Below are 121896 nucleotides of genomic sequence, written 5' to 3'. Positions count from 1 at the left end.
TGGAAGAGTTCAACACATTTTCAGGAAAACTGGTTTTCACAGGAATTTGCATTGAAATAGATACAATTTCATGAAAACTTTCAGTTTCATCGAAACAGCATTTTGTGAAATAAAACTGTTTCAATGAAAATTTTCCAACCAGCTCTGCTCCTTAGACCCACTGAAGTGCTCTATCCACTAAGCTATCCTTCCAACCTGTTACTTGTGCAAGGCTGTTAGAGTGAAAAAAATCCATGCCCACACTGGTCAGGCAACCCTGCTGCAAACCTGTCATCAGCCATTGTCCAGCCATGCTAGAAGACAGACAGCAGGCAATGAATGTGGCCTAATTAAACCACAACATTATTCACTTGTAATATCTGGGAGGACCCGACAATAGTATAGTGCAGGTCATTATTGTCTCCTTAATCATTTCCACATATGTCCCAACCTTGGTCCCAGCCATCCTGTTGCTGGGACCTCGCTGCCCTTCCCTCATCAGAGGATTAAGAGGGCTACAAAAGGAGGGGGTCAGCTCACCACTGTACGAGATGCAGGAGCCCTGAACTCTCATTCCTCAGCTCCCTTAGATGATTTCCTCTACATCTTTTTCCAATGCACGTTATCTAATAGCTGTATCCCTTTCATCATGAGTATCCACACAGGACTTTTGGCACAAATTTTACTTCCTATGTGTTGACATTGTAACCTTGCACCCCGTGCCTTACCCTGCTGGGTCTCAAACCTGCTGTGAGGAAGGTGGAAAAATCCCTGGAAAAAGGGGACTAACGTGATACCCACAGTGGATCATGAAGGAACCAGTCCTTTATTAAACGCTATGCGTGAGAGGGTGGGTGCTGTCAACCTGATCCAGGCGGCTTCTCTGGGACTGCATGGGATATGAACACCTCCCCTTTCAGTCAGCAAAAAGGGCAGTTTCCCCTCACACAGGTGGACCAGCCACTTGCAACTCCTCACCACTCTGTACAGGAAAGCATTACCTCTCCTTCCACCGCTGCCACCATTGCAGATGGAGCAACAACCCCTTTTCTTCCAGCCAGCTGAACAAGGACCCACTGCAGAAAGTTGAGGTGAGCACATCATGAGAGAATACGGTCTGGTCTGTAGTAGCAAATATTAAAAAGAGAACATCTCCCACCTCCCCTTCCACCAAATACATTGTGTCTCTCCAGCCCAATTTCTCTTTGTCCCTCTTTTCAGCTCCCACTATACTCTGCACTCCCAGAAGCCACGCTCCATCACACTATGCCCTGCCCACCAGTATCCCTGAATCTATCCTCTGTTCTTAACCAATTCTGTTGCCCCCAGGCTACCAATTCTCTATCCCCTCCCTCCACAGGCTCCCAATCCCATTGCTGTTACCATCCTTTAATTTCCTCTAGGACTCCAGCCGGTCATCACTTGCCCCATTGAGACCACCCACTGATCCTATGCTGCACTCTGCGCTCTCCTCCCTACAGCAAAACTGATCTGTGTCCTCCCCCTCTGCCCCTGTTTTATTTACTGGGGGCGGGGGGGCGGGTCTTTACACCAATGAAGGGCTGATCTCAGAGTCAACTGCCTCCTTCATTTCTATGGCTGGAAAGCCATGAACAATCCTGTTATTGGTGCTCCCCTGCTTCCCCATAGAGCCAAAACAGAGTAAGAACCCTGCTACAGGCTCCCTATCACACTTCTTGCCTAGCAGAACAACCAGGGCAGCTCTTCTCCTGCGGTGAGGCAGCAGTGATGGGGGGGGGGGAGGGAGGGAGGAGAGAGGAGAGAGGATCTGCTCAGCAGCTGCTGCAGTTGAGACAGAGCATAAGAGCTGAACATTTCCTGGTATATGGGAAGGGGAGGACAGTAATTAAGCTGCAGGCCTGGGGGTAAGGTAGGGTTCTATTCCTACCTCTGCCATACCCAGGACCACACAGGAAGACTAAGTCAATTTGTGGCTTGTCCTATGCTAATATGCAGGAAAGAGAAACAAAGAGTCTCCCCCCCCCCTCCAGAGAGCAGCTCCAATCAGAGTCCGTATAAAAATTCCTGAGCGCAAGGACAGCTCCATACTTGTGTTGCTGGTGCAGCTAGCTAGCTAGCTACCTTAAAGGAGGGGGAGCCCTGCCTGAAACCCAGTGTGAACATCCACATGAGGAAAACTGGAACCCATGAGCATTTTTTTATGCTACTCAGGTACTTAAGAACATTGAACACAAAAGGTTAAATTAGAAACCACTAGGGTGAGGGTAGCACCTCTTACCTGTGGAATCTGCAAGTTTTTCTGCTCTTCCAGTCTGTCAATTCATCATAGCAAAGCCAGAAGATTCAGCTAGTTATTTTAAACAGCTTAAAGATGTACCACAATGCCACAGTAAGAAAAGATTCAGGAAATATAGCACTAAATGCTTTACTCAAGAGATCAGCATCATCATGTTCCTATTCAGTGATGAAGCTCCTCCACTCCTGTCTGTTTCTAGCAAGTCCTTCAATGGTTCCCCAGCTGTGCCCCAGGTATAAATGCATTAGAAGACTGAGGTTCTCAGATACTGTGGAATTGCAGGGATTGGGGGGCATAGAAGTACTTAAAATAGATTTAGGCTCTGATTATACAAGTAACTTAAGCATGTACACTTTACATTAGGCATGTGTTTAAGTGCCTTACTGAATATGGGCCTTAATTCAGTGGTTTTCAAACTTCTTCTCTGGTGACCCAGTTGAAGAAAATTATTGATGCCCGCGACCCAACGGAGCTGGGGATGAGGGGTTTGGGGTGTGGGAGGGGCTTGGGGCAGAGGGTTGGGGTGCAGGGGTGAGGGCTGTGGGGTGGGACGGGGATGATGGGGCTCAGGTTTGGGGGGCTCTGGGTTTGGGGGGTTCAGGGCTGGGGTACAGGAAGGGGTCAGGGCTCTGGGCTGGGGGTGCAGACTCTGGGGTGGGGCTGGGGATGAGAAGTTTGGGGTGCAGGAGAGGGTTCCAGGTTTGAGGGGAGGCTCAGAGCTTGGGCAGGGGATTGAGGCATGGCCTTAGCTCAGGCAGCTCTCAGCCAGTGGCGCAGTGGGGGTGCTAAGGCAGGCTTCCTGCCTGTCCTGGCACCATGGATCTTGCTGCGTCCTGGAAGCAGCCAGCAGCAGGTCCGGCTTCTAAGTGGAGGCGTGCAAGGGCTCCACACAGCTCTCGCTGCAGGAACACCCCCCCGCCAATTGGCTGGGAGTGCGGAGCTGGTGCTCGGGGTAGAGGCAGCGCACGGAGCCCCGTGGCCCCCCTGCCTAGGAGCTGGACCTGCTGCTGGCTGCTTCCGGGGCGCAGCATGGTGTCAGAACAGGTAAGGACTAGCCTGTCTTAGCTGGGCAGCACCGTCGATGGGACTTTTAACAGCCTGGTCAGTGGTGCTGACCAGAGCCTTACACTCCACAACCCAGTACTGGGTCATGACCTGCAGTTTGAAAACCACTGCCTTAAGTCATAGTGGCTGAAAACGTCCTTTTGATCAGTGATTCTGTTACCATCTGGGCACTGTCTCCACTCTACTCCATACTGGGTTTGTAAGACAAAAATTTAGCAAGGCACTCTCAATTAAAAATGTAAGGAGTTTGGGCATTCTGGTGCATACACAGTATTTTACAGTCATACAAGAAACTATGGCTGAAGCCTCTGGCACCATGTGTATTATTTTATTAAAATATAGTAGGAGCTCTTTCTGGGCAAAGTGTTACATTTTAGATTGAACTGGAGTGTAATTAAAACCCGGCACTATAACTACTGCAACATGATGAACAGAAAATACTAATTTGGCCAAGGTGGTTGGTGTTCTGGCAACAGGCAACTGTAGCGTGTTATTTTAGCATTTCTAAACATGAATGCTGCTGCAGACAATGTGGGGGTGTTTTTTCTTGTACGTAAAACAATTTTAGGGATGGAAAAATAGTTGAAAATCACCTGACAATTTCAAACAGATTTAAGGTGCTGCTGTCATGATTTTTTTTTTTAAATAGTGCTGATGTCACTGTTCCCATCTATAGCTGCTGAAAATCTCTGCTTTTCATGGAACAATGATTCCTCAGACTAGTTTGTTAAAGGCTGCTTTTTTCCCCGGATTATTTTCCAGAGTTGATCAATAACCAAATATGTAACATAAGATAGGCAATAGGTAAAAAAAGTGACATTTAAATAAAGACTGTAGTGAGCCGTAAGCTTAATGCATCCTTAACCAAATGGCATTTACTTTTAAATGAATTACAGGTCCGGACTGAAAACAATATTCATTAGAAGGATTATTTTAAACTTTTAAAAACACTAAAATATGCTCTTCAGATCATTTCAATTTGCAATATTGCTTGTTTCCCCTGAATACTGTAGGAACATACAACGGGCTCTTTTGTAAAATACACACACATAAAACAAAAGCCCTCCAGATTCACAGAGCGCCGCAAAGATCCTCTCTCCATTCCAACTCTTCACAAAAGGCTCCTTTGATTTAAAAGACTTCTCAGAAAGTTTAAGTGCCCTTGTTAACTCAGCACTCTGCAGCAAAGTGCATTGCTCACTAGTGTGACGTTCTGGAGTCAGGCGGGGGTGTTCGTTCAAGTCTATGATAAACACCAGAGGGTGCTGCAGTGCTGCATTCTGAACTTGTGGGGCGTGTTTGAGTGGGGCAGGGTAAAGGTACAAAATTGTGTATGAAGAACAGAATAGTGAAAAACCTTAGGAACGTCACATAAAACCATATTTATTTAGATTCCTTGGGGAGATGAAGGGCTGCTTTGCTATGGCCAAGGGTACTAGAATTAGCTGAATTTTTTCAAATGACAAATTCTGTCATAAAAATAAAAAAATGTTCTGTTCAATTGCTGTCACAGCCTCATCTCCTCATTTTATATTTTTTGTGGCTTTGTCAACACTCTCCTCTTCTCCCTCACTCCCATGCTGCAGGTAACAGCACGGAGAGGAAAGAAGCCTCCCCGGGGTCAGGCACAGGTGTATCAGTAGAGACACAGGTGTATCGATAGGGGACAGGAAGCGGTCTGCACTAAGAACAGGGATCGCACAGGCAACTTCTCCATTAGATCAAAGGAGAACCAGGAACTAACTGGGACTCTTGAGTCACTGTCTGGTCCCTGGTCTGCTCCCAGAGCAGCAGGGTTGTGCTGGTTCTTATTTGGGGCTTGTGACGAACCCACGAGACATTAATTTGAAATGTATCGCCCCGTCCTGAGAGCCAGAGGATACAAACACAGATGTGAAAAATTAAGGCTAGAGAGATATTCCGGGCTCTAAAACTATCACAGATCCTACTTGCTTCACTTCCTGGTTACCATGTTGCACCAGAACCCCTTGGTATATATATTTTCAGTTACCTGAGAAAAGTAGCCTCACCCTCGACATATGATATATATTGTATGTGAATTTTGCTGTTGACATCTTTTCATCAAGCCAAGAGCTAGGAATGTACAAATGACAGCGTGAGCTACACATTCTGTGGTCAGTTTTATCTGCTATATCTCTTAATCTTTAGTTATACTTAAGGCTAAGATTTGGTCACAGGTATTTTTAATAAAAGTCATGGACAGGTCATGGGCAATAAACAAAAATTCACGGCTGCCACCTGTCCATGACTTTTACTATACCCCTAAATCTTGGGGCAGGGGGAGCATGTCACTGCTGGGGAGGCGCCCGCAGGGGGCCGCTGCAGGCCCAAGAGGCTGGGAAAGGTACCGCTCCAGCAGTGGCCAGTCTGGTTGTCCCTGGGGTCACCTGAGCAGCTGACCCTGGAGCCAGCTGCTTGGGCAGCCCTGGGGTCAGCCACACTGGCCACCACAGAAGTCATGGAGGTCACAGAAAGTCATCGAATCCGTGACTTCCGCAACCTCTGTGACAAACACGGAGCCCTAGTTATACTCCTTTGAAGTTTTCCAGTTTCTATTCTGCTACCACTACAGGAAGCATTTCCTACAGAGGACATGAGATTTCCTCAGTAAATGTCCATCAGTGAAGTCAAGCTGAGTGATTTTTCGAGTTCCTCGATGCTGACGGGCTCCCACGGATAAAACACCACAACTTTTCTCTTTTCAGTCATGAGAAAGCCGTTGTCATTAAATCTCCCTTGTATATTCCCTACATCCAGCCAAACAAAAGGAGTGACTGCTGTGGTCTGCAGAACAAAAGCATACAGGTCACCTTGCTGAGAAATAGTGGCCTGAAAGAGGAAGAAAAATAAAATTAGTATTATTACAGAAGTTTGTTTAGTAAAAACAAATGCACCAATCACTGTAAAAGTTGTAGGCCAGTATAATGGAAGGTATTTTGAAAATACATTTGTTAAAATTATTTTTCTCCTCTACACCTCCTTTACGGAATGTTCTATATAATTTAATAGGGATAAAGCCGATAAGATTCTATACAAAGCATCCCAGAAACCTACAGAACTTAACAGAGATGTATGGCCTTGCTACAGAATACTATAGACTAGTTTAAAAATTCTATGGAATGTTATCACTATTTACTTTCCATAAAGACAGTTCCTCTAAAAATAATGGGATAAATTCTAGACTGACTTACACCCAGTGCAATCCCATCATAGTCACAAGGTGCTAGACAGATTTGTCCCAGTGGCAACACATTTCTCTCATAACCCATACATTCAAATATTAAGGTTGTTGTCTCTTCTTGCTATATCAGTAATAAAAATCCGGGGAAGTAAAAGATGAGTAAATCAGGACAATGTAGGAGGTCACCTACTGCTAGTGTAAGAAAGGAGGGTCTTTAAACTATATTTAGAGCTGATACCTAAGGCATGCTGAGAGATCTCAGAAATATGTTTAACGTTTTACTGTAAAGTTTTCAGTAATAGCACTCTGCACAGTCTAAAAACACAACTAGAATACGTTTTCACTCAACATTTTTCTTTTACAGACATTTGTCTTCTGAACATTAATGGTATATTAAAAATCAGCAAATTACATATTAAGTATGTACTATATAAATGTTATGACCAAAAAACTGCTTTTTTTTTTTTTAAGTTTGTAAGAGAAACCACATGTTGTGGAATTTTTTGTTTTCAAAGTTAGATTTGCAGTATATTTTAAATAAGCTTTTGCAGTGAAACCTGTGCCAGAACAAAGATACAAAAAGTAGCATTTGTGTTAACAAAGATATTTAAAAACGAGATTATGATCAGAAAAAAAGCCACCCTTTTACTCAACAGATCTTCTATGTACATATACTCTGAATCAGATTGGCTCACTTTACTGACAAAATTAATGTTGTTATGTTTCTCTCCTGCTAGCACTGCAGAGCCAACACAGCTATGGGAGAATGAGCGGAATTTGCATAATCAAGAGAATCACACACTAAATTCTAACTGCAGAGCTTTTCTTATTGGCGATGCCCGCTAGAAAGAATCTCTCTTTTCAGATTCCAGATTGAGTCTGTAGTCCTGTGTGGAAAAAACCTCAAGAAAATAGGCCAATTCTTCTCCTATGTACGTTGGTGTAATGGAGTTACGCTGGCGTAAGAGTGATGTAACAGGAGAATCAGACCCACTTCATTTATTTATTAACGGAACAAATCTGATCTGGAATCACAGAGACAACACAGTGTAAACCCATCCTGCCATTTTTAGAGTGCCTTGTCAGTGGCTACTGCGGAAGGGTTTTCAAGTAAGGAGGCCTGGAGAGCAGCAGCACCAGCAGTCAGGGAACAGGGTAGGAGGGGAGTCTGAGAATCTAAGGCAGCAGGCAGTTCTGGGGGCAAGAGCCAACAAAGTAAATAATTGTACTGATCACTTATGCTGCTTTTCATGCAGACATGAGGACTGAAATGTTGTACAGATATTGGGCAGTAACTGTAAAGCCATTATGCAAATCAGAACTCCTCAGCTGGAGTGCAGAATTTTGCATAATGCGGAAATAACCATACAAAGTTGCATGTCAGTCATGCCCCAGCATCCCTGGGAGAGCAGAGGCAATTCCATCGTAACACCATTACCAATAACTGGTATTTTGTGTGGCATTTACCGTAGTACCAGCAGTTAACACTGGAAACGGATACTAATCACAAGCTGGAATGTCTGTCACAATGCCACAAAAAAGAGATGAAGGAGGAGACACTGCATCAAGCAAGCGGGTTGTACTCTGATCGACTGAAATGCAGCCTTCATGTAAAAGGCGGGGGGTGGGGGACAGTGATCTTTAGGCATTTTTTCAGAAACAATCAGTGAAGAAGAAAAAGAAAAACTCACGTTGAACTCCTTTGCAGAGCTTCAGAAAAGCTACTGCCAAATGACTGAACAGCAAAAGACATCACATTATCGACACCACTCCCAGCCCCCACAACTCCACAGCAGACAAGCTTGGCAGGACTAAAGAAAGTAACTCGGGATGGCTGGTGCTTACACTGAGCTGTGCTTTCTCCAATCCCACCGCATCCTTCAGCGAAGATAGGAAGTGATAGTTGCCAGGACTATGGAGCTCGCCTTTTCCCATAAGGTAAAAGGTGACAACACAGCTTTGCCTGGTACAGTTCCCACATCTTTTCAACAGGTCATTTATGGGCTCCTTGTAAATTGGGGCAGCACTCCCTGCCTTAAGGGTCACACCCTCTTTAGCAAGGGTGCACACTGGCTCCATAGAACTCCACCGGTGCAAAGTGACCTGTGAGAGACATTAACAGAGAACAGAGAAAACAAAACCTCTACAAAAATATCCTACATCCCAGATTTTCCAGCTACTCATCAAATGAGACATTTTCCTGGAAGTACATGGCACATAGCTTCAAGGTGATTTCTACACCAGGCAAAAAGAGACAACACAAAGATTAAACTAATAACGAACATAAATATTACCCATTTTATTATTTAAACTAGGCAACAATTCTGTCTCAAATAGCCTGAACATGTTGATCTTTATGACATGCTGCAAAGCTCTTCTCCAGCTGATGCCAGGGGTGGCTGGATTGGGGTGTTTAGGGACTGGAATTGTTGGGGTAAGGGTTTATTTCCTCCCCTCCCTTTTCTGGTTCAGGAAATTGCTGGTTGTGCTTATTTAAAGTTGACCTGTATTACCTGAGACATGCTGAGGTGCCAAGAGCTTTCGTACAGAGAATTTTAATATATTTGATCAACAAAAATGACACGCAATGATTTTAAGGGGAATCCCTGAAATTGTGTTAACGCAATGAAATACAAATGAGATCCTCTGGGAAAGTGTATCAATAGGAATGGCCTCCTATACAAAAACTGTGATCCAGCTGGTTGACTTTTAGCAGCCACCCCTGGCATCAGCTGGAGAAGAGCTTTGCAGCATGTCATAAAGATCAACATAGCTGCAAAAGAGCAGATGTGAAAGAATCATAACACCATACAATGCATGAAGGGGCACTCGACCATAAGAGGTGCCCAGGGCCGCCCGGGGAGGGAGGGGCCCCCCATGAGGATATAGTATTCTATAGTATTGCCATTTTTTTTTATGGAAGGGGCCCCCGAAATTGCTTTGCCCCAGGCCCCCTGAATCCTCTGGGCAGCCCTGGAGGTGCCAGCAGCCGGAAATAGATCCTAAAGCTCCTCCTAATTGCTCTTTTTCATGAGTTTAAAATTTTCTTGAACTGCTAATCAAAAATCTACATTAGAAGTGAATACTAGACACATGCCTCTCTAACTTCACCAGAACTTTGGAATTACAGACACAGGCTTAAACTCAGCCCAGAGATAAGCAACTCTACTAGGTGTAGCTCTGTACTGAAAAGCGGCTTTGCAAAAATGGCACTGTGTTTTTCATGTTGATTATTTTCTTTTGCAGCTTACAAGAGTTTTTTTGTTGTCATTTGTTTATTTTTAAACCGCCACTCTTGTAAACTGAAAGAGTTGGCAAGGTCTTGTGGACAGGGCAGTGGACTGAGAATCAGGAGACTCAAATTCTATTCCCAGCTCTGCCACTGACCTGCTGTTTGACCTGGGACAAGTCACTTCTCCATTCTGTGCCTGCTTACTTTCCCACCCTTTGTCTGTCTTGTCTATTTAGGCTGTAGATGTTTCAACTCAGGAACTGTCTTTTGCAATGTATTTTTGTACAGTACTCAATCCAATGGGGCCCTGATTTCATTTGGGGCCTGTAGGTGCTACTGTCATACAAATAATAAATAATAATAAACAAACCAACCATGGAATCTGAAGGTCAAAGAGGGTTCTTTCTGGCCCATGCATAATATTGCCCTTATATACATGTGCATAATCCGACAACTATCTGTGGGATCATTCAGATGTAGCTTGGGGCATAACTTTAAGATAATAGGGTTGCACAGGAGGCCTGCAATTGAAACTTGGTTACCAGTTCTGTTGATGCTTCACAAGCCACAAAATAATCCAGTGTATTTTCTCAGAGCTGTAGTGGTTCAGGAAGGCTAACAGTAATAATAAATAATCATACAAAATAAAATAAACAAACAATGACCTTTTTCACTAGGGTCTGCAGATCTAACTCTGAATGCATCCAGGGCCTGAATCTGTTGAGTTACAAGATGAAATTTTTAAATTTGTTTTGTATTTAAACTTAATCGCCTTTTACATCTGGACCATGTTTTTAGTGGAGCTATTATTATTTCTTTACCATTTAAAACGTAAGACTCAAGGTTCCTTCCAGCCCTATGTTTCTATAATTCTATGATCCTATGTACACTGCGGTAGCACCTACAGGTTAGAGCCCAACTGTGGTAAGCACTGTACAGAGATCTAGTTAGTGGTAATCTCCGCCCCCAAAGAACTCTCAGTCTAAAAAACAAGACAAAAGAGAAGGATTAATTGCACCCATTTACACCAGGACTCAGTTTGGCCCACAATGACATTCCGAATAGGCTCTCATAGAAGCTGGAGCACTGGTGCAGGGGAGGGCTGATAGGGCTGGACATGGACTTACTGGATCGCTGTTCCATAACCAACTGCTTATTTATATTTTTGTATTCTTTTCCCTAGCAGGAGGTGATCTTTTGACAGACAAAAGGCGGCACTTACTTGGAGCGTCAGCTCACAGTCTGAATGAAGATCCAACACACCGTAGATGTACAGCACGCCGTCATCTTCATATCCCACAGGCAACAGTGGGGCAAAGAAATGCTGGGCAAAGTAATGGAGCATTTTCCACTTGCCCCCATACTCTGAGTATTAAAGAAAGCATGATTCAGACACAGTCTGAGATTGGCTGTGAACATGGCAGGGCATGATCCCGCCTCAGAGCATAGGTGATAACATTGCACTTCCTCTCCTCGTTTCTGGTGGGCTTGGCCCACACCAGGGTCTGGGGGAGAGGAAAGTAGGAGCTACGGTCCTGGCTTCTCCACACCTTTTCTTGCTCCCTTTGGGGGAGGATCTGCAATCTTAGGGGCGCAGAGAGGAAGCAGCTCCTGCAGTCTCTCAAGCACAGTAACTGCAACTGTCCCTGGATCTTGTGTAGGGCAAACACAGAAAGACGGGAGGCACTTTATGCCCACTCTCTCCCCTTTCTATATACTCACACAAGGACCCAGGACAATCTGGCTTATCGTATGGTGACCAAGAATTCAATTGTTTTACATAGGTCGATAGTAGTAATAACTGGAACTGACGTGCTGCTCAAACCCTCCCCACCAAATTTACCAGAATAGCAAAGTAACCCAGAAAAAAAATCAATCAATAATAAACTGGGCCATCTTGTGGTGTTCTAGGTTTACAAATCTCTCTGATTCATTTTGAAGTTCACAATACCAGTCTGAGTTCTACAAACCTTTGGTTCCTGTAATTAACATTCCTCTCAGGGTAATTCAATTTAAAAAAAAAAAAGGCATGCATGCTGTATATAGGGATAAAAAAATCACCACTACAAAGGACTGGCACAAGTGTGTACCATGTATATAGCATGTACAGCTAGAAAAAAATCTGCAGTCAGTTATGCTGTTGCAAATCCAGAGCAACCCAATGGCTTTAGTAGGTTTACTACAGATTTACACCACTGTTAATGAGAGATTAATCTGGCCTATGCTACAGTATCTTCTCACTTAACGTTGTAGTTATGTTCCTGAAAAATGCAACTTTAAGTGAAATGATGTTAAGTGAATCCAATTTTCCCATAAGATTTAATGGGAATGTGGGGGGTTAGGTTCCAAGGAAATTTTTGGGGGGCAGACAAAAGGCATTATATACTGTACAGTACTGTACTGTGGTGGGGAGGTGCCCCTGGCTTACCCCTGGGGCTCAGGGCTGGAGGTGCAGGGTCTGGGAGGGAGTTAGGGTGTGGGAGGGCGCTCAGGATGGGGGTGCGGGAGGAGGCTCGGGGCTGGGGCAGGCAGGAGGTGCAGAGCACTTACCTGGGGCAGCTCCTATTTCGTGCAAGGGGTATGCAGGTGGCTCTGCGCAGCGCGGCACCTTCCCCATGGCCACGATTCTGGGAGCTCCCCCCCGCCCCCCGGCAGGTAAGGCCACCCAGAACGCAGGGGTTTTAGAGGCTGCAGGACCCTGGGCTAAGGGGGCCCCAGAGCCCTGGCCTGCAGCTGTAAAGCCCCTTTCGGAATGCAGCCCTGCGGCCGGAGGACTCAGGAGGAGCAGGGGCAGCCGCGTAGCCAGCGGCCAGAGAGAAGTGGCGCTTTCCCCTTCAAAGCCAGCTGGAGAGAAGGGGCACTTTGAAGGGGAAAGCACCGCTTCTCTCTGGCCGCTGGCTGCGCAGCTGCCTCTGCTCCTCCTGAGTCCTCTGGCCCGTGCGCGCAGGGCTGCATTCCGAAAAGGGCTTTAGAGCTGCAGGCCAGGGTCCCAGGGCCCTGCAGCCCTTAAAGCCCCTGCGTTCCGGGTGGCCCTGCTTGCCAGGGCCGGGGGGGCCGCTTCCCTGCTCGCTCTCTCCCTCCCAGAAAGTCCTAAGCACCGCCAAACAGGGGGAAGCGCTGGGAGGAAGGGAGGGGGAGGAGGCAGAGAAGAGGAACTTGTGCAATGCTCCCTTGTAAAATCAGCCAAACAACGTTATAAGGGAGCGCTGCACAACTTTAAACGAGTATGTTCCCTAATGGAGCAGCGATGTAACTTCGAAACAACGTTAAGCGAGAGGACGTTAAGTGAGGAGTTACTGTATTTCATTTTTCATCAGAATCTCCCTCTTCCCATTCTCTTGGTCAGTTTTTGCAACTCCTCCTAAACGAAACATAAACCTGTAAGCCTGAGTCAGACTTTCAAACTCATGAATCCAAGCAGACTCAAAATTAGGTCCATCTGTAGAAGTTACCTCTATTGTTTGGGGTTTTTTAAATAAAATACTTGCACATACTGTATGTGCATGTTCCAGTTTACTATGCCAGTTTAGGGGGAGCTGTACTTTATTACATATTATGCTATCAAAAATTCAGCCATTCACAGATTAGAGAAACCATCAAATGTCGTCTCCTCACAAATACCACCAAAACCCTAGTATAAAGCTCAGCATGGTGGGTGAGCCAGCCACAGTGGAGTTTTTCAGATGTGATACTTCCAGAAAAGTAGTCTTGTAAGAACGCTCATTATGTAGCATTCTGAAAATGTGGATCTTTGTGTCGATGTCCATCTTCTCCCTACTCCTTTCCCATCTAGGTCAATATTTTAATGTTAACATTTTAACTCCGTCCTTGCTCAGCCATATATCCTAGCCATTGGCATATCACTAAAAAGAGGCACCAACTTGTCTGCATAACCTTATGATGAAAGAAAATTATATTCTGTCCAATTTTGGTTTGTGGCTTTTCATCTTACATAATATGAACATAGCTCATGATGTTGGAAGATATTTGCAATAACCAAAAACTTCTGCTTTGCTTTGGTGCTTGTTTAGAAGTACAACTTTGTACATTTCAGTATCCTGGGCACTATCCCTTGGACAGCCTTGGTTTCTAAGTTATGACACCACAGGGAAGAACTCCAGTTTTACCATAGTGCTGTTGAGTTGCATGAAGGGGTGACATCTGAAAAGAGTTTCTGGAGGGTTGCTGAGCCTAGTTGCTATTCAGTACCAGACATTTCATAGAGCTTCTTCAAACATACAAGTCCGGTAACTTTATTATAAGTTGTTTAGCTCAGACAGTGTGTTGGTGCTGTATAGTACACAAAGATAATCCCGGCTTCAAACAGTTTACAGTCTAAAATGGCAGACACACAGCAGGTCTTGGCAAAATTCAGAGATGGGGATAACTCTGTGGTTGGTTTGATTTAAATCACACATGCTTCTTGTGGGCCTTCAGAAAATCTGAATGAACAAGAGAAAGTGGAGTCTTGGACTGGGAGTAGCTTGCCCAAAACAAAGCAAAATGTGTGGCAGCTTCTTGTCTCTAAAATGGAAGTCTAGATTTACAGACAGCAAAGAATTGGCATTGTCTGGAAAAAGGGCATCCCTGCCTAGCCTCAGGCTTTTGAGTGGAAGAAGGCAGTGGAGTTCTCAAAACTGCCATGAGAATCTCAGGGATTTTGGCAGTCTCTGCAACAGGTGCCTTTAGTCATAGGTTTTGAGCAGAGTCTGCTGCAGGCTCAGACTAATTTCTGTGGCAAGGCCCATGATTTCCGTGGCACGCTAATTTAACAGATTGGAAATTCTGTAGCAGCTTCATTTACATTCTGAAAATGTCGTCTTTTCTTGGATTAAAATATGAAAATTAAGCATATCGAAGAGCATCCCCCGATATTAAATTTCATTTATTTTATGCTAAACACACGTTTTCACTTTTCAACATGCCACAGATTTGTGAATTGATAACACAACTGCATCACAGAAATCATCTGGGGGAAAGCTGATGGTTTTGACATCTGGGTGGTGTGTATACAGTGCTGTGGGAAGTGCAAGATGGCTCACAACTGGGGGATAAAACTCATTAACTGGATGTTTCTGCAAAACTGATCAGAAATGAACTTGCTAACAATGCTAACATATAAACTCATCATTGGCTTTCACATCTCATTGACATTAATGGGAGAAGTTCACACCTCCCCAGCTACTGTTTCAGGCTCTCTGCAGACCCAAGCAGATACCAATACATCAGTTACACCTTCTCCGTGATTTAAAGTCATGTTTTTCCCTGTAACCAAAGGCCAAATAAATGTTTTTTAAATAATACAAGACAGCCGCTTACATTTTGGAGCACAGTTCCGGAGCAAAGGATGGATTGTACAGTTAATTCTGCAGCCGAAAATCACAGAATATTTGGAGCCATTACTATGGCTGCTGCAACTGTGAAAGTGACTTTTGGTAGAATTGAGAGATGAGCCCTCTTCATGTTGGCTGCAAAGCAGACAGCTCAAGTGTTTAAGCCTGACTGTCTAGATCTACTTAACCAGGAGACAGATTTCTTGATGTAAAAATGGCAGTGAGAAATCTTGGGAGGGAGCAGCCAGTGTGAAAATTTCTGGCTTTAACTATTCTTGTTGTAGGCACGGATGACATGGAGCAAAAGCTATTTAAAACAAACCTGGGACTAGCTTTCTGAATTTAAATGAACTGTTGATTAAATCTGAGTTCCCAAATCTCTTCCAAATTATGACATACACAACAGGGACTGTACTTTATATCAAAACATCAACGTTCAGAACAAGAGGTGATGACTCACTCTGGAATAAGACATCGCTGCCCAGATCTTTCACTGTTCCCTGAAGCCTTTTTATCTAACAGCTAGAATAAGAGCAAATAGCTTTCTTCACTGTAACGGATTCTAAATTAATTGCTCAACGCCATTAAACACAACCTGAGAAACATGCTGCTAAGTTCTTTCCTCACATCCAATCTCACAAATTTAAATCTATTTTTTTTAAAGCTTGTGGTTTCAGCTCACTAGACACTAAGTATTGGACCCACACTTCTAACCAATAAAACTCAGCAATCTGTGAAACTCCTGATAGCTGAATCAGATACCTCAAGGTGACATCTGTGCAGGAAGGTGGTGAAATTCCAGCTACAGCTTTGCATTCTTCACTGAAAACACACCACACAGATGCTAAAGCAATCAATGCGGCACAAGTGGCTCCAAAACCATAATCAAACATTCACAATCCAGTCACTGAAGAAATACATTGACTTCTGAAGGGAGGAAGAGACTCACATGCAGAAAAGAGGGCTTCACTGTGTTTTCTTACTTTCCAGGTAAATGTTTTTAATATATAAACAAATATTTAATTCTCAATTCTCTCCCCATTTCAAGAAAGAACACACTTCCACTTCATATGGGAAATTATGTAAACCCCTCCAGGGCACTCCATTTATGAAAGAACAAATCTAAATAAAGGAAGTATTCATCAATGATGCCACTGTGCAACCTAAAGAGATGCAGAAATGTGCTTTTGAAGTGCAAAGAAAACTAATTTATTTGAGGTTTTGCATAATTCCAACATTTGCATTTCAAAACTCCCTCTACCGCATCGCCTAATTAAATGAAAATTAAATTTTTCCTCAATCCACTGACAGAATAAAATGAAACAAAGGGACAGCTGTATCTCTGCTGAGCTTCCTTTCTGAAAATTGACATTAACAAGACTATGACTAATTAAACTATTTCTGACATTTGCTGTGATGACGTTAGTTGTTCTGTACTTAAAAAAAAAAATCATGCTTATGTTCATCACATCAGATCATCTGTCAATGCATCTAGCTGTACATTGAGATATTTTACTAAGTTTTTTTCCTCCTCCTTTTTAAGGTACTTATTTTGTAAGCATTTATTAATTATAGTGAAATCCAGATAAACAAACATTAGAACATTATGTTTCTACAGCATAAGTTCCTGAAGTCCAGGAACCTCAGTGTTAAGGCTGGACATGAGGCCAAGATAAGGTAGCATGTTGTTTAAAGACAGTTTCACTACAGTTTGTTTCCTCTGGTTTTTCAGGTGGAAGTCTTCCACACAGGAAAAGGGAAGAGAAAAACTTTAGGAAGTAAGAAGATGTCACTGTAAAACCACAAAAATTGGCAGGTGGACCCAGGGGCAGGTGTAGAAAAAAACTATGTTTACCTCCTTTTCATAAACTGACCATATTCCAACGTTTAACTATGAACTTCTTCTCTGCAGCATGTATCAGTAAACTAAACAATAACAATAATAATAATAAAGAAATAATTGAGGTTGAAATCATAGATAGGGCACTGGACTGGGATTCAGCAGACCTGGGTTCAATTCCCAGCTCTACCACTAGCCTGCTGGATGACCTTGGGCAAGTCACTTTATCTCTAGTTTTCCCATCTGTAAAATGGGGATAATGATACTGCCCTCTTTTGTAAAATGCTTTGAAATGTAAAGATGATAAGCATCATATAACAACTAGGTACATGTATTATATATTTCCACAGAAGAGTGCTTCCACCTTAAAAAACCTCTAAATCTCAAAATATGCTCACCTAGATATGAGCAGTTATGGAATGCAGCCACTTCACTCAGACCATGCAGTTCTCCTTCACTTACTATTTATTACCCAAGCAAGTTACACATCTGGCTTATCCTGTAAACCAGTTTGCTGAGATGTATTAGTACAGGGGTTGGCAACCTTTCAGAAGTGGTGTGCCGAGTCTTCATTTATTCACTCTAATTTAAGGTTTTGCGTGCCAGTAATAGATTTTAATGTTTTTCTATAAGTCTATAATATATAACTAAACTATTCTTGTATGTAAAGTAAATAAGGTTTTTAAAATGTTTAAGAAGCTTCATTTCAAATTAAATTAAAATGCAGAGCCCCCCCGGACTGGTGGCCAGGACCCGGGCAGTGTGAGTGCCACTGAAAATCAGCTCATGTGCCACCTTTGGCACACATGCCATAGGTTGCCTCCCCCTGTACTAGTAGATGGTTAGAAATCTGTTTGGTTCTTGTAAAGTTATCCAGGCAATAATGGTGAGCCTTATTTCTTGAACTGGTATTTCTGATGAAAAAGGTTATAGATAATAAAAATAAATTTTAAAAGCACAATTAGCAGTTTCACTGATGGCAACTGGAAGACTTACCTAGAGAAGCCCATGAAGGAGCCTGCCAGATATCATTGAGCTGCCAGTAGAGTGATCCCATTGTATGTCCCTCTCCATTGATTATCTCACTTCGACTACGCCGATAGAACTCTGTTTCTGCCTTTATACACTGGGCTTGCATAACCTTGTTCAGCAAATATATTAAAAAGAGTATTATTTTTAATTTGGTTAACTACTCTCAAAACCTCGTGTGTGTGTTTGCATGTGTCAGCGAGAGAAAGACAGACAGACAAGGCTTTCCATGCTCTCTCTGAGCTAGATTGTACCTGAAAGGCACAACTCTGACCCAGACACAGTACAGGAGTAGTGCTGTTCCAAGGGGATCTCAGCAAGGCGTTGTGTGTCAAGGAGGTACAATCTTTCCCTAGCCTGCTGCAATCAGTGAGTCCAACCTGCTCGGTGGGTCAGTGTCAAGGCCCAACTTCTTCCTGCCTCTCCCATTTTCTCTGGAGTGATTTGTGCTGCATGAAAGAAGTATCCCCTGAGATGATCACTAGTCCTGGTGTGGGAGAAGGGAAACAAAGAGGGGAAACTGCAGAGGCTTTTCGTGCCCAGTTTTCTCCTCTGCAAAGGGTCAGGGACACACAAAATTTATTAAATTATATTGTAAATTCTTCAGGGCAAGGACTCTCTCATTATTACATGTCCCTTCAGTGCCTAACATACTGACCCAGACTAGGCTCTCTAGCTGCTAATAACAACGATGGCTGTACTAGATAGAAGTATCTGCCACCAGATTGTGACACATGGTTACCTGAGTGAGGTAAATTGTATCTTTGAACAGTTTTAGGGGATCTGTGTTCTGGGGCAGCTTGAAGTGAAGTCCAGCCTGATGAAGCATTTGGTTGTTACCAGCTGCATGGTGCTGTCGATGGAGGGAGAAATTGCTTTTGTAAGACCAGTCCTCTGTAGAGGAGACCTTTTGAAAACACAGAAAAGGTTGAAAACAGATCATAAAGAAACGGCAAAACATGCATTCTCCTGATCTTTGGGACCAGGTACTTAGTGATTGCTGAATGGCAAGAAGGTAAATAATATCCATTTCAGCCTCTTGCCATCACCTAGAGTATTTAAAATAATACTTTACATTTCTATAGTGCCTTTCATCTGAGGACCTTTAAGTCCTGAAGCCCACAACACCCGGTGGAGTAGGTATTATATTTTTTTACAGATGGACAGACCAAGGAACAGAGGGCCAAATTCAGAGGGCTCAGCACACAAGCACGAGTAGCTCTGTTGGTTTTGTGGAACTTCACTTATTTGTCCTACAGTTGAATTTGGCCCACAAAGCTTTCACGGAGTCAGTGGCCAAGGAGAGGGGAAAGGAAGGGAGGAGGGAAACAGCTGCAGGGGAGTGTGTGTGTGTGTGTGTGTGTGTGTGTGTGTGTGTGTGTGTGTGTGTGTGTGTGTGTGTGTGTGTGTGTGTGTGTGTGTGTGTGTGTGTGTGTGTGTGTGTGTGTGTGTGTGTGTGTGTGTGTGTGTGTGTGTGTGTGTGTGTGTGTGTGTGTGTGTGTGTGTGTCATTGTTAGTGGACGAGCCTGAGAGCTTAAATTCATAACTTTGTTAAAAATCATAGACTGACTAGGGACAACAGATTTAGGACTTATTACAACAATCTATAACCCACTAACAACTCCCTGCCCTGCAACTGCCTCTCCCCATTCCTCTCCCTCCTATGGCTGGAGGGATGTTAACAGGCCACTTCACAATGAATGGTCCCTTGAAATGTGTGTTAACTACTTATGCTAAACAACCTGCTCCACCTTGTATTTAGCTGTGACATTCCCAGACCTGAAGAGGAGCTCTGTGTAAGCTTGAAAGCTTGTCTCTCTCACCAACAGAAGCTGGTCCAATAAAATATATTACCTCACCCACCTTGTCTCTCTAATATCCTGGGACTGACACAGCTACAACAACAGTGCACACATTATAAAAGACAGGCTCACCAATCGCCCACTAGCCAGCTTGCTTTTACTACAGCAAGCAACAATGCGCAACATATTTTTGATTCAATGGAGGTCAAAGCTGTGTGTAACAGTTGGTTAATCAAGAGTTAAGTTTGTGATGTGAGGAGATAGGATTCAACAATCTGTGTCTTAATACATCAATCAATACAAGCGCCTGTATTTAGAAACTTCAAGAATGTGTCACCAATTGTTTAAAACTGGAAAAGAAATTTTAAAAACATTGATAGATTATAATACATTATAGAAATGCTGTGGACTCTGACACAGCAAGAATGGCCTATGGTAATAAATTAGGACTGTAGGTATTTATCTTTCCTACAGTGAGAGGAACCAAGTTTAATGTATTAAAAAGGGAAAGATGTAGATCCCACTCTGTCTCTACCCCTCATATTACACCTTACATTTCCGTTTAATAAGGAATGTGTGTCATTTCAAATATAGTCACGCACCCAGAGTTTCTTGGCCAGTGATTCACTGTCAAGACCAAAAGGGAACAGGGAGGGGGAAAGCTATGAAAATGGAAGCTTTGCCTTGCCTTTTCCAATGTACTGAAGGAGGGCCAGGACTGAAATCCATACTCTGAGGCAAACCGAGTTTTAGGATACACTGTCCAGTTCCAGCAGTCACTGAGATAGTCATAAAAGTGAGTGTCACCATAATGGGTGTCATAAGGATTTTGGGAGAGCCATCTTTCTTTAACAGACTCCTTGCCATTTGTGGGACTGGATGTAATATAAGGACGACTCTTATCCTCCTGGGTAAACAAAACAAAACACACCAGAATAAAGTGATTGGTTCTAATATTTCAGTATCCAGACCTTACTTTGGGAAGTGAAACCAAAATGCCTTTGCCAAATTGCTGAGTCACTGCCTAGGAAATATTTTGCTTTTGTGCCCTGACATTCATCTCCTCTCTCACATTTAATCATTTTTAATTCCTGGAATCAGAGGCCTAACAGGATATACTACTGCTTTCTATTTCTATGATTCCTCCTCCCCTTCATGGCCATGTAAGCGCTACACGAATCAGGCCCTCAGATACCACAAGTACCAGCCAGATGCTCCCACTGAAGAAGTGGGCAGGGAGAAAACTATGCCAGGGCTCCACTGCCCCCTCCTACCAAAATCAGCAAAACTGGCTGGACACATTTATGAGGGAGGAATATACTGCACCCCGTTCAAGTGGTGTCATAAATTACCTCCTCTCCTCATAGTGCAATAGGGATACCACTAGAGGAACAGTATTCCTTTGAGGCACAATGCCTCCCATTGTCCCCCTGGGGCACTCAGGCTATGCACTGCCACTTACTGTGAGCAGTGTGAAAAGCTGCACAATCTGGCCCTTAATTCATAACTACTACTTTAGTAAGCCCAGGACAGAAACTGGAGACTATCCTCAGCGTACCCAACTCTAGGTGTGAATTAATAAGTTACAAAGCAGGAGGACCCAGCTCCTTCTTGCTCATGGAAGCTTGTTAGTCTCATCTGCTAGTACAACGTAGGCTTCATTCTGAGTGGAGAGGAATTTGAAACGAAAGTGCAGTTTTGAAAATCTTGGCGAAAGGGATTCTCTTGCCTCAGAACAAGGGATTTGCTAACTTTAAATGCTTCTACATTATTAGTAACAGCTATTTAAAGCACTTCTAGTGGAAAATAAACAAAATCATCATTAACATTTGTGTGGTGAGACAGTTCCTTTAAGTAAAATGATTACTTTTGCAATGGCATTTTTTGCAACGGCAATGCTAAGATTTTTCCCTCCCCCCCCCCTTGTTACAGACAATCAACAAGTCTTAGTCTTAATACATTCAAGGTATGCTGTCATTACAGTCTGGTTTTGTTTGGCCTGGCTGTGCATTTTAGGCCAGATGCAACTTTATGAAGGGCAAGATTTAGAGTTGTTTCAAATTACATATATTTAACCACTACTGCACACTACATCTTATCCGTGCCAAATACTGAAGGGTTTCTCTGCAATTATAAAACATTTAGGGACAGATTTTCAGTAAGGGAAGCCCCTGGTTCTACATTCACAGTTACCATTATTAGCTTCAATACAGCAAAGCAGTTAGCCACAGGCTTCAGTTTAAGCACAAGTAATTCCATTCACTTGTTTTTAACTGTGTGAACAGTTAATCACTAGAACTGTTTATCTAAGGATATGCTACATTCTCCATTATTGAAGCCTTGATATGAAGGCTGGATGTTTTTCCAAGTGATACATCTGGCTAAGCTAGAATCTAATTGGCTTGATGGAGAAATTGCTTGACGGTTTCTTCTGGCCTTAAAAATCTATCTATCTATATGCTTAAAGTGAAGCAGATGCTTCAGTGCTTTACTGGATTGGAGACACTGTGTATTCAAATCACAAGTGACATAAAATGCCTACCAGAAGCATTTCACTAAGCCATCTGCATGCACAGTAACCCAATTTGTGTACGTGACCATAGAAATGATAGAAACCTAGAAAAAAAACAGTTACTTACCTTCTCGTAACTGTTGTTCTTCGAGATGTGTTGTTCCTGTCCATTCCAACTAGGTGTGGGCACAGCAGCCAGAAGGTTTTTCCCATAGCAGCATCCACAGTGTCAGCCTGGGTGCCCCATGGAGTCGCGCCTCCATGGCACTCAATATGGAGCCCTGCCAACCCACCATCCCCTCAGATCCTTCTTGCCAGCTATTCCGACAGAGGGGCAGGAGGGTGGGTATTGGAATGGACATGAACCACACATCTCGAAGAACAACAGTTACGAGAAGGTAAGGACCTATTTTTTCTTCTTCGAGTGCTTGTTCATGTCAATTCCACCCAGGTGATTCTCAAGCCTAAATTCGGGAGGCGGGGTCGGGACTGTCCACTGACTGGAGCACAGCTCTACCAAAGGCCGCATCATCTTTGGCCTGCGGGGTAATTGCATAATGCGCAGTGGAAGTGTGTATGGAGGACCACACCACCACTCTGCATATTTCCTGAGTGGGAACCGGCGCCAGGAATGCGTCTGAAGAAGCCTGCGCCCTGGTGGAGTGCACTGTGAGTGGAGGGGCAGGTATCCCTTCGTTGTAGCACTCACGGATGCAGGATGTGATCCACGATGAAAGGAGACTGGAAGGCCTTTCATCCTGTCTGCCATGGCCCAAACAGTTGAATGGACTTTCGGAACAGTTTCATTCTCTCGATGTAGAAGGTTAGCACTCTGCGGACATTCGATGAGTGAAGCCTCTGCACCCTACTGCTTGAGTGCGGCTTAGGACAGAACACTGGGAGGAAGATGTCCTGGTTCATGTGAAATTGGGAGACAACCTTTCGGGAGGAAAGCTGGATGTGGCCTGAGCTGAAGCCTTGATATAAACACAGTGTAAGGAGGCACTGATGTTAGGGCCTTGAGCTCAGACACCCTCCTGGCTGAGGTTATCGCTACCAGAAACACCATCTTGTATGAGCAGGGAGCATATTGCCAGTGGTTCAAAGGGCAGCCCCATCAGTCTGGAAAGGACCAGATTGAGGTCTCAAGCCAGGACAGGCTGTCGGACACGTGGGTATAGCCTGCTGAGACCTTTGAGGCCCCTGTAAAGGGCGGCTGTTCCCTCCCATCAGCATCCAAGGGGTTTCATGAGTTCTGGGGATCCTGGGATGGTGCCAACCCAGACGGTGCTGTGCCCTTATGTGCCAGGACAGAAGACACCCATGCTGGGGCTGTCAGTGGCACTGTTAGTGCCGGCAAAGGTGCCGCAGCCGACAGCGTCGACATAAGTGGTGGTGCATCAGAGAGCACCAGAGCTTCAGATCCATGAAGGGAAGAAGGTGGTACGAAAGTAGCCAAAGCTACTGATGTTGCTGCTGAACGCGATTCCTGGCTTCGTCTCTGGCTTTGATGGAAGGCCCAGGGCGCCCAAAAAGGCCACTGCATCAGGCTTTGCCACTGCGGAGGCCACGGTGCCGGGTAGACTCGTCTCTCCTGCCATGACCTGGATCTCCTGCTCCTACTTCTGTTGGAGCAATAGGAGGGAGTCGGTCTCCGAAAATGAAGACCACGGAGGAGCTGTGCTGCGAGGCGGAGAGTGTCAGGAGCTAGGGGACCGACTGGGCTCTCATTCCAGAGTTACTGGCACCGGGAGGCACTGTGGAGAAGGCAAGCCAGCATGGCCAGCTTCCCTCTTGACTATACTGTGGGGCAAGACAGTGCTGTCAGTGCCGTGGGTTCATCCCTCCTTGGAGGTGAGAACAGAGCCATGAGGCACAGTAAGTCCTGAGCCGCCTCCGGCTTCTTTTACCTCTGACACACCGGCAATTGAGACTGGTGCCTACCTGCTGAATGGACGCAGGAGGAACCATGACGGTGCCGAGCATCTCGCGAAGAGTCTTTCCTTGGCACCAGTTCCTGCGATGACGGAGATGCTGCCAGAAGGAGATGCTGGGTGCAGGATCCCACACCCCAGGTCTGAATGGGGGCGAATAGCTGCCTCCATAAGCAGAACTTTGAGCCACTGTTCCCTCTCTTTCAAAGTTCTGGGGCAGAACTCCTGGGTCACTTTTTGGCATGCACTTGGCACAGACCCCACACTTTTTGAACCCCAGGGATCACGGCATACCACAGCTCTGGGGAGTCGGGAGAGGGGAATCCCCAACAAACTCTAAACTAACTCTAAACAACTATTAACTACAGAAGAACTATAAACAAATGACACAGATAGAGGCGTTTGATAAAGCAAGAGCTATAGGACATTCCAGCTAACTGTCACTGACGGTAAGAAGGAACTGAGGGGGTGGCGGGTCGGCAGGGCTCTATATTGAGTGCCATGAGGGCATGACTGCAGGGGGCACCCAGGCCGACCCAACAGATGCTGCTATGAGAAAAATCTTCTGGCTGCTGATTGGAATTGATGTGAACAAGCACTCAAAGAAGAACTTACAAATACAGGTACACAATGGTGTATTTACTGGAGAATTATGCCCAAAACGATAACTAAAATACATACCTTTGTATTCCTGTTAAATGTGTTGATACTAAAATAATAATAGCATTTATAATAGATAGAGATTTTAATTACAAGACAAATCACATTTATTAGAGTTAGTTAAATAAGTTCTCCAGGGCAGAGACCACATCTATCACATATTTTGTAAAGCGTCTCAGTACTCTATGTTGTTGTTATTAACAAATAATATATAAATAAATTTTGAGCAGAGAATTATTTTTGGCCAAGACACTAATCAGGACTATGCTATTCTTGAGTCCATTTTACAATTTAGATTAACCTTGACAGTAATTGTAAAACATAGATGTGTTAATATATTAGCAATGTAGTCAATACAAACTTGTTAGATTTAAGCTTTAATGCAGAAATTTGTTGAGTATAACACATCAGCCATTTTGGTTTATCAGTAGCTTGACCCTTATTGAGCAGTTTCTCTCAAAGCTTCCCCTTTTACCTGTTTCCCCCTTAGGGTTTTCCTGTACCCTTAAATTTCCAGGACTAGAATGGCCATACAAGCCCCTTAAAGTCAGTAGCATGCAATCACTAATGACAACATCTATATTGTTTTTAGATTACACTTTGAAAATCTTGGGTTGATGCATGTAAATTCATGGTGGTATGCATCCACTGTAATTTCAGCATAGCCAGTAAAACCAGTTTAGTCCAACATCAGCGTACTCTAAAGTAGCCTGTGAACCATGAACCCACAGGGATAAGGGGGTTGCTACTGCAGGGTAGAAAATTCATATTTCTTGGTACAAGAAAAATGATTTAACTGGAAGAATGTCAGTTTCACTTTGCATATCTCTGTACTGCATACTGTATATTTTAACTAACTAGAGAAATCAAAGCATTCATCTGTGGTTCAGGCATTACTCTCTGCATAGCTATTCAGGAATGAAATGCCATGTAGAGCAACTTATTCTTTATTGGTGTCACAGAGGCAACTTTCAGCCTTTTCAGTCTACTCTCTCTCTAAAGTAAAAAAACAGTGGAGTTTCATTGCAAGAAGAGAGAGAGCTCTTCACCACAAGTGGTGGTAGGTTCCCTCCGACCCCTGCAATTGTAAGGGGCACTGCCAGATGTTGAGGGGACTTCTCTGGAAGGCCAGGCCTTCATTCCAAGAAGGGAATAGGTAAACCAGCTTGACTTCATCTCCTACTGAGAGTTGCTGCAGCAAGACTGGGAGAGAGGAATTCTTACTCATCCTTATCCCTCTAACAGGTTCTTTTTCATCAGTCTTCTCCCTCATCCTCTGATCAGCCAAAACAAAGGTAAAGTAGGATTTAATCATCTCTTTGGAATGCAGCATTTAATCTGGAATTACTGCAGTGGAACCTGATTAAAGTGGAGTGAGTTCCATTACTGTTGCATCCATACTGAGAATTTTAAGCAAATCTTGCATCACATGTAACTCTGTTGGTGCCAGAAAGACTGTACATGGGCTACAGGCCTTTTTACCAGCATGTCCTATAAACCTGCTTTATGTTCCTACCATAGTCAGTGGAGCTGCATCAGCGGGCACTGGTGGCAAATGACAAGTCTCATTTTTGCATTCTGTGTCTATACATAACCCACAAGAAGTGAAAGTCCAGCAATTTGGGATTTTCAATCCACTCCGTTCTAAGCGGAATTTCTCTGTAAATAACTTCATTATGAGCAGGTACCAATGTATGACATCAAGCAAAGCTCTAAAACTTCCAGAACAAGGAGAAAAGCTGCAAAAACTGCAATGAGAATCTGTAAAACACAATCATAGCATCCTTCACCCTGGCTTTTATGTATTGCTATTAGCATGTCCATACAGCTTCTGTAAATCTGTTCACCTAAACAACTCAAGGAAATTTTGCCCAAATTGCAGAGTTTAAAACCTTTTGCAAGACAATTTGGGGGCGGGGGCTATGGCCCTGAAAATTTCACTTACAGCAACAACAATTTCTTGGATGTTCTTCACATAAAGTTTCACATAATCTAGGATATAAACTTTCATCTTATCTTGTGGTATAGAGAACCAGTTGCCTGCAATTGCTGCCTCATTTTCATTGTTTCCACTCCATAAAATGATGCATGGGTGAGATTTTAATCTCTTCACCTGAAATAGAAATCACAGTTTCAAAATTAAAATTCAATTACTTCCCTTTAACAGGATATCTTGTAATGTTTATGCAAGTTGCAGAGAGTTTAAACAATACTGGCTGGTTTCTCCACCTGCTGAAGTGATCTCAATGACAAGAAATATGAAGATTCCAAAGGATACAGTACTATTGCAGCCATGGGAATAAGGAACCAATGCTGCAAATAGATATGTCAGTAACTTTACTCCATGAGTAATCATACAGACTTCAATGGGAATACTCACATGAATAAAGTTACTCATGAGTTTGTAAAACAAAGTCCTAAATTTGCACATCTTTGAAACTACTGGAAATTCACATTTTTGGTAGACTACAAAAACAAAGTATCTTGTGTTTTCATCTTTTCTTTTCCACAAGGCATATAAGATAACACTTTTTTCAACCCACAAAAAACCAACTTCCCTGCCTGGCCAGAAAAATATATTTAAAAAATTAATAATGAAATGATACATGGCCCAGGCCAGCAAAATATATAATCTTCTCTTCTCCTAAAACACGTACAAGTAGAGGTGAGATGTGGAGTAGGAAGACAGGACAGGGGGACCACCTGTTACCCCAAGGATGACCTCGACATTCCTCTGCCCACCATGTTCTGCCTTGCTTCTCTACAGGCCTCACTCCATTTTCTTGCTTGTGTGTGTGTTTATTACTTGAGTGCACAATAGACTGCAGTCTTTAAAGAAACTCATGTCAGACAATGAGTAACAGAAACTAAACAGAACTACACAGTTAGTCAATACAAGCATATGGAAATACGGGTCCTTGACGCTATTGAACCACATACCTGATGAGTAACTTCTGCTCTTACTGATTCTAAATAGTTCTGGTCAGTTGGGTAAAGGGCACATGCAAACATAAAATCCTGCCAAATCTATAGAGCAAGAAAAAGGAAATACAAAACCTGTCAGCAAATATTTTCTACACTTAAACAATGATTTTCAGCTAACATGCACTTTGGTTCAGATGGAATTATTTGTTTTAAACAGCAGACAAGGTGGAAATTTTTAACTTACTCATTGTACATGAATACCGGAGGTGTCACCAAAACAGCTACGTCCCAGATGAGCTCAACTTTCACGTGCACATACACCTCCAGAGTTAATTTCCTCAATTTTAGTGTTTTAAGCCATTTCTTCATCATGATGAGCCAGATTCTTCCACCTTACTCATGGTTTGCAAGTAGCTCCATTGCTTTCAATAAGAATACATGGAAGTCATATACTACTCAATGTGAGTAAAGGTGGAAGACCCTGTCCATTAGTGAACAGAGTTCTTATGGCTTTTACGGTGTGTTTTGCATACACCCATGAGTAGAGCAACAAAACCCCATTGCTTATTAGCAGAAGAAAGTCGTTACACTGATGTGTTTATTTAATTTTTTTATGATTTAAAGTACAGCTACTGTAATACTCCAGGCATGAGTAAAAGGTCCAACAATCTCCATGTGGAAGAAAAAAAAGCAAAGGTAAACCACATTTGAGGGGAGAAAAGGTGAACGCTTTTAGTTATATTTTAAATCATGTTTTTTGAGTAGCCCACTGTTTCATGGATGTTACAAGTCATTCTTTGTGCCCAATCCACAGAGAATTCTATTTGATATAGGTTCTTTTACGGCACTCATCACTGTAGTATCTGAGTGTCTTCCAGCAGTGCATTAATCAACATGACTAACGTCTGTCACGTGAGGTTCTTTCTATCTCTCATCTTCTCTTCTGGAGAAAGAATTGCGCGAACAGTACAGCGCTTTGTTTTGGTTAGGTGTTGTGCTGTTGTTATACACCTTTTCGGTGCATAACAACAGCAGTTACATTCTGCCCATGGCCTAAGGCAGGATAACTTTTAGAAAGGTGCTGTACCTATAAGCAGACACTTACTGCCCATGGCCTCTGACCGTCCCCTCATTTTTTTCCTCTCCACTATTTTCTTTAAACAAACAAACAAACATGAGAAACTAAAGAACAACATGCAGGATACATTTAATGTTAAGGTTGAGACATTAGAGTGCACCTGTGCACACATGCACATGCAAAAGGAAATTCAAATGTTAGGCTAAGTTTTTAACTTTTGGGTACCCAACCTGCCAGACCTTAAAAGGACCCTGATTTTCAGAGCACCTGTCCTATGAAAATGAGGCCCCTATATTGTTTCAAGTTGGGTATCCAGAAATCACTAGTTCCTTTGGAAAATGTAGCCCAGATTCCTGTACCAGTATTAACTCAGCTGCCTCGTTCATACACCAGTATTTTCTATTTGTTATTTTCTTGTCAATTTGGAATACAGGAGCTGAGTTGATTTGTTTATTTTTTTACCATTATTCCTAGTTCATCGCAGATATCATAGAATTCATCTTGCTCATATACTCCTCCTCCCCATACACGAAGCGCATTCATGTTAGCATCAACTGTGGACTGCAAGATGCGCTTTAACCTGTTCAATACAAAGAGAATTAAATCAGGAGAGCTAACAGTTGCATGAAATTACACACACACCCAAACTAGATAGCCAGGAGAAACCTACACAGGCTTGTATCCTTTTTCTTTAAAAAAAAAATATATATGTCCAATTTATGTATATCATTAGCAGACAGGCCAAGACTAGTAACTTTGACAGAAACACCATTCTGACACCCTAGAAATCTGTATAAATGTTCACTGCACTCCCAAAGCTAAATTCTTGCAAATAAAAGGGCTCAATCCTGGTAACACTTACCAAACAGACTACTTGTGGTAGTAAGTACTACACTCAGTAACAAGTGTTTGCAGGATTGGATCTTAAGGTTCTATCCCAGAAAGAGTCAAACACCCTTCAAAAAATGTTTTATTTAAAAAAAATTTAAACACTATATTTATCCAAGTAGCTCCTTTGATTTGTTATAGTCTTTTCCCTTTGGATTTTACCCTGTTATTACCTTGAATTTTAATCATTTCCAACCATTTCTGAAACATATCTCTCATACATTCTACAAAGCATGTTGCAAAAAGGTCAAAAAACAACGGATGCATTACGGCCGCCTGAATGACATTTTTAAATCATATTGGGCCCAATTCTGCCAACCTCAGGTCATTCTGAGTAGACACCTTACCCTAGAAGTAGTCCCACTGCTAACGACCTGAGGGTGGCAGAATCAGGCTCTCTTCCCCTTTATTGACCTGATTTTTACTCCCCTTGCTCACACTGAATAGCACTTTACACTGAAGATAGTTCCACTGTTGATGTCAGTGGGACTCCTCATAGAGTGAGTGCTAGTCCTCATGAATAAAGAGGGGCAGAATCTGTCCCTTTGTATTCAATATCTAAAGAATATTGATTATGACTTACATATCAGAGGAAACTCTGTCCTGGAAAGAATCTGCTGGAATCCAGTTGGATCCCTTAATGAAGATGGGGAGTCCGTTGATCCTGAAGTAGAAACTCAGGCCTGGTGAACCAGGTATAGGCTCCTCAACCAGTTCCACTGTTCGAAAATAAGCCTGTGGAGAATTGAAATGTGTGCATTTTTAGAGCAATCAGAGACATGAAAAATATAAAGAAAGCAATCTAAAAACCTAACCTTCACCTTCAGGAGTTGTTAGTTACATCTTTCATTTGTTAGTACACTATTGAGCTATTTCTAAAATAGGTAAAGTATAAGAGTATAGGTCTTTCAAATGAAACCATTGTGCACATTTTGCTAAACCATCTATGCACAATATCAACTTACTTTCATTTTAAGAGGAGCTTGAAACAGAAAATTGCCAGAAGTTTCTGGCTTATTAATAGAAAGAGAGCATGTGCATATGTGTGCAGACTGCTCATGCTGCAGCAGACTTGCATATGGCCTGTTTGAGACCAGTGAGAGAAATCCAGAAGCTGCATTAGATTAAACATTAATTGTATTTTACCCACACCTTTTCTTCTTATGGAAGGAGATTGCAGGACCCCAGCTGTGGAATTCTTTGCCAGACAAGATGATACTAAGCCCAAGCCTGACTACTCAGATCAAAATATGAGACCCATCTTTTTACTAAAGCCAGTTCCTCTAGTAATGACATCTTTCCCATGGCAACTATCCAAAGGAGAGGAGAGCGCCTTTGGACAGCTTAGTTATATTTGAATAGGTGCAGTTCAGCACTAAGATACCATGGTGACCAGCTCAGACATACAACAGCTAGATTAGATAATGCTACAAGCAAGGCTGTTCCTGACTGCAGTCATGTAGTTACTCATCAAGCAGAGGCCTGGACATCCGTTACAGCTGCCCTTTCATCCTGACATCTGCTAGATCTGTGCTTGTGGACAGAGCATTACAAACCATGCAAGCTTTCTCAATCCTTTTCCTTCATGTGGAAGAACAGGACTGGAGAGTGCTGGACTGTTTTGGGGACTCTTTATTTGGGCTAAGTAAATGCACTGTGCTGAAGAATATTTTGTTTGCACTGACAACTGTACCGTAAAGACTTCCGGGGCAATATGGAAGTGAGCAGTTATATAGTTATGTTGCCAGAAGCTGAGAATGAGCGACAGGGGATGGATCACTTGATGATTACCTGTTCTGTTCATTCCCTCTGGGGCACCTGGCATTGGCCACTGTCGGAAGACATGATCCTGGGCTAGACTGACCCAGAATGGCCGTTCTTATATTCTTAGCCATGTGACTGAATGAAGAGGTCAGAGGTGTCTCCCTAACCACAGTAGGAGAAGTTGGGAGACAGGTGCCATTTTAGGTTCCTGTTCAGCTGCAGAATGTTACTGAATGAGACTCTCTACTTTATTCTAGTTATTTCTTTGTTGTTTTCCTTACTCTGATACAAGTCATCTAGATTAAAAAGAATATATCCAGTTTGCTCTTTGTGCATGTAACACAAATATCAGTACATGTGTTTCCTCCTATTGCTCAGTATAGAAGACAGAGAATTGTGAAATTAATTCAAATGAAGTGAGGGAAAAGTAACTGAGGAACTGCAGCCAACAAAACCAAAACAGTGAGTCTATGTTAGAACTTGGGGATTTCCTAGCTCTCAGGCCTAACCTTAAATTACTAAACTGCACCTCCCTCAAGATTAAATTACTATTTGCTGTAACATTTTCAAGATATCAGGCTCTAGAATTGAATTGGACATATGTCAGGGGTGAGTATGTATACTAGGAATGTAGCAGTAGGGGTCAACTTAACACAAATAAATAAAATTGATACATTTACCAACTGAGGTAAACATTTTAATTCCACAAATCAAACATAGGCTGGAATTCAAAAGGCCACTGACAATGCCCATAGTTTATTTTGTGAAATATTTTAATCTTATCAATCATACAAATACTAAGGAGGGGGAACAACAGTATTTCATATGGCAAGAAAAGAAACAACACACACTTTGCGCTACTTGGTTCCTATTTGGTGCTCGAGTCAAGTTGTGCAACAATTAGTTTTATCCTCATGCAGGCAATGTGTATGACAAACCAAACTTGTGATCACAGATCATCTGTCACAGATTGATCCCTCCTATGTCAAATTAACGATCAAAAAGGTACACAAGGAAAAACAGAAGCAGCAGCCTGACCCAAATATTACAGTATGGGGCAGAAACCTGAACGACTGTTTCATATGCATACAAATAGTAAGCTCTTGGGGCAGGAACAGTTTTTGTTCTGTGTTTGTACAGCACCTAGCATACTCCTGGTCCATGACGGGCTCCTGTGTGCTACAGCAATACAAATAATAGACAGTAGTAATTATAATACTGTACAGAAGCAGCCGCGGACTAAGGCTAAATGGTGCTCAGATCCAGTATGATCAAAGAGTCCCCAATCATACAAAGGTCACTTCACACCAAACCAACGTGTTCATGGCACTCTTGGCTCCCTACTGCCACTGCTCCTAACACACTCTGGTGGCAGGCTCCCACCTTATGGATCCTTGAATCCAAACTTTAGGAGTCCATGGGTTCCCTAAAAGCCCAGAGTCCAGAGCCACAGTTTCTGCTTTAATCCTCCTCTGTACAGAAGGCCAAGTTCACCACGGGTGACACCACATGTTAGCCCCATATCTGCATGTTCTTGGGGGAAGGTCATCTGTCTCTGTGATCCAGGAACCCCGCAATGCCAACTGGCCAAGAAGGTTAAAGAATAACCTGATATGTATATTTTGGTTCACCTATGAATGTCATGTAAGATCTTAAGCCAGGATCACACGAGTCATTAATATCATTGTGAAATGTATGAACAGATACTATGTAAAGAGTTAGGTATGTATACTGAAAATGTGTTGTAACGTCTGTATCAAGGCAGAGTTGACAAACAGGTTTTCTGTCAGACAAGAGATGTTTTTTCACCTGTCTCTCTGTTGGTATTTAAATTAAGCATTGTAAGTCAACACAGTGGCTGCACATCTACATACCAAATCAACAGAGGGATGTGAAATCAACAGGGATGAAGCAGAGACACAGGAAAAAACAAGCAACAAGAGCAGGCAGGGGAGCGTTACTGTCCATGAGGACAGACAATTAACTTGGATAGAAGTAGAAGGCAAGGAGACACCCCTTTATCCTGCACCTAGGAAGTAAACAGGCAGTGTCATTTACGTTCATAAAAATGGGATCTTAATCAGCCTTGGTTGAAACACTGCAGAAGACATTTTGGGGTGATATAAACTTATTTAGAATGGAGATTAGCTGGTTAAAGTTTAGTCTGTTGTAATTTTGTTTCATAGGTCACCCTTTTGTTTCCATTATCCTTACTCACTCTCTCTCAAATCTTGAATCTTTAATAATAAATGTATGATTGTCGCCACTATACATATATCTCAGTGCTGTGGTATTAAACAAGGTGCTGATCCTAAACTGAATCATACAAGCTAGTGTGTATACTGTTCCCTTGGGGACAGCAGACCTGGTATTTCTGTGAGTGCTCAATGGAAAAGGGGCTGGACTCTACAGGAGAACACTTCAAAGGAGCTCAAGGACTGGAAAACACCTGTTGTTAACTTTCGAGGTAAAGGAAGGGCTGGCATTGCCCAGAGGAGATTGTTTGGGTGGCTAAGACAGGTGGTGTCAAGGAGCTGACACCCAGTTAAGCACAAGCAAGTCCGCTTCTCAATGGAGGCAAGAGGGTAACAAGATGACTCACAGTCTGGCCCCTTGAGAACTATCACAGTCTCTCTCTCTCTCTCTGGCTCTCCTTTTGTGAGGAACTTAGCCTTAGGACTGACGCATTCTACCCATTCCTGGCATTTGTTGTTTCCCACATCTATGCTTCTTGAATATAAAATGATAAACAGAAGTTTCTCTCACACAACTCTGCAGCTTGCATCACCATCAAAATCAATCAATAACCAGATTATGGGACAAGCTAAAGAATTCCAAGTCTTTGTCAAGCAAATCCGATCAACTGGAGGAACCAAAAAAGTCAGGACATGTTGATTTTTTTTTGTGTGTGTGTGGAATAGATTTGGATGTGGGCGTTTAGCAATGGGAAAGATACAACGGGAGAGGAAGAGGCCCAGAGCTGAAAATCAGGAGAGAGAGCTAGGATACCTAAATAAATGAACTCAGGATACTAAAATACTGTGATGATGCTTGTGGTGTAAATGCCAAGATGGATTAGACAGAGTCAGACAGGAAAGATCTGTTGGAGTGATGCTAAAAATCTAGTGGGGGAGGAAATACAGGTGGTTAAAAAATACAGGTGGTTAAAGAAAACCCAAAGTATTAAAAACAGCAGCAGCAGGATGGAGATAGAAAGCTCCGATAATGAGGCAGAAATGAGTGCAAGGAGGGAAAGAAAAAGATCTCAGAAAACAAACAAACAGGAGGGAGGAAAAGAGGTTTCAATAAGACTAAAGAGAGAATTAAAGTGGCAAGAAGTTGTTTGATGGAGCCACGGAAGGGGAGAAAGAGGCTATGGATAATCAACAGAGCTGGACAAAGGCACTCCCACATTCCAGAAAACACTTACTCTTTATGCTGGCTTTTGCTAGGATTCTATTCTGCAATCTTCTGAGAAACAAATTCCAACCCGAACAATTTAAGTTATAGAAAAGGAAAAATAAGACTCTGAGCCTGGTTCTTGGCCATGTTCTGAGTTGTTTATGCCATATTCACAGCTTAAAGAGGCTGGAAAGCAGACAGATCCCATCATCCAAGAATTCCTCTGCCTCAGAGGGGTTCTCTCCTCAGAGTAGGATTGGTGTGATGATCAACAAGGGCAACAAAATGGCAAATGAAATTTAATGTGGATAAATGTAAAGTAATGCACATTGGAAAAAATAACCCCAACTATACATACAACATGATGGGGGCTAATTTAGCTACAACGAGTCAGGAAAAAGATCTTGGCATCATCGTGGATAGTTCTCTAAAGATGTCCACGCAGTGTGCAGAGGCGGTCAAAAAAGCAAACAGGATGTTAGGAATCATTAAAAAGGGGATAGAGAATAAGACTGAGAATATATTATTGCCCTTATATAAATCCATGGTACGCCCACATCTCGAATACTGTGTACAGATGTGGTCTCCTCACCTCAAAAAAGATATTCTAGCACTAGAAAAGGTTCAGAAAAGGGCAACTAAAATGATTAGGGGTTAAGAGAGGGTCCCATACGAGGAAAGATTAAAGAGGCTAGGACTCTTCAGCTTGGAAAAGAGAAGACTAAGGGGGGGACATGATAGAGGTATATAAAATCATGAGTGATGTTCAGAAAGTGGATAAGGAAAAGTTATTTACTTATTCCCATAATACAAGAACTAGGGGTCACCAAATGAAATTAATAGGCAGCAGGTTTAAAACAAATAAAAGGAAGTTCTTCTTCACGCAGCGCACAGTCAACTTGTGGAACTCCTTACCTGAGGAGGTTGTGAAGGCTAGGACTATAACAATGTTTAAAAGGGGACTGGATAAATTCATGGTGGCTAAGTCCATAAATGGCTATTAGCCAGAATGGGTAAGAATGGTGTCCCTAGCTTCTGTTCGTCAGAGGATGGAGTTGGATGGCAGGAGAGAGATCACTTGATCATTGCCTGTTAGGTTCACTCCCTCTGGGGCACCTGGCATTGGCCACTGTCGGTAGACAGATACTGGGCTAGATGGACCTTTGGTCTGACCCGGTACGGCCTTTCCTATGTTCTTATCCTATGCTGCCCTCAGTGTAGGGGCAGGACAGAGGCAGGAGAGGTGTATCGAAGGAGGCTGTAGGAAGCCACCGAACAGCCTTGGAGCCTGCACTAACTTACTCTGGGATTTGCACCAGCCCTAACACTGGGCAGCTGCAAAGGTGGTATAATGCTACTCAGAATGCGTGCATGTCTCTCTCCCTGCCCAAGTTAGGTGGATGTGCAATAGGTACAGAAAAGTCATTTTTAAATACTTTCTCTTTATATAGCTTAATTTCACTTACAAGGGCAGTGTGAATGAAACTAGAAACTTCACAACGAGTTTTAGAAATATATCTGTCGTCCCTGTTGGAATCTCCAGAACCACTCCCAGTTCCTGAGTCTCCGGATGAATGTTACTACTATTCTACTCCTTCCCAGCAGAAATTCCAGCCTGCTGGCATAAGAGCAAATCCTCCTGGGATGTGCTAGAATGGGAAGAGATTATATGGAGCCTTTCCTCCTTGTGCAGCTGCAGGGCAGGATTTTACAGAGTGCCAGGGAGGAAGACCAGCTACCATGTGAGCCAGTACAATATGGTCCTATGTGGGGGTAGCCTGCTGGCTAGGGGCCATAGCCTATAGGCCATACCTCAGCAGGTATTCTGAGGTGCATTTTACTTCTTAAAAAGGAGCAACAACGTCCTGTGTACTGCTGTCATTCTCAGTGACCATTCTGCCACGCATCAACGTGGGGGCTCCTGGAGCACCTGCCCAATAGGAATCACTTTGCTTCCCCAATACTATGTGGCTTGCTCACAAGATTATATAGATGTTATTTCCTACAACACGGTTTTCTAAACCTAAAATCACTTTCCAAAACTCCATGCTGAATTTATCTTGTTGCACATAAAAAAAACAAACCTATATTTTGAACTATACTGAAAATATTGATCATAAATTATCTCCATCACTTTGAACACACTTTGGGCCCAATCCTGTAACACTTGGCAGGACTGATCATGATGGAAGGTAACTACAATGAGAAGTAACTTCAACAGGGCTTCTCACAGTTGTAAGTACTACAATGAACACATTTGCAGGAGCATAGCTCCTGGACTAATTTTCAGTGGTGCAAAACACATACATATCATCTAGCAAATTTATTTAATAGTTTCCTTATGCTCATAGCATGTAGGACCCAGTCTAATTTTATCTGAATTTTTGAATAGGTTGAAGATTTGTGAGTGGTTCTTTAAATGTCCCAAATCTTCTGAACATCCTAGTAAGTAATGAAAAAACTTTCTTCTATAAACAGATACTTTACAGAATCTATTACATTGGGTAAAATAAAGTACTTAATTGCTACTTAGGCGTTCAGATTTGTGATACTGCTTTCCTCTGACAGCTGGGACGCATACTATTGTGTGTTTTTAATACGTCTGGCATGCTCTAGTAATTGAAGTTACTTCAGATTTGTGCCTCACAGCACATCCCAAAAGTTTTATACACTGAAATTCCAAATAAACGTCTCTTTTTAAAAACAAAAAAATATAATTATACACAAGTTTTTTTTCAATGTGTGTTACCAAACCATCAATGGTAAATTTCATGTTCATTACATAATATCATTTATCACATCTGAAGATGACAAGCAAAATACCACGATGCTTAAACAAAGAGCTTTTTGTCTGGTTGGTTGGTTTTTCCCCCCCTCAGTTTGAGAATTTTAAAAACAAACAAAACACCTTTTCTTTTTTCAATTTCAAATTAGTTTGCAAGTTGTCCCCTAGTAAGACTGGAAGTGCAGATTTTGGCACAAGTGAAAGCTGCCAGCGTGTTAGTTACCTTATATCTAGGGTTCCAGAAAATCCTGTTTCTAAATAATGGTCTTGTGTAAAAATTACAACCCAGCAGAACATTTTCTAATACTGCATGAGAGCTACTGGGTTATTCAGTGACGCTTCCTGACATTAACTTCCTACGTACCATATTAACTGAGAGGATTTATGTACCTTTGAAAATTTCTGAAACTTGTATCCTGCCCCCATGTTGAAAGTTGTTGTCATGTCATATCCAGTTTGGTTTCCATGGCCACTAGGCCACCAAGTCTGCACTGTAGCACTCTTAAGGAGGGAGGAAACAAAAACAAAAACCAATTAGAAGCTAAGGTCAGAACAACTTGTGTGAAGTTAGGCATGTGTCTCACAATAACAACTGTGCATCCAGTAGGAGATTTTCAAACACATAAATGGCAGTTGAGCCCCAACGTGGAAGGGGATAAAATGGGATCCAGCCAGGGCCACCCCTCCCCACAGCACCAGAACTGTACAGGGGAGACTCACCCCATTACAGGGGCACTACAATCCCAGAAGTTTCTCCCCTTCCTTCCTTCCGACCCCCCCACCAACACATGGCCTTGGGGGGAAAGTGCAGAGGAGCCAATCGGAGACTCCAGCTGGTCAGAGCAGAAGCAGTCAGAGCAGCGACTTCTGGAGATTCAAAGAATTTTGTAGTTTGGACTGGACTTTCTCTGCTCTGTGCTGATCGGCTGTTTGCTTCAACCCTCACCTTCTTCCTCCCTCAGTCTCACATCACACCTGCTTGTGTGTTCTACCCCATCCCTCACCCTGTATCTGTCTGGTCTATTTCAACTGTAAGCTCTTCAGTGCAGGGACTGTCTCCTACTCTGTTTGTACAGCACCTAGCACAATGGGCCCCAGTCTTGGCTGGCCCTCTGGTACTATTGTAATAAACATTATTAACAAATAAAACAACAATATAACAATAAATAATGAGAATACCCATTGAATGGAAAGGGGAGATAGGCACCTAATTGCCGTTTGTACCTTTGAAAACCTTCCCCCTCACCCATTGTGTGTGAAACTAAATATTTACCTATAGCCACCTCTTCAAGCATAATCTGGGTCAAATGTTGGTTGCACTCACCGGTTCAGTTAAATTGAGCTTTTAAATAAAAGAAAAGGATCCATCCCCTTCTCAGGCTTCAGGCCTTTGACTTTTTCCTCCATATTATTAGTTTTGATTGATTTAATTTCTTGAAACAAAAAAAAGTAACTTTCCCACTGTGATTTAGTATCATCTTGTTTTCCCAAAAGAGATGGAGCAAGGTTAACAACATCCATTTCATATAGTTATATCTTCGTGCCAACAGCATACTATAGCTGCCAAGTTCTATAACATACTGTGAGCTGCATTCACCAGTTCAGTACACAAATTGGGGAAAGAAAGCAGTAATATGTGCACCAAACAAAGGAAGGATCCACAAAGAATATGTTAATGCAAGAAGTGCCAGGATCTTTTTGCATAAAACCAGGCCAAAGAACACCTCAGTAATATGATTTGCTGTAGCCATACCCAGACATAATCAGCTATAGCCACTTATTTCAGCTTCCATGATCTGGAATTATCTTAAGCAATAGTGTCTGAGTACTAATCTGGAAATTCAAGGGATAAAAACTGAAGCATAAAAATCAGATCATGCCTCATCAAATATGGAGTGGCTTTAGAAAGCTAGACACAAATGGAGCTTTCTTATTGGTTGCTAATGATGTCATACCCATAACCACCTATTAGCAGATAAGCAAGCAATTTCAGAACTGCAAGAAAACACTATGCAGTGAATTTCAGGGTGATTATTGTACATCTCAGGTTGTTACAATCCACTTGAGCAGTCTCGGACCTAGATCATCATCTGAAGTGAGCTCTCGTTGACCAGAAATTCATTTCTTGCCAGGTCTTGCTGTTTGTCACACCATGCAAATCTTTTTCACAGAGTATGGGCTCAGTCTGGCTCATAGATATGTAACAGCACACTGCTGCGTCTCTTGTAAAATCAGCTGCTGTGAATTCATGCAGCAAAAGCCCTTTATGTACAAAGAATAACAATACACCGTTGTCTCTGCTCTGAGGGCACCATTTCCTCACAAACTACTCTCAGGCTCATGGTTGTATTTTATTAACCAATTTCTTCCCCGGGGCAGAGGAGGGGCGAATGCACCAAAGCACGAAATCATGTTCAGTTTCATATCACACTGTATGTATTACTGCAGACTAAAAAGGTTCACTAATGGCTAATATTTGTTTTTAAACAAAACCCTCTAGCCTTGATATTTGTACTTCTTCATGTAGCCATCTGTCAGTGGTCATTAATAGTCCCTTTTAAAATAATGAAGCCATCTGAATCAACCTTGGTCACACACACCACTCTCCACTCCCAGATTCACCTTAATAGGTGTTTCTTCTCCACACACACAGCACATAGGAGTCCTTGGGAATATAAACCAAATACCTTTTAATGGGGGGGAGGGGGAATCTACACATTTAAATTACATAGCAAAATTAAATTAACAAAGCCAGAAAAATGTGTGAAGGGTATGGCAGATCCCCATAGTCTCAGAGGTTATTAATTGGGTTTGTCAGGATACCAAGATTCTTGTTCTCACCCACAAATCCAATTAGACTCAGTGGTGGCCAAATGGGAGGAGGCTCCCCTCAGCTTGGTTGCCCCACTCCAAAGAAGTCAGCATCACCAGCTCCTGCTCTGGTCAGCTAGTGCCAGACCCTGGTTCAGGTCCACTGCAGTCAAGTTCAGTTCTGTAGAGACACCTCCACTAGGTCCAGTTCTCAAGGCAGGAAAGAACCACTAGTCCATTTTACTCATCCCGGGCTCATTGCCCAATACAAGCCCGTTACTTCTCAGCACAGGCTGACCCTTTTCTCCAGAATCTCCCTAATAATTTCATAACTACATTTACAAGACAAATTTAATAGAATTCCTAAAAACATAAGCACAACACACTATGGAGCTACATGGAAGTGAAATTAGAATTTATGTAAATTAACCTTGCCAGTAGCCAGCCTTTCACAACTGCAAGGTCGGGGATGGGAGAAGGGTCGGACAGAGAGAGCTTCTGTTCATTCTAACTCTAGGGCGTATACCTATTAATCTATTTTCAGTTGTGTTTCCTCTCCCAAGGAGTGCTTCATTTCTCTGACACTCCACATGTCTTTAAAGATCCCTCAACTCAAGGGACTAAATTCAGAACTAGTGAAAGAGATGCAACTTCACTAATTTTGCACCCTCCTCCCGGCTAGCCAAACTCTATATATGACTCGTTTGCCCTTAAGTATCCAAAGGTATCATTACTGATTGTATGAGGAATGCTTTTCCCTCCTCCTCTAAGGGCCAAACATATTCCATCCTGACTACGACAGTAACTATCTGCCCAGAAAACAATGGTCTGGGACAGGAAATAGTGCTATCATATAGGATCACAGAACTGCCATACTGGAGTAGACCTGAGATCCATGTAGTCCAGTATCCTGTCTGACAGTGGTCAGTACCAGATGCTTCACAGGAAGGTGAAAAAACCCACAGTAGGTAGATGTGGGATAATCTGCACAATATGTACCAACAACAAGAAGGGATTCGAGAATTAACACCAGCACAACGATTTCCCAGCCAACAAAAGCAAGAGATGATGTGACCTCTCTCTGTCTCTCACTTATTAGGAGTGAAATGCCACATATCCCATCCACACTGCTCTTTGGTGTCCTAATGGAGGAGTCAGTTGTGAGAAGGTAAGAGAGCTGTTCCCCGGCCCTAAAAGGCGTCAGGCACAGTCAACACAACAGAGAAGAGGAAAGTGAACAGGAAAATTAAAACTGTGCTGGAAACATCTTGCTGGAAACATTTTCTTTCAAGCAACCAGAAGGAAACATTTTGTTACTTGGGACTGTTCAGGATTCACCCCCTCACCTTATTGATGTTTACAAGCAGCACAATTCTGCCTTCTCCAGGAGGAAGTTCTGTAGTATATGTTTGCTGTGTTTGCAACTTAGGAATGTTCACTGTCACGAGACCAACAACTGGCTTTGAGCTGACTACATCAAAAACAGACTCTATTTCAAGACTCCACTGCTGAGCACTCTTCACTAAGCAAAGAAAAAAATTGTATTTATTTATATTTCTATACATACTAATTCATATGTCCCTAGTCTTATTAAAGATACAATCACACACACACACACACACAAAAGAAATGTAACAAGTTTTTTTTAAGTTGGCTTTCGAACAGGACCTACACTTCACTGTTTAGTGCATTTGATACCTATGTTTACATTTGCTCATTCAGACAAGGACTATGCACAGTGTAATGGAAATTTGTAACTCATTTTTTTCCCCATTCCTAAACAACATACAACCTTTGAAAGTTCTGTACAACACAGAGCATGAACTTCTCATTCTTTATCATTAAGAAGGAACTTTTCCCACTTAACTTCCACAGTCATTATGTTTGCTTTGTCAGTATTCATATGAGCACAGGCCTCTTCGGGAAAGGTTGCAATCACAAGGCAACACAATCACTTTTGTCTATTGAACAAAAACAGTATTAATAATAAATGAGCCAAATTCATCCACCATTAACGTTGCCAACTTTCTAATTATTGAAAACCGGACACTACAGCAGGAGTGTCGGAAGCTCCCGCCACCCCCTGCTCCGCCTTTTCATCCCCAAGGCCAGGCCCCTACTCTGCCTTTTCCCTCGAGCCAATGAAATCCCTTTCCTTCTTGCTTGATCCTCTCCGCCTCCCTCCCGCCCTCAGCTGTGCTCCCTCTGCTCTGGGGCTGCAGCCCTTGATGTGGAGTTTGCCTGCCCATGAGACGCAGGTAGATGGTGGCCCTGACTGAGCAGGGGCTGGTGCAGGTTGATGACCCGGCACCTGACCCCCGCCCGCAGCACCGAGACTTTTGGTGTCTGGTACATATGATTGGACACTGTACAGGTCCCCCTTCAACCAGACTTTCTGGTAGACAACCAGATACCTGGCAACCCTACCCCCCATGTCACTAGATAAAATGAATTGAGTTATGCTGGGGATGAACTGGGCCCACTGTGTCTAAACCTGATGGGTCCGTGTGCTTGTTTCTCTTTTGTCACTGAAGCGTGCTAGATGAAACATGCTAATGACTACTTGTCTGCATCTCTCTGCACTTATGCCAAAGTGTTCTCTTGCTTAAAGAATGATTCATTAACAAGGTAATCTGGTAAAAGGGGTATCTCCAACTAACGTTTGCTGAAACTTCCTGTTAATGTGTTAACTTTGGGTAATTAAGTTATGTATACCCAAAGGCTGTCTACCCCTTTACTTTGCATAAACCAGCTGAATATGGTTCCTGGGGGTGGGGTTCTCACGTTTAACCGATGAACATCTATGCAGCGCGCGCGCGCGTGTGTGTGTGTGTGTGTGTGTGTTCCCCCACTTCCTCACAGGGGTCATCCCTCTTGGAGTGGGTGTGGGGCAGCAGAGTCTAGTGATGGCAAATGAAGGTGCCTGGTAGTGTTCCTGTAGTAGTGTCAGCTGTGGCCGTGTATTTCTTACCCTTCTTCTTGTAACAACAATATTGGAAAAACACAGCTGAATACTGTGCATGCACAAAGGCAAACCAAAACAGGGGAGACTTAGTATTTTTTTTATTATTATTACTACAAGAAAATTTGCACTGGTCTAATCATTTTTCCTGCTTGTGTTTCTTCCACTGGTCATTCTGCCTATACAGTAATATAACAATGCAAGAACCACTGAGAAAAAGGACTATAAAACCCTTTTGTTTAATCTCCATTGTTAACTGCCAATTTCCTCTCTGTGTGTATCATATCTACTTCCTTCTGATAGTTAAGTTGTAGTATCTCCATTTTGATCTGGGATAAAAGAGAAAGCAGCTTCTCTCAAAACAAAATTTATCCCTGGTGTAACTTCACTGGCTTAAGAGAATTCATTGGGATGAATCTGGCCCAAAGCTGACGTCATGCCTGCACAGAGGGCATGATTTTCCAAACTGCTGAGCACCCAAAATTCACATTGAAGTCAATGAGAGCAGTGTGTGGGGAAAATCAAGGTTAGAGACACTACATAAAGGTCAAAAACATCAACTTTTCCCCCTCCCTTCCCCGGGCATGAGGGGGAAAAGTCACTCCTGAACTCCAGGCACTAGATGGCAAAAAAAGGGAACAAGGGCTCCTTTAGAGATCCAGTGCTCAGGAGGCTATGACTCAACAATCTGGCAAGCAACGCAAGTGACTGCGCTGTTTCAACACAGCACAAGTTGCTGATTCATTGTTTATTCTTTCAAATTTAATTTTAATGAGCTCGGTCTCCAGGTTGGACTCCGAAAGCTTTGTCTGCCGAATGAGAGGGCCCTGCTGCCTTATCCAACAAGCCATCCGTTGGCTGCCAGCAGGTGGAGTTGTGGGGATGTGGGAGGAACCAGGCAGCACTTACATATCTGAACTTCCCAGAAGCTGTATTGAGTCTATGCTGAGGCTTTCCATTGAAATTTCAACTACGTTAATTCTGGCTGAGAGCTGCAGCTATTTTTGGAAGCTATAAAAGCATCCAGGGAAGTGACGTCTTCCCCTTCCATTTAGACACAACATCTTTCTTCGTAAAGCGTGAAATTCAGCCCAGTGAAGAGGGCGCGCACACTACCCAACCGCTCTATGTTAAGTGGGTCTTGCGTGGAGCGGAGGGTAGTGTGGGTGGTCTCTACTGATATGCATTACACTTGCAGACAGTTGAAACAGAAAAACTAATTTTGTTCAGCTTCCACAATCTTCAATACAAATGAAAGACAAACAAATGGCAGAGCCAGGCAAGGAAACCGGTTAGGTGGCAAACATGCAATGGGAAGTCCTCTCAAATTGCAGCTTGAGAAAAACAATCCTTGCACATCATAGTTGCTTTTCTGTTCCAGTCTCTTCCACAAGCCCTGAAATTTCAGCACAGTTTCAACTGTGCTGACATGCACTTGTCCACTCAAGACAGAACTACTGCTCAAACAGCAGCACTATCTGTTTGGGTTTTTTTAAATGAAAGTGTAAGAGTCAGGGGAGAAAAGAGAGCAATTTATATGGGAAGTCTGGGGATTGGTCCTGCTTTGAGCAGCAAGTTGGACTAGATGACCTCATGAAGTCCCTTCCAACCCTGATATTCTATGATTCTAGGACAGAGATAAATCACTATTAAAAACCTAACACACATTTTTTTGATGCAATGCTAGTCTCTTTATGCAATACAGAGTTTGCATTCTGGACTTTTAATAATTTTACCATTATTGTTTATACTTCTGTAATGAGATCTGGACTCCATTGTACTCAGCACTGTCCATACAAACAACAAAAAACAGTTCTTATGTTCCTATTCCAATTTACTAAGTAACTGAACTTAGAATAAGATGGCTGTATTTCTCAAGTGAAACAAGAATAAAGGGCAATATCATCATGACTTACCATAGCTGGGGGTCAAAGTGAAGTAGATCAGGTGACAAAGGTTATAGGCTTCAATTCTAACATCTTTCCAAATTCCTTGAGTGGGAAAAGAGGGACCCCAGTCCCAACTGAATGAACATTGTTCCTGGAATACAGAAAGATGTATCACAAGTATGTATTTTTCACATAGGGACTATTATTGTTCAAGACAATAAACAGACTCTTTATAAAAATTAGCTACTGTAGCTAAATAAAATATTCCTATAAACCAAATAAAAGGTTCTCCAATTTCCAATAATTCAGGAAGAACGTACAGTATCTTTTCCTTACTCTTTGGCTAAAATCTGCTGAGAGTTAAAGCCATACAAAATCAGTAGAAGAGCAAAATCACACCTACCCCCTCCCTTAAAAAAACAAACAAATAAAAAAACAGCAAAAAATTCAATAGCACCAAACCAGCAGTTACTCTCAAAACAGTTCTGACTTATCCACAGTCTTAAAGTCAACCTTTAATTTTAAATGTAAGAGACTAAGAAAGGAATAGCACATTGATGTATAAAGGTGTTTACAATAATTTAAAGGGACACTATCAACCAAATATCACAGGAGCATGAAAATGTTATGTCTACTATTGTTACCAGTAACACAGACTAGTGTAACTGAAAGAGATCAGAGATTTGGTGTGTTTGTTTGGTGCGTTTTGTGTATAATCAGGTTCACTCTTTCTCCCTTTTGTTTGCACGGTTCTTTCATACAGCAAAAGGTAGACAAAAAAAACAAACAAAAAAACACGTTTAAAAAATAGGAAAATGTCATTGTGATTACACAAATTGGCAGAATTAAATACTCATGGCCAAGCATAGAACCTGAAACTACCTTCAGTTTATTTTTAAAAACTGACTAGATTTTTAGTCAACAGCATCCCTTTAAGACATCTATTGAGCTGACCTCCAAGCTCCACAACGTCCTCCCCCTCGTGCAAATACAATAGCTCTTGTTAAAGTCTTGTACGGTGACCTACCACTCTAAATTTAGAGACCAATAATTTACAGCTGAAGCATACTAATTTTGGCAAGCAACAGCGTATTAGTCAAGCCTATTCCCTGCATCACAGGAGTCAGCTTGCGTGTCTATCAAGTTGCAAAAGCTTCTTCTAGGAAGAAAGCAATGAACCAATTTCAAATTTAACAGCAGGGACAACCAGTTCTTAGAAAACAGTCCTGACTGGAAAAGGCTTTTTCTTTTTAAAAACTGTATCACTGATAAACCGTCAAGGTTCATTAATATAATCCCTTATATTTTCACCAGCTATTGTAAAAAGCCACCAGAGCAATATGCTCATCTCGAAGTATTAAAAGGTACATTTTCAGTGTGGGCTTGGGGTGATTAGGCCACAAGCCTCCCATGAAGATTTAGATGAGTTTAACATTCTTAATACTGAACCTCATACACATATACATAGTGTTCCATTACTTTACAATGGTAAAACTCAAACGAACTTTAAAAATGTTGTGTTTGTTTATTTTCAAATGTGGCAGCTCTGCTGTTATACCCATATGTTTGAAATGAAAGCCGTTTTAGGAAACATTCCAAGCAATCTGCAAGTAGAGTAATGCAATTCCTTTGAGGATAAAATCATTAAAGGTACTTTCCACAAGTCTTACGAGTTTAAATATATAGCCCAGCAAAGTATAAAAATAATTCCTAGCAATTTCACCTCTATAAATAGGACTACAGCTGTTCAAGCTCCTTCCCCTCCGGACTGATTTCTAACAAACATAGTGGAAACAACATATGGACTCTGCAGGATTAAACAACTCTCCAAGTTTTAATTAACCTTCATGATAAAAGTGAACCCCCTATACTTCTCCCCACTTAGGTATCAAATTCAACCATAGCAAGGATAATCAGGGTTGGCCCAGAGATTAATGCTTAGTTCTGCTATAGTTCTAATTGCAATCCGTAGGGGTTGTGAAGGCAATGTCTTCCTCAGCTCCAAGAAGAGAAGGGAACTGAGTGCTTTGGGGAACAAGGCACCAAGCCCTCTGCTGACAGGTTCCAGAGGAATTACATTCAGTTATAGGTCAGAAGGATTCTGGGCATGTTGTCTGAGGTAATTGAAAATGGAGGATCTGTAGGTCTCTGTTGAGAATACAGGGGTCACTTAGCAGGGAAGGCATTTAAACTGTGACAGACCAACAAAGGAAAGGCAATTCTGAAACTCGTTATTTTCCCAATTGTGCCTCGTTACTGCAAGGCTCTTTCAGAACAGCATGAGATCCTACACAGAAGATATTCTGCCATAGGTAGTTATAACAGCATGCACTAAAGACTTACAGTTTCCCATCTTTGGTAGTTTTGTGCTAGTCTGTAATTTTAACTTTTTATATATATATATATATATATATATATATATATATATATATATATATATATATAAAATCACACTTCACAACACCTTAAGATGAAAGTGGGCTCTCCGTTAGATAACTCTTGTCGGTACATGCCAGAGATACACAGTATAAATAGCACAGCACATGAGCAATGGCAAACACTCACAAAGCTGCTTGGCTGAGATTTTCCACAGCCTTGGCAATAAACTCTGGCACTTACAACAGTTAACTATTGTCATTATTCCTTGCTAAACTCACCCAGTGGATAGATTGATAGTGACTACACAATCTGCCCCCCACAGAAACACCCTTCTGGCTGTCAGTCTGCTTGCTGACATCTTGACAAAGATAACCTTTTAAAAATTCTTGTCACACAGATAGCTACCCCGGCCTTTTTATGCTTCTTACAGAGTAGATCTATATTTTTGATTATGGGATTTTTTTGCTATGAAAAATATGCCCTAATTATGAAATTACACCAGAGGTTTCAGAGTGCATTTATTATGACAGTACGTTGTGCATTCCTGCATCCAAGCCTCTAGTCACATACACACATGATCTTGCTCTTACCTTTCTGATGAAATTAACATGGCACTCCCCTTTCTGCATAGGTGGAGGGCACTGTGGTGGCACACTGTATGCTCTGTGAGATCTGCTCTGCTCTGCTGCATATGAAATGGCTGATAAAAAATGGACCTCAATAAAATTGACCTCCTTGATCACACTGGTAATATCAAAGCTCTGCACCAGGAAAAAACAAAAACAAAATGATATACCACTGAAGGTTAGCTGTGAGCTTTATAAAGATTGGCATATTCCTTTTAGACCATATATATATATTATTTGAATATGTTTGTGAACTAGTCTTTACAGGTTGCAGGACTGGTGGAAAAGAAAATTAGAATACTTCTCAAACTAAGTAAAAAGGCACATTAAGTCCTACATGTAGCTCCTTCTGGGCAACCCCCTCGGCCCCACTGCAGTCAATCGGAGTCTATGGGTATGTCTATAGACCCTATATGGGGGGAGGGATAGCTCAGTGGTTTGAGCATTGGCCTGCTAAACCCAGGGTTGTGAGTTCAATCCTTGAGGGGGCCACTTAGGGATCTGGGGCAAAAATTGGTCCTGCTAGTGAAGGCAGGGGGCTGGACTCGATAACCTTTCAAGGTCCCTTCCAGTTCTAGGAGATTGGTATATCTCCAATTATTACCTTAGCCTGCAGAAGTGAGCCTCCCAGCCCAGGTTGACAGATTAGAGCTAGCAGGTTCACACTAGCATTCTAAAAATAGCTATGCAGACAACACTTTGAAGATGTAGCTTGGGCTGTGAAGCAAGAGGAGGGTGGGTGAGCTTCAGAGCCTGATCTTACGTAAAGTGAGTACCGAGCTGCACCTGATACAATCCTCTGCTGCCAAGGCATAGTATGGTTCCCCATCCCTCCACTCCCATCTCTAATATATATATACTAGCATCTCTGCACTGAGCAAAGAACTCTCTGTAGGACTTATTTATTGACCTGTTAGACATGGGGTGGGCAAACTATGGCCCGGGGGGCACATCTGGCCCTCCAGGCATTTTAATCCGGCACTCGAGCTCCCGCTGGGGAGTGGGGTCGGGGGCTTGCCCCAATCCGCGCGGCTCCTGGAAGCAATGGCATGTCCCCTCTCTGGCTCCTACGCATAGGGGCAGCCAGGGGCCTCTGCTGTCTGCTCCCACCTCAAGCACCACCCCCACAGCTCCCATTGGCCGGGAACTGCAGCCAATGGGAGCCGCAGGGGTGGTGTAGGAGCCAGAGGGGGGACATACCATTGTTTCTGGGAGCGGCTTAAGATAATTGCTGCCCGCAGCCTGCCCCCCGACCTTCTCCCACACCCCAGCCCCAGCCCTGATCCCCCCCGCCCTCCAAATGCCTTGGTCCCAGCCCAGAGCACCCTTCTGCATCCCCAACCCCTCATCCCCAGCCCCACCCCAGAGCCCGCACCCCCAGCCGGAGCCCTCCTGCCCCCCAACCCCCAATTTTGTGAGCATTCATGACCCACCATACAATTTCCATACCCAAGTGTGGCCCTTGGGCCACAAAGTTTGCCCACCACAGTGTTGAACCTTCTTCTATTTGTGGATGGACAGAAAGGTACATATTTAGTTTTAAAACTCTTATGCTCACACCACTATACCCACCCCTCAATTTAATTTCACCTGGTAAAACAAAGATTTCAATAGGTTATTAGTGTTTTCTCCACACTATTAGTTTGTGGCATGCCTGCTATTTGTTCTTGAATTTCTACCAAGTGGAAGTGTCCCTGCCCCTCTCCACAATCAGTAGCCACTGTCCTTGACCAAGCAGCAGACCACCACACAACAAATTACAACATAAGCAGCCTCCACAGAATAGATTTACCACTAAAGTATTTTACAAATGGAGCTACTGAATAGAGTAACTGCCAGAGTCTTGCAATCCTTGGCTCTGTCCTAGTTTGTTCAACTCTACTTTACGCAGTCACTTCACAAAGCAGATGCTACTAGTGGCCTACCAAAATGAAGATCCAGAAATAAATACTGAATAATAATACATTGCAATTCTACAGCATCTTCCATCTGTAAACTGTTTTGACACCTTCCAACATTAACTAAAACTTCACAATAAACCTGTGAAAGAGAGAAGAATTAATATTCCTATGTCACAGGTGGGGAACCGAGGCACAAAAAGGCTATTTGATTTGTTCCAGGTCATGCAGGTCTGGGGCAAAGCCAAGAACAGAATCCAGATCTCCTGAGTCCCAGTTCTGTGCCTCAGCCATAAGACCCCCTTTTCTCTAAAGCCATGAAGGTAAATGTTGAGACATGAAGAAACTAAGCATCTCTGTGTGGCTCAGTTTCCCATCTATAAAATGGATATGGGCTTTCCTTTCTCACAGTCTTTGTCTGTTTTGTCTATTTATACTGGAAGCTCTTTGGAGCAGGGACTGTATTTTACTAAGTGTTTTCATAGCACCCAGCACAATCTTATAATTTAAATCTACAAAATTATTTTGTATGATTATGGCAATCCTAAAATGAGACTGTACCTGATCTTGTCATACTGATACAGACTAGGACCAAAGAGAGAACACAATGACATCAAAAGGCCTGGGAATTAGATACTATATTAGAATGGAAGAACTAAAGAAAGAAACTGCATACAAACATTTATAAGTAAGCTTTACACTGCATGCATTTACACTTCAGCATTCACATGTAAAGCAGCAGCATTCTAATACCAATTAGTAAGCAGATTTCCAGCTAATATAACTATTTTAAGCTTCAGTTTTCTTAGAGCTGTGACAGTTCCTAAGAAACAAGACTTATATTATTAGGTAAACTGTTCCTCTTTCCATACTTCTTCTAGATTACAACATGAAATGTTCTTCTCTAGGTCTGATCCTGCTCCCACTGGGAAGCCAATGCACCTCCCCTTCCCGCACTGAGGTGGCTTTCTGTATGGCTCTCAGATAAAGACATTTCAAACCCTATGACATATTATCAAGTCTAGTCCATTACATTTTACTCTGGACTGAACACATTGCGGGTATTACTGTGTACTTGTCTAGGTATGAACTGCTTGGCAGAAAAGTGCTTTGAGACAACTGTAGAACTGCCTTTAGAAATCCCAGCATTACTCACATATCTGTTGAACATGTTGTCCGTTCTCCCAACGGTGACATTATTGATCAGGATTTGCGCTACTGTATCTACTCCCTCGAAAACCAAATTCACTTTCTGCCATTTGCTATGAATGATGACACAGGAATGTAAAATTATTAGGGTACTTTGAATTAACTACACATGAGAGTCAATACTGAAATCTATGTCCCCAGTATCCTGAATAGCAACTGTTTCAATGGGTTACAAAAATACTTTCCTCAGAGTAGCCATCTTTATCATTTCAAATTAAAATGACAGCTGCCATGGATCAGACTCTCAATACAGCACAACATCCCATGTTCAATAGATATCAGATGTGTGGCTGCTTGCTTCCTATCAGCTTTATTATTACATTTCAGCAGTTGGCAATTTGTACACCATTTTTATGACAATGGGGGGGGGGGGAAATCTTGAAAAAAAAAGAAATCCACTAAATGACATTTAGCAACAGGCTAAAGCTTATATCTCATTACAGAATTTGGTTTATTACATCTGAAAGAAGTAGGTGAATTTGGGGCTGATTGCTTAACAACAAGCATTTCTGCATGGAAGATAACATAAAACTATTCTTATTGCGTACCTGACATCAAAAGGGGTTTTGAATGTCCTGCTGTAAGTCCAGTTATCCAAGGAGATCCATCTGTAGGTCAGGTCATTAAACCTATAGTAAGGATCCTATTGATAGATGAACAAAAACATTGCAGTGTTACACAAATAAAATGAATATTGTTATCTAGTAGGTGAGTCATTTTCTTTCAGATATTCTGCAAGTGCACAATCCAATTATCTTTTTTGGTTAGCTTTAGGAGGACAGATATTTCTTCCACTTCTGAAGTGATATGTGAAAGCAACAGCTTTAGAACATTTTGACATTAACTGTATATAGGTCAAATCCTGCTTGCTGTATTCATGTTTAGAAGTAAGGGGAGCAGGATTTGGGCCTTATTTTGCTGGGCTGAAAACAGAAAAAATTCAACAGAGGTAGCAATTCGAAAGGAGAGAGAGAGCAGCAGAACCACCACCACAATGACAGAGGATAGAGAACAGACAAGATGATATGGGGCCAGGGAAATAGATTCTTCAAACCTCTACAAACTATAGTGAACAAACCTGTATGGTTTTAAACAACAGCAACATCCCCAGAAATCCACACCAATCACTCCTGATATGATAGGAATACATTACATTGTTATATTTGGGGAGGGAAAAGTGGAAACACAGTTTGGTTGGTTGAGTAAAAATTAAAATGTCTACCTATGTTCTTCCCCCCAAAAAAAAGACAGTTATGTGAGAAACTCACTGTAATTATAACAAATGTGCTATTTTCCTTTTAGTCATACTGCTCACTCAAGAATTATAAACACATTCAATCATAGATTATTAGGGCTGGAAGGGACCTCAGGAGATCATCTAGTCCAACCAGCCCCTACTCACACCAGGACCAATCCCCAAATGGTCCCCTCAAGGATTGAACTCACAACACCCTGGGTTTAACAGGCCAATGCTCAAACCACTGAGCTATCCCTCCCCTTCCTTACAACTCATTCCCACTTCCTTTTCCCTGATGTTCCCTTCCTTACGTTGGGTCATTTTGTACCTCACCTAGACTGCAAACAACTCAGGGCAGGTGTATGGACCAGATACTCCATTGCCTTGCACCTTTGCAGCCACTTACACCTGGAAGTGAGTGTCAGTGAGGCAGGGGCGGCTCTACCTTTTTGGCCGCCCCAAGCAGTCATGCGCGGGAGGCGCCCCGGAGCCGCGGGAGCAGCGGACCTCCCGCGGGCATGACTGCAGAGGGTCCGCTGGTCGCTCGGCTGGACCTCCCGCAGCTGCGGACGGTTCGCAGGTCCGGCGGCTCCGCTTGAGCTGCAGCAGTCATGCCTGCGGGAGGTCCAGCGGAGCCGCGGGACCAGCAAACCGTCCGCAGTCATGCCTGCGGGAGGTCCACTGGAGCCGCGGGACGAGCGCCCCCTCCGCAGTCATGCCTGCGGCAGGTCCGGTCGTCCCGGGGCTCCGGTTAGGGTGACCAGATGTCCCGATTTTATAGGGACAGTCCCGATTTTTGGGTCTTTTTCTTATATAGGCTTCTATTACCCCCCACCCCCTGTCCCGATTTTTCACATTTGCTGTCTGGTCACCCTAGCTCCGGTGGACCTCCCGCAGGCATGACTGCGGCAGGTCTGCCGGCCCAGCCTGCCGCCCCCCCGGGAAAGGGCCGCCCCACGCGCGTGCTTGCCGTGCTGGGGTCTGGAGCCGGCCCTGTAAACATGCTGCAGTTTTGTTCAGTTTTCTACCCAGAACAGCAATTACTAGCTCAAGAATGAATGAATGAATAAAATAATCATTCATTCATTCATCCATCCAAAACTTCTTTCAAAGATCAGTCCTGCCCCATTGCTTTGGTTGATTAGATCATCACGTCCTAGGCCTGAGAAAACCCACAGTAAGGAATTTCTCGGGTTCTGTTTCCTGAGCCATCAACTGTAGACCACTAGTCTGAATCTAGCTCCACTTGATAGTGACCAAACATTGCTACCATTGGATGACTGTACAGCATCCTATCTGAAGTGAGCTGGTGTTCCATTTCCTACTGGTTATAGTAATTTTGTTACCTTGCCTTTGGCTGGAGAGCTTTGTGCAATGTCGAAAATTTCTTTTCATTTGATTCCACCAACCACATCCATATCCAATAAATTTCTAGGTGTCCTCGTGTTTCTTAAAGATGATCTGTGAATTTTTTATTTAAACTGATTTTTAACCCAGAAGATTTTTTGTTCGTTTGAATTTTTCCTACTTGTTTTTTTGAGGGTGTGGTTTGGTTTGTTTTGCGTTACTTTGGAACTAGCAGAAATGTTGTCTTGTCATTCTACAATCTATTGGAAGACATCCTGGAGGTCTCAGAGCACGTATATTGTTAGCTCTGACGCATTACTGAAGGAGTGAAGGTGTTGAGTGACACTATTAAACATTCTGGAGAAAAGGTAAGTGAAGAAGGTGTTCACAAAAATCAAACAGTTTTAAACAGTATGACTAAAAATCCCTTCCCCTCTCAACTGCGCTCAAGTCCCGGAAGGCCATCATTTCACTAACTCTTTAGTCATCGTAGAGCCTTCCAGGTTAGACAGGATCTGAACTTCAAATGTAACAAACAAGTAGGAAAAACCCACGGGTTTGCTTTTGGGGGGTGAGGGAGGGGTGGAAATCAAGCCTTCTTTATACATTATAAAGAATAAAAGGGGGCACAAAACCATTTTTTTTCTTTTGCAGGTCACCTTTAAGTCTAGGAAATAGCCAAAATCTCATAGCCTGTCTTTATTATAGAAGCAGAATATAGGCTCTAATCTTCTGCCTCCTCCCAGTTTTGACAGATCTTTACAATAGTTGACAGAATAAAACCCACCTTTAAGAATACTTTAAATCATATCTTTCTAATTTTTGTTGAGTGAGAGCCTGATCCCATGGTCTTTAAGTAAACAGAAGTGGGATTTGGCTGAGGCCCTAAGAAAGCAAAAATGACTACTATATACTTTCTATTGCTTGTCTCCTCCAGATGGCTACACTGATTTTTGACTCCTTCCTGTAATACAATTCTTGTATTTCATTATATATTCCTTGTGATTTAAACATTAATAATAATAAAAAACAGAAGTAGGAGTCTTTTCTATTGCAATAGTTTTGCTGTGATGCAATTTGAAATTGCTTTGCATGTTCACATTACATAAACCCATTTTGCAATAGTGAATTGTCACTACATCCAACGTCAAGGCGCTCATTTTCAATGCCTTCTGAAACAATGGAAATCACATTGCTAGAATATTTATCTACACCCAAAGATACTTTAATTTCTGTGAAACTAATGCAGTCAGAACACCTATACATCTTTCCAAAAGCCCATTTTCACATATTTACCGCTTCATGTGAATTTTAATTAATGGTAGTAATGAAGAGATTGTATTCTTGGAATACTAGTTTTGTAAATTCACCCTTAAGCCATTCATGTTTTCAGTGCTTATTCAGACAAGAAATTTAACTGAATATCACCTTATTCACACAATGTGTTTCAGCTCAATAGTAAGCCAAAAGCTACAGAATAGAAAGACATGTTTTTTACAAGACAAGTTGGGAAGCTGACAAAAATTTTAATATCTGCTGTTGAATATTGTTTTTATACTCTATTTAAAGGCTACTAATACATCTCTCCATCTACCTCAACTCCATCCATTCACAAGACATTAATTAAAGAGGCTGTATTGAGCAATGATATTTAATCTTTTCATGTCTAAACCCCCCCTTTCCTGCCTGGATTTCTCGGGAGCAGGCAACACTGACCTGTGTGCCTGGGCACCTGATGTTGTTTACATTAAAGGAGATCCTGAGTATCCCAGTGGTGATGTTGGATAGGTGGGAATCCTTTATCCACCCCTCTGCTGCAGTCCCTTACTCCTAAAGGAATTTAAAATTGGCAGTGCCTCCACCTGGCCCTTGTACACACTCAATGGTGTACCTTGGGAACCTTCCGGAATAAACCCCTTCAAATAGTAATAATAATCTGTGGCATGGGTCTAATTCAAAAATACCAATTATAAATAATATACATCTAATGTACTTAAATTAGATTTAGCACACCTTTACTTAACAACGTAAAGAAACAGGGTATAACCGACTAAGATTAAATGTCACTACTAATGTAAATCCACAGGGGGCAGATGAATAAAAGCAATTAACAATTATAATATACAGTAATAAATTAAACTTATCTAACTGGCATTTACACTGCCACCATCTACCCCACCCCGGAGCGTACACTCCTCTGGATTTCAGAGTCCTAGACGTTTGCATGGGCGCACTTGTATATTGGCAGCTGAAGACAGCACTCTGTAGGTTCTGTGTATCAGTCCAGCCAAGACAACAAGCTGCACACACCCTCTGACGACTGGAGTTGGCCCCACCAAATGTCAGCAGCTCTGAGTCCTGGTTTGACAGGAAATATCACTCTGCCTCTCCTCAGACTCAGTCTCTCTGCTGTGCCCCTTCCCTTGCAAGTACTTTCCCAAACAAGAGTGGGGGTTACTCACAGTTCCTTCACTGCAGGCCCACCTCAGTCAGCTCTAGGCACAGCAATAGTCTCTGCCTTGGCTCCAGTGAAGCCACCAACCACCTCTGAAGCTCCCTGGTCGATCAAAGCCCCAGCAGGCTCCCAGCAGCAGCTCCTGGTATAGACAGAGCTCCACACCAGCAATCTGGCTTCTCTCCCCAAAAATGGATCCCTCCCTGTTCCCTGCACAACCGTGGGGGAGTTGTAGTTGCTAAGGCTAGATTGCAGCACACTGGATCTTCCCAACTGGAACACTCCCAAGAAAGTTCAGAGGCCCCTCTAGTAAAGAGGACCTACAGTACCAATTAAAATCTATTTGAATGTATAGACCCTTCAGTACTAGTCAGTTTCACTCTGCCTCTTTAATTTATCAGGACAGTTTCAACCCATGTACTGCAATAAACATCTGAATAGAAAACTATACATTTATATTAGCCAATTATTTTCCTCAATGAATGCCATTTAATGCCTAGTAAAATGGGATCCTAGTCCATGACTAGGGCTCCTAGGCGTTACAGTAATATAAATAATAACTAATAATAGAACCACCTAATGGATGACATGGTTGTTCTTTGAGTGGCTCTGAAAAATACCAACTTATGAGAAAATGTCAAACAACAATTTAGACAAACTGGTAACTAAGTTCCTGGTAAAAACAGATTTCATTTTCAGAACTGCACAAGCATCACTTGTGACATATAGACACTTGAGCTCAGATATTTATGGAATTATCTGCACTACAGTGCTCTACAAATCAGAGAAGCAGCTAATATAACAAAACAGAGACTCCATGTAAAGGCAAATGGCTGGTAAGAAAATCTGGCTACAAGAGCCCTGTCCATCAGTGCCAAGAATTCTGTAGGAGTCACCTGTCAGCAGAAATGGTATCATATAATATTTGGAGTACACATAATAGAGGATCACCATTGCTGGCATAAAGCTTTCATGCGTAAGTTACATGCTGATACATTTTGCTTGGTTGAATAAGACCTAAAAGATATTTGGCTGACTATTCTCTTTAAGCATGATGACAGAGGACATCAACTCTGGGGAAGGGAGGAATAAAAGCGAAAGAAAAATGATCCAAGGCCAAGTATTTTCAAATTTAGGTGCCTAAAGTTAAGCTCTTAAGTCCACGTTTGGACAACTTAAAAAAAGGTGCCCTGATTTTTAGAGGTACTAAGCACCAATGAATGTCACTGAAGTGAGCAGCAGGTGGTCAGTACCTCTGAAAAATCACCCCATTTTTTTCCCTCACCCAGTGCCACCCAGACCTTACACATATTTGGAGAACTGTCCCTTGTAACTTTTTTATTTATTTTTTTTACATTGCTGGCCACAATGAATAGATCACATCACAAGCAGCTGAGTTCCACTTCTGCCAGATGGCTCAAAGGTTTCCCCTCTCCGCCAACCAAAATAAGCCATTTTAAATGCCCACATAAGGTTTTTCACAAGTTTAACTAAACCCATGCAAATCTGTGAGTAGACAAGCCCTAAGGCTGTAGGCTAACTGACCCTGAAGGTTGACTGAAGTAAACAGGGCTCCACCAAGGCACAGCGGTTCTGCCCTTCTGCATAACCGTGGCCTAAGCCCCAAATGCTCCCGTTCAAAACTGAAATTATTGGCCCATTTACAGCAATTCAGTTAAATTAGTGACCACACTTCCTTATTTAAAAAAGGATAGTTAAACGTTTGAGTCTTCCATTACAACATGTGTGACTCATGTGTGACTCAACCCACTGGTCATAGCTTCCATTGCCCTTAAAGGACTTATTCACAGCATTATTGCAACATCTGGCTCCATCAGCAGAGATAAGAGTCTATCAATTATAAACCCCCATTTGGGTGAAAGAGGCTAGATTAACCCCAAACAAAAAACATGTGGATTGGTAGTGACACTGGGTCTGCTTCTGCTCTGAATGGATGAAAAGGGAGTTTTGCCACTAATTTATAGAACAAGAATTGGAACTCATTGTTACAGGAAAGGAGTTCTCCCAAACCTGAAAGCTAAAAGAATCAGGAAAGGATACAAAAATGCAAAAACTCTAAAAATCTTTTGCTATGAACAATTCTCTAAAAATAGTGAAGTATGTCATGGTACAACATGAAAGCGAAGACTTGCCTCTTCTACAATACTACAAATCTATGCATGCTATCAAAATTCTGCAGTAGCCTACAGGGCCTTGAGGGGGTTGTTTAGCGGACTAAGCATCAGCCTCGAAATCCCCAAACTCCCTGCAAACACAACTCAAATTTCCACAGGGTCAATTCAGGATTTCACCCTTCTGAGGTAGACAAATTGAATAAATGTGCACTCCACTGTGTGGGGCTTTAAACACCTCCGTTCTGTCTGTACCAAGTGGACATCAAAGGCACTATAAGAGTGGGATGCTTTTCACAAGACAAGACGTTTGTGCTGGTGGTGTTGGCCACATTTTTTGCACTCCCCCAGACTGTGCAACCAACACCGAATTTGGACTACTCAGAGACGATTGCATTTCAGTGATGCTGTCTGTATATAGCAAGATTTGGCCTCCTTTGACATTAAAGATGTGAAAAAAATATTAAATATTGCTACAGGAATGGCTCCAGATACTGCAGTCATGCTAGTGAAGCTTGCAGTGTTTGAGACAACTGTAAAGCCTTGGGTGTGTGGGACCCCCACAACGAGCTGGTGCTGAGAGCGCGTGGAGTCGGTCGACGCTACGCCCGGCTCATGAGACAGCTCATGGTGTCTGACACCATCAGGTGAGGTGGTCCAGAGACATCTACACAGAACACACCATGGGTGAGAACATCGGTCAGGGCAATAACTCACTTCCTTCCTTCCCTGAAGGACCAAGGGACACACCCCACCCATACTGACTTGGACTCTAAATACATTCTATAGGTGGCGTACCCCAGACCACTTATCCACTGATGTTTTAAAAACTCCTGCACCCCAATCTGGGTCTGTGCTGGTTATGTACTATGTATGCATCCTGTGAACCTTGTAACCGATACCTGTAATCCCTCATCACTCAAGCCTGACCCCAGATGGACCTTCCCTGAAGTAGCAACTTTCTATACAATGTATAATCGGAAGCCAGTTGGAAAATATCATATTCAGATCTGCACAACTACACCTTGCATGCTGAGAGACTCTGATGGCATACTGGAGGCCATTCAGAAGAAGCTTGGTATACAAGTTGGGGAAACGACACCTGATAAACTTTTCACACTGGTAGAAGTTGAATGTTTAGGCGCTTGCGTAAATGCACCGATGGTACAAATAAATGATAATTATTATGAAGATCTGACACCAAAAGATATGGAAGACATAATTGATGAACTAAAGACTGGCAGAGTTCCCAAACCTGGCCCAAGAAGTGGACGCTTTTCTTGTGAGCCAGCTGGTGGTCTTACTTCTCTGACTGAACCACCCAAAGGACCTGGATTTGGAGTTCGAGCAGACCTCTAAGCATTTATGTAATAAATTATAAAAACATAAGTTGTCTGAAAATAAAACACCTTTAACCTCAAAAAAAAAACTTGTGTAAATTTGATTTTAAACATTAGCTTTAATAACATTTGTAAATGTTTCTCAGAGGCAGGGCCTTAGGGCTCCTTTTCAAGTGCTCTCAGGCTACTTACCGTTTAGTTTACGTTTGACAGAACACGAGCCCCCAAATCACCACGTTTTATTCATTTTTGTTTATGCACATCCACCAAAGCCACCCGAGCACTGCCCACCCCCTAAACCCCGCAGCACTGGCCTAGAGCAGGAACGGGGGGGCAGGGGGGGAACCCACCACCAGACCCCTGCCCTCGCCCAGGCCGGTGCTCTGATCCCAGCAGCCGGACAGGCAGCCAGCCAGACGGACGGAGGCACCATCTCTGGGGGCAGCGTCGGCGGGGGCTTCCTAGGCGCAGTTCGCTTTAACCCCCGGGCCGAGCCCCAGCCAGGAGCGAGCCGCAGCCCAGCGCGCGTGCAGTACCTGGATGAGGCCCTGGCGGAGTAGGGCCGTGTGAACGCAGCCGGGCACATCCCCTCTCAGCACCACCGAGCCGTTCCCGCTGCCCAGCCACCAGCTCCCTCGCAGGCTGTGCACCGCCGGGCCTGGGGGGCTGCCAGGCAGCGCCCCCCGCCCCCCACAGGCAGCAAGCAGCAGAAGCAGCAGCAGCATCCCGGAAGCTACCGCGAGCCGCCCCCAGCCGGGCCCCCGGAGGGGGCATAGGGCTCCGAAGCCCGCGGGGGAAGGGGCTTAGTGCAGAGCCACAGCCGGTCTCCGCCTTCTCCCTGCAGGCCCCGGCTCGGCGGCAGCGCTGTGCACTCCGCTGGGAGCAGGGCGCCTGCGCCGCCTCTGCAGGGCGCCCGCCCGCCCGCTGCCCCCGGGGAGCGATAGGCGAGAGCCTGGCTCTGGCTCTGGCCCCGGCCCGGCTGCCTCAAACCCGCTTGGGGCCCGGGTGCAGAAGAGCCACCGCCGCTGGCCACGCGCGGCGCTGGCGGAGGGGAGCGAGGAGGAGACGCCTTCCCGGCATTTACTAGGATGAGTTGGGTTAATGCAGTGGGCAGGGCAGGCGGCCTGCCTTCCTCGCCCCCCTCGCGCCCTGTGTGTTTCACTCGGAGACGCGTTTAGGAGCAAACGATGCCCCGCAGCCTGTGCCAGAGGTGGGGGGGTTACAGCTGGTGACAGTTGGAAATATGCACACAGCCCGGCAAGTCAGTGCCTTCCCTTCAGGTCCTGCTGCTCGCAGGATACGGGACGTGACGCTCCAGCGCTGATCTGTCTCTAACCTCCCCCTTTCAGGCTCTCAAGCTGAGGTGGTGGCAAGTGGGAGTGTTGATAGCAAATGGGTAAAATATACGCAGCAGAGGGGGGGGTGTGTGAGAGAGAGAGTGTCATAATTTAAGTAGCTGAGCTTAGTACTATACAGTCTCATTAAAATACCATAAGAGTTAAGGGTAGTAGTTTAGTGAACCTTTGTTGAAAAAGAAGCTAAAGATCATACTAGGCATTACAGGCCAGTCAACATTATTTTTATACTAGGGAGAGTAGTTGAAACAATTATAAATGGAAATAAATCACTAGAGGACAAACCACAGCTTTTCCAACAGAAAGCTCTCTCTCTCTCTCTCTCTCTCTCTCCCCTTACTATAATTCTTTAACACAATAGTTGATATAATTTATATAGACTTTCAAAAGGCCCTTCACAAAGTCCATCACAATAAACAGTTACAGAAATTAAACCATCATAGTGCAAGGTTAGATAGAAGTGTAGGAGTGGAAGGGTCATGGATCAGAAACTAAATAGAAAATTAAAGTAGGAACAAGTGATCAGTTTTTCCTCTGTGGGGAAAAAACTAACAGCAGTATCTCCCATGTTTCCGGAGTCAGCTCAGTATTGTTCAATACATTTATCAGAAGTCTAGAAAAGTGAGTCAGTCAGGTAGCAAAATTTGCAGAAATCACAAAATTATTTAAGTTAGTTAAGACTGTAGAAAATTACAAGGAATTTGTAAATTACCAAACAAAGCATTGGAGCTGGGAAACACTAAGGCAGGTGAAATTCACTGTTGATCAGTTTACATAGACTTTATAGGGCCTTGGTTCTCTTCTCCACCCTGTCAAATTTTGTTCAGATGGAATATTTTTCCCCCCCTATGAAGGAGCATATGCCTTTGCCTGATGTTCTCTATCCAGCCTGAATTTTGCTTTAAAATAATTGAAAAAGCTGTGAAATTAAGATCAAGCTGAGGTTGATGGTGAAGTATAATTAACAGAATGAGTTGTTTTACAAAGTAATGCATTATTAGATGTATACATTTGTAAAAGGAGGAGGGATCGCTTAGTGGTTTGAGCATTGGCCTGCTAAACTCAGCATTGAGAGTTCAATCCTTGAGGGGGCCATTTAGGGAACTGGGGTTAAAAAAAAACAAAACTGTCTGGGGATTTGTCCTGCTTTGAGCAGTGGGTTGAACTAGATGATCTCCTGAGGTCCCTTCCAACCCTGAGATTCTATGATAATCTTGAGCCAAGAGATCTGGGTCTTATTCTCAGCCCTGTTATGTGAGCCTGATAACCTTGGTAACTTACACAAGCCTCCTTTGTGATCTTACTGACCTGTCTGCATTTTCCCCATTTGAAAATAGGACCAATGGACCAGCGCAGGCAGCAATGGTAGGTAACTTAAGCCTCCCTTTTTTAGGAGCATCTCGACAGTTTGGCTCCTGAACCAGGTTACATTAGTCCTAAGGGCTGCCCTAACTTGTGCTCCTGCTTCAGTGACCCCTGTGGACCACTGCAAGGGCACAGAATTACCAAGGCCTACAACCTCCTTTTCTCATCTCTGGCCTGTCCCTGACCCCCTGTTCTCCTCTTCCATGGTCCCTTGCATGGTCTTATGGTCCCCTGCGTGGCTTAGAAAGACTACTGGCAATTGTGAATACGAGTGGTGGAGACAGATTTGCACTGGTCCTCTGCATCAGGAAGATTCATATCATGAGAAGTTTACTGTGCTCCCTGAGATCCTCAGATGGACAAAGCCACAATAAGTGAAAAATATTGTTTAAATTCCACATAACCCCTTTGAGAGTGTACAAATACACAAAAGGCACTTTGAGCCTAAAAACTCTATGGTTGGTTGTAATCACCTCCAGCTCAGGTTGCTGTATTTCTGTAGTAGCCATGACTCAGACCAAAGCTGCTCCACAGAGATATTAGCAACTTAAAGGAAAAAAACTTTTCCAGTGTATGTACTCAGCTGCAAACATACTAGAAAGCTTCCCCCCCCCCCCCCAAACTGCCAATTTTTGAGCTGACAATGACTTCCTTCTAAAACATAGCTTAAAGTGAAATTGAAGGTGCTAGTTTCAGCGCACACTGAAAATTTTAGGTTAGGGTTTCCAGTGCATTTAAAAATATACTTTTAGTTGATTAAAATCAGTGTAATTATTTTCCTGTGCCAGAGTACATGTTGATCTAGGGGAGCCCCAGTCCACAAGTTCTATTTTTTTGTTCCATAATCACACAGGTTGGAGTTTTTATGAGGCAGGCACTTCGCTACCTCAGCCCTGCCTATTTAATAAAACATTATGAAGAGCAAGAAGGGAGGGTAGAAGTGTTTAAAAACTAAAAAAATTAGCAAGTGCTTTTAATGGAAGCATTTATATATACACACGCACACACACAACCATTTTGAAAAAGTATAATCAGAACAGAAGTTAAATTGTATTTTTAAAAGTTGATGTAGATGCATATAAAGGTGGTTTCATGTGCATATATGTGGAACCTACAAGACATGCAAAGACCCTACCCCCCATGATCCTTACACACCTACATATATAATGTGGAGGAATAAAAGGTGCCTGATCATGGCGGACTTCAATTTGAGTGACAGATGCTGAAGGTCTCATACTGCCAGTGGTAAAGCATCCTTGAAATTTTTAGATATTATAGATGAAAATTTCCTAACTCAAAAATGTTGCATCCAACATGGGGGAAATTCTATATTAGACTTTGTCTTGACCGATAAAGAGGAACTGATCGCAGAACTAAAAATTAATGATAACAAGTACAAATGATCATGACTTGATCACATTTATAATGTACAAACAGAAAAGTCCAGAGCAGCGACATACATATATCTATATCTACCCAGTGCTTTAAAAAGGTCAATTTCACAAATCTGAAAACAGTTATGAGTCACATCAGCTGTGAGGGAAAATTTAAACAGAAAAATGTGAATGATAATTGGGAATTGTTTAATAACACTTTACTAGATGCCCAAAAAGCCACAATTGATGAAGAAGGCCATATTGGTTAAAAACAACAACAAAAAACCTGGTTTAAAGCAGTGGCTCTCAAACTTTTTTTTACTGGTGACCCCTTTCACATAGTAAGCCTCTGAGTGCAACCCCGCCACTTATATAAAAAAGTGTTTGTTTATATTCAACACCATTATAAATGCTGGAAGCAAAGTGAGGTTTGGGGTGGAGGTTGACAGCTTGTGACTCCCCCCCATGTAATAACCTCATGACCCCCTGAGGGGTCCTGACATCCAGTTTGAGAACACCTGGTTAGAGGGATAGTGAAGACAGCAATAATAAAATAATAATAAATGGAAGAAAAGGAAAGCTGATAGTAATGAATATAAATCAGAAGCTAGGACTTGTAGAAAATTGTTACGGGAAGCAAAGGGACAAATCTGTGGCCAAACAATAAGGACATTAAGTATATTCTGAACAAAAAGAATCCTAATAATGGTATTGGGTCCATTGCTAGACTAAAATGGTAAAATTATCGTCAATAATGCAGAAAAGGCAGACATGTTCAATAAATATTTCTGTTCCATACTTGGGGGAAAAACAGATGATGCAATCATAGGATAATACTCTTTCCATTCCACTAGTAGTTCATGAGGCTATTAAACAGCAGCTACTAAAGTTAGACATTTTAAAAATCAGCAGGTCCAGATAACTTGTATCTAAGAGTTTTAAAAGAGCTGGCTGGAGAACTCTCTGTTAAAGATGATTTTCAGTAAGTCTTAGAATATTGGGGGAATTCCAGAAGACTGAAAGAAAGCTAATAATACTGTGGCAATATTTTAAAAGGGGATGATTTAGGTAATTATAGGACTGTCAGTCTGACATTGATCCTGGACAAGATAATGAAGCAGCTGATATGGGACTCAAATAAAAGAATTGAAGGCAGGTAATTAATGCCAATCAGTTTATGGAAAATAGATCCCGTGAAACTAAGCTGATTTTCTTTTCCAAGGTTACAAGTTTGGTTTCTAAAAGTAATAGTGTTGACATAATAGATGTAGACTTCTATAAGGCATTTGACTTAATACCACATGCCATTTTGATTAAAAACTAGAATGATACAAAATTTACACGTCATACATTAAATGAATTAAAAGCTGTTTAACGGATTGTTTACAATTACATTTTGAGACTTGAGAATCATCGACTGGGTGTGTTTCTAGTGGGGTCCCACCGGGATCTGTTCTTGGCCCTACACTATTTAACATTTTTATCAAATGACCTGGAAGAAAAAATCATCCCAGATTAAGTTTGCAGATGATACAAAAATTTGGGGAGTGGTAAATAATGAAGACAGGTCACTGATACAGAGCAATCTGAATCACTTGATAAGCTAGGTGCAAGCAAACTATGTATTTTAATATAGCTAAATATAAATTTATATATCTAGGAGAAAAATGAAGTCCATACTTTCAGGAAGGTGACTATCCTGGGAAGCGGTAACTGAAAAAGATTTGGGGGCGGAGGTGGATAATCAGTGGATAACACAAGCTCCAGGGTGACACTGTGGCCAAAAGAGCTAATGCAATCCTTGGATGCATAAACTGGAATCTCACATAGGAGTAGAGAGGTTATTTTACCTCTGTATGTGTCACTGGGGTGTCTGCTACTGAAATACTGTTTCCAGTTCTGTAGTCCACAATTCAAGAAGGATATTGATAAATTGGAGAGGGTTCATAGAAAAAAACATGATTTAGGCTCTTTGAGTCTAACAAGGAGAAGGGGTGATTTCATTACAGTCTATGAGTACCTACATGGGGAACAAATAATAAAGAGCTCTTCAATCTAGCAGAGAAAGGTAAAACACGATCCGATGGCTGGAAATAGAAGCTAGACAAATTCAGACTGGAAGTAAGGCTTAAAATTTGTTAGCAGTGAGAGTAATTGGAAAGTTGTTCGAATGGTTAAGGTGCATGATAGATTCTCCATCACTGAATTTTAAAATCAAGATTGGATGTTTTTCTAAAAGATATGCTTTAGGAATTATTTTTAGGGGAAGTTCATTGGCCTGTGTTATACAGACTATCTGATCATAATGGTCCCTTCTTGAATTGGAATTTATGAACAGCATGACATTATCTTTGTCTTCCGTTCCTCCACTCCCACCCCAGTATGTGTTTCTCACACTTGTTTATTGTCTAAAATATAGACTATAAACTCTTCAGGGAAGAGAACGTGTTTTTATGTCCACAAATCTCCGAGCATATCCTTGGACACTGAATAGTTAATAAAAATACTAATAATGACTATACATTATAATACAGTTCTTTATGCTTATGAATTCAAGTCAAGTAAATGCTGAAATAAAGTAAGACCAGTCTGTCAAGTGGTAACATGTTGTTGCAGCTGCTATGCAAGATTATTGAGTTTGAAAGTGAAGTGCAGGTGAGAAAGGAGTAGGAACACTATAGAATTCCTTTAGCACTCTGCCTTTAACTCAACCAGCTTAGCATATGTTAAAGTGTATGCTGCATTGTTTATGCTAGACAGAACATGTTAGAATGCATTAGCAAACAACATACCTTTACATCTTAGTCTACTGCAGAGTTTCTCAACCTTTTCAGGCTGGCTCCCCCTTACTGGAAATCAACAAGTTTTGCAACCCCCTTTCATTTACTATAAAAATAGGAGAACAAATGTATCAGTGATAACCATATATAATTTATTTGTATGTGTATTTTGAGAGGTCAACAGAGAATACTTGATCTTGAAGGTTATGGGAGCGCAGGAGCAATGGAGCAAAATTTTCTTTGCTTTAGATTGTAATAAAATTCTCAATATCTCAGAAGACCCCTGATGGCCTGGGGCATGCCACCAGTTGAGAAATACTAATCTAAACAGAGCCCCTTATGTCTTTTCAGAACAACCCCCTTCTGGCCAGCCAGTTGCCGAATAAGGGGCTACCCAAGATGAATGAGGGTATCTGAATCAGAGATCTTGCTAGACTAGGAGGTACAAGCCATACTGAATCCTCTTTAGTTACCATTTCAAGTCACTACAGAGCTTGAAGGAAATGAACATGTGGATTCAGCCACATCTTAGCAAACACGTGCATTGTGTGTGTTCCCTTGTAAAAAGTGTATCAACTGTGAAATGGAAAGGGACCATGCAGCTCATGGGTTTGCTAATGGGATGTAGAGCTTTTCACCTCTAACCTGCTGTTTCATATCCAGCCCAGGTCAGTAATGACTAAAAGTTATCCTCTAATGGTTGTTCAGTGACCTATGTGCAACAATTCTGATGGTCACAATCCAGTTCCCACGAATCCACATTTCTGAAAAGGCTATCGCAACAACCCTTTCAGCAATCTCAGCAAGAGGGCCAATTCATTGGCTCAAGCTCCTTGCAGGATCCGGTCTTAAATGAGTACTTATTTCTAGAGATTAAACCTACAAGGCCAGATACATTGATGGTATAGAAAGCATGTTCTACCTCTGCCCAAGCTTACCTTGTTCTAAAGATGAATAGTGGAAGTAAGTCTTCACATGTGTGTGAGAAAAATTAGAGGGAACACTGCTACACAATTAATTTTGTTATATGCACCAATATAGGGGTGATGTCACACACCACCTCCATATTGGTGCACATAAAGTTCCTGTGGCAAGGGTGGGGCCGAGGGGTTTGGAGTGTAGGAGGGGGCTCAGGCAGAGGGTTGGGTGCAGGGTGGGGGCGACTTCAGGACCTATGTACTAAATTCACAAAGTTAAAATATTGAAACAAGGCAATGTTGCTTCAAAGAGATCCTGTTGGGTATTATTTCTACGCTGAAGCAGAGTTTACAGGAAATTGAGTTTTGACTACATTCCAGTACAACTGCAAGGTTTTTGTTTTGTTTTAAAGTTGTTCAGCAAGTCATGTGGTAGTTCCCGGTAAGAAGGAAATTGCATTTCAAGATGTTTACTGTACTTCCGTGTTTTGTCTTTTTTTTCTTCCTTCCTAAAGACAGGCTAAAGCTGCACAAAGAAAATATACTGCTGTAATTAATTATGCTGAGAACATGCTATTTCCTTGTTCAAGGCTTATAACGAAGTTAAAACATGCCTCAGATTTTTTTCTTCAAATAGTTTTTACTGTGCCATAACAGTTTAAAGATAAAACTACAAACTTCTGTACCTATAGAAAAAGGATCTTTTGAACTAATGCAGTTTTCTCTTTTGTTTCCTGCTCCATCCTTTTCTATAATGCCACAAATTTTGGATTTTACTATGTCAGTTTTATGAGACTTTAGGTCAACAGATATTCCTCATCAATTCTGAGACAAAAAACCCACAGGCAGAACTCTGCTCTCTGTTACACTTAAATACATTCAGAATAATTCCACTGACAATGGATTAACATAGCAAAATTTGAGCCAAGATCTTTTTTTCCAGAGCAATCTCTATTATCATCATTAACATGCTGTAGACTCCTGCCGGATCATGAATGTTAGAAAGGGGTAAAATTTAACCCTGGTACAGGGGGTCCATGCAATACATAGTGCATCAGCTAAGGGCTTGTCTACCTTAGGGATTTTTCTATAGATGTGGCAGCACTGGTGAAAACTCCATGATAATGTGCTGCTGTGCTGTAAAGTGCAATATGCACTGATTTGACTTTGACTTACCTCAGTTCCATCATACCGAAGGAAGCTCCAATTTACACCAATGCAGTACATCATCTATACTCTGCCCTGGAGGATTGTGACCTGGATGTGGCTTGAGTGTTCCCATAATTCTGAGAGCAGTGCAGTCAGGAGTCTTGCATTCCTGGTAGGATCACCCAGCGCATCAAGGTGAAAGGTGAGGTTCCAGATGAACAGCGATCCGACCCTCCACCCCCACATCCTCAACGGCAGTTCAAGAGGATGGAAAATTTCTCTCAACGGTTTTGAAGGCTGCAGCAGGATGGTAGTCTCCCATCATCTTGGTTTCCTTGCCACTGGATTAAGATCTTCATCCTGTCAAGGACCTTGTAGACCCTGGTATGCAACAATGTCTCCACGTTAAAAGAAATCATGCACAAGTGTCTTCCATATTCATGATCAAGTCCTATGGTGATCGGCAAGTGGCAACGGGAGCAGGCAGCGATGACCAGAAGCTCCTAGTCACGGACTGGCATGCAGGCAATGGCTGTTAGATGGTTGTTTTTGCATTTGGACAGAGGCAGGAGTGCAACTCGGCAGCTGCAACAGCAACTGAGCTGCTCTTTTTAGGATCGACTGCACATCCCACATGGGGAAGTGGCAACAAAAGGTCCCCTAAACAGTCTTCCTCGCCTAGCCGACTGGATAACCATGTCCAGAGGGATTATCTAACTGTGCTCAAAACTGAACAATGAAATTTAGAACCTGGAACATTCAAACCCTGATGGACAATCCAAATAGTAACCAGCCAGAGCACAGAACAGAGATTGTGGCCAGAGAACTCAGGGGATATAACATCAACATTGCTGCACTGAGGGAGACCTGACATGTAGGAAAGGGAGAACTAAAGGAACAAGGTGGTGGTTACACCTTTTTCTGGACAGGAGTAGGCGATGATGAATGATGAATCCACGGTATTGGTTTCACTATCAAAAGTGAAACAACCAACCAACTCTCGGAACTACCAGTTAGCAACAATGAACAACTCATGACTCTCTGCCTTAAACTTGCCAAGAACCAGCATGCAACACTCAGAGCATCACTCCAACTCTTGATGCTGATGACAAAACCAAAGAAGGATTCTATGCCAACCTTGACTAAATTCTCTCCTCCATCTCCAAAGAGGACAAGTTTATATTCCTTGCTGATTTTAACGCGAGAATTGGACATGACTTAGAGCTTTGGAATGGCACGATCAGAAAGGAAAGAGTGGGCAAGACCAATTCCAATGGAATACTTCTCCTGACCAGATCCGCAGAACACAATCTAAATAAGCATAAACACTATGTTCCAAAAGAACAAGTACAAGACATCATTGGAAAAAACCCTATCCAAGCATTGGCATCTGATTGACTATGTCATTGTCCGTGCTCATGACTGTGAAGATGTCTATATCACAAAAGCGATGACTTATGCTGATGGTTGTTGGACAGACTGTCACCTCATCCACTCAATTACTTCCATCAAACTTGCTTCAAAAACAATGAATGCAGAAGAAATCAGCCAGATGAAAGATCAACATCGAGAGTCTCAAGAACCCAACCAAACCTGGCCTTTTCTGGCAGGGCCTCACCGAGAAACTTAGTACATGGCCTTTATCAACCTCATGAAAGCAACCGACTCTATCAACCATGAGGCTCTGTGGCAAATTCTCCTAAAATTTGGATGCCTACCAAAGTTTGTTGCCATCCTCGGACTGCTCCACGACAACATATCTGTGATGGTCATCAGCAATAGATCCGTAATGGACCCATTCCTAGTTGAGACAGAAATAAAGCAAGGCTGTGTCATCGCTCCAACCTTCTTCACCATCTTCTTTGACAAGTTGAGGCCTACAACCAACTAGGCCTCAAACCCAACACCAAGAAAACAAATTCTCCATCAACAGGCTCCAAATCCCCAAGATCCTGCTCCCACAATCAAGACCAAGAAAGAGACCCTGGAGAATGTCAAGCACTTCTCCTGCCTCAGCAGCTGTTGCCAATAGTCAACATTGATGAGAAGATTCAACACCGATTCCAATGCAGCAGTGCAGCTTTCGGAGGCTTGAGAAAACATATCTTTGAGACTTGTGACATCAAGACCCAAACCAGGCTTCACATGTATCTGTCTGTTGTTATCCCTGCTCTATTGTATGGTGCCAAAACCTGGGTTGCATGCAGAAGGCAGCTCAAGGCCCTTGAACGATACCATCAACTGTGCCTCCACAAGATCTTCCAAATCAAGTCAGATGACTGATGCACCAACATCAGCGTTTTGTGCCAAGCCAAAACTTCCAGCATGGAAGCTATGATCATCTGCCACCAACTCCGTTGGGCTGGTCACGTTCTCAAATGCCAGACAAATTGATTCCTGAGCAGGTCATTTTCTCGTAGTTGAGCCAAGGCCTACGGATGAGGGGAGGGCAAAAAAGCACTTCAAGGACACCCTCTAACCCAACCAAGAAGAAGTGCAACATCGATATAAATTTATGGGAAACCCAAGCCTTTCACTGATTAAAATGGAGAAGGACCTTGTTGCAAGGATTCCACCATTTCAAGACCCAAGGGAGACAACAACAAGAAACAGAGAAATGGGAAAGGAGTGAATGTTCCGCAGCCTAACTTAACAGTCCATATCCACCCCTTCCACCAGGAAATGTCTGCTCCAACTGTGATAAGATCTGTGGATTCCAGATGGGTCTCATTAGCCACCTGCAGATCCACCAGCGATAACTGGCTATCATTTCTTAGAAGACAATCATTCTCAGACTCAGAGGGATTGCTGGCTAATTACATCTACACTGTGGGGGTTGCACCAGTGTGGCTACATCGGTGCAGAGATTCCTAAGGTAGGCAAGCCTTTCAATTCATGGTTGATTGAACCAGAAGGGTGAAGAGCCACAGCCAAAGTGTCCATGTGAGGAGGCCAAACTATGGGCTGGCATAAAGACTTTAGGACTGCACTGCAATACCACAACTTAGCTCTGGACTCAGGGAGAGATAGGCATAGAGAATGCATTTCAGGCTTTATGACAGTGAGTTTCCTCCTAAGAGGATGTTAGAAGCAAAATTAGGAAAGAAATGAAGATTAATTTTAAGCAAGAGCATTGTTAATTGCCTCACTGGTATAGAGCTTCATACTGGGGCATCAAACAAAATATCAAATCTCAGATTTCGGCCCTACAATTTTGTCTTGGTTGTTTTCAAAGTCTAAGTAAATCTTTATAAGCTCACTCCTTAAAAAAAAAATAGCACTAACAATCATGAGCAATTCAAAATTCATAAATCTGCAGGACGGAAATAAATTCAACTACCATCTCTATGCTGTATGTGAGCAATCATCAATAAAGGTTTCAAAACTTTGAGGAAAACAGACAAAAACATTGATTCAGAAAAGAGTCAAGTGTCATGTCAAGTCTTCACTGAGAACATGCACATTCCTGTGTCATATCTGTTCGCAGTCTTGCTCCTTATGGACCAGACTATACAGCCACATGAGAATACATTTGATGCCATGTCATTGACCGATATGACGGACAGCCATACTAGTAATTACACCTCAATTTGTGATGTAGACATATATTTTGTTACCATTAAAGTTCCAGTTACAAATTAGACCAGACTAAAATCCTGCCTACATTTAAGAAATTTGCACTGGAGTAAATTAGTCTGCTGCAACCCCCTAATGTAGACATAGGGCATCAATGTAGTGTGGTGTTTATAATAGCGGAAGTTAATCCAGTAAATTGCGTATCACATCAATGTAATTACACTGGTGCAAATTTCTCATACATAGAAAGGGGCTAAGGGAACAGACTTATTGGCTGTTAGCCATATGTCATTAAACAGTAAAACATTGGTCAAGCTCTTAAAGCCATGAGATAGCTAGAATTATGTGTAATGCACTTAGTACACTAATAGCACTACAAAAAAAAAAGACATCCTTTTACATAGTCACATGCCTAAGAAAAGACAAGTGTATTGCTGTTCTAGCATATACAATAAAAAAAATTGGGAAGACTTCCATTCTAAACCTCTTTCAGTTGCTCATAATGGTCTAAAAAGTATTTCCTTTTCAGTTTAAACTCCATGTTTGGGCTCAGGCTAAAAAGTTACCATGTTTGTATATTTCCAATAGGAAAATGTAATTGTTGTGGTCAATTATAAATAATACAGTAGAGGAATTTGGAAAGAACCTGGTTTCTTCAAACTTACTCGTCACCAAAGCAATGAGCCTCAACTGAACCTATGAGAAAAAGTTGTGGGACTATTTTTTTAAATAAAAAAATGTTCATTTACAAATGCATTGCCTCTTGGTCTGCCAGCTAAATTCTGCATCCTCAGTGTAGTGGACAGAAACTTTCATTTGCTTAAAATATTATCTGCAGCTTTGACAGTTACTACAAGTGATACTAATAGTGTAGGTTTCAGAGTAGCAGCCGTGTTAGTCTGTATCCACAAAAAGAACAGGAGTACCTGTGGCACCTTAGAGACTAACAAATTTATTTCAGCATAAGCTTTTGTGGGCTACAGCTCACTTCTTCAGATGCATAGAATGGAAGAAGTGGGCTGTAGCCCACGAAAGCTTATGCTGAAATAAATTTGTTAGTCTCTAAGGTGCCACAAGTACTCCTGTTCTTTTTACTAATAGTGTAGAAGACCACTTTGTTTTCCCACTGATAGGAGAGCAATTAGCTGAAATGGCAAAGGGCTGCCTTAGAGAAACCACAGAAAAACATTTGACATTAGCCAACCCTACTGAAGATTCTCCCTTTTACAGAATTCTCCCTTTTATTTTAGCACTAAAAACTTGCTCACATTTACATAGCCACTGAACCTGTTTGTTTTAGCCAATTCAGTTCTAACACATTTTGGGCCAGATCCACAGCGGGGCTAAATTGCCATAGCAACACTGGTTTTAATTAAGCTCTGCTGATTTACAGCAGCTGCATCTGGCCCTTCACATTTAAATTTACATTATGTGTTTTGGTCTCTGTTAAAATCTCCACTAAACACCAGGATGAACCAGCTTCAGTCTAAGTTTAGATTTTTTAAATGACAATATTCAGCCAACATTTCATTTAATTTTATTGCACCTTGAGTATGTTTACAGAATACACTAATCAAATAGTGAAAAGATAATTAGAAGGACTTCCCTCAAAGACTTCCCTCAGTCCTACAGAATTAGCTCATAATCCAAACAGGATATAAACATACATAAAACATAAGTAGACAAAAAAGTAGACAAAAGTATCCCTGTTTTTCAGTAAAAGTGAAAAGGACCCAACATTCTGGTTACACTGGACCTCTCATTATTTTGATAAAGATTTACCATGGGATGTTATGTTTGCAAATATGATGTTCCTTAGGTGTCTGGACCTGCCCCTTGAATGGTTCTACAGAGACCCAGATCAGTGAGTGGACAATTTGACTACAGAGTTTCTGAATTCCCATTTGATTTGATAGGCAGCATTCCCCCAAAGGATCTGGCCTATTGAATGCAGTGTTGTAGCTGTGTTGGATGTACTGAAGTCAATCATACCACCTAGTGACGTCAGTTGTAAACATGAGGTAGTTTCCCCAGTACTCTGATATACAACTGTATATTCCCATGCTCCTTGGACCTAGCAAGTTCAGTCTTGGCCATGAAGGATTGCGTAGATGACAGGAGCATCTGGATCTATCAGAGCCTCCTTCACAGTACCATCAAAGCAAACTTTTGCTAGTAGATAGAAATTGTCAATTTGTATGCCTGCTTATTCAGAGTCTCTTAGGGCTCATTGTCATGTGCAGCTGTGCCACTGTAGCGCTTTAGTGAAGGCACTTTTATGCCAACACGAGAGCTTCTCCCATCGGCACAGTTAATCCACTGCCCCGAGAGATGGTAGCTATGTTGCCGGGAGAAGCTCTCTCCTCGCCGTAGCACTGTTGACATGGAGGGGTTAGGTCAGTTATAACTACATGGTTCGGGGTGAGGATTTTTCACACCCTTGAGCGACAGTTATACCAATATAGGTCTGTAGTATAGACCTGGCTTAAGTCACCTTAAAAATCTTGGTGCTGCTTTAACCATGATCTTTCATAAAAAGACATGTGACATAAAGGGTTGTTTGTTTTGATTGGGTAGTCTGAGCCCTTTTTTTAAAAATCACACATTGACCTCTCAGCACACAAGATATGATTATTGCAATTACCTCAGAAGAGCTTATCTGCTAGCTGCAGCTTTTTCAGAAGGCAGCAACATAGCTGAACACACCCTGACTTCTTTACCCTGCATATCTATAGAGGCAGAGTGAGTGTAAATAGTCATTTCTTTTCAAACCTTCAGTTGGATTACTGTTAATATCCAAGACCTCCTCCTTATCCTGTCCTGACATGCCTGCACTCCTACTGCCAAACCCTAATGTATTTTACTTCCTCCTCATTTCATCTCATTCATCTCTAGGTTTTAAATAAAGCCTACAAAAATGTCAGACTCCAGCCCACCCCTTCCAACATAACCTTAGCAGTCCTGTATGGTAGTTCCTCTCCTTCACAGAGCCACTCAGCCTGAGCTCCAGCAGCATTCCTTCTCAAAGCAGCTGTCCCTCATTTCCCATCTCCATCTAACCATTAGCAGCCCTAGCCATTTCAGTAGCACCCACTCAGAGTACCAGGAGTAGCTGCCACTCCAAAACACAATCTAGCCAAGTTTGCCAGCCAGCCCCTGACCCCCATGACCAGTCCAGGCAACAAGTAGTCTCTCTCATATCTGATGGCAGAGAAAAGACAAAGGTCAGGGCTGTGACACTAGAGGAGGGGGACAAAGAATAGGGAGTGTAGTGGAAGAAAAACAAAGCCAGGAGTCTGATAGGCCGGGAGACCATGCGACAAAGCCTGGCCCCACTAGAATTGCAATGGGAATTTCCCTTTCCATTTTGTTTTTCCTATATAGTTTAGCTTGGTCTTCATGTGTTTACACTAGGCTGCAATTACTAACTGATATCACTATTTCTAAGAAATTGCTCACACTGAAACTGAGGATGAAAGCGGTACAAGTCCATCTGCTGATTTTCATGTCAATATTCAGAATGCTTTTCTAGCTCAGTTAGATCAGAGCCTTGGAAAGAATGTGAAATACAGAAGGAAGCTTGCAGATGGACTGCATTTTCTTTCCTAAGAGTATTTACCTGTAATTTGTCTTCTACACAGTTTGTCTAAATTTTTGCTTCTTTCCCACTTTATCAGACAAGAGCAGAGTCTCTCTGCCCCAATAGTGATCCCGAGCAAGGCTTTGTGAAGATGAGGAGAGACTTTAGCATATTTATGGAGAGTTCCATTGGTATGTTTAATGGATCTCCTACTCCAAACCCTGCAATAGAAAAGTCGTAGAATTAGTGGATTTTAATAGGATCTCCTTTTCTAAAATACCTTTGAATTGTAATTAATCTTTCATGTCTAGATGTCAGAGTCCTGTTCTGATTGAGGCTTGGTCTACATTCAAAACTTAAGTCAACATAGTTACAGCACTTCAGGGTGTAAAAAATCCAAATCAGCATGCCACTGATATGCTGACCTTCACCCCCTGTAGGCACAGTTAAGTCGACAGAATAATGCTCTCATTGACTTAGCTACTGTTGCTTGGGGATGTAGAATTACTGCAACATCGGAAAAAACCTTTCTGTCCCTGTAGTCTGTGTCTGCACTATGGCACTACAGTGGCACGGCTATGGTACTGTAGCTGTGCTGCTAAAGTCTTAGGCTATGTCTCGGCTAAAGAAATCTGTGTACTTAAGGCAGCAGAATCCTATGGAGTTGACCTAGACCACCACACCAAGAGTTTTATTTGCCCACAACATTAGCATGTGTCTTCCATTTTTTTTTAAACAAGTCTGTTAATAGTAAGGAGTGGTAGGCTATACAGAAGATTCTGGGCCCCTGGGATTGATATGGCATCCTGCAGCTGCCTACCTAGAGGAATGGGAGACCTAGAACAAACCAATGCATTGGGTTCAGAAGTCATGCATATTAAAAAAGCCATGAATGTGGGCAGGAAGTAGAATTCTCAGCCACAGGAAGGTTTCTACAGGTTTTATTTTTTGTCAGGTGGCAGCACTAAAGTGTCTCTGGCCAGAGAAAAAACAGATTTGAGTTAGAGGTAGGTAAGCCTGAGGTGCTTTTTCTACCTCAGGACATTTGAGACGTAACCACATTCTCTGTGTCTGGACTGGTAATTATACATCTATCAGAGTTCCCCAGGATGGAAATATGGCCTGTTAACCCTTACTGCTACAAGAGGTATGTAGAATCAAACTGATATAAGGCTACTTTCCCTTGCCTATTTCCCCTAGTTGGACTCACATTTTGATATTAAGTCCAGCAAACAGCCCTCCCTTTTTTGGGGGGGAAGACTGTCTCACCCCACATAAAGCTATTAGGCTGTCCAAATTCTGCTCCCAAGTGGCTCTGGCATCCAGAAGGAATGAATGGAAGGAGAGCTAGAGAAGAGTTTGAGCTGTCTACCTCAAAACAACAAAAAGATTGAGCAGCTACATTTCCACTATGAGTAAACTGTGCTGTACAATTTTCAGCTCCTAGATAGCTGAATGTATTTTGATCACCTACACTGTAGGCAATCCCAGGTTCTGTATAAAGTTTAATACCTAGCTGCATGAGATTGCGAGCAGGAGCTACAAACCTCCTCCCGGATCCAGGATTAAGACCATATTTAAAACATGGGTATACTTCTGCTCATCCACAGTAGTCACTTACTTAGAAGGCAGCCCCACAATCTACAGCCAGAGGTGAGCAGTACAACTGCCATGGCTTTAAATGCATCTTTAGAACCCATGGGGAGACTATGACTTGGAGATGCAGTCTGACAAGGCACTGCTGCTGTTGAACAAGCAGCATGTGCCAATCAGCATCCCTGAGTCTCTAAGGCCTGGTCTACACTAAGGGGGGATGGTCGAACTAGGGTACGCAAGTTCAGCTACGCGAATAGCGTAGCTGAACTCAAAGTACCCTAGTTCGACTGACTTACCCGTCCAGACGCGGCGGGGTCGAACTCCGCGGCTCCAAGGTCGACTCCCCCACCGCCGTTCACGGTGGTGGAGTTCCGGAGTCGACCGGAGCGCGCGGGGAGTTCGAACTATCGCGTCTTGATTAGACGCGATAGTTCGAACTCCGAGAAGTCAAACTCACCGCGTTGACCCGGACGGTGAGTATAGACCTACCCCAAGAATGCTTAAACAATTTCCAATTCAATGATGGACTTCATTTCATGTTGGCAGAAAGCAATGAACATGTTTAATCTTTTCAAAACCATGATGGATCAGCACCCATTAGATAAGAAATGGATGAGAGTCTTTGTTCATTTCTGGGGAGTAATATCACCTTTATTTTAGAGGACACTATAGTCTATTAGCCAATGATAGGCAATCTCCAGGAAACAGAACAAATGATATTTGGGGACAGATGGGGATGTTTGAGGAGTTTCTGAAGTTACCACATAGAACGGATCTTACACAATCTAAAGAAGTAAGATTCCACTGCTGTTGAAAAAGCAGGTGGCCTTAATGGACTAAGATTCTGCGTAGCAGAGATTGGAGTCCTTGTTTCTGACAGCTAATCATTTTGGTCTGCAAGTCATTTTACAAACAAAAAGGGTTAACAAAAACTTTGGCCAGACCCCTTTTGCTGTTCAGTTTACCTCATTTCTTGGTGTAGTTGTGCTCCAAAGTCTACTTTTTCATGTTTGAAACAAGTTGGGTGTGTAGCTCTCATGACTGTGAACATTATGCTTGATACTCGTTTTCAAAAAGTTAACTGAATCATAAGGCTAGACAGCATGAAAATAAGAGGTCTGAATAGCCCTGTTCTTTAGTAAGTCACTTGTGAAACCCTAGATGTGTCAATTTAAAGAGTCTTATTTCACAGATAAGCACGCCATGTTATGTTTATCTTACAATCCTCAAGTGCCAGGGTTGCCACAGGAGCAGTATATTTTCATCTTGGACTTCCTCATGGAGTTGTAAAAACCAAGTTATGGTGAAGGTTCAACAAGGCCTCTGGAAAGAAGCAGTGTCTTATGTTCACTCTTTCCTCTCCCCAAGTACCAGTAAAAGCTTTGATATTTAGATACAAAATTATGATCTAGAAGACAGTGGGAAAAAGGTAAACTTGAAATTTTTCCAAAGACAGTTATAGCAACTTTTGCATTTATACCTGATTTTAAGTATTTATAGGAGTTAAGGAAAATAATTAGTACTGGCACTGCCGTGACTCACTCAAAACTATTACAATTCAATTGTTTATCACATGGAGCCCTTTGATGGTAGTTTATAAGATTCTTCCAGTGACTTTTATTGAGTTATTTAGGGACACAATACAAGGTAGAAGGACCTCCAGCTTAACTAATTTTAATACTCAAAAGCCCAGCAGATGTAGTAGGTCATTAATATAAACTCCCAAAAACTGTGTCATATTAGAGAAAGGAATACGACATTGCAAAAAAAGCAAATAATGAGTATACACTGTAGAAGCTTTTCAATCGGCCATTTTCACTTTTTGGCAAGAATAGTTACTTCACCTTAAAGGGTGAGTAGCTTCCAAAGTGAGATAGCTGAGTGGGATTTTCAGGACTGTGTTAGCAGTTAGGTAAACAGTAGAGCCTGAAAATCCCAGCCTTAAGGTTTGTTTTGTACAGAGGATCATTTTGGCTAAAGCGGATTTATATAAAATTTTGCACTTGCCTTTATCAGAAGACTTAATCAGCATTCACAACTCACTGAAGTCAAAGTAGTTCAGAAGTTTTGAAAATAGTGCCCAAATTACTTGCCTAAAATGACAAAATCGGTGGGTACAAACAGAACAAGTTCTGAGTCCAAAATCCACTCTGTTAAGACAATCTTCATGCAGGAGCATATGGAAGCTTTCAGCCTGCTTGGGATTATGACAAATTATCTCAAACACATTGTAAACATGCACCACCAAAACACTTTTGTGGCAATCATAACAAAAGAATGATAGATTTTTCAGGTTTGAAGGTTTATATTGAAAGTGAAAATATTCAGCAGAGCACTGAACCCTCCACTGTCAATATCTTTTTAGACTTATGAAAGGAATCTTGTTTTTTGGTATACTCTTTGCTTGTGTATTAGCAGTAAAGAATTTGTACTTTAGGAGTTATCTAACTGGCTGTAGATTGTGACTCATTACATTCTCATGCTAAATTTATATAATGCATTTACTATTGCTTGAAACACTAGTCTTAGTTGATTTTTTCTTTATGTAAAGATGCAATCAAAGTGGGGGGGGGCTGAAGCTCCCTTAAAGTTCTCAGATAACCTTATGATCACAGCAAAAGATCTTAATTTGCGCTCCAATCTCCACCAGTTTCCCTTAGCTGTCATTCACTGTATTAGACATACTTGCAGATAAAGTTTCTCTTTTGAACCACTTACCATATCCAATGGCTCAATGGAATCAAGTCTTTCAGCTATCTGTGGTCTTAAGAAAAGTACCAGATTGGATCCACTGTGATTAATAATTGCCAATGTTGGCAATTGAGTGGGAATAGCAGCGAACATGAGATTTCTAGCTTTGGATGTTCTAAGATAGTATCTGAATTAAGACTTTTTCCTGATTACATAAAGACTAGGACATTTTAAAACATGTTTCTAATCACCAGAAGGTTAAAAAAAAAAAGATCCTCTAACTTACCTCTCTAGGCTCTGGTCTACACTACAAGTTTAGGTCAAATTTAGATTGATTTAACCCTGCAACTGTCCACACAAAGCCATATTTGTTGACTTAAAGGGCTCTTAAAATCAATTTCTGTACTCCTCCCTAACTAGGTGATTAGTGCTGAAATCGATCTTGCTGGGTCAAATTTGGGGTAGTGTGGACGCTCTGGACAGCACTCTCAACTCAGATGCACTGGCCAGGTAGACAGGAAAAGCCCCGCAAACTTTTGAATTTAATTTCCTGTTTGGCCAGCATAGTGAGCGGATCAGCCCAGGTGACTAGGGAGTCCCAGAATCGCAAAAGAGCTCCAGCATGGACCGAACGGGAGGTACAGGATCTGATCACTGTATGGGGAGAGGAATCCGTGCTATCAGAACTCTGTTCCAAAAGACGAAATGCCCAAATGTTTGAAAAAAAAAAATCTCCAAGGGCATGAAGGACAGAGACTATAAAAGGGACCCACAGCAACGCCATGTGAAACTTAAGGAGCTCAGGCAAGCCTACCAAAGAACCAGAGAGGCAAACGGCAGCTCTGGGTCAAAGCCCCAGACATGCCGCTTCTATGATGAGCTGCATGCCATTCTAGGGGGTGCCCATACAACTACCTCACCCCTGTGCATGAACTACATCAAGGATTCTCACACAACAGGGATGCGGATTTTGGGGACGAGGAAGATGATGAGGTTATAGATCGTGCACAGCAAGCAAGCGGAGAAACCCTTTTCCCCGACAGCCAGGGACTGTTTATCACCCTGGAGCCAGTACCCTCCCAACCTATCCAAGGTAGGCTCCCAGACCTTGAAGGTGGAGAAGGGACCTCTGGTGAGTGTACCTTTGTAAATATGATACATGGTTTAAAAGCGAGCATGTTTAATGGTTAATTTGCCCTGAAGACTTGGGATGCATTCACAGCCAGTACAGCAACTGGAAAAATCTGTTAATGTGTATGGGGAATGAGCAGAAATCCTCTCTCTCTCTCTCTCTCTGTGTTATCCTCAGGAGAGCGATATCATTCATGGTCACCTGGTTGAAATAGGGGAATTTTAGTAAGGGGACATTCAGAGGTGGCCGTTCCTGCTGGGCTGTTTGCCTGTGGCTGAACAGAAATCATCCCCGCTGTTAGCCATGCAGTGGGGGGAGGAGTGAAGTGATCATCCCAGAGAATTGGGTGTGAGAGGGGTTCAGTTGGGTTTGTGCTGCATGTTAACCCCAAAACCCCTCCTTTTAAATGGCCAACCCAACAGGTGCTTGGTATGGGAAATGAGGGCGCTGCTGTTTGAAACCATTCCCACGTTATGAAGGTTAAAGAAGCCAAAAGACCACAGCTTACCATGTCTACCTGCAAGCTGAATTCTGTTGCCTGCCAGCCCTGTGTGTGTGATCGCACACCAAACTGGCAGGCCCTCAATATAAGAGGGCAAAATGCGACCTTGTAAAGAAAGCACACATGCTATGTAATGTTATCAGCTTGGTTCACTGTGAAAGTCTATCCATTGTTCTCTAAAATGTCGTTTTAAATACTACTCTCCCTTTGTCTCCCGCAGTCTCCATCCCAGAGGCTAGCAAAGGTTAGAAGGCCAAAAAAAACGCACTCGCGATGCAATGTTCTGAGCTCATGCAGTGCTCCCACACTGAACGAGCCCAGCAGAATGCATGGAGGCAGACAATGTCAGAGTGCAGGAAAGCACAAAATGAACGCAAGGACAGGAGGCAGGAACAAGATGATAGGTGGCGTCAGCGTGATGAGGAGGCAGGAAGCAATGCTGAGGCTACTGGAGGATCTAACTGATATGCTCCAGCGTATGGTTGAGGTGCAGGAAAAGCAGCAGGAGCACAGACCACCGCTGCAGCCCCTGTGTAACCAACTGCCTTCCTCCTCCTCAAGTTCCATAGCCTCTCACCCAGATGCCCAAGAACGCAGTGGGGGGGCCTCCAGGCACCCATCCACTCCACCCCAGAGAACTGCCCAAGCAACAGAAAGCTGGCATTCAATAAGTTTTGAAGTTCAGTATGGTCTTGTCCTTCCCTCCTCTCCCACCCCACACGGTGCTTCCCTCCTAGGCTACCTTGGCAGTTATTAATTCATCACACAAATGGGTGGATAAGAATGCATGAATTTGAAACAACTTTATTGACTCTGCAAGTGGTGATTGAAGGGGGGAGGGGAGGGTGGTTAGCTTACAGGGAAGTAGAGTGAACTGGCGGGGGGGGGGGCTCATCAAGGAGAAACAAACAGAACTTTCACACCATAGCCTGGCCAGTCATGAAACTGGTTTTCAAAGCTTCTCTGATGCGCAGCACGCCCTGCTGTGCTCTTCTAACCACCCTGGTGTCTGGCTGGGTGTAATCAGCGGCCAGGCAATTTGCCTCAACCTCCCACCCATCCATAAACTTCTTCCCTTACTCTCAGAGAGATTGTGGAGCACACAGCAAGCAGTAATAACGATGGGCATATTGGTTTCGCTGAGGTCTAACCAAGTCAATAAACTGTGCCAGTGGGCTTTTAAACATCCAAATGCACATTCTACCACCATTCTGCCTTGCTCAGCCTATAGTTGAACAGCTCCTGACTGCCTGTGTACGGCTTCATGAGCCATGGCATTAAGGGATAGGCTGAGTCCCCAAGGATAACTATAGGCATTTCAACATCCCCAACTGTTATTTTCTGGTCCGGAAAGTAAGTCCCTTGCTGCAGCCGTTCACACAGACCATAGTTCCTAAAGATGCGAGCGTCATGTACCTTTCCCAGGCATCCCACATTGGTGTTGGTGAAACATCCCTTGTGATCCACCAGTGCTTGCAGCACCACTGAAAAGTACCCCTTGCAGTTTATGTACTGGCTGCCTTGGTACTCCGGTCCCAAGATAGGGATATGGGTTCCATCTATCGACCCACCACAGTTTGGGAAATGTGCAGGTCAGAGTGGATGGCTTTGCTGCAATGGGATTCCCCGAGTCACTACCCTTGATAGCAGCAGCTCAGTGATCACGTTGGCTACTTGGATCACAGCACCCCACCACAGTAGATCTGCCCACTCCAAATTGATTCCCAACTGACCGGTAGCTGTCTGGCATTGCAAGCTTCCAGAGAGCTATCTCCACTCGCTTGTGAACTGTGAGGGCTGCTCTCATCTTGGTATTCTTGCGCTTCAGGGCAGGGGAAAGCAAGTCACAAAGTTCCATGAAAGTGCCCTTATGCATGCAAAAGTTTCACAGCCACCGGGAATCATCCCAGAACTGCAACACTACGCGGTCCCACCAATCTGTGCTTGTTTCCCAGACCCATTCCATTGCCCAGGTTCATGCGTTCCATTGCATGAACCTGCCCCATTACCACCATTATGTCCAAATTGCCAGGGCCCATGCTTTGAGACGTCTGCGTCCATGTCCTCAACACTCTCGTCACTGCGCTGCCGTCGCCTCCTTGCCTGCTTTTGAAGTTTCTGGTGCTGCATATACTGCACGATAATGCACATGGTGTTTACAGTGCTCATAACTGCCACGGTGATCTGAGCAGGCTCCATGCTTGCCGTGGTATGGTGTCTGCAGGAGAGCAGAGTGGCAACAGAAGCAGTCATTCAATGATGACAGTTTGCAGTCCTACTGCACTGTCTGCTGCCAGCAGCACCCAGGACACAACAGCGGCAGCTGAGCAGGCTGCATGCTTGCCATGGTATGACGTCTGAACGGAAAAAAGGCGCGAAATGATTGTCTGCTGTTGCTCACGGAGGGAGGGGCGACTGACGACATGGCTTACAGGGTTGGCTTACAGGGAATTAAAATCAAAGGGAATGGGTTTGCATCAGGGAGAAACACACAACTGTCACACCGAAGTCTGGCCTGTCATGAAACTGGTTTTCAAAGCCTCTGATGCACAGCGCGCCTTGCTGTGCTCTTCTAATCGCAAACAGCCGAGTCAGCAAACAGCACCAGCAAGCTTTTAAATGTCCGAAAGCACATTCTAACACCATTCTGCACTTGCTCAGCCTATAGTTGAACTGCTCTTTACTACTGTCCAGGTTTCATGAGCCATGGGAACAAGGGGTAGGTGCAACTGTGCGGTGCTGCCAGCTGGGAGAGCAGCCCGAGGCAGAAGCCTTCAGCTCACATGACATTCCAGGAAAGACAATCTCCATGAGACAAAACTTAGACGAGAATGACCTGGAGTCACTTCCATTTATGTCCAGGCGCCACTCACTGAGGTCGCCCAGGAGCACCCATGTCTGCCCAGGCACCCCGACCGACCTCACTGAGGTCGGCCAGGAGCACCCAGGAGACGATGACAATGGCAAGCAGTTGTATTGTATTGTCTGCTGCCGCAAAGGCAAGGAGCTGCTGCTGTGTAGCAATGTAGTACCGCATCTGCCAGCAGCACTCAGGAGATGTACGGTGACAGCGAGCTGAGTGGGCTCCATGCTTGCCATGATACGTCGTCTCCACGGATAACCCAGGAAAAAAAGGTGAGAAACAATTGTTTGCCATTGCTTTCACGAGGGGGGGAGGGGGAAGCTGATAGGTACCCAAAACCACCCGCAACAATGTTTTTACCCCATCAGGCATTGGGAGCTCAACCCAGAATTCCAATGGGCAACGGAGACTGCGGGATAGCTACCCACAGTGCAACACTCCAAAAGTCAACTCTAGCCTCAGTACTGTGGACGCAATCCGCTGACTTAATGTGCTTACTGGGGACAAACAATCGACTGTATAAAATCAACTTCTATAAAATTGACAATTTCGTAGTGTAGACATACCCTAGATTTTTCAACTTCCCTTGTTTCCTGACAAGCTTTTAAAGACTAAAAGCCTAAGTTATTCTCCACTTGTCTTTTGCTTCTCATATTCAAAGTAACTGACATCAAAAACACCTTTGATAATGATACAGGTTTAGAAGATTTGGGACATTTGACTAATATTTGTTTAGGGCCTAATCTAAAACCCACTGAAAAGTGCATGCCCTTTAAAGATTATTTATGCTTATCAAGCAAGTTACTGTACGAGTTTAACACTAAAATTGAGTTGTCAATTTCTTCCTTCAAGCTGTCATAACACTGACAAAATTCTGACCTGTACTGATTTGATATTTTCTGTTATGCCATGACGACATAATGGATTAATTGGTAGCTGTATCAGAGAAAAGTAATTTAGAATATTTAAGTCCTAATTTTTCCTATTCAATTTAAGCCTCTGAATTGTAAAGTAGCTTCAGAATATAGGAGCTACTTCCATTATTATATGCACCATCCTTGACTTAAATCTTAGAGCTGGCTGGGAAACAATTTAATTTCTGCAAAAAATTGAGGTTCTGGAAAAAAGCTTCATCCCCATAGACAAAAGCCTAACTCTCTCCATAAAACTTTTGAGAATTGAAATTCCATAATATTTAGTCTTAGAAACACCACAAAATGTTCCTGCTATGAGAATGTTTCAGTATTTCCAGAACAAACAAAAAAATGCTCCCTGGCTCTCATGGAGAAGTTGCCAAGGAGCTAGGCAGGCAAACTGGCAGGGTTACATCCTAAATTTAGTTGAAGTTGACATATTCCCATGGAAATGCACTGTAAATTCACACTATGCACACAGTTCAGGCAGCACTGTCTGGCACATCCCATGAGTGGGAATACACTGAACACCTGAAATTTTCAATTTCAGCAAACTGACATTGACCAACAGAAAACTTCTGATTGGCTAAAATATAGATCCTATCTTGATTTTGCACAATGCTCCCTCACTCTAACATACCTAATCCAGCTTCAATTTGTAGGTGCCTTTGCAGGTGAATTACTCAGGTAGATTGAGGACCAAGGTATTTTTTTTTCCTGTGGCAGGTAAGAGTGACCTCACTATCTCAACTGGATTCTACTTCTCTTCCTAATCAGGTCACTTCATAGTCTTCTGGCTTGATTTTCTGCTCAAGTTAGATGGTACTGCTCTTACAGCAAGCAAGAGTTTGCTGAACCTCATAAATTTAGAAAGATGCATAATCTATTAATTGTAACAAACTAATCTGACCTGCATAACACAAGCTACAAACTTCACCCATTAATTCCTGCAACAAGCCCATAACTTGTTTGAAGAGGGGTACATTGTACCTGGGAGAGGGGGTAGTAAATATATCAAATGGACACTCAAGCAATAAAGACATCTGTCTGAGCAACATGTTTCGCAAACATTATGTGAGAGGTAAGACAATGTGTTCAATCTTAAATTGCAATGCTCAGCTAACATTAAGTTTAATTGCATCTTTAAAAATTCACCTGATCCCAAAAGAACTGACAGATACACCCTGTAGAAACGGAAAAGAATGCCACAAGAATCCGGTTACTGAACTAGTAATAGGAATGACACCTTTGCCTAATATTTCAGAAAGCAGAGTTAAGAAAACTAGATGGTATTTGAAATTACAATTGCACCTCTATTTTAAAACCAGAACAAATCCATGTACCAAACTACATATTCAAATATTTTATAAAAAAGTTAAGGTTTAACATTTATTTTACATCTAACTTTCCATATCCATGTGGAGACAAGGAATTAGAATGCACATGAACTATAAGCAGTGCAAAAAGTGGTGCCAGAGAGAAGTCACAGATGCACAAACTGATAGCATAGGACCAGGGGAAAAAAAAGAAAGCTATGAACAGTAAGAATGGAGACAAAAAAATAAGGAAATCCATGAGGAAAATGCCAGGAAAGAAAAGAGCAGGATTAATAATGCCCTTGTTGCAGAGAAAAGAAACTAATGGCACAAGACAGTGTTTCTTGTCAGATAAAAAAATCCAATAGCAATGACTCTTTATTCATTCACGTTTAGTCACCTGAAATAAATGTCTATTGTATTAAAATATTCATTAATGTAAATGGCAGCATGGCAGAACAAGTCCTTTTCAATGAATAACAAACATCCCACATAGTAAAGTCACTTCAACACAGCCTCATGACAACTCCCACATCAAAACAGTACTTTATTTTGCAGTTTTTGCCCCATTATTACTCCCACATTAAGATCTTTCAGCTATCGTGTATACAAGATGAAGAAAAGCTTCTCAGTCAGCAAACAGGGTGCATCTGGAAATGCCTCCACAATACACCACTTCAGATCTGCTGGGTCCCAAGTCCATCCTTGAACTCTGGGCTCCCAGTACCAAGTATAGCACACTAAGGCTACACTACTAGGTTAGCTTATTAATTCTGCATACATCAGGCTGATCAATGTGTCAACCTGCAACAGACCAAGTATTATAACTGAAAATGGCAAAAGATTCACTCTATTGAACTTTACATCATTATTTGATGTCAAACAATGAGGCAAATCCCAACAGTATATACAAAAACCAGCTTTGCTTTTACAAAAGATTGTTTCCCATATTGATTAATCCAGGCAGCTAACTCATTGGTTTATGCAACTTTATTGAAGAAAATAAATCAGTTATTAGCAGAGCTATTAGTTGATCACTCATCCATTGACAACTTGCTTCATTTATTCAGTGCTATATTAAACAGTGTTCTGGAAGACAGATTAACTAATAGCTCCAAGCCTCCTAACAAAATTTAAATGAATTACAAAAATGTTCTGAGACCCTATTTTGGAATACAAGGGATGTTTGACTTCCAAATTTTCACTCTCTGTAGAACAAGAACTGGTCATTCTTTTATTGACATGCATAAGATACATCACATTTTCTGTTCTGATGCTATAGATTCTGTACCAATTCTTCAGCCACGTCAGTTATGAGCATAAGCATATAATAAAACCTCAAATCTCTAACACTGGAAGGTTTAAAACAGGATGGATGTTGCTACTGCAATGTTACTTCCTTTGATGTGAGAAAATTGAACATCCATCTCCCCTCCCCTCAGGTGATATCTTCAGTATCTGTTAGAGCAGTGAGGAATGGTTTTAGTCTCATAACCAAGTTAGAATGAAGACATTGGCCACATAATACACATGCTCCTTTTAAAAAAAATTTCTGAATGTTGGGCAATTGTTCTTGTGTAACTACTTTATAGATTCTAAAAGCAGTTATTGTCCAAAGCTGGAAAAACTAACGTCTTCTCAGATGAGCATGTGCATGAATGGAAGGAGGTAAACAAAAAAATAAAAAGATGAGGTCTGATAGGGAGCAGCCGGATAAGAAAATCAAAAAAGGAACAGTAATTTAAAGTTTATTCCAGCTATAATGCAGGTTATTCTGACTTTAAGGTATCATCACATGGCATACTTCTGAGTCCATTCCCGAGATATTCTGTTGTATCTGTGAATAAAGGAGGAAACACATTAAACAGGTCCAGTTAAAGCACAAAGTGATATTTAATATACTACTTTTAGAAGAAAGTAGTCAGTAATTTCTTACTGAAGAAATTCACTGCTGCTGCTTCTTTCAACTGGCTGTTCCAGTTCTTTCTATACTTTCACATGTGATCTTTTACTTAAGAAAAACAAGTCTTACTAGAACGTCTTCAAGAAACTTAGAACAAAAGCCTACATTTTGAGACTATTTGAAACACACTTAGATTGCACAGAAGATAGGTAAGTTGCTAGAAGCATGTTATGAAAGATTATTGCATTGGGGGGAGTAAAAAGGGGTGAAAATTAAAAGTTCAATTTTTGATAGATATATTAGGTTGTTTGGAGCCTGATTTTAGAACCAAGTCTAAAGAATACTGCATGCTATGATTAGAGATGATATATTGAACCCTACAGTCAATTATGTTATTGGTGGATTTTCAGTTATGTCCTGACAATTTCCTTTTCAGTTGGAGAATGATGCAAGACCCATTTTTCATACCAGCATTCTGCCCAGGCACAGAGGTTTTAACTGAAAAATAATGACAATGAATTCCAGCCAGTGTTTCTTTTAGAAAAGGTTATTAAAATAGGCCATGAACTTTTTGTACAACACACTAATCTACAGGAATTGGGCAGATACAATTAGTTTCTTAACAGCATGCTTGTCAGTATTAAGTTAATTTCTAACTATACAAGCATAAAGTAAAAAAACCCCAAATAAACAAAAACAGTACTTATCCCTTTTTTAGGGCATTCAATTTTGCCTGTACACACAGAGTCTGAATTTGGACCACCTAGATTTTTATTTATACACGGTGGTTTGACTAAACAGACCAGTTCCCTCCACCCCCAGTCTCTACAAAATTTGGTTAAATACTTACCAGGACAAAGGTACAAGATATCTCAGAACCTCAACAATTAAGAAAAATCTGTTTCTTACTACCACTATGTTTGTTTTGCCATGCAAGAATATTATCTATTTGTGAGATGTAGTAATTGGCAAATACATTTCACACTAATCACAGATCAAGCTGTTAAATATTCAGGTTCAATAACTGATAAATCCATTATCTTTGTTAGTTAATCCAGTGTCTTAAAGCATGCAGCACTCAAGTGCTGACCGTCTCCATTTTGTTAAATGCACCATCAAGTGCAAATATTCTTACCCTACAGCATAGCGTATTTCTCTGTCCACTCTCTTGCTAACCTATTGTACCTAATTGGACAAGTATATTTAATATTAATATACAAACTTCAACAGCTATTTCACTGAGTCCTATCTGAGTACAACTGTAAAAACCATGTTTGAGACAAAACAGTTTCTACGCAGATAGAAGATAAAGCCTTTATCCAATGGGAAGCATCAAAATGGAAAAAGTATGCAGTTATCAAAAGAAGGCACTAGAGTATTTACAAGGGTAATTTCTCTCCTCAAACTTTAGAGGCTTTATATGAACTGATACTATTTCAGAGTCTCACATGAGACTGCTTAGAGTAAACCAATAATTTTAGATAAACTTTCAAATACAAATCGCTACAACATTAGTGAAACACCTCCCTGCAGCTTCAAAGATAGCACACATTTCTTCATAGTTGCATGTTTCCATAACCAAAAAAATACCAATTACTCCTTCCTATGCCATAAATTCAGTCTAAGATGGAGAGATCACAAGTAACTCATTCATTCCCTACCATTGTTTAACACAAGAAGAGTATGTTTCACAGTATATTAGTAAATTATCCTTATATAATTCTGTACTTACTTGTCTCTGTCTGTTTTATAGATACGTGCAATCTCTGGCACTAGGGGGTCATCTGGATTTGGATCACATAACAGTGAACAAATGGATAAGAGAACTGCAAAATAACCAAAAAGATTGCTCAACAGTCAAATCTGAACAAAGATCTCAACTAAATACAATGGAAATACAGTTATTTGCTTTGTTAGGACAACCTCAGTATGCTATAAAGAAAAGATTCATTAGTCTTCTGTTTATGATGCATGCTGAGTAAGTTTAGAGGCAAATTACATAGCCCAACTCTAAATGTGTGGCTCACAATCATTAAAATATATTTATAAAGGTGTTTAACTAACCCACTCCCCCTTTTGTTTGTCCCTGAGCTCCTCTGACTCTAGCAGCTCCCGCTGTCCCACAAATATACACAGAGAAAGGTAACGCTGTCCAACTATAACGTTACAGAGTGGCAATCTACTGAGCCACGTTATATAGCTGGTCAGCTCTTTCACAGCTAGAAGTCTCTGATAAACAGATTAGAATCAGATGGGATTTCTTCTCTGCAACAGTAATAACAGTAATATTCTAGGCTAATCAAACTAGATACATACTGATAAGATAAAAGGAAACACTCAAGACTACTATGGAGAAATACTGTCTGAAGCAACTTATTTTTTACATTCTTCATTTCCCATCAGTGGTTTTTAAAAAACTGTGTAAAATTCAGAACAAGCAAGCTGGGGGTATATAGTGTCAACACAACATGCAGATCCAAATTCAGACCCAAGCTTGGTTCTTGCTCCATGAATAGGCAGGAATCAGTAGTTCTGTAGATAAAGAAACCCTTTGCTTATTCTGACTAGTGCAACTGATCTCGGGGGGGGGGGGGGAAGAGAGAGAGAGAGAGAGAGAGAAAGAAAAGAGAGAATCTACCAAACCAAAAAAGGGAAGTGAGCTCTGGTGAGCTTTTCTTGAAGTCAATTAGTTTCAAGAGTTGATTTCATTAGATTTAATGAGAATATTCACATTTACAGGAAATGGAAGTGAAAAAACCATAAAGCAATACTGATCACAATCTAAAATATGATTACTAAATTCATATATGGAAATTAGTACTCCATGCTAGCAGCTAGCAATTAACTGCAAAGCATTAGACTAATCACAATCTAAAACTGGAAGTTTTCTATGAGCACAGATGTACCAACTTAAGTTACAATTTTAGACTGACCTACTTAAACGAATGCAAAAGGTTGTGTAGACTCTTATTTTGGTTTAAAACCAGGTTAATTTCAGATTATCTTCATTTAGGAATAGGTTAAAACTGAAATAAACCACTCTAATAGAAGTGTCCATACAGGGATTCAACTGCACTGGTTCATGTTGGTGAGTAGAAAAAGATTTAGCAATAGCTAAAGTAAAACTGCACAGTTTTGTTTTTTAAATAAAAGGTGAAATAAATACGCATACAACAATGTAATCATTACCACATATGCAAGATGCCCTTCTCAGGCTAGAGTATAATGGGAGATTAATGGAATGCCAAGAAAAACTAAGCAAAAAAATTACAGTATCAAAAGGAAGATGGAAATTGTAATGTTTTCTTCACCTTTAGAAATAGTTAAAGCAGGAGACCACTGTGATCTTAGAATATCGAGACAAATGCTGCCATTACTGTTAATATTTGGATGATAGATTCTTGTTGTAAATGCAACCTAGAACAAAAAATAGATAAGTATTTGTTTCACATATGCTAAATAGCGTAATTAAGAGTTACACATAAGCACAGATAAGGTGCACCAGATTTACTGAAATATGTGATGTGGCTCCTGAACACCAAACATTTGAATCAGATACTCAGCACTTACATGCTACTTTTCCTCACCACTGTACAAACATGAGTTATCAACACTTTATATAGTTAAGTATCATCTCCACTTGTGTGGCAGTGAAGAAGTTAAAATGATTTGTCAAGACAAAAAAGCTCAAGTGAAGCAGGGCTGCTATTAGAATTCAGATGTTCCCGATTTCCATTCCTATGCTCGGTTCATTAAAAACCATTAGTCTCACAAAGAAAAGACTACTTGCCTTAGGTGGTTTGAAAGGGTAGTCTGTAGGAAAGTGAATTGTCAAGAAGAATACGCCGCCTTGATACGGACTGTCATTCTGTCGAAGAAACATGTCCACTGTAATTATACGCCTGAATTAACTTTTGCAAGAAGATACACTACTCAATTAGCAAGGCAAATCATTCACTTAAACACAAATAAGATGTTTAATCCACAATGTAAGCACTGAATTTTGATGACACCTGGGCTTAATATTAGGGGAAAGAGATAACTGCAGCAATTGGTCACTGGCAATGAATTTCCTCCTAAAAACAATTGTATTCTGTAAAGCCTTAGTTTAAAGCCAGTGTCACATGCAGGCCAGATCTGGTTCTGACAGCTTCTTCCACCCTGCAGTTCCCTCTGCAATTTCAGATGTATCCAAACTGCAGCAGCTCAGAGAGTCAGGAGAAAGCTAGAATGAGAGGAGCTTAGGAGGGAGTAAGTGCCTGACTAGCCACAAGCAACTGATCCCTACTCCCCCTGCCCTTGTAGCAGTTTTTTGTAGGCCAGTGGCAGTCCTTTCCAGTCTTCTGCACATTCTGTCCCTGTCATCATCACTGCTTAGCTTTCCAGTCCTCTCTCACCACATGCCTGGATCCCTGCCTCTGGGTTACACATAACCAGGTTCCTGGAAATGTATTGCCTTTTCCCTGAGCAGGGAAAAGGCAATCATAATGATAACCTCAAGGGGGGAAAATTCTCAGGTTCAAGTGGTGGTGGAATTACCACCCAAAGTACAGCAACAGAGAATACTCTCAAAAGGTGGAGATTGAGCCAGTGACTTGTCATTTGGGAGGGGGAAGGAGAGAAGCACATACAAAAGTGGAAGTTTTAGAAAAAGTATAAGCTTTATTAAAAAGTCTTTAAGTGCAATATTTAACTTTGCTGGCTAAAGAAGCACATTCCGCGATAGAACTACAAAATTTGCCTCTTATTGCTTTTTTTTTTTTTTAAGCCACACACACACACACAGCCTAGGGACTGAGCAAAAAAGGGTAATTTGATCCTTGTCACAATGGGTTTCACATACTTGGTCTACAGGAATACTGGAAGATGGCTTTATTCTGTTGATCTATTTTTCATATGTTATATCCTTTAAGGCCAATCTCTTGTTTATATACAGACTAGCTACATCCTATTCCTTTAGTTTATAAATCCTTTAATATCTGCAAGTGAAGCAATGTAGTAAAAAGCCAACAGATAAGTCAAGGGGCAAAAATGTAATGCTAGAGTTGACACTTCAATGAGACAGCCTTGGCAGAGATTAAGCGCATTATGTAACAGTCACTGAAAAACTGTTATATTGGCAAATGAGAAGTTCAAGAACTACTTCAACCCTTTTACTGTATACATGCTGAAGCCAAGTCTTAGTAGTTATTAATGTGAAGTCACAGAACTGGTTAGAACAAGTGTAGAAAAGAACTATGAAAGCTTCCTAATACGTCTCTGACAATGAGAACTCAATCCTTACTATTAGACTTCTGTGTCAGTAGTGGATCTCAGATGTGGAATATGTTAAGTCATCTATCTGGACTACCAATGCCTACCCTGTCATTAAGGTATGAGGCCTACAACACTAGTGGACCACTAAGCTATTATCCTAAAGCTAGGATAATTCTAGCTAAAATTCTGCTCAAAAGTATGTGCTCATGCTATTCCAAAGGGCATAACTAATAAAAGCCTCTTGCCTGATAGCATAAAGATTAAGTGAGAAAAGAGGATAAACACTGAATGAGCAGGAAGAGGTAGAAAAGAAAATATTTCTGAATTTGAAGTCCAACTATACTTTTAGTGTTCTGTGACCATGCAGAGTCAATCATGTAAGTATTACTCAATGACATACAATGGAGATCATTCCATACTATTGGAAGTTTACTTCAAGTATTAGTATAGCTATTAAGCAAACATTCTGGTCTCTCTGGAGTGCATACTTCGTTGCATGCAAAGGGATAACAAGCTATAAGAACAAATCCAGCATTTGAACTTTGAACTGAAGATAAAAGGATTCTTCAGTTTGACACCCAAAAGAAGCTCTGCACTAACTGGTATCAACAGAATATCTAAACCACATTTGGACATATGTGTAAGCTCAAAGTAGTACATTAACACTGATCTGATAATTAAGTTCTACTCTCACATGACTAAGGCCTAATCTACACTTAATTCAGGTCAATATAGCTATGTCTCACACACACAGGGTTACAACAGCATAACTATGACACCTTAGCTATGCCACCACAGAAGCTGGAATTTAGACATGGCCTAAAAGTGTCACTGAAGGGGTTCCATGTTTATTGGCACTTGACTCAGTTTGCTCAGATTTTTAAATTTTGAATGAACTGCCAGCCCTGACAGAGCCTGGAATCTGAAAATGACCTAGTACCTTCTCATACCCCATTAACAGTGACACTGCACATGAAACAAGCCTTCAGTTACATACATGCAACCCCATTAGCCTTCAGTGAGGTTGTACAGGTGTAACCAAGACCTGATTTTGGCCTGCAGAATCTTATTGCTCATTATGCATAACAGAGAGAATCTAATCCAATGTTCAGATCCCAGGCTGAGTATGCACACCTGGCAATCACATCACTCCATCTGTAAACTAATCAAGTCTGGAGTTGTTCTAGATATGGAACCTTAATATCTTTTAAAAAAATCTCTTTTTAGAGGAGAAATGCACATTAATATAAAATTCTCTTCATTATACAAAAAGCTGTTTTCAGATCCCAAATACAAAACATGCACCAGTGTACTATTTTTACTGAAGGGAGAACTTTGTTATAAAGGTATCTAGCCACAGCTTCCTGGAAGACTACTTAAGGTATTTATTTTTTTTTAACAGCTTTAATCCAAATATGCATGTTTTTAAAAAAACTTGATAAAGTTATGTTTGGCCATTTGATATGCTTTAGTATTTCAGTGTCGTTTCCTAGAAGCTTCAACTACTTGGTTAACTGAAGTACTAAGAAGTCTAACTTGTAATGCTCTTAATCCTCAATAAGGGCAAGGGGCTTTAGACCTTCTTCCTGGTCACGTTATACAAATCACATTCAAATTTAAAAAATGCATAATAAGCATGCACAGCATATTTTCCTCCTGTATGCACTCAGAACACTTTGCACTTCAGAAAAACTTTTCTATTTTTACAGAAATGCTTGAAACCATGGTAAGCTCCACCAGTCCAAACCTCAATTTTCCTCATCTACATGAAGGGTTTGCACCAGGGCAGCTATATTGATAACTGAAATTCAGCATGCAGACAAGGCCCATGGGGGATCATAACTACAGAAACTCTTTGGCATACAAACATTCTACATGACAAAATGACAACACCTTGCATTGCTATGCAGGACATTTTAATTCAGGTACATGTCATGTTATGGAAGTGACACGCCAACAATGAGGAATCTGCATAACTCAAAACTCACTTCCCCCCCACTACGTTCTCAAACTGGCATTTTTGAGAATGTCTAAATTAAAAAAGACTGGAGAAATCTGAAGACAATTCTTATTCAACAAGAACTATGATTTCAAGTTAGTATTAACATTCATGGTAGTCAGAATACTTACAGGTCCCATAATTGTGGCTTGCCAATGGAACACTAAAACGGAAAAAGTCAGTGTTAGTGTTATTACTTAGACACTATATACTTTTTGAATTAAAATGAAAAACATTACATTAAAATTTAATACTACTTACTATCATCTCCAACTGGACCTGCAGAACACTGTGCTGGAGGGTCACGGGCTAAGTCACTAAGTTCCTAAATAGAAAACATTGTGTTCAGAGAGAGTGAGTGAAGTGCCTTAGCCACTGTCCAACTGGATGTACAGAAAATCCTTACATTGTTTTTCTTGGATAAAGAGAATGATTTGGCAAACCTATCAACAGGAGCAGTTGTGCTTGGTATTAGCAATGTTTTCACTAAAGAGTAACAAGACCTGCTAGCCCTGGCAATTTAAGTAAGTTAGTAAATTGAGTGCTGATACTTGGAAAGTCAACAGTAAAAACAGAATTACTACTTGTAGTTTTTAGATACCCCAATGGGGGGGGGGGGGGGGAGAGAGAGAGAGAGAGAGAGAGAGAAATAGCATGAAGAATTAAATGAAGCCCAACAAATGTTTAAGATTTCCTTCCTTAAAAATACTTAACACCACAAGAGGCAAAGAACAGGTAAAATGTTTTCACACTGTGCAAAAAATCTGAAATGTATCATTTCTATTCTGGACAAACAGCAGCACAGTTGTTTCATTTCCTCTTCCACCTCGATGTAAGATAGATCCTACGTATGGTGTTAGCGATTTTATATCTATCTATCTATCTATCTATATGTATAGATAAAAAAGAGGCCCACCCATAGATCAGTCTTTTCAGTTCACCTTTTAGAGAACAAAGATTACAAAAGGAATACAACATGCTTTTAAAAAACACAATTAACATTATGTAACAATTTCACTCAAGTATGTTTTTAAAATCCTGAGAAATCCGAACAGCAGACATGGTTTCTCGAGTGGCTTCACAAAAGGGAATAAAATAGGGATTTAGAATGAAAAATTTTAGTCCATTTATAGCAGTTGTGAAATCAACACAGCAAAACCAGAAGTCTCAATCTCAGATTTCTCAGTTAAAATAGCAATTGTCTTGAATTTCATTGAAAAGGGAGTGTCAACTGCCATTTATGTAGTCAAAAGTAAGTCAGTTTACTTATTCTTCTTAGTATACTAAAAGATTGCAGAGGGATTTAAAAAAAAAAAATTCTTCACAGCTAACCTCTTAAGACATCAAGAAGTCACGAGTGAAAGGAAAGCAAACTAGCCCCTCTTTCTATAATGGATTAGTGTTAGAAATCACATGCATTTCACTTACAAGTTACTAAAACCAAGCACTTTGCTATATGTCGAAGGTTTAAGAAACTGAGGGTATGGCTACACTTACGGTTTGCAGCGCTGGTAGTTTGCAGCGCTGGTCATCCAGCTGTGTAGGAGCAGCGCTGGTGTGTGGCCACACTCACAGCTACCAGCGCTGGTGTGTGGCCACATTTGGAGCATTTGCAGCGCTGTTGGGAGTGCTGCATTATGGGCAGCTATCCCAGCATTCAAGTGCACCAACATGCTTTTCAAAAGAGGGGGGTGGAGGGTGGTGTACTGTTACAGGGAGCGGGGAAGATAGAGAGAGTGGATTTTTGGAGCCAACACTGAGTGTTAGCTTCCTGGATTGGAAAAATCACAAAATGTTCATGAGCCCTTAGTCTTAACTCTAATTGCAAACAGCCTGCCTGTTTGCTGTGATCAGTGTTTGTTTTTTTAGATTAGCAGTTCAACGGAGCGATCGGCTCCGTTCTGTTTCATTCACTCTTCCTGCCTGCCTCTCATTTGATCGTTCACAGCCAGGTATAGATAGCTCCTGTTTGCTGTGATCAGTGTTTGTTTTTTTAGATAAGCAGTTCAAACGGCTCCGTTCTGTTTCATTCACTCTCCCTCCCTGCCTGCCTCTCATTTGATTGTTTACAGCCAGGTACAGAACGGAGCTCCGATCGGAGCTCGTTCACAACAAAACAAAGAAAGGCTGCATAACAAAACAAAGAGAGTAATTTATAAAAGCATTCTGGGATACACCTTATTCCCTGGAGGCCAATCACAGCGCTGGTGTGTGGCCACACTTGATGACCAGCGCTGCAGCACCAGCGCTGGAATCCTTATTCCCCATGCTGAGTGAGGTGTACGGCCAGCGCTGCAGCCAGGGAGTTGCAGCGCTGGAAGTGCCCTGCAGGTGTGGCCACTTACTAATTGCAGCGCTGGTGGAGGCTTTCCAGCGCTGCAAATCGCCAGTGTAGCCATACCCTTAGACTTGAGTACTGTGATGCACAGACGTATGGAAATTTTGACGATGCAGCTTAACAGCTTTATAGCTGAAGTAGCTTTCACATTCATCTTGGTCTGTGGTGATTTTACAAACACTTGAAATAAAAACACTTTTGACAAGTTATGGTTTTAGCAAACTCACCACTTGCTAATACTTTAACAGCAGAAGAGAAAAATGCAGGCCAATATGGCATTAAAGGGGATTTCAATTTTCCTGTCCATTCAGTCAAACAAGAGTATCACTATGTAGGACAGCAGTTATTGGAAGGCACACAAAAAAATTAACCTATTTTTCTGTACTGCCTCACCTCTCAAAGTTTCTTCAAAATACTCGTAAGTAGTAATTTTTTTTCTGCTCCATTAGAAAGTCCTGACAACATAAACTAGTTCACTTTGTAGTTTTTCCTTCAACACTGCAGAAAACTGTCCAGCAAAACAGATACAGCGTTGATGAGGTATTATCTTTTATTGGACCAACTTCTGTTGCTGGGGGGAGAGAAGCTTTTGAGCCTCCACACAGCTCTTCTTCAGGTCTGGGAAAAGAACCCAGAAGAGCTCTGTGGAAGCTCAAAAGTTTCTCTCACCAACAGAAGTTGGTCCATTAAAATATATTGCCTCACACACCTTGTCACTAATATCCTGGGAGGGACACAGCTACATCAACACTGCATATAGCAAAACAGAGGTAACCAAAGTTGACCTCCTTCCCTCCTAAACATTTAATTTAATCTGAGGTGTTAATGTCAAAGCATAGTTCAGACCATCTATAGAGCTAATGTAAAGCATAGCAATCAATTGCAGTCTAGGCACTTTAACAAAAACAGCAACAGGCAAGTTCACTATATACCACCCTTCCCATTCTTTTACAATAGATTCTATGACTTCACTCTAAATCAGGACATGTTATACTGGCTAGACTGGAATATTCTGTTATCTTTTATTTATGGTACTTTGCCATTGTAACTAGAAAGGTAAGTGTGGCATCTCTAAGTCAATCTAAATGGGCCTGTGTTTGCTTTCGCAACAAATCACACAAATTATGGATCAACAAGGCCTGAATTTACAGTTGGAGACTTCAAACATTTTGTATTGCAATGTTTCTCCCGCAGTTCAGTTTTGCCAAGCAATGGCAGAGTGAAATTAATAGTAGAGTATTATGTTCAATTTTTCTACTGCTATTCAGACATAGGGGCAGCTGTTCTTTCCAAAGAAATCAAGATAAATCCCATGTGAAATGTCTTTAATTACTCAATTTGTGCATGTTTTCTATTAAATGGCAGAGATTCTTCAATTTTAAGAGATTTTAGGTCATTTAGGTTTTAGGTAATTTCCTGGTACATCATAATATTGATAAGATCCCTATGTCATTGCAGGGTTATTCTCTAAGAACATTCCCAACAGGATGAGAAGTGGTTTCATTTTAATTCTTGAAATGATACCAGGGAAAGGAGAAAGAATGCCCTAGGTTGGGGTGGGCAAACTTTTTGGCCTGAGGGCCACACCTGGGCATGGAAATTGTATGGTGGGCCGTGAATGCTCACAAAATTGGGGGTTGGGGGTGCAGGTTCCGGGCAGGCTTCCAGAAGCAGCAGCATATGTCCCCCCTCTGGCTCCTATGAGGAGGCGTGGCAAGATGGCTCTGCACACTGCCCTGTCTGCAGGCACCGCCCCCTGCAGCTCCCATTGGCCATGGTTTCTGACCAATGGGAGCTGTGGCGGTGGCAGCATGCAGAGCCCCTTGGCTGCCCCTACACTTAGGAGCTGGAGGGGGGAACACGCCACAGCTTCTCAGAGCCATGCGGAGCAGGGCAAGCCCCTGACCCTGCTCCCCAGCTGGAGCTCGAGGGCATATTAAAATGTCTGCAGGGCCGGATGTGGCCCCTGGGCCATAGTTTGCCCACCCTTGCCCTAGGTTCAATGTGTGGTCTCAATTCCTCTAAAAAGGCACGTGTGGATGAGAAATGAGATTACATCCATGTACATGAGAATGGTCACTTTTCTCAATGTCTAGCTAAAATCTGTTGAGTTCCACTGGAGAACCCCTCTAAATACTAGAAGTGTCATAACAGATGACTCATCTACAGTGAGTAGAAGCAGTCATATGGCATTTAACAACTGAGATACATTTATATTTACACTGTCACTGGACTATCTAATTTGATCTGGGAGAAGCAACAGATCTGTTGATATGTTGTTCTTTTACCAAACATTGCCAACAGCACCTAGAGCCATAGGTGGGCTCTTCAGTTTGTAAAAAAAAACCACACAAAAATAAGTGAGATTGTACTGGAGGAAGAAAAAATTGAGGTTTGCACTGCAGCTTCACAAAGGTTGTAAGAGGCAAATTCCATGGACCAGAGAGAGTTACAAAGGATACTGGAGGTCTTCAGAGCAATAAGTTCAGACTAAAAACTGAGATATGAGATCTCTCTTAGTGTAAGAGGGATTTTCTAATAAATCTAGTAAAAAATGCCAATACTTAAGCTAGAGGTTGAAACACCTGACTACCAGTGAAAGAAATCCCATCTAAAAAAAATGAAGCGGACGATAAAGCAAAGTTCAAAGCAAAGTGTATATGTAGAAAGATTGTGCGTATATGTAGCTTAGCTAATACTAACAGTTTGAAAGTTATAACATTTGAGTTTCAGGACTCTTTACTCCTCAAGTCACACCCACCACAAGTATTTACTCCAATATGGAGGTACACATTTTACCCATTAAGAAAATGGTTTTAGATACTGGTTAAAAATGACTTTCCTTGTCAGCATATAAGTAGCCTCAACAGCCTGAAGGACCATGGTTTTGGCTGGCCTACTGTGATTAGATAAAACAGGTCTTGATTTTAACAGATTTAATGGGTAAAAATTCCTGTGTAGAAAGCATCATATAGCACATCACATTTCAACTGCTATACAAACATTAAACTTCAAAAGCCTGATTAGGTTAACACTCCTTGTGCGTCTCCATTCCCCATTTGGAAAGATGCATTTTTCAACCCTCTTAGCCCCACTACTTGTGTGGCAAGCTAGAACTAAATTGTGCAGCAAGGCCAACTGATTTCAGAAGTGCTCCAGCAAGAACCTGAGAATTCTGCACAAGAGTCAATGTCAAAAATTTAAGTTCATTTTCACATTTAATATAATCAACCTAGTTGTTAGAATATAGAACCTAAGTGTATTTGTTTTTATCACTTAGCTGATTACAGGGGTATAAAAACAAAGAATAAAAAAATCAGTCTGCCTGTGTATGGGCCTTCTCCCACTAGGATAGTCTGAGGCCTTGTTCTTAGGCTAAGGCCTTTGGCTAAGCATCAGGGGCAGCCATAAGCTGTAAAGTGTAGGGTCACATCCAAACCAGTCACTCTGAAGTAAGGTGGTATTGGGCTGCTAGGAAGATGATCCTGTCTTGATAGTTCCCATCACCACAGATAAAGAAACAGATATTAAGATGTTTAAAGAAAACTTAGTTTGATAGCATCCTGTCTGGCAAGAAATAACTTAACAACCGTTGTTGTGAACCCTCATTTCTGTACTGTTTTATCTTTATGGCCCACACTTTTCTATTGTTCATCTGTCTGGTTCTCTAATTGTTTCTGTCTGCTGTATAATTAATTTTGCTAGGTCTAAGTTAATTAGGATAGTGGGAGATAATTGCTTAGAGAACTATGTTACAATAATATGTTAGGATTGATTGGTTAAGGTATAGAAGAGATTATTATAAAAACTGGGGTCAAACAGGAAGCGGAAGGGAAATTGGAATCACCTTTGTTAAGGGGGGGAACGGGAACGGGAACAGGGGTAAACACTCTGCAGCATCAGAGCTGGGAAAGGAACACTAGGGTACAGACTATCGACATATAGAAATAAGCCTGACTGGTGTAAAGGGCTTCAGAACATGCTTGCTTGGAAACTAACCCCAATAAACATTGCATTGTCTGCACTTCGGACTTCTGGTCTTTTTGTTAGCCGTCTGCGTGACAAGAACCAGGGAAGTGGAAGGGTGAAGGGAAAGCCCTCTAACACTAGTTTTCCCAATGTTTATAGTAATACTGAATTCTATTTTATGATATTCTCAAATGTCATGCGTTGCTCATTTATGTTACAGCTACATTAAAGAAGTTGTCAATGAAAAGATAGAAGTATTTTGCATTTGGGTAGTTGAAAAGTTCCATGCTGGCTCTTAGAGATGCCTATCGCTATTATCTAAGCACCTCCTCCTACAGACAGCCAAAAAAAATCATGATGGCATATGGAACCTGGAAAAGCGTGAGGCCATTTGGGTTATGGCATTCAAGAAAAAATTGAGGTTTTTCACACTAGGGAAGGCAAACATCTGATCTTTCCTCTCATCCTCTGAGGCAAGGGGGGGGGGGGGGGGAGAAAAGAGACCAAGAATGACTGATTTGGGAGTGGGGGGAAGAGGATAAGGGACACATTTCCTCCTCAGGTCAGTGACCAGCTGCCCCAATACCTACCACTGCTTACAGAAGCAGTGGGCAAATATTCTGGCAGAACCTTTCAGCCTGTCAGTGAAATAGTTTCAATATTAGACTTTGAAAGTTAATATTTCATTGAGCTGAATAGGAGCACCTCACCTCTGACTAAGGAAGATGTTTACATTTGATGCACTTTAAAGTTCTCTTTACAATCATAAGGCCTGGCAGTTTTTTAAAAATTAAAATGAAGCACCATTCTGTAGTAATTTCTCTGTCTGCAGAAAACGAGGGGCCCTGTTTACTCTTTTGATACCTTATTTGTGTCACTCTGCTTGTTCCCTCTAGTTTCTGTTCCCTTCTTGTTTCCCTTTAGTCTTCGTCTCCTCTTCTTTTTTTGGAAGGCATATTTAAGGATACTCCATTAGGATTCCTCAAAAAATTCCTAGTGTAGATTCCATTTGATAAGGAATAGACCTACCACCATCTTGAGACAGCTAATGATACCTTTTTTCAGTTTACAGGGACAGTTTTGAGAAACATGAACAGTATATCCAAGCAGCTGACTCATCTACAGAGATTTCAGACCCAGCTGGGAAGGAATAAATGAATGACCAGTCTTGGTTCAGAACTTGGATGTACTACTAATAGAGGGAAGGATTAGTCTTGTGATAAAAGCACAGGACTAAGAATCTGGTTCTCTGTCTGGATCTGCCATGGACTTCCTGTGTGGCTTTGGGCAAACCACCTCTGTATCTCAGTTTTCAAATCTAGAAACTTGTGATAGCCATATTAAGGATTAAATGTACAGCATTTTAAAGCACTAATTAAGGATTAATTACACTCCACTGTTCCTGTTAAATACACTGCACCCCATAGTGCACTAAGTAGCAGTACAAGTAATTTGCCCCAGTAGGGAAAGTTATGAACATGGCAAGGTAGTTGGGACAGTGAAAAAAAAGACACCCTCAGTTATGATCATGACAGATTTTAAAACACAAATTCAGCATTTACTAAGAATTTGCTAAATTTTTGGCTTAGAAGTTTTACAATAACTTTGTATTAAGTAGTAATAAGGGGGGGAAAGAAATGACAGTACAGAGGCAGCCATTTCCCCAATATTCCATGTGTATATGAAAGCAACTCAGTGGTTTCAAGACAAGAAACATTTTCCATCACTGTACTGTAAAAGTTAATTGCTAATTATATTTGTGCAAAATGGCCAAGTCATTGTTGATGCTGGGAACCATAAGTGAATTTCTTGGGTTTTGGATGGAAAGTAAACCAAAATTTTAACACTAGTTTTTGCTTAAATATTTTTGTACTACTGTATTTGAGTACCAACATTTGTAAGTGTGGATCACATGTAATTTCAAACACTGAATTGTGCTCCAAGTACAGACCACTCTACGGAGCATGAAAAGCTTGAATTTTGCAACAAAAAAGACTAACTCAACTGAGACTCCTTTTTCAGATATTATTTAAAAGGTTTGAGAGAAAAGACATCTGAAGGGAGAATGAAGACCGCTCAGAGGATCAATGGCACAGCACTTGTGTGCTAACACAGTTCCATACACTGGGTACAGTTAAGAACATTTCAGAAATATAGCAGCTAATGTAAAAATTGTTAGAGACCTGATAATTTTAGAAGTTAGAATTTAATGCATTACAGCTGCCTTCTTGCAAGACACCGTACATAACAGGCTCTGTGTCCACTCTTCTCTCCCTCACTGTTAGAGTTTGCATTCCATGTCATAGCTGCTGCCCCTCCCTGGTCCAAGTTGAAATAACTTCTACTAGTTCAACATGAATGCCAGCTGACTTTACCCCATGGATTCTAGCGGGCGCCTTTTTCTCTCCTACTTTCATAAAGTATAATAATCTAATGGGGAGTTTAAGACTTGATTTTGAAGATTAAATAATTAAAATAGATTATTCATTAGAAAAATACATTGCAGTCTTCTGGTAACTAGTGAAAAAGGCACAATAGAAGAGGCTGAATTGATCTGCTAACGTTTAAAATAATTTATTTAAACTAAGAATGAGAAATTACAGACCAAAATGTAATTCCAGGAATATTTAAGCCCTAGCAAAAAGACATTTAAAAATCAGAGAGCTTTCTCACAGTACATTAACTTGACACTTAAAACGTCAACACCCAAGAATGCATTATTAAATTAATCTTCCCTCATTGGAGGAGACTTGAGGACTACTCTGTGACAGGAAGGATTGAAAGGGTCTAAAAAGAGGGATAAGGAAAACAGAAAATGTAAGCCTGTGTTAAGATTAAAAAAGTGGAAGTTAAATGCCTTTCCCATAACCTCCACTCATAGCAGCCATTAGAGTACTAGAATTAGGTATCATTGGAGCAGAATACCAGATAAAGTCATAATAGTTCCAGTGCTACTCATATTTAGGTGGTGTCTCAAATGCAAGTATAACCATCAAAAATATATACAAAGAGACAGTTATTTGGAAAGTAATAAAATATAACGGAATAAAATTCATTATACCTATTACAAATATAAAATTAAAAACAAGTCACAGCTTATAAGTAACAAGTCAGTCAGAAATGTTAATATTTATATAAGAAAAAGGCATTAAATTATTAAGAAAGTAAACACGGGCTAAAGTGACTAGAGCAAACAGGCAAGGAATAAAGCCATCATACAAAAACAGGTACAGAAAACACTGAAGACTAGCCCGAGGATCACAGATATATTTAAAAACACCACATTTTCATTCTCATTAGTTTGCCAGTACATTCCATACCTTTCAGGTACATTCCTGTTTTGTCTTTAGAACCTAAGCTCTTGAGGGCAAAACTTAAGTTTATGCAGTGTCTAGCAATGTGGTCCTGGTCAGGACTAGTGGATGCTACCACGGTATAATTGTTACATATAAAAAGAAAACCCCCACTTTAAAAAGAACATGCAGGTTGTAAGTCAAGTACTCAAAAGTTAGGAAGTGTCAGACCTCAGGTGCAACTTTAATTCAGCTACCCTGTACACGTGCATGAATTATGTTAGTCTAATTATGATCACAAACTATTGAATTGACAGGACCCCTGCCTCAATCAGTGCACAGGATTGTGTAGTTGAGGACCTGTCTCATTTGTTACAGAAGTTAGAATGGGTACAGAGAATAAGGCAGGGATTACAGAAAGAGAAAGGACTCATGGTTAAGGCAGTTGAATGGCACTCCAGAGAACTGGATTCTATTCCCACTTTTCACACACAGTTCCTGATGCTGGGCAAATTACTTAAACCAAACTTCATAGGTGACCACTACCTGTTTTCTTCATTTTCTGAATGCCTAACTCAAGACATCTTGAACTCACTGCAACTGAAGTCAGCTGTAGTTGTGCTCTCAACATATCAAGTACTATAAAAAGGCTAAGTAATTTTGTTTTAAATGGCCATATGCATCTCAAATTAGGCATGCAATATGAATGTATGCTTTCAGCCTTATTCTCTTTGCTTCAACTCACTCTCCATAAAATTGGGTTATCCCTATCTCACAAGAATGTTGGGAAGACAACTCCATTAATGTTTGAAGCACTCAGATGCTACAGTAGACACCACAGAAAGACTAGGTGGAAATTAATCTGTATTCAGTGCAGTTTGGACAGTGTGCAGTAAATAAGAACTAGGACCACATTTCTTTTTATCCTTATCTTTCAGTATATCGAATAGCTACCCATTTAGTGAGTAGTGTCCATCCTGTACATATAAATTCTGGCATTTCTCCAATTTGAGAAGCTTTGCAATCTTCACGTACAAGAAAATCCTTATGTTAAAAACATTTCCAAGGTTTTTTTTAAATTAAAAAAACCACCAAACTATCATGTGGAACATACTGACACCCCTCCCTTCCCCTCCAACATGGGTCATCAGCAGAGCTGGAACCTTTAGAACCACAGCATAGACCACCACCTGAGGTAACAGTAAAAAACACACTGGCAATTTCCTAGTAAGTGGAGGACAGTCCAAACTCAGGAATTCGTGGTTCAATTCTAGTTTCTGGAGGTGGTGTTCTCTACTCAGACTCTTCTGTCCCCATCCCCCAAGCCTCCTTGTTCTTGTTTTCCTCTGCTCCTATCTAACCACACCACTACCCCAGACTCTATTGTCCCCAACCCTCTGCATCTGAACCAAGTTTTATCCTCCCTTCTCCATGCTGCTTGGGAGCCAGTAGAAGCAGCATTGACAACACAGGATAGAGTCCCCATGTTCTCACACTGATGCCCCTGCAACTAGTAAGTATAACTGAAACACAGAATCCCGCTCAGGCCCTTGTGTCCTGGGCTGGAGCATACTCAGTGCCAATCAGAGAAATGTTCTGCCAAATAAACAAGCCTCTACTAAACAAATTGTGATTTTTCATACTGGTAGTTCAGCCAAGCTTGGGTAAATTTTCCACAGACACAGCAAATTTCAATTCCCTGTAATAAAGCACGGAGACACTACAGCTTCTCAGAATATTCTGAAGATGTTTTATAATGGGCAATGTTAGGCATCATAACTTTCACTTTTAGTGAACACACAATCGCTATTTAGATTCACACTGAACCTCATGTCAGCATGTCACTTGATTTATTAATCCAGGATTCTTTTATTTTAAATGTTAAAGTATTCAAGGTCAATTTTTGAAATTCTTAGTGCAGCTTTTCATTCATGTGAGGCCTAGCTACCACTTAACAAGTGACTGATTTCTTATGGACCCTCACTTTTTATGAATACAAGAATGTGAATGAGAGCTCATGTACATGGGGAAACTTACTAACATAACTATATAACATGCATCGGACGAAGTGAGTATTCACCCACGAAAGCTCATGCTCCAATACGTCTGTTAGTCTATAAGGTGCCATAGGGCTCTTTGCTGCTTTTACAGATCCAGACTAACACGGCTACCCCTCTGATACTTAACATAACTATACTACTGCTACAGATATATTGCTGTAACTTCCAGCATATAAATGTTCTGAAAGAATGTCCACACAGGAAGTTACACTAGTACACTTGTAGCAATATATATTTTACTAGTATAATTATACTGATATATTTCCTTGTGAAGAAAAGCCCTAAATCTTGGAGAGGATAAATAAAGATTTTTGAAGTTTAAGGGGCCCCTGATTGGCCGTCTCTTTTTTCATCCCTTCAAAGAGCAAATGCCCTGCTGTGATCTCAAGTAGGGTTGTACATCACTGGCTGTGGTGTAAGATGTAGCACCACCACCTGAGGCAGAAGCTGCCTCCACAGAAGAGACTGTTTTATGCATAAACAGCCACTGGAGCGCACCCTCAAAACTATTGGGATAATTCTGGAAATGGTTAATCACCTCCCAAATGCGAAAGAGGCTGACTGGGGGAAGATGAAAAGTACTTGTACTCTCCACCCACACAAAGGATGGTATAGCACTGAAGGGAGTGATGGGAAAAGGCATGTTCCAAAGAAATGCTCCAGGGAAGCTCAGTCAGCCGATAAGTCAACTTATCCCAAACTCTCCACCCTCAGGCAGGACCATCCCTACTCTCTCAAAGACCCTCTGATCTGCCATTGTGAAGGGATCAGAAAAGGCATACTGTAGGCTTTATGCAGGACCGCATCTTCACATCTCCAAACTGACTTCACTAGACAGCTGAAATTCTGGTTTCCTCTCAAACCTTCCACTTAGACCCCACCCCTCTTGGGGAGATGGGGGGGGGGGGGAGGCAGAGAGAAAGAAGAGGAGGAAATTTGACAGCTACCCAAACCCTCCTCAACACACAATATGTTTTTTGGATCCCTCTGCCTTTTTCATCTCAGCTGCAGATTGCATCATGCTTCTATTGCCATACATAATGCTTCAAGTAGCAGAAGAGTGAAACTAACCAGGTGTAAGGAGCAAAACCTGTTTCTCTTCTCTCCTCACCCACAGTAGTCAGAGACAGAATTTATGCCCCTGGTGCTTTTAAGGCAAGTGAAGCACATGTTGGAGCACAGACTGCAACACCAAAACAAAAGGTGGCTGAGGTAATATCTTTTATTGGACCAACTTCTGTTGGGTAGAGAGACTCTTCTGAGCTTACAGAGCACTTTAGAGCTGTGTAAACTCAAAAGCTTCTCTTATTCATGGAAGTTGGTCCCTTAAAAGATACTACCTCTCCCAACTTTTCTCCCTAATATCGTGGGACTGACACAGCTACAACATTACATACAACAATGCAAGGTACCAAATTTTGCCATTTGAAATAGAAACTCCACAACATGAAGAAAAATGAAGCACAGCTTAACAGCGACATCTACTTCCTGAGCAAATGCAAGGAATGAAAAATAACTCTTGACCTCTATGTACAAAACTAAATATCCTGAACAGCTCTGCAGATGGACTTCATAAAAACTGAGGTTACTGCACCTCACATACTCCAGAAAGAACCACCTCAGACAAGAAATCACCACATGTTCCCACACACTGGAAGAAAAAAAGATCAGGAAAGTCACCTGAAAATCATGCAAGAAATCAAACTATCAAGACAAGCTGATGACAGCCATCTAACACAAATACAAGAAGTGGAACTAACTACTCCACAACCTACAAAAACCTCTACCTCCAGGAGAAACCATGGCACCAATATCTACTAAATGAACACTATATGATGCCCGAACATCTATCAAGACTACTGCTAATGAACCAAACTATCTGCACTCTCTAAGAGTAGGTCTACACTGCAACTCACAACCCACAACTGGCCTGTGCCAACAGACTCAGGCTCGTAGGGTTTGGACTAAGGGTCCCTTTAACTGCGGTGCAGACATTTGGGTTTATCTGGGCTTCAGCTGCAGCTCTGGGACCCTCCCACCTCACACGGTCCTAGAGCCCAGGCTCCAGCCCAAGCATCTACACCACAATTAAAAAACCTCTTCACCCAAGCACCAGCCAAGGGTCTTTAATTTCAGTGTAGACGTGCCCTGAGGGACTGAACTTCTGCTTTGCCGCAGAACCGAATACCAGACTAAGAGCATGTCTACACTACAATCGATGACCTATGTAATTACTGCAGTGGCTCATGTCCACATTACCCACTTTTCTATCAGTGATGTGCGTCCTCACCAGGAGCACTTCCACTGACTGAAGAGGGGCCGTGTGTGCGCGCAGGAGGGAAAGGAAAAAAGAGGAGAGAGTTCTGAGAGCCAGGCTTCTCACCTCTCCACTCCTAGGCGGGAGCAGGGGAGAAGCTGCCTGTAGTTTCTCACCTCCAGTGGGGAGATCTGCACCCAGAGTCCAGTTGGCTGCTGACCCCAGAGGACAGCAGGGCTCCCAGAAGGGAGCCCAAGTGGCAGCCCAAGCTGAAAGCCTGGGTGGCAGCCTGGCTTACAGCAGAGACCCAGTAGCAGCATGTCTGGGAGCCAGCTTTCTTGTCCATTTCACGTCACCAGCAGAATATTAGCCAACACCAGATATAAGTAACACAGCATCTACACATACAAGAGTGAAACTAACCAGGTGTAAGGAGCAAAATCTGTTTCTCTTCTCTCCTCACCCATAGTAATAAGAGACAGAATTTATGCCCCTGGTGCTTTTAAGGCAAGTGAAGCACATGTTGGAGCACAGACTGCAACACCAAAACACAGACACTGCGTCACCCTAACTACACTGACATAAGCCCTACGCCTCTCGTGGAGGTGGAGTTATATCAGTGTAGAAGGGCAATTACATCAGCAGGAGCAAGGCTGTAATGTAGACAAAGCCTCACGTGACTTTTTCTCTGCCCCACCTTCCTTTCCTCCCTATGACTTGAGGGGTGTTAACACATTTCAAGGTACCATCTAACCTGAAGTTTCATCTTGTATTTAGCTGTGACGCTCTGAGGGGTAGTCTACACTATGGTGAGAGGTGGTAGCTATGTCAGTGGGAGAGTCTCCTGCCGACATAGTGCTGTCTACACCAGCACTTAGGTCAGTGTAACTTGCCTTGCTCAGGTGCATGGATTATTCACACCCGAAGCAACGTAAATTATACCGAAGTGGTAGCGTAGACAAGCGCTGAGTATGTTTCCCAGTCCTGAAAAAGGGCTCTGTGTGAGCTCGAAAGCTTGTCTTTCGACAGCAGAAGTTTGTTCAATAAAAAAAAAAATATTACCTCACCCACCTTGTCTCCAATATCCTGGGACTGATACGGCTACAACATTGCATACACCAACACAATTCATTCTTGGCCTTCACAGTTACTTTCAGAGGCCCACTGTGCTTTAAAACAGGCAAGTGACATTTTTTGTTAATTGTGGCTTTGCAAACAGTTATGCTTAATCTCAAGAAGTATGGACAGATACTTTGTCACCACCATACTATACAGCTAGACCCCATTTGCTGAGACCCTAAAAGCCAGCTCCAGAGTCTAACAGACTCCAAGTATGATGAAAGAATGACACATATTGAAGGATCAAAGTGACTGGAAGGCTATCAGTGCGATTTCTAGCAAGCTGAAAAGAAAAGGTTTAAAATTAGTTGTGTGCTGAACACCATTACTTCTTTGTGCAATCTGGACCTTAACTCACTTTTTAGAAAAATATTTGCAGTTCACTCAACCAGGAACACACTGGAGTCTAAGAATTTTAAAGGTAATTTGCAAAAGTATTTTAAAACATTTTCCTTTTCACTTTGTGAGTGTGTGTTTAAAGAGTGCCTGAAAAATTTATTAGTCCTGGTCTACATTACAGGGTTAGGGTGACAGAAACTGCCTTGTGTCAACCTCACTATGGAATGTCTTCCCTTAAATTTGGCTTCCACCAACGTAAGTGCTTCTCTATGCCGAGTTAGTACTATACCACCATGTCCACAAGTGGCGCTGAATCATAACTGACGCAATTAGGTTAACACAATGTCAGTATAGACACCATGATGCTTGAGTCAACTATTACACTGACAATACAATCGATACAAGTGCTCCTGGTAAGGAAGCACACCATTGACCTCGGCAGCCAATGTGTACACACACAAGCTATTTAATATCTGAGGTGGCTATAATCTGACATAGATTAGCTTGACATTTTGTAGTGTAGACACAGCCTTACTCTTTAAGCTCAAATATCAGAAGTGTCATGGTCTTGCTGGAGAACCTGTGGGAGTTCTCAGGAATGTTTATTGTAAGATGTAACACATCAAGTGAAGGGGCCAGAGTAACAAAGCCTTCATTTATCCAAAATATTAGCCATTGTAGTTAATGACCTGTTTAAAAAAAAAAAAAAGAATGACAGAAAATCCCTTTCCCTCTTCTTTATCAACTTTCACTCTTTGCTCTTGCGATGCACCCTTTCACATCTCTCCAGGAATAAGCCTTTTCTGAACTGAAGTATTTTACAAAAGAGGCATTACCACCAATTCAGCTGAAAATATGGTAACATCAGAGGTTTTTTTTTTTTGTAAAGTCCCTGGTGTACACAATGGTCATAGTCAGCCTAGACAGGGCTGGAATTTCAAAAGTAATAACGAAAAGAGAAAAAAAAAGTCTGAACCTTTCAGGCTTCTGTCATAAAGCTGCAAGAAAGAAACAAGCTCAAAGTTTGTGCTTCAAAGATGACCTACAAAGATATATCTTATTGTTATCAATTGCTTTTTCCAGGATCTGTTCGACTGCTTAATACCCATTTTCTTATAACATCGCTTATTTGCCCAACCTTTTAACAAGCACACAGTCTCCCAATTCCTGTAACAAGCTCAAACCCTTGCCTCCAAATCACATGATAAAGGCAAACAGAGCAAATCATTGATCAAGATATAAACATCACAACAAGGATTACTGTATAGTGGCAATTCCCACCTCACTTGGAAGGAAGCCATTTTAAGAAACCTCAGCAACTACTTTTAGTACCTCAAATAGCTATATTGGTACTAAATAAATACAGTGACTAAGAACTATGAGACCTCTTTCAGCTTGACATATTGAACAACCTTGGCATCTCAGTATATTTCTTCTTAGGACCTCTTACTGAAGACCAATTCAACAGATGCACAGGAAAGGTAGTTTATTATAAGAATGCACTAGAAGTGGGAAAATCTGTTTAAAGTCTGTTGAAACATTTGATTAATTTAAGGGGACACTTAGTTGCTTCTGTGTTTGTATTGTTACAAAATCTAAGGTTACTAAAACTAAAAGATTAGACAAAACTTCTGTCCCGTCTGCCCAATTTGTGTACTCCACATATATGTACACAGTGCTATCAGAGTCAATTTCACTATTTGCTTTGCATAACCAGTTTTCCTTTATTTGTGTAGGGTTCTCAGACAGCAACCGAATAAAACTTAAATTAGAAAAATGATAATAGAGCAAAAATATCTGTTAGAGGGGCTCTGGAGCAAGACTAATTTTTAAAGTATGATTTCAAGTTACTAACCCTTTATCAGGTGTGAACGGACAACTTCCCTCAACAAATCTGAAAAATATACTGCTTCATATAAATATAAAAACACTGTTCCTCTCTGGGCATTAAATGCAGTGTACATCCTCCATTTGAATCGGCTTTTTAATCCTGCTCCTGCACTCTCTCCAAAACTATTAGACTGAAGAAAAAACTTTTCCTGAACAATATTATGGCATCCTTGGTCCCATAGTGCACAAATAGATTATTAGTATTTTAATTTCCTTATTTTAAGAGTAGTTGCCATAAAAATGGTCTGATGTAGTCAGATTCCCATTAGATCAAAACCATCCCACTTCTTTGGGCAGAAACTGACAGAGTTTGCACTGGGAAATAATCTCAAACTGCCACTAAACTAAAAGCTACCTAGTACCAGTACATGTGTAAAAAGTTAATGCTGTCAGTTATAACATTTTCATCCCAAATACCAAAGTCAGTATTCTGTTTTAATGTTAATTTAATCCTTAAACAAGAAAACTGTAGCTTCAAGGTTAAAACTGAAGACTCGATGAATTGAAGATTCTTTCCTAAAAAGTTACCCAAAAATACATAGCCTAATGCAGTGGTCCTCAGTGCGGTGCCCGCGGGTGCCATGTACTGGCTGGTGGACAAGCATCCACCAGAAAGCGGCGTCACCAAGAGGCATCGCCGCCGAAATGCTGCTGATTTTCAGCGGCATTTTGGCAGCAATGCCTCTTGACATTGCTGCTTCTCGACGGCATTTCAGTGGATGCTTGTCCACCAGCCAGTGTCCTTGTTGGCTCGTCGTCTGCCACCCAGAAAAGGTTGGGGACCACTGACCTAATGTTTTCACGTATTCTAAAATGGAACTTCAAAATGGTTGATGAAGTGCCAAGTCAATATTAGATAGCCTTTGTAAATAAATGAAAAGTAGGTTTATCCTAAATCCACAAATTTCTACATGTTCGCAAGACCTGAAAGTCTATTTTTACTTACCTGCCAAGCCCCAAGTTTAATATTTTGGTTCATTCAAAGAGCATGGTCCTGAAAGGAATCAAACCAGATCAGGAATTGAAAGAAAAATGCCTCTCCTTTGTGTGTTTGTAATGTCATCTGCTGAAGACAATGAACTCTGACCTTGGCAGGTAAAATTTCTACAGACTTGCAAATTAGACTGAATCAGGTATGTACACTTACAGTGCTCTGAGGTCTTGAACTTGCATTTTGCAGCCCTGGACTAGTGCCAAGCACATACTATAAGGAAGCATGGAGTTTCAAAGTCTGATCTGTTGCACCACAAAAGCTAGAAACTGATGTTTGGATGAGTTTGCCAGGCCTAGAAAGCATCTCAGAATCCCAAATTACAGATAAAGGATTCATCTAACTATAACGGTCTCAGATGGCAACTACTGAAAATCAAGTCATAACTACTGTAAACAGAACAAATTTGGACACACATCTTGCAGCCTGGTTTGGCTACACTAGTCGAAAATGGTTATCATTTCCAACCACTAACCTTGGACAGGAAAGATTTGAACCCCTGGACACACTTTTATTATTAGTCATGTTTATTAAGACAGTGCTTAAAAACTATCCAAGAATGCAGCCCTATTTTGTTAGGCACTGTAGACAGTCCCTACACTCCAAAAATCCTACAATCTAAATGTACCAAGAAGTCTAAAATTACTTTTAAAAATGTGCTAAGGCTCCAAGTAAGATAGCAGGTTAAGTATAGATTATGCATTTGAGAGGTTTGTCTTGATTTATACTTGACAAATTCCTCGGACCTAAAGAAGTCTGAGTTCAGGATACATTTCACTTGCATACATTGGTAACAAAGCATACCAGGGAGTCTCCCAGCTGCATTTTAATTTAAGTTATATCATCCACACTTACAGTGGAAACAAGTTTTGGTGGCAAGTTTTCCAGAAACTAAAGTGTTTTAAGAGTGTCATTTTAATTCAAATCTACACATTCTCCTACTTAAAACAGTTTTGAATTTAAGAGTTTTATTATTCTTGAGTGTAAGCAATAAATTAAGACACAGTAACCACATTATGCTCCTGTTAGATAACCAAACTAGTAAGTCAAGCCACCAGACCCCCACAGTAAGAGAGTGTCAAATTACTGTCATATTTTTCTTAAATATTACAAACCCTAATCACTGTACCCAAAATTGACATTTTCAGTGCATGATTTAATGGCACTATGAGTTTCTGGTTTGTTGGCAAGCTGTAAAGTGACAAAGACAAAAATCATCCATCCAGTCTCAAAATATTTAAAATGCCGTAATGCTTGTAAGTACAGATCAACACCAATTTAGAGCTTAACCTATTTATCTTTAATCATGCTTGTCATTAAGACACCAACAGTTTGGAAGCTTGGATGCTGCACTATAACACTAAACCTTTGTTTCACAGGAACGTCACAACTGAAATTGAGAAGATTTACAAGTTACCTAAACCCCACCCTCTGTCACTAACCTTCCTCTCTGGAAAGGTTAAACTTCCATCACCCCAACATTTTTTTTGAGTTAGCTGTAAAGTTACTCCACCCTGCTGGATTGTGCAAGGATCAAATTCTCAATAGATCATCACACAACAGTCTTCCGCCCCCAATAAAGCAAGAGATGAGGTAAAAAGCCATTCCTCTACGACATTATGAAAGCGGTGGGTTTCCAGGGGGAAGTGGAAATCTAGAGGAATAGGAGCAGCTGCTGCTGTGCAGTGTGAGTTGACGGGAGCGTGGACGTGTGTGTGTGTGTGTGATGTTATTGCAGAAAGCAAGAGACCCGGAAAGAGCCTGAACTAGGCAAACCCGCCGCCATCTTACAATGCGGGAAAGAAGTTACACGCCAGGGAAGAGAAACCAGTCTGGCCAGGAGGCGGATTTCCCCCTCGGGAAAGAGCGACCCAGCACTGACTGCCCCTGCGATGTAAATACAGCCACAGCACAGCCGGGGAATCAGTAACAGCACCAGCGCAAGAGAGAGAGGCGAGAAGCCGACACCGTCTCTGCGCCGGGTGACACTGACATTTACAGCCCTTGCCCGGGCCCTCCAGACAACCCACCGCGACCTTCCCGGTGACTGCGACAAAAACGGGTCCCGGGCGACATGACCCGCTCTCCCCGCACAGCCAGCCCAGGCCCCGGAAGGAGATCAGGCCCCCTGCTCTTCACCGCGGGGGGGAGGGGAGTCACCCGCCCCGGCCGGAGGCCTCCCTCACTCCCCACCCAGAGCCGGGGGCACCGCGCACACACCAGACAACACCTCTCCTCCCCCCCACACACACCCCCGTGCGGGGCCCAATAACCCCGAGCGACAGCAACACCGCCCCAGGGACTCGCCCCCGCCGGGGCCTGACGCGCAGCCCCGGCGTCGGCCGGAGGAGGGGGAGGGCAGCGTCGTCTCCCCCGCCAGGCCCGGCCCTCGCTCACCTTGTTGATGCGTTTGAGCGCCATTGTGTGTGTGTGTGCGCGCCGCCGCCCGCCGGGCCTGTCTCTGCGCCGCGGTGACTCCGGGCTCCGCTCGCGCTGAGGGGGGAGGGGGGGTAGTTGCGTCTCTCCTTCCTCCGGAAACAGCCAGGGGCGCCCGCCCGCACGGAGCGCAGCCGCCTACAGCCTCCTCCCGACGGGCGGGTCCGGCCCCTTCTTCAGAGAGCGCTGGCTGCTGCCGCCTCGGCGAGGACAGACGATGCGCTCAGCAGCCGCCGCCGCCGCCGGGGAAGAAACCGAGCTCAGCCCCCCTGCGCGCCCGCCACCGGTGGCGAGGCCGAGGAAGAAAGGAGGGGACAGCAGGCACCGCCCCCCGCTCCCGGGGGCGGGTCACTGAGGAACCTCGCCTGCACCCCCCCTCTGACTGGAGCGGGGAGGGACGCGCTAACCGCCGCCGCCGCCTGGGAATCTGCGCACGCGCTACCACGACTGATGGAAGGGGGGTGGTCGCGGGGGGACTCAGGCTCGTGCAAGTTGCGCGCACGCGCCTTGTAGTGCTGCGGTGGTGGGGGGAATTAAGAGGTGGGGAAGGCTCCTGGGGCCTCTCTCGCGAGAGTAAGACCGCACGCGTCCCTGTTCTGGGGAGGGGAAAGAGGCGCCGCTTCGCCAATCAGAATCCCGTGCTTCCCTCTTCGCAGACAATGTGAAACCGGCGCATTAGGCAGGGCCCAATTTCCCCCTGCGCTTGAGTAGGCGGTTTGTCCGTCGCTGAGCGGGCAACGGAGTAGCCCACAGAGCGAAGGCTCCTGCCGGGCCTTCGATTCTCCTGCGTGCCCGGCTCGTGGGCACTCCTTAGTCCCCGCCCCGCGGCTTCCTCTGTGCGTGTTCACAAAATGGCCGTCGAGACCGGATCTGCGTTCGTGTTTTGCTAACGTCGTACTGGTATCCCTCCGCTCAGCCGCTGCGAAGGGGAAACAAACCCTGGCGTCGCTAGAGGAGGAGTGGCACGAATTCCCCTCCCCTTCCTGTTTGTCTCCCTCGACCCTGGGTGTGTTTCCAGATCCCTGTACCTCCAATGTAGACGTAGTAGGTTTGCACCTCGGTGGAGTCGAGGTCAGTCCTGTCCCCAGCTGGGTTCTTCTGTCCTGGTTAGTTACACGGGGGTACAGTTATGCTGCTTTGCCTGCTAGGATTGCTGGATATACAGACACCCCTTGGTTAGGGTTGCTAACTTTCTAATTACATAAAACCCAACACTCTTGTTCTGCCCTGAGGTCCTGCCCCTTCCCAGAGGGCCAGCCCCTGCTCACTCCTTCCCCACTCCCTCTAGCTCCATAATTTAAGATTTTAAGAGCAGGTTAGACAAACAGCTGTCAGTGACAGGTTTCAGAGTGGTAGCTCTGTTAGGCTGTATCAGCAAAAAGAAGGAGGAGTCCTTGTGGCACCCTAGAAACTAACAAATTTATTTGGGCATAAGTTTTCAGGGGCTAAAACCCACTTCTTCAGCTGCATGCAGTGGAAAATACAGAAGGAAGCTCTATATATACAGAGAACATGAAAAAATGGGGGTTGCCATACCAACTAATTTAATAGCGTCCAGTTTGCAAATTAATTCCAGTTTTGCAGTTTCTCATTGGAGTCTGTTTTTGAAGTTTTTTTGTTGAAGAATTACCACTTTTAGGTCTGTAATTGAGTGTCCAGGGAAGTTGAAGTGTTCTCTGACTGGTTTTTGCGTAGAGACTGTCCGGTTTGGCCAGTGTACGTGGCAGAGGGGCATTGCTGGCACATGATGGCATATATCACATTGGTAGATGTGCAGGTGAACGAGCAACTGATGGTGTGGCTGATGTGATTAGGTCCTATTCAAGGGACATACCTATTAAGGGACACCATCATAGGACATCACATCAGCTACAGCCGCCACTGCCACCACGCAGCACAGAGACCAGGTCAGCCCAGCTCTGCAGCTGTGCTGCCCCAGGAGCTCACAGCCCCACCTGGCGCATTGTGAGTTGAGGCTGCAGGGGAGAGGGGACAGTGGGGGAGGGCCTGGGGGTGAGCCTCCCGGGCCAGGAGTTCAGGGGGCGGGCAGGATGGTCCCACGGGCCATAGTTTGCTCACCCCGGTCTAGATAATATTTAGTGTTGCAATGAGTGCAGGGGACTGGACTAGATCTCTTGCTGGAGGTCCTTCCAGTCCTACAATTCTATGATGGGAGTTCACACATCAGGACTGTTATTTCAGGCTGCCTGCAGACCAAGGCAGACAACACTTTTGGCAGGCTACCTTTGTTAACCATGAGGACTAGAAACCTTATTAAAAAAATAGTTTAGATTTGAAAGAATCTGACTCTGCCCCTTCATTCACAAATGTGTCAGATGGGCAATGTGCTTGACACCTCTGCTCTGCAGTGTGTGACTTAAGTAAATATTAAGTCCTGATGTCTCCAAGTAACAAAATAGAGCTTGTTTTATGTGATCACAATTTATCTTGTGCTCCTGTATGATCTTCAGAGAATGCGGTCAGCAGAAAGTCAAGTCTCTGGAGAAGGCTAGGTGCATGTTGCAGACAGAGGCTCCTCTGAGAATGGAACATGAGGTCCCTTTGGGGTGACCAGATGCCCAATATTAGGGCCTTCATCTTATATAGGCAACTATGCCTCCCTCCAAAAAAGTGTCCCGATTTTTTGTACTTGCTATCTGGTCATCCTAGGGCCCTTGCAGCAGCAAGAGCCGGGAGGATGCTGGGAATGGAATAAGAAGCCCTCTGTAGGAGGGCAGGTATGATGCAGAGACTTGGCTTATTTATTTTACAAGCACATCATAATAGTAAAGCCAAAAATACAACTGTATGCCTGCCTCTTTAAGGGGGAAGAGCTGTGGCTCAAGCAAATATTTAAAAAAGGGTCTTCACTCTTCCAAGATTTTGAAAATGACACCTACTTCAAGCCTTATGTCCATTTCTGTTCTAGGAATGGGCGGTGATACCTGAATCCTTAAGCACTTAGAGCCATTCTCTTTGGAATTAACTTGATTATCACACCAAGATCCATGGACTACTCTAAGTCTCCCAGAACACTTTCAATGACCCATGGAGCTGCTGCTTCTATCCTGGTGGAGTATCTGGTCAGTCTTAACCAGTGATGCTTCCTGTCTAAAAGTTTATAGAGCCTTTTTTTAAATAGGTAACTCAGAACAAGGCTGCTTTCTAACTTTGTATTAGATGCTTCTACTTGTGTAAATTCAATCATACTTAGATTTTTGAGGCAAGAACCTTACCCCATTTTGGTGAAGTAGCAAACATGTAAGAGGACAAAATCAAACTGAGCTGGAGAGATTAGAGAAATGGAGTTTTCAGGAAATTATGTGAGGTTCACTATTAACAACTGTGATATCCAGGGAAAATAAATAACCAGCATAGATACATAATTGAGGAGCGTAACCAAACAACCATATCCATTTCAGTGATTTGAGTTTGTTTTTGTTATGTTGTCTTTAGTATTGCTCTGATATTACTTTTCTGTGTACCCCAGGAGTCTAGTTTCTGCAGAAGAGATGTGGGACCAGGAGGGGAAGTGTCCACAAGAAAATCTCAATCTTTAAAAATGTTTCCCAATATAAAAAAGTTTAAGAACTGGGTTATAGGGTAAACACATTGAAATCAATATTCTGCCTTATAAAATTAAATGTTTTTTAATATGGGACTGATATGTCGCTGTTAAGGGATTTTAGCAAGTGTGGCCCTAGGGAAAAAAAAAGTTGTTTTTTTGTGTGATAAATTTTATCCATTCCTAGCATCTTCTTTGCTCCTATTCCTTTTGTTACCCAGCTTCTTGCATCAGCACTATACCATATAATCATTATTACTGTATTCTACAGATGTGGTCTAAACCACATCTTTCATTAGTGTCTCTACAATGTTTTGGGACATTACTATATAGCATGCATCTGTTTGATTTTTCTTGCTAATTTAAGTGTGCAAGAATGGTTATCCTGGTATACATCTTGTTTTTGTGTGCTACTATTTCAAAGATCACACATCAAAATAAAAACATATCTGAAAGTGTGATCTCATGTACATGTGATAAAATAAAAATAAGTACTGAGAATGGTTTCATTTGTAGTCATTGGTTTGTAATAGATTTTCATTTCTGTAAATAAGTTAGGTTCATGTTAGGTGAATATACATGATTAAATAAAAAATAGGTAGTTTGTATGCTCAGTTAAAAGCAATTAAATACATAGTAGTATGATAATGTAACATGATACATGAGATTTTAATTCACAAAAGGCAAGGACATTTAAAGTTATGTTATTAATTTATTTAGAGCAGGGGTCGGCAACCTTTCAGAAGTGGTGTGCCGAGTGAGTCTTCATTTATTCACTCTAATTTAAGGTTTCACATGCCAGTAATACATTTTAATGTTTTTAGAAGGTCTCTTTTTATAAGTCTATAATATATAACTAAACTATTGTTTTATGTAAAGTAAATAAAGTTTTAAAAATGTTTAAGTAGTTTAATTTAAAATTAAATTAAAATGCAGAGCTCCCCGGACCAGTGGCTAGGACCCAGGCAGTGTGAGTGCCACTGAAAATCAGCTCGCGTGCTGCCTTTGGCACCCGGGCCATAGGTTCCCTACTCCTGATTTAGAGAGAGAAAAAAATAAAAACGGGGCACTGTGCAAGGTTTTAGCTCCCCTGCCATAAATTACAAAAACATATAATATTAAACCACTGGCAGAACAAACTCTCTCCTACCAGTCTGATGTCTCTCAAATCTTTTATCAATGCTATATATATTTATCAGCTTTCAAAATTATCATGAATAGTCAGTAACTCATTAATCTCAACAAGAATAACTAGGTTAGTAAAGACTAGTTGTGCAAGTAAGGGTTTGCAGGTTCAGGCCCTATTATGAAAGCCTTTGCAGAGCTTTGCAATGCTGACAAAGTAATGAAGACCATATGAAGTAATGGAAAATACT

At 42.1% G+C, this 121896-nt stretch overlaps 2 protein-coding genes across 4 annotated transcripts; both read right to left on the bottom strand.

Moving 5' to 3' along the window:
- Positions 1-4170: 4170 nt before the first annotated feature.
- On the bottom strand, positions 4171-60899 carry MANBA (mannosidase beta). 3 transcript variants are annotated; one of them, XR_006579751.1, is made up of 18 exons: positions 60530-60899; positions 52031-52125; positions 51430-51535; positions 48340-48510; positions 45398-45521; positions 41866-42041; positions 38099-38209; positions 30341-30492; positions 29332-29449; positions 27807-27893; positions 26812-26979; positions 20449-20667; positions 18701-18865; positions 17926-18070; positions 10979-11121; positions 8370-8627; positions 5857-6172; positions 4171-5801 (listed from the first exon to the last, which is right to left on the bottom strand). XR_006579751.1 is itself a non-coding variant. In XM_045018713.1 (17 exons), exons 1-17 carry the CDS (start codon positions 60716-60718, stop codon positions 5948-5950), a joined length of 2652 nt encoding a protein of 883 aa, XP_044874648.1. In that variant the 5' UTR covers positions 60719-60899; the 3' UTR covers positions 4171-5947. The 3 variants fall into 3 exon arrangements, 2 of the variants coding, with proteins under 2 accessions (XP_044874648.1, XP_044874649.1); XM_045018713.1 differs by having other exon boundaries at positions 4171-6172; XM_045018714.1 differs by lacking the exon at positions 51430-51535 and having other exon boundaries at positions 4171-6172; positions 60530-60544.
- A 26726-nt stretch (positions 60900-87625) lies between these two features.
- On the bottom strand, positions 87626-117511 carry UBE2D3 (ubiquitin conjugating enzyme E2 D3). The gene is made up of 7 exons (XM_045018464.1): positions 116917-117511; positions 96525-96588; positions 96395-96426; positions 92799-92876; positions 92320-92425; positions 90741-90834; positions 87626-88942 (listed from the first exon to the last, which is right to left on the bottom strand). Exons 1-7 carry the CDS (start codon positions 116938-116940, stop codon positions 88897-88899), a joined length of 444 nt encoding a protein of 147 aa, XP_044874399.1. The 5' UTR covers positions 116941-117511; the 3' UTR covers positions 87626-88896.
- Positions 117512-121896: the final 4385 nt, after the last annotated feature.

The sequence above is a fragment of the Mauremys mutica genome, chromosome 5 (genome assembly GCF_020497125.1).
Source record: "Mauremys mutica isolate MM-2020 ecotype Southern chromosome 5, ASM2049712v1, whole genome shotgun sequence".
In the NCBI taxonomy this organism is placed as follows: Eukaryota; Metazoa; Chordata; order Testudines; family Geoemydidae; genus Mauremys; species Mauremys mutica.
The sequence above is the reverse complement of the archived record's forward strand: the minus strand, read 5'-3'. Positions and strand labels throughout refer to the sequence as shown.

Coding starts and splice junctions, on each gene's coding strand:
- MANBA (XM_045018713.1), bottom strand. CDS start 60,718: ATGCTGCTGCTGCTTCTGCTGCTTGCTGCCTGTGGGGGGCGGGGGGCG. Junction 29,450..30,340: donor GACAGAGTTTCCTCTGATAT/GTAAGTCATAAT, acceptor TGTATTGAACAG/GTTAAAGCGCATCTTGCAGT. Junction 18,866..20,448: donor CCTTCAGTACATTGGAAAAG/GCAAGGCAAAGC, acceptor TGTTTTCAAAAG/GTCTCCTCTACAGAGGACTG.
- UBE2D3 (XM_045018464.1), bottom strand. CDS start 116,940: ATGGCGCTCAAACGCATCAACAAG. Junction 92,877..96,394: donor AAGCCACAATTATGGGACCT/GTAAGTATTCTG, acceptor TTTCTTCGACAG/AATGACAGTCCGTATCAAGG. Junction 92,426..92,798: donor ACCCTTTCAAACCACCTAAG/GCAAGTAGTCTT, acceptor TTTTTGTTCTAG/GTTGCATTTACAACAAGAAT.